The sequence below is a fragment of the Oncorhynchus mykiss genome, chromosome 3 (genome assembly GCF_013265735.2).
Source record: "Oncorhynchus mykiss isolate Arlee chromosome 3, USDA_OmykA_1.1, whole genome shotgun sequence".
NCBI classification, from domain to species: Eukaryota; Metazoa; Chordata; class Actinopteri; order Salmoniformes; family Salmonidae; genus Oncorhynchus; species Oncorhynchus mykiss.
This window is the reverse complement of record NC_048567.1, coordinates 48,493,447-48,615,342: the sequence shown is the minus strand read 5'-3', so window position 1 is coordinate 48,615,342 and position 121,896 is coordinate 48,493,447. Positions and strand designations below refer to the sequence as shown.

Sequence of the window (121,896 nt, the reverse complement as noted above, 5' to 3'; positions counted from 1 at the left end):
AGTGCGTCACTTGAGTGGTTTGAGTCACTGATGTGATCTCCCTGTCTGGGTTGGCGCGCCCCCCCCCCCCCCCCCCCCCCCCCCCTTGGGTTGTGCCGTGGCGGAGACCTTTGTGGGCTATACTCGGCCTTGTCTCAGGATGGTAAGTTGGTGATTGAAGATATCCCTCTAGTGGTGTTGGGACTGTGCTTTTGCAAAGTAGGTGGGGTTATATCCTTCCTATTTGGCCCTGTCCGGGGGTATCATCGGATGGGGCCACAGTGTCTCCTGACCCCTCCTATCTCAGCCTCCAGTATTTATGCTGCAGTAGTTTATGTGTCGGGAGGCTAGGGTCAGTTTGTTATATCTGGAGTACTTCTCCTGTCTTATCCGGTGTCCTGTGTGAATTTAAGTATGCTCTCTCTAATTCTCTCTCTCTTTCTTTCTCTCTCTCGGAGGACCTGAGCCCAAGGACCATGCCTCAGGACTACCTGGCAAGATGACTCCTTGCTGTCCCCAGTCCACCTGGCCGTGCTGCTGCTCCAGTTTCAACTGTTCTCCCTGCGGCTATGGAATCCTGACCTGTTCACCAGACGTGCTACCTGTCCCAGACCTATTATGTGACCATGCTAGTCATTTATGAACATTTGAACATCTTGGCCATGTTCTGTTATAATCTCCACCTGGCACAGCCAGAAGAGGATTGGCCACCCCTCATAGCCTGGTTCCTCTCTAGGTTTCTTCCAAGGTTTTGGCCTTTCTAGGTAGTTTTTCCTAGCCAACGTGCTTCAACACCTGCATTACTTGCTGTTTGGGGTTTTAGGCTGGGTTTCTGTACAGCACTTTGAGATATCAGCTGATGTACGAAGGGCTATATAAATAAATTAGATTTGAATTAGATTTGATCTAGTTTCAGGCATTGCTTTTACTCCTACTACGTTAGGTTAGCTATAATGATGGTTTATAGAAGAAAAAAAAGAGCTGGACTGTATCACTCGGGAACAGTGGGCCTGCTGCTTTTATGCATGTAAATTACACACTTCCGTAAATGTTTATGGTGTCACAGAAAGAAATGGTGCACTTGTATTGAGACAAATTCATTCAGAACTCCACTTTGTCTCTATTTATTTTACGAGTGCATTTCAATTGAGACCTGCTCTAGAGACATACAATCCGTGCAGCATATCTCAAGTTACACAAAGCTTTTCTTCAAAATGATCCAAATGCCATATCTCCATCTACATAAATGGAATAAATAAAAATACAAGTGTTTTGATAACATGAGAGAACAACATACTCACAGTTTGCTGTGCTGAGGGATTCTTCAGTCTTACCTCTGAAATACCTAACCTCCCTTCTCTTCTTGTTGACTTGGAGTTCTCCCTTAGCCAGTGTATTATAGGCAGTAGTGATGTGGGGGGGAAGACTATGCAGTTACATTTTGGGATATTACTTTTGACAATATATCGTATAGTTGCAATAGTATTTTTGCACTAGTTGGCTGTACCTGCACCAAAACAAACTCTCCTGTGCCTCTGCAGCAAACATATGGTGAGCAATATGTTTGGAACATTGAATCGCAATAAAATCACAATATCAAATCACAATACATATAGAATCGTGAGAATCGCAATATATATCGTATCGGCACCGAAGTATCATGATAATATCGTATCATGAGGTCCCTGGCAATTCCCAGCCCTAAGAGGCAGTGGCCACTTGTGGTTTGGAGAGAGACGGGAGCGTTTGTGGTCGGGGCTCCTCTCACTTATGCAGGTTGATACGCAGGTTGATTGAATTTCCATCGTTGGGAAACTGTATCGGCCTGGTCCAGGTACACAGGCTACATGTATGGGGAGGGAGGACACAGCTCAATACACTCCACAGGGTTCCACTTTCTTTGAAGTCTGAGAGGTCTCTTTCAACAGACTGAGGTAACTGACTGGCTTTGGACATTAAGACCTCTGAGGAGCACACACACACAGACACGCACACACTGAAATTCTACTGTGTTCAACACTCTTTTGTTTACACCACATTTCATACTTCAGTGTTAACGTTTCAACTTGACCACACCGTAACTCGCAGCATGACTTTAAAACCCTAACTTTTAAATGTTCCCTAAATGTAGACATTGCTTGCTGTGACTGAAGAGAGGTTTCATCCTAATGCACGACCATGACACGTCTCCAAAATACAACGGTGATGGAAGGACATCAGATATCCTCAGTTCACTTGAGATGATTACATAATTCAGGACAGGCCAGAGCAGGGTGTCACATTGAGCTGGATCCTCTATATATTCAGAATGCTTGTGTTACACACCCCGGGGGCAGCTAGACCAAAGACAATTAAGATACTACTACACACGGCTTTAACAGGCAAACACAGACTTTTCACCATTAGTCATAATAGCACAGCTGCCATTATTGTCTCAAACTTTGAAATTAATGAAGTCAATAATGAGCACCTTGTTTCTCATAGAATATAAACACATTGGTTATAATTATACTATTTTGTAATGTGCCAGGGGCTAATAAGCATTACAGAGGAAATTCTTCAGATACATTCTAATGGAGATGCCAAAAACAAATAGTCACCCTGAGTAAAACAAGGACGAGGGAATTACAAAACACAACATGAATTTAAAACATTTAGTTCACTTCATTAATCTAAGTAGTAGAGTAAATCGTTTTTTCTCTGGTAGTACTAATAAAACACAATATTATATAATGGTAGATCTTCACACAATTCATACTGTAGTCACTGCAATGTATCACAAAAAATGTATTTTTAACAATTCCTGCAGACTCACTTGAGTGCCAATGTAAATGAGTTATGGAGGCTGAATGATTAGATGGGGGGGGGGGGTCTTTTTTAGCCCAATGACAGTGCTGGGAGAATGCAGTGACAGTGAAATGGCCAATGGCATGTTAGTTACAGTAATAACCCAAACCTCTTCTACAATATAATCTACTACCCAGACACGGTTTCATCTGTGTCAGAGAATTACACATTACATCTGAGTAGTGGGATGACACTGGTTCCCTTATGGTTTTCCCTCATTTAAACCATTTATGACTACAGTATTCATCCAATTGAAACAATGAACTTACACAATGTAATAATGTAGTTCATAATACACAAATAGTCCAAACCAATTGGATGTTAATTGGTAATTTACAGTGAATGATACGCGTATTCTCTATTCAGGCCTCTTGTAGATTAATTGCTCTTTATACAATAGTACAGGAAACAGCACTGAAAATGTAACTATTCCCCAGGTCGTTGCTGTAAATGAGAATGTGTAAAATAAGGAAAACATTTCAAAAATAATGATCACTGCATAATGAATGAGTACCGTAGCATATTGTGTATTTCTACACATCCCTGCTGCAAGTGAACTACTAGCATCATCTACTGTTCTTTCAGAGAAGCACATCCCCCACCCAGCTGCCATGGTGTTAGAGAGAACATTGTGTACATAGAACGTGGGTGTCTACGTAGACTGAAATGCACAGGCTACTGCACACGTGTACCGTCTTTGACTTAGGATCTCAAAGAAGTCGGTCTTCTGAGTCCCTTCTTCCATAGGCCTGGGTGGAATTGATCAATAGAGGGTGTGCAATACTGTGGTAAACATCTCTCACACGTTGTTGAGAAAGTAATGTATCTTCATATAGTATCCACTAGATGGGAGTGTACTTCAGCAATCTGCAACAGTCAGAAACTTTAGTCAAGACAAATCATGGTGGTAAACCCGAGGCTTATGGTTTTGATAATTTCCCAAATACACACAATTTTGGTGTAGACTATAGAAACATTTCTTTCTAGGTCTATGTAATGTATACTAATAGGGGAGAGTCCGGTAAATTGAGCCACCTTTGTTTCTAGGAAACCATACACAAAATTAATTTGACCAAATATTTAGGAAGATGCCATCATTTTATGGAGTCTGTGAGGGAAGAAACCATATAGAAAAAGTGGTACGCAAGTTAGGTCCGAAAAACGAGTTTTACCAACACACATGAATGTATTGTGTTAGAGGTTTCATGACGCTTGTATCTAAACCAAAGTAGATCATTGTTCTATACATCAGTTGGGGGTCTCTAAAAGCTTCAATATGAGGTCCTAAACCTAGCATGGAAGTGCATCCTTGTAGGAGGGCTAATATAGTCAAAATGTTTGCCTTGGGGCAAGTTGAGGCAATGGCGAGTATAGCAAATTGAAGTGTTTTCATCCCAGGGGTAATGCAAGGCATTTGAGTTTGGGAAATAAAGATATACATGGTTTTAAAAAGGTAGTGGTAATATTTCATTAAGTACAGAAATTTGTAGGTGGCTTAATTTACCCTGTCCCGTGGCTAAACTTATCCCATACCGGGGTAAATTGTGCCAAGAGACCACTTTTTTTGGGACAAGCTATGTTTCCAAACCTGTAATGTTTACATTATTTCAGGGATATGCAACATCCTGAAATATACACATATCTTTGTTAGAAAAAATACTATATTTCCCTTGACAGAGTGATGCTGAATGTAAAAAATAGCTAATTGTACCCCACTCCCCTACAATGTTTTGTCAATAACATAATACATTGAGCATTAAAACAGAGAAGATGGTAGTGACTATATTCATAGGTTATGTATGAATACTTTACATTGAAATTAAATTTGGTAGGAGAACAACACCATGTGATTATTTTTAATTGTCATTTATAAACTAATCCCGTTCCCAGACACTTCCGTGGGACGAAGTTATGCATACGCCAAGTTCGACACCGTTGACTTTAAAATATACAATTGTATCCAAGTTGAGTGTATAAACGCCATATTGCCATTGGCTATAGTTGCTAGCATTGATGCACATTGTCTTCCCAGCTTTGCCTAAAGTAGGCAAAACCGTGTACAAAGGTTTGAGAGGACGATTCCTGATTCCTTAAACCATGTGAAATGATTGGTTAAGGGAAGTCACGTTGCTGATGTATCTGTCAGACCGATGCTGCACCATTGTTCCAAGAGAAACCGGAAGAACTGCCTATGAATGTGCACTGTGGATGTGACACGACTGTGCCAGGTAGGCAAATCTTAAATAGTGTGCGCCTAAAAAAGCTTTTTTATGAATGGAGTGAATGACATTCTCAAAAAAAAACACGTATAATTTAGATGCTTAATTAGGCTACTCAGAGAGAGGGACGTCATTGAACAAGCAGGCGTTGCAACGGCTGAAACATGAAATGAATGGTAAGTGCCGCAACTTGAACCTCATCCTTATCAATCTGGCATAGAGTTAAATCATGTGTTTGGTTACAGTTTTCATTGACGGTATGATCTGTGTATATATTGGGGCATATCATTGAATATCGTGTGTGTGTGTGTGTGTGTGTGTGTGTGTGTGTGTGCGCGCGCGCGCGTTTAAATGCATGCCTGTGTGTGTTATTAGTATCTGTACATAAAATGCTCCAATGCAGAGCAGTGAGATTTGGGAGAGGCTGGCTCTCTGCAGAGTCCTCCTGGAGAACATGTATCTGTGTCAGGCATAGTGCACACTCTACTCCCTCTCTCTTACTGAGAGGGTGAGTGCAGAAAGAGCACTGCCAATCGGCTATTACCATGATTTTAATCAACACACATTTTCAGTATATTTTTCCCTATAACAGAGCTTGCTGGCATGACGAGACATTTTCCATGTTTAACTGAGCAATTTATTCATTTACAGTAGTTATTTTTAACGTTGCTGTGACTATTATTCAAAGGAATAATGAAAAACACATCATTTCCAACGGGTCAATCTTTACAGATTCTCTGTTACCTGTATCACCTTGAGTTCATTGATGGTTATATTTTATAGTCACTTTCAACCTGATTTTTATGTGGCACTGCCTCTGGAAATAATAGTTGACTCTAGGCTCATTTACATCTAAATTAATTTATTTTCTTTCCACAGAATAGAGACAATTTGCTACAGCATACCTACATCTTTTATTTAAGGTAAGACTAGCTGAGTATATTGTATCTCTCATTTATACTGCCTAACATGTCATGTGTTTCAGTGGAATGCAGAAATGTGATGCCACCTGCCTTTGGTAGAATTCGTTGGCTCTGAGAATCAGTTAAAAGCTTTGCACAGCTGTTGCAGTTTTGCTACAAAATATCTCAACAAGCTATCTTAAGATTTGATCTTGATATTCAGAGAGAGAACTGTGTTACAGTGTCTACTCAACAGTGACTGGTTATGAAGTAGAAACAACGATACAGTAGTCAGGAATTGTTAGACAAGGCACAGCTTCTGGTATATTAAATGAATACAAAACACATTGTAACATCTATGACATGTGCATGTTGGCTGTTATTCAGTCATGATCATTATGAGATTATAATAAGACATTAGGTACTCAATACATGCTGCAATGTGTCAGAATCTACAGTACATGAAATCATTTCCCAATGGCTATTGATGCGGGGAAACACCCAGTGGCTTACATTATGGGGCCTTGTTGATAATAGGCTGAAAAGGTAGTCCTTGATGGTGGATGTGCCTTTATTTTCTTCAACAGACACAATACAGGCTTTACCAAGCAGTAGTATACGTCAGTATGATGAGTGCCATTTTAGAAGACCAAAAAATGTGTGCTTTTTGCGGTCGGTTCGGTTTCGGTTAGGTTATTAAAAAATAATATATATTTTTTAAATTTCAGTTTTGATAATTTTTTTGGCTTATTATTAACCATCATTTATTTACATTACTTTACTAAAATATTTCAGTTGTTGTGTATATTACATTTGTTTTATTTTATGACTTTATTATTTCATTCCAGGTCATCATCTCGTCTCTTTAGAGCTGCTGCCTATGCTGACAAAATCAAAATGTTTGTAGTTCTTCAAAGTAAATGAGGTATACTTTTATGACTGCTGAATACCAACTATCAATCACTTAGATCATGTATTTTCAGGTAGAGTTGCCTCGCGAAGCAATTGCTCTCTATCCCTCTCAATCTCACGTTCTTCTCTCCGTTGCCACACAGACCAGACAAGTAGGAATGCAATGGATTATGGGCATTGTAGTCAATTACCACGTTTTCTGCACTATACTATGTCGAATATTGGCCTGTTGGAAACTATAACTCATACATCGCCTTGTTCGGGCTTGATCTGATTCATCTCTAGAGAAACTGTGCATTGAGCTCAGAAAAAAAGCTAAATAGAATTTCAATATTTTAATCGACATCGGTCAATTAGTTGTTTAAAAAACGCAAAATAGCATTCGATTTTAGGTATAATTGCAAGGCTGATTATTCAATGCCTTATCAAAATGGGTTAGATGGCAAAGGTCATGTAATTGGATGTCAGCATTGGCAGCAGCTGAGAAGACACGCTGTGCCAGTAAAGCAGTGAACTGGGTTTGAATATGGCAACGTGCCTCATTATCCAGCACTACCCTCTTTGTTGTCCCTCAACCATCCTCTTTTGTCAAACAGGAAGGAGCCACTGAGACAGCAATGTGCAGCACACACACACACACACACATTCCAGCAAAGAGATTGATATCTGTGAGGCAAGAGTGGAGCTCCTTCTCTTACCTTGGCTGTGAATTTTGTCCTCCCTGATCATCTGTTTGTATATCCAATCGGTCAGCAATATAATTGAATTAGTACATGTGACATAGTTAGGGGACATTGAAACATTCACTAAATGTATTTACTGGGTGCTAGGCTGGATCATTAATCTGGTACATTGAATCTGCCATGTGTTGCTATTACATATTGTAGCACAGATGGCTTGGGCTCTGTCACATTGAATGGGGTCCATTAAAGATTCACAGGGAAGGTGGCACGGCTTTTAAAGATAACCGTACAGAGTAGAATCTCCCTGCACGACTCCTGCGCGGGTGAGTAGTCTTCACACGGAGGTTCACATTCAGCGCCAAATCAATTTGGCATCCTTTTATGTGGAAATGACAGGGATTCATGCTTGGCTTTAAAGTTGACCTGCAGCTCCATTCATAGTGACTTGTAAAACGGGCAAAAAGGTCAAGCTAGAAGATTGTTTTGGGTAGGGAGTAGCTTGTGCTTTAGATCACCGGTTCACATCTTGTTTATCAGTTGGAATGTTCTGCCCTGTAGGAAGCATGTCTGTAGGCTGAACAGGACATTGTCTGTTTATTGTTCGGGGAACAAAATCACAAAAAAAAACAATTACACTATTTTTTAAAAATCTATCTTGGAGAAACAATGATTTTATGATATTCTTATTTTCTCACCTGAAGGCTTTGATGTCTCAACTAAATGTAACACCCCTCTTGCAAATGGAAGACGATGTCAATCCATTTTATCGACTTAATATGTATTCCAGTATTGAATTAAGTCAAACAGCACAAATATCAACTCATATAAACAGAACAATTGTCTCACTCTCAGAAGGAATGTTGGTTTCTAATCTTAATGTCTATGATGTGACGAGTCCTTGAGGGTCTTTGGTCTGGCTCTGTGCAGGCTAGCGAGGTTGTTCAGGGTTTGGCTGGCTCCCATGAGATGTTGCCATGACACCAATGTGGAAAGTGCTTTCTCTCTCCTGCTTATTATAGGTTGACTTGAAATTGTTTATTTTCCCCTCCATTTTATTTAGATGAGCTTAAAGTGATGGTTCTATTTATAGGGGAAGGGGGCTACCTAGTCAGTTGTCCAACTGAATGTATTCAACTGAAATGTGTCTTCCGCATTTAACCCAACCCCTCTGAATCAGAGAGGTGCGGGGGGGGGGGGGGGGGGGCTGCCTTAATCGACATCCACGTCTTCGGCGCCCGGGGAACAGTGGGTTAACTGGCTTGCTCAGGGGCAGAACGACAGATTTTTACCTTGTCAGCTCGGGGATTTGATCCAGCAACCTTTCGGTTACTGTCCCAGTCTATCTATGTCTTGTAGTTTATTTTGTGTCACTGGAAATAAATGACTAGGATCTGACATGAACAGTTAGTTGCTGGAGCCCAGCCCACATAAACATATTGCCCTGGAACTCTAAATGTGATAGATACAGTACCATAATTATGCCAACTATAACCTATAACCATAATTATGCTATCTCATTTGATGTACTCTCATTGGTAATGGGCCTGCATACTTATCAAGACTTGTTTTCGTTTGGAAGTGAATTTTTCTCAATTTGTTTTGATTCCATGGAAAATTAAGAGCACCCCTTTTCCTATTCCTACGAGTTTGGGGATGTCACATTTCTCTGAATAAATTCTCAACAAATGATTTCCAGCATGCAGTTAATCTGCTCATTATGCCTGCCATCACTATGGCAACCAGTTTTAATGTGGCGAAAAACTCTTTGGTAAATTGACTACCATTGTGGTATATGTTTTTATTTTGTCAGATCATTAGTCAGAAATAATGTAATACTGTCAAATTAATACATATATTTTTTTACAGTACATGTGTGAATCACCAAGGGTTGATTTAATGTAACCACATAATTAAAACAATCATTCTATTTATGTGAGTATAACGATATGATCATATTTTTGCATCCCCCTGCATTCATGGACTGTATTCGATTTTCATTTACAGTAGATATTCTAGTGACAAAGAATCATGTGAGTAAAATGATGATGATTTGTATATGGATAACTGAGTTTGTCTGGTGGTGATGACTCTATTTCTATCTCCGAGGCGGCTTGCGGGAGTCCGTATCTGTTAGGATGAAGTTAGTTAATTAGGCTAAATTTAGCCTCCGAAATGTGAGAGCTGCATATCGTTTTTAGCCTACAAAGGCGATATGTTTTCATTTGGTCTATTTAGATTATTTATAGTACAAATAAAATATATCTTCAAGTTGAAATCTTTATTTCTTGCTCTCTCATTTCAGATGAATATAATTAGATTTGCACTGTCCACCTACAACTACAGTATAACCTGCTTCATGAATTTTCCCAAATAACAGAGCTAATGTTTTGCATGTGAAAATGCTTGAAGATCTCAACAGATAATACTATATATAAATCATAAGAATGTCTGCCGAACATGGACCAACACCACCTTGGCTCCCTCCGCTTGTATGAGAGATGAAAGCATCTATGTCTCTGTGAGGTGCCTTGGCAGTTCTGTCTCTGCCAGAGCTAGGGCTTATGCAAACTTTTAGGTAGCTTGGGAAAATGCATCCATAAATAAAATATGCTTTTATGAATAATTTGGCTGAGGATTGTGATTGACAACTAGGGTGAAAGTACCCGATTATGCCTCCACAGTGCATGACTGGAATTACACCAACAAGTTTACTGTTTTTGCATCATTTGGTTGACTAATTATGGCAGACAAAAGGGATTGATATACAGTGAACACCTTCCTAATATTGAGTCCCCCCCCCCCCCCCAATGTTGACCCCAATGCTTCCCAACTGTCCTTTGGGTGATGGACCATTCTTGATACATGCAGGAAATTGTTTGAGTGTGAAAAACCCAGCAGCGTTGCAGTTCTTGACACAAACCGATGCGCCTGGCACTTCAATATTTTGTCTTGCCCATTCACCCTCTGAATGGCACACATACACAATTCATGTCTCAATTGTCTCAAGGCTTAAAAATCCTTCTTTAACCTGTCTCCTCCCCTTCATCTACACTGATTTGAAGTGGATTTAACAAGTGACATTAATGAGGGATCATAGCTTTCACCTGGATTCACCTGTCATGGAAAAAGCCGGTGTTCTTAATGTTTTGTATACTCAGTGTATGTTGTCGGACTAATGTCAGATGAATAATACTGTAGCATTTTATAAATGCATGTTTAAAAGAGGAAATGTAAATAATAAAATGACCTGCTTTTTTTTATACACAAATTGCCTTTGAAAATAACCAAACAATAACCAACCATATTGGGTGCATACAACATCATGTTCTGTTATTTACCCATCATTGAATTGTAATGACAACATCCCCCATAGCAACTCTGAACTCATATTATTTGGAGTTGTATGTCGATGCATTATCGATGTTATGAAATGGAACAGAGCAGCCCAGTTTGATATAATATCACCCTAAACATCCTGATGCTTGGCATTAGCCTCTATCTCACTTATCCCTGGACCTGCATTGATAAAAGACAGCGCTGGCGTTTCCTCTATTGTTCTGTGAGGAGGGGGAGATAGATCAATGGTCCCTGTGCTAGCTGCAGCAGGCAGGCAAGCTCCCTCCGTGTACAGCAGTGGGCTGGTCTGACTCCCTCCTTTCCTTTCATGTGTGTGGAGCAGTCTACAGCCTCAGGCAGCTCCAAGTTAACAAATGTACAGAGCGCATTTCGAAAGTCTGATTTGCATAAGTCTGTAGATGTGCTACATTTCCTTAAATGGATTCCTTTGTGTTTAATTGGTGTATGGTTCCTTGTGCATGTGACTTTCCAATTCTCTTGGACTCTTTGTTGTTCTCCTCTCAATTTAATTTGACCATGATCTGATCATGGATGAGTAAGATGTAGATTATATTATTGTGTTATTGGTGCCTCAGAAACGTTGAGTGTTTGAATATAAATATGCCCTCTCCACCATATTTAATTATTTCATAGTTAAGTATGCAAATGCATGTCATTCGATTTTGTGTGCGAAAGCTTGGGACTATAAGGTTCTTTCTGCAAAAGATGATTCTGAGATAATTGGCTTTAAAGTTCCGAACCCTCATTGATTTGAATGGTGTCGACAATTTTTCTATATTGTATTCTTTTGAATTTAACAACATGAATTTGGGTATCTAGAGTACTATATAGAGGAGAAAATTGAACAGAACAAGGCTATGTCAATAACTCAATTTTGACAAAATTGCCTGGAGCATTCTGTTATTCCTGAACCCATGATTATGAGAGAGAGAGCGAGTCCCCTCTGACCCCCTCACCAAACATATTCCTCTGTGGCCTTTTCATGTATAATTTATTTTTAAACAGTGCCATTGAATGTGAAATCCATCAACGTTGTGTTTATGTTCCCTCCGCCATCGGTTGCAGGAATCCTCCATCGACATCATCTGTAGATCTATAATCATCCAGGCCACAGCTTCTCCTCAGGGAGCCCAGCTGAGACCCTGCCTGCCTCTAAAGGTTGCTGTTTATGGCCGTGCCTCACACCAGTGATTTATGAGGTTAGGCCCAACCTTGGACTGCTAACATGGCAGAAGATCTTTAGTGGTTTAGGGTTCTTCTTCTTCACTGTGCAATCTCATTGTATGGCTTTAATGGCCCTAGTCGCTCAGACAGTCTGCCTATTGGCACATAGCTGAATCTCCCACTAGACAAAAATCAGCCTAGCCATCTGGGTTGCGTGGATGTTTGCACAGTGCTGTATGATGACAATTAAAACACTAGCACTTTGGAATGAGACGCCATATTGAGTGTTAGCTAAGACTGGCGAGGTCCTCTCCCCAGGCTTCAGAGAGAAAGAGCGACAGGAATATGTCCCAAATTACACCCTATTTCCTATGGGCCCTCAAAAAGTAGTGCACTATGTAGGGAATAGGGTGTCATTTGGAATGTAGGCTGTGGTGTCTATAGTCGGTTCCCTTGTCTCTAGCTTCACAATATCAGAAATACATTGCCCACTCCCTGCACCAATGTCCATTATCAACCTGGTCTCAGAGCATTTCATATTATTCTGTACGTAAATCCGAGGCATGTTGAGTTTCGTATGGTATGTATTCATTTGTGGATGTCCATCACCCATTTCATATGATATGTTTAGTTTTACAATTTGTATTATATGTTACGAATTTGCTAAACGTACAATATGTTTTGAATTTGCTAAACGTATATGTTACGAATTCTAGCTAGGTGGCTAACGTTAGCTAGCTCACTAACATTAGCGAGGCTAGGGGTTAGTGTTAAGTTTAGTAGTTAGGGTAAATGGTTAAGGTTAGGGGAAGGGTTAGCTAACATGCTAAGTAGTTGCAAAATAGCTAAAAAGTAACAAGTAGTTGAAAATGTGCTAATTAGCTAAAATGATAACCGTTGTCTGTGATGTGATTCAAACTTGCAACCTTTGGGCTGTTAGACATTTGCGTTATACGCCTACCCATCCACCCCAACCAACCACCTTCCTTTTGTTTTTACCTTACATAACCATCTGTCTTATGTAACCATACCAAACGTAACATATCATACTAAATTGAGTGTCACGGATTTATGTACAGAATAATACAAAATGCTCTGAGACCAGGTTGCTCCTATTGTATTGTATTGTATTGTATTTGTATTTATTAGGGATCCCCATTAGCTGCTGCCAAGTCAGCAGCTACTCTTCCTGGGGTCCAGCAACATTAAGCCAGTTACATACAATTTAAAATATTACATGACATTACTTTTCACAACACATCAATTGCGTTCTCAGGCCACTACTCTACGATCCAATATCTACAATACAAAATCCATGTGTAGGTGTGTGTAGAGTGCATGTCTTATCCGTGTATGTTTGTGTGTCTGTGCCTGTGTGTTTCTCTTCACAGTCCCTGCTGTTCCATAAAGGTGTATTTTTATCTGTTTTAAAATCTGATTCTACTACTTACATCAGTTACCTGATGTGGAATAGAGTTATGTAGCCATGCCTCTATGTAGTACTGTGCGCCTCACAGTCTGTTCTTAACTTGGTGATTGTGGGGTATGCATGGGTGTCTGAGCTGTGTGCTAGTAGTTTAAACAGGCACCTCGGGGCATTCAGCATGTCAACACTTACAAAAACAAGTAGTGATGAAGTCAATTTCTCCTCCACTTTGAGCCATGAGTGATTGACATGCACGTTATTAATGTTAGCCCCCTGTGTACGTTTAAGGGCCAGCCGTGCTGCCCTGTTCTGAACCAATTGTAATTTTCCCGAGGTCCCTCTTTGTGGCACCTGACCACACGACTGAACAGTAGTCCAGGTGCGACAAAACTAGTACCTGTAGGACTTGCCTTGTTGATAGTGTTGTTAAAAAGTCAGAGCACCGCTTGTTAGCTACTGTTGTATCAATGTTTGGACCATGACAGTTTACAATCCAGGGCTACTCCAAGCAGTTTAGTCACCTCAATTTGCTCAATATCCACGTTATTTATTGCAAGTTTTAGTTGAGGTTTAGGGTTTAGTGAATGATTTGTCCCAAATACAAGGCTTTTAGTTTTTGAAATATGTAGGACTAACTTATTCCTTGCCACCCATTCTGAAACTAACTACAGCTCTTTGTTAAGTTTTGCAGGGATTATAGTATTGAGTCATCCGCATACATAGACACACTGGCTTTACTCAAGGCCATTGGCATGTCATTAGTAAATATTTTAAAAAGTAAGAGGCCTAGACAGCTGCCCTGGGGAATTCCTGATTCTACCTGGATTATGTTGGAGATGCTTCCATTAAAGAACACCCTCTGTGTTCTGTTAGACAGGTAACTCTTTATCCACAATATAGCAGGGGGTGTAAAGCCACAACACACATGTTTTTCCATCAGCAGATTGTGATTGATAATGTCAACAGCCGCATTGAAGTCTAACAATCTTTTATCAACAATTTCTCTCAGCCAATCATTGGTCATTAGTGTAAGTGCCGTGCTTGTTGAATGTTCTTCCCTATAAGCGTGCTGAAAGTTTGTTGTCAATTTATTTTACAGTAAAATAGCATTGTATCTGGTCAAACACAGTTTCCCCAAAAGTTTACTAAGGGTTGGTAACAGGCTGATTGGTCGACTATTTGAGCCGGTAAAGTGGCTTTACTATTCTTGGGTAGCGGAATTACTTTTGCTTCCCTCCAGGCCTGAGGGCACACACTTTCTAGTAGGCTTAGATTAAAGATATGTCAAATTTGGAGTGGCAATATCGTCCACTAATATCCTCAGTAATATTCCCAGTTGTCAGACCCTGGTGGCTTGTCATTGCTGTTAGACAGCAATACGTTTTTCATCCTCTTCCACACTCACTTTACGGAATTCAAAATTACAATGCTTGTCTTTCATAATTTGTTAATTTATACTTGGATGTGTAGTGTCAGCGTTTGTTGCTGGTATGTCATGACTAAGTTTGCTAATCTTGCCAATGAAAAAATAATTAAAGTGATTTGCAATATTAGTGGGTTTTGTGATGAATGAGCCATCTGATTCAATGAATGATAGTGAGTTTGCCCAAAAATTCATTTAAGGTGCTCCAAAGCTTTTTACTATAATTTGCTATCATTTATCTTTGTTTCGTAGTATAGTTTCTTCTCTTTTTATTCAGTTTAGTCACATGAATTCTCAATTTTAAGTACGCTTGCAAATCAGTTGTGCAGCCAGACTTATTTGCCATTCCTTTTGCCTCATCCCTCTCAAACATACCATCTTTTAAATTCCTCATCAATCCACAGGGATTTAACCATTTTTACAGTCATTTTCTTAATGGGTGAATGCTTAAGTGTAACTGGAATAAGCAATTTCATAGAAGTGCAGCGTCTGGTTGCTACTCATTACACACCACAGACCCAAAAATATTATTTACATCAACAACAATCACTACAAAACGTATTGTATGACCTCTTATACACTATATTAGGTCCAGCCTTTGAACTTTGGTTTTCATAGATATGGCTACTATATTATGGTCACTACATCCGATGGATTTTGTACGTTGTTTGAAGGAGACAAAGGCACAGCGTAATTTGTGGTCATCATATTTATTTCAATGAGAACCAGCAACAAAATAACAAAGTGAAACCAAAACGAACGTACCGTTCCGTAGGCTAGAAGAGCTGTACAAAAACAAGATCCCACAACATAGGTGGGAAAAAAGGCTACCTACGTATGATTCCCAATCAGAGACAACGAGACAGCTGCCTCGGATTGGGAGCCACACTCGGCGAAATACAAAACATAGAATGCCCACCCCACATCACACCCTGACCTCACCAAGTAGAGAAATAAAACGTCTCTCTAAGGTCAGGGTGTGACACATCCATGTTGATGATTTAATTTCTGTGCTGTTTGTAACTAGCCTGGTTTTTCTTGAGTGGGCAGCTTGATGAAAGCCAGTCAATATTTAAATCACCTATGCAACAGCATCACCACTACTACACTGTCAATAGAGTAAAACCTGAAATATGGGCTCCTGCTAATGCATCTTCAGCCCTTGATTAGTTTAAAACGATCAGCAAGAAGCACAAACTCAAGGTGGAGATGTGCATGTAGGCTTTAAAAACTATGTGTAGGATAACACATATTAATCAGATACAATCTCAGTCACAGCTCAGCCAATCCACACAATGTCGGCTTCAAGATTTAAGATAATTACACAGAAATGCCTATTTGACCCTGTGTTTATGATGAACAACAGGTATGTGTTTATGGAGGAAATATGACTCTAGGACAGTATTATTAGTTATTCACCAATGCATGAGATACAGTAAATATATTTATTTCAAAATGTTTCTTCAATTACATTTCCTATTTTCTAATATCATGTCTTGACTGAGCATTCTGGGTCAGACATGTCATTAGCATATGACCTCAATACAACTGCACAGCTTGGGCACAGATGATTAAAATATATTTTTCTGTATGTTTATTTTCATGCCTGCTGTCACAAACTTGCTTCATCAAAATCAAAAACTCCTCTTGCAAATCAGACAATATAGGTCAATAGCCGTGGTGCAATGGTAGTGTTTATAACAAAATGCCATCTCTCTAGCTTATGTTTTGCATTTTTATGTAATGTAGCTGCATAAAGTATGTGATACCCATAAGAGAAGGATACAACAGAATACAGATAAGGTACTGCATTCCATTTAGAAAATGATGGATATTTAGTTAGAGAAGAAGTAAGGGGAAAATAGTACGGAGTAAAAGTTATACTGAATAAAAATATAAACGCAACATGCAACAGTTACTAAGATTTGACTGAGCTACATTTCATATTAGGAAATCAGTCAATTTAAATACATGTCATTAGGACTTAATATATGGATGTGACATGACTGTGCAGGGGTGTAGCCATAGGTGGGCCTTGGAGGGCATAGGCCCACCCAGTGTGGAGCCAGGCCCAGCCAATAAGAAAATGTTTTTCCCCACAAAATGGGCTTTATTATAGACATCTTATCTTGGCAAATGAGAAAAGCTCACTAACAGGGATGTAAAACAAAATGTGCACAAAACATGGGACCAACACTTTACATGTTGCATTTATATTTTTGTTCAGTGTACAGTGCATTCGGAAAGTATTCAGACCCCTTGACATTTTGTTACATTACAACCTTATTCCAAAATTGATGGGGGGAAAAAACGATTTAATAAATCTACACACAATACCCCATAATGACAACGCAAAAAAAGGTTAAAAAAAAGAAAAGCTGAAATATCACATTTACATAAGTATTCAGACCCTTTACTCAGTACTTTGTTGAAGCACCTTTGGCAGCGATTATAGCCTCAAGTCTTCTTGGGTATGATGCTACAAGCTTGGCACAACTGCATTTGGGGAGTTTCTCCCATTCTTCTCTGCAGATCCTCTCAAGCACCTTCAGGTTGGATGGGGAGTGTCGCTGCACAGCTATTACCATGTCTCTCCAGAGATGTTCGATCGGTTTCAAGACCCGGCTCTGGCTGGGTCACTCAAGGACATTCAGAGACATGTCCCCAAGCCACTCCAGCATTGTCTTGGGTTTGTGCTTATGGTCATTGTCCTGTTGGACGGTGAACCTTCGCCCAGTCTGAGAACCTGGTCCAGAGCGCTCAGGACTTCATCAATGATCTCTCTGTACGTTGCGGCGTTCATCTTTCCCTTGATCCTGACTAGTCTCCCAGTCCCTGCCGCTGAAAAACATTCGCACAACATGATGCTGCCGCCACCGTAGGGATGGTGCCAGGTTTCCTCCAGGCGTGATGCTTCGCATTCAGGCCAAGAGTTCAATCTTTCATCAGACCAAATAATCTTGTTTCTCATGGTCTAAAAATCTTTAAGTGCCTTTTGGCAAACTCCAAACGGGCTGTCATGTGCCTTTTACTGAGTAGTGGTTCATGTATGGTCACTCTACCATTAAGGCCTGATTGGTGGAGTGCTGCAGAGACGGTTGTCCTCCTGGAAGGTTCTCCCATCTCCACAGAGGAACTCTGGAGTTTTGTCAGAGTGACCATCGTGTTCTTGGTCACCTACCTGACCAAGGCCCTTCTCCCCCGATTGCTCAGTTCAGCCGGGTCGCCAGCTCTAGGAAGAGTCTTGGTGGTTCTAAACTTCTTCCATTGAAGAATGATGGAGGCCCCTCTGTTCTTGGGGACCTTCAATGCTGCAGAAATGTTTTGTTACCCTTCCCTTGATCTGTGCCTCCACATAATCCTGTCTCGGAGCTCTACGGACAATCCTTTCGACCTTGTGGCTTTTTTTTTGCTCTGACATGTACTGTTAACTGCGGGATCTTACCAAATCATGTCCAATCAATTGAATTTACCACAGGTGGACTCCAATCAAGTTGTAGAATCATCTCAAGGATGATCAATGGAAACAGGATGCACCCGAGCTCAATTTCGAGTCTCATAGCAAAGGGTCTGAATAATCATGTAAAAACGTTTTTTATTTATAAATTTTTCAAAAATGTCTAAAAACCTTTTCATTATGGGGTATTGTGTGTAGATTGATGAAAACATGTAGTTTTAATCCATTTTAGAATAAGGCTGTAACGTAACACAATGTGGAAAAAGTCAAGGGGTCTGAATACTTTCTGAATGCACTGTATATTCTCACTAGATTTTTATGCTGTGTGCTATTTATCATTCATAAATGTCTTTTTTATTTTGACAAGTCACCAACTCACTATGCCTAACCTACTGTCATTGAAGTATCCACTGTTATTAAAGCAGTAGCGCAATGCTGAAAGAATGACATTAAACTTGCATGTCTTGTGATACATCTGGTCCAGCTTGAGTTGATTTACTCTAATCTTGTGTTGGAGAGCTCAGCAGCTCACAGATCGCTATCAATATGCATAACCGTTGGGCTTGTTCACAATGTGCACTGTGGCTGGTATGTTAATCACTTGTACCAAAGCAGCCACGTCTCTTAAAGGCCAGAATTACTTCTCGCTGCGTTCACAAAGTATAAAAACCTCCTTCAGACTAATATGGTCTCATAAATGATGTTACAGAAAACATATGCTAGTTAACACAAAGGGATCTACTGTAACACAAAGGGATCAACAAATAGGCTCGAAAACCCAACCCAAGGCTACACAGTGACCAGGGTCTGGTTTAAATTATGAACTGTTTTGGCATAGAGGACTAATCAACATAGGGATCAACTGTAGCCTCCTGTCAACAGAGGTCCTCTTCAGTCCCTGTATAATAGCTATATGACTCAAGCATCGTGGTTCATGTCGAAGAGCCGTAGGTCGAAGTGTAAAGGTGACATGCCTCACTGTAGATACTGTAATGGTCTGTCTGTGGTTGTTGAGTTCATCCTGTGCCAGGACTTGATTTAGGCTACTTGTCACAGCAGAGTGGAAGATAAGTCCTCTGGGAGGAGGAGAGGAGAGGGTAGGAGGAGGGCAGCAGAATCTCTGTCAAGGGAAATTTCAGTAGGTTCGGCGAGGACACATGTGAAGCAGCAGACTGCCACTACCGGGGAGGAATGGCAGTCGGGTTTTAATGGTTCATCAATAAAACAATGTAATCCCGTCACACTGTCAAAAAACATGCTCGTCACACTGAAACTGCTCACTAAACATCGGCATTTGACAGATGCACTGGTGGATTTAATGTACATTATGCACCGTGTATAAGGCACTGGCACAATTTGTTACATGTCTTCATCTTGGAATACACATTTCCTCAGCAGAGGAGTAAATAGAATGTGTTTGTGCGTGTAATGAAGTAGATTTATTGACCTTTGTTGTAACTTTGGCTCTGTATGTTTGTCTTTTGTCTGCAATCAGCCACGTTAGGGATTGTGCCATGCTCCTTAATACAGCACTGCTCAGCCACGTTAGGGATTGTGCCATGCTCCTTAATACAGCACTGCTCAGCCACGTTAGGGATTGTGCCATGCTCCTTAATACAGCACTGCTCAGCCACGTTAGGGATTGTGCCATGCTCCTTAATAAAGCACTGCTCAGCCACGTTAGGGATTGTGCCATGCTCCTTAATAAAGCACTGCTCAGCCACGTTAGGGATTGTGCCATGCTCCTTAATACAGCACTGCTCAGCCACGTTAGGGATTGTGCCATGCTCCTTAATACAGCACTGCTCAGCCACGTTAGGGATTGTGCCATGCTCCTTAATAAAGCACTGCTCAGCCACGTTAGGGATTGTGCCATGCTCCTTAATAAAGCACTGCTCAGCCACGTTAGGGATTGTGCCATGCTCCTTAATAAAGCACTGCTCAGCCACGTTAGGGATTGTGCCATGCTCCTTAATAAAGCACTGCTCAGCCACGTTAGGGATTGTGCCATGCTCCTTAATAAAGCACTGCTCAGCCACGTTAGTGATTGTGCCATGCTCCTTAATAAAGCACTGCTCAGCCACGTTAGGGATTGTGCCATGCTCCTTAATAAAGCACTGCTCAGCCACGTTAGGGATTGTGCCATGCTCCTTAATAAAGCACTGCTCAGCCACGTTAGGGATTGTGCCATGCTCCTTAATAAAGCACTGCTCAGCCACGTTAGGGATTGTGCCATGCTCCTTAATAAAGCACTGCTCAGCCACGTTAGGGATTGTGCCATGCTCCTTAATAAAGCACTGCTCAGCCACGTTAGTGATTGTGCCATGCTCCTTAATAAAGCACTGCTCAGCCACGTTAGGGATTGTGCCATGCTCCTTAATAAAGCACTGCTCAGCCACGTTAGGGATTGTGCCATGCTCCTTAATAAAGCACTGCTCAGCCACGTTAGGGATTGTGCCATGCTCCTTAATAAAGCACTGCTCAGCCACGTTAGTGATTGTGCCATGCTCCTTAATAAAGCACTGCTGCAGCGGTGATTCTATTTCCCTGCTGGCTGTAATGCAGTAGATTAGGCCAAAGCTATTGGAGGAAGTGCAGTGCTTTAATTGAGTGTGAGAATGATATCATTCCTCTTTCACTTCACTGGCCGTGGCCTCACTTACAATCACCAGGACTTCCTGGGATAGGAAGTGGTTGTACTGTAATCACTTCAATGGGGATAACTATTACATAGATATACAGGCTGTGGGTCATATACTGTAGCATTCACTGTGATCCCTATGATGGTAACTTAAGTTGAATTAGCTTGTAGGTGGTAATTCCCTTTTGTCTGAGGCATACATCATTTTTCCGTGGATAGAAGACTTTTAAAATAAGCACAAAGAATGGTCTCATGCTGGATTTGTCACTTCTTGGAGATTTGGCTTCCAATGTCGATGTTGTGAACCACACAATGTTTTCTCCTGCGGTTTTAAGCCTTGTGCCCATTCATCGGACTGGGTTATTGTGCTGTGCCTGAAATCAAATCTTTCTCTTCCTCTCCCTGCCCCTCTCTCTCCTCTTTATTCTCTCACTCACTCACTCGCTCTAACTCTCTTCCCCCTCCCCCTCCCCTTCACCATTCTCGCTTCTTCAGCATCTCTCTCTCTCTCTCTCTCTCTCTCTCTCTCTCTCTCTCTCTCTCTCTCTCTCTCTCTCTCTCTCTCTCTCTCTCTCTCTCTCTCTCTCTCTCTCTCTCTCTCTCTCTCTCTCTCTCTCTCTCTCTCTCTCTCTCTCTCTCTCTCTCTCTCTCTCTCTCTCTCTCTCTCTCTCTCTCTCTCTCTCTCTCTCTCTCTCTCTCTCTCTCTCTCTCTCTCTCTCTCTTTCTCTCTTCCCTCTTCCCTCTTCCCTCCCTGGCTCATGCTGGTAAAATGATCTGCAGGAGCAGAGGCACGCCTGACTCTCTCTCAGACATACCACCCATGTGATCTCACAGGCTGCCTCCCTCTGCTCCAGTCAGGCTCCAGCCTTTCAGCCGGCAGCAACTAATGAGTCTTTGTGTGGCTAGGGTGAATAAGAGAGAGAAGGAGGGAAGGGAGAGGGAGAGTTAAAGAGAGGCACCTATTGTCGTTTAAACAATAAAGGAAGGGAGAGGGAGAGTTAAATATTGTCATTTAACAATAAAGCATACGGTACCGGCAGTGGCCGTCAGGGCTGGGATATTGACAAGTCTCTGTGTGTCTCCCTCTCCCTCCCTCTCACCAGGTTCTCATGCCCTCAGAGTACTGGGGTCGCAGCAAGTCAGTGGACTAAAGCAAAATGGGAGCCTATCATTTATCATGTTTCACTTCATTTAGATTTTGCTCCCAAGTGTCACGTTAAGAAAGGGGGCCAGAGGAGTCGGAACACGCCAGTGGACACAGGTCAGTGGTTTCTAACAGGGCTGGCACAAAGTACCCTGTTATCAATTTTTTTTTTTTTTTTTTGCAGGGCTGATGTGTGACGACTTGCTACAGATGCTGGGGCTTGTTAGTATTGCTTGGGAACGAGAGCTTTCGTTGTGACTCTCTCTGTATGGCAGGTCTGCAGCGTGAGGCTTGTGTGTCACCTCTGTGTACAGTGATAGATGAACCTTACGGGGAACATGATCTGTTTTGATTCAGAATATGCGTGTGTCACGTAGGGCTGTGGATGCAGTTCATAAAGGAATACAGTTGGTTTGTACAGTGCATGTGTGTGCGCTCAGTGAAGCCAGCACAGGGAGGGGCTTTTGCAAGCAGACTTTTGCTGCATTATTTCCACCCAGCATTTTCTCTTGCACTGTGGTGTATGCCCAGCCTAGCCATGATTAGTTGGAACACAACAGTGGAGGAGACAAAGAAATGTCGAGTAGGAACTAGCTCTGCTCTCTGGCTTGTGCTGCTAAGCCCCGAAGAAGTGAAGTCTGCTTGCATGAACCACTGAGTTGCATTTGATGTCATGCCTATTCACTGTGTTAAGGAGATGATACCCTATCCAGATTGGATCGGTCTATTTTAGGACAGCTACAATATGAAATAAGCGTAATCCTTGTTCGTACAGAAAATGATATGCATTGATTTGGATTTTGAGTGTAGCTATATCCATCTTATTCAATTTGTCTTAATTGTGTGCCTCAAATCTTCCTCTTTAAACTATACTGTGATAATGTGTTGTCAGATGTAGTCATATTTATGTTTCACAGACATGAGGACTGGAGCAGAATCACTTTCAGACATGAAATCACTATTTCTGCTCAAATGTTGGCATCGCCATGGAAACCACTTTGGCTATCATAGCATATTGCAGCATCTGCTGAGGGCTAAGAATACGAATGGATTTCCAACAATGGGGAACTAATTAAAATGATTACAAAATAGACTTGGGCCATCCCATGTGGAAAATAGAACTAAATTGTCTGTACTATTTTGTATTCTTCCTGAATTACAGTGAGGATTGTCCAGCTGCCCATTATGGCAACCGTAGAAAAGGAGGTACTAAGTAACTAATGCATTTAAAAATGTAATTCCATTGGTTATAAGCTACATAAAAATGTCATTCCATTGGTTATAAGCTACATAAAAATGTAATTCCATTGGTTATAAGCTACATAAAAATGTCATTCCATTGGTTATAAGCTACATAAAAATGTCATTCCATTGGTTATAGGCTATATAAAAATGTAATTCCATTGGTTATAGGCTACATAAAAATGTAATTCCATTGGTTATAGGCTATATAAAAATGTAATTCCATTGGTTATAGGCTATATAAAAATGTAATTCCATTGGTTATAGGCTATATAAAAATGTAATTCCATTGGTTATAGGCTACATAAAAATGTCATTCCATTGGTTATAGGCTATATAAAAATGTAATTCCATTGGTTATAGGCTACATAAAAATGTAATTCCATTGGTTATAGGCTATATAAAAATGTAATTCCATTGGTTATAGGCTACATAAAAAATGTAATTCCATTGGTTATAGGCTACATAAAAAATGTAATTCCATTGGTTATAGGCTATATAAAAATGTAATTGCATTCAGGCAGTCTCTGATAGCTGTATTATTTGTGCAACCTTTAATGCTAAATGATGAGGGCCAGTAACCATTTTAGACTGATTCAATATTTCATCAACGGTACCAACAGGAAACGCTGATATGTTTTGGTTCAAAATATGTAGAGTTTGTTTTAATCCTCCGTGGAAGCTGGCCAAGCTACAGCGGTGTTTGTCAGAACATAAGACACCCCGAAAATGTGTCTTCTCACAAAAACATCTGTGGCGTCCGAACCGTTTGGGCTACAAACTAATATGGCCACTCTATGGACAGATGAGACTCTCACTGGACACCGTTACCGGTCGAAACATTTTTATGGAAGTGCGGAGGTAGTGTGCCCCAAAATAAAAAAAGGTTAAATATGTGTGTTCCCCCCCAAAAAACAAATAATTAGCTTTCTTATATATAGGAAATACACGTTAAATCCATATTCTTCATGATTAATTTTTTATCTGTCTGTTTTGCCATTTATGAATGTGTTATTCAATGCGTTTCTATGGTCTATAGTAGTAATGGTTTAATTTTTTTTTTCAATACCTACAGGGGTCCTAAAATTCAAAACCAAACAAACAATTCCATATGTTAGCTTTAGTGTATTTGAATGATTGGTCTACTGTGCAGAGGGACAGACAATCATTAAAATGGGTGTCCTGGTGCCAAACATTGAACATTCCACAGCGCTAAGTACTGTAGTTTACGTTAGATCTCCTCCAGGTGCAAGCTGACCCATGTCACAGTACAACCACAGACACTTGGGAACAACGGTCCTTTGGCAGCGGCGTGATTTCTCTCCAGGTTCCACCACACTGGATGCGTCCCAAATGGCACCTTATTCCCTATATAGTGCAAAAGTAGTGCACAATATAGGGACTATAGTGCCATTTGGGATGTATGTGAAGGTAATGCACTACATAGGGGCGCATACACTGTCCTTAAGGCAGCAGCAGTATTTGCATGTGTAATGAGTTGATAGCAGAGAGCGGCTCCAGATGAATGGGCACGTCTCTCTGAATGGAACTCCACCACAAGCTGCTCAGGCTGATACTGGGACTGAGACTGAAGCTGAACACTGTTTCTTTATTTCCGTGTCAAAGATGAGTCGGAGAGTGATGAATAAAAAAGTATACCAATTACATTTAAGGACCAAAACATTGACAGCTGTGCCATACAGATTGCAAAATAGTTGGGAAGAGATTTCAGATGTAAAATGTATTTCATGGCACATGGTTTATGAACTGATACACAAAACGAAGGCGGATTCAAAACTTAGTTTTTCCATTTAATTTATCACACAAAATTATTGCAACCAATATAATGTTATATATATGGGGGTACAATTATCCCAGCTCTGAATATTTTGCTGGGAAGAGACAGAATTATTAGATCATTTGTTTGGGTACTGTCCATTTGTAGCTTGTTTTTGGTCACAGGTTCAGGAATGGCTGAAGAATTGCAACATTTACCTGGAGTTAACTCCGCAAATAGCACTGCTGGGTGATCTGAAAGTCATAGTCAATATATCAATAATATAATAATAGCCAAAATTGTTATCTTTAATTTACAATCTGTAGAAACTATGAGAATAGAAAGGTTCAGAACTGACGTGAAACATCACAGCACAGTGGTTCTGGGATTTTGCTAGAGAGTGGTGGTTCTGGGATTTTGCTCATCGTTCTTGTGATAATTTTGACCCCACGGGGTGAGATCTTGCGTGGAGCCCCAGATCGAGGGAGATTATCAGTGGTCTTGTATGTCTTCCATTTCCTAATAATTGCTCCCACAGTTGATTTCTTCAAACCAAGCTGCTTACTTATTGCAGATTTAGTCTTCCCAGCCTGGTGCAGGTCTACAATTTTGTTTCTGGTGTCCTTTGACAGCTCTTTGGTCTTGGCCATAGTGGAGTTTGGAGTGTGACTGTTTGAGATTGTGGACAGGTGTCTTTTATACTGATAACAAGTTCAAACAGGTGCCATTAATACAGGTAACGAGTGGAGGACAGAGGAGCCTCTTAAAGAAGAAGTTACAGGTCTGTGAGAGCCAGAAATCTTGCTTGTTTGTAGGTGACCAAATACTTATTTTGCAAATTAATTCAAAAAAATCCTACAATGTGATTTTCTGGATTTTTTTCTTCTAATTTTGTCTGTCATAGTTGAAGTGTACCTATGATGAAAGATACAGGCCTCTCTCATCTTTTTAAGTGGGAGAACTTGCACAATTGGTGGCTGACTAAATGCTTTTTTGCCGCACTGTATATGGAATTGGAAATGATGCAGACAATTACATTGATAGAAGCCACAATCTATTTGCAGTATTAAAGCTGATCCACCCCCTAAACATAAAAAAATCTTATTAGATGTGTTTTAGAAGATGGCATCCCACATCATGTAGTAAGAGAACCAAAAGCCAGACTGTTGTTGTCACATACACTACATCAACTGTGTTTAGGGACATATTAGACCAAATGCATCAAAAATAATTGCAACTTGATTACTGATATAAGCAATGGCTGGCTGAAGACATGTTGATGGAACTATGGAGAATGATTTGTGAGGAAAGGCAGCCAGTTCCAACAACCCATTGTTTGATAGTTACAATTCAACACTTATTACAGTAGCCTAATTTGGCACTTACAGTAGTATTTGTGCAGTTGACTGATGACCCAGGTCTTGTTTTGATTTGTTTAATTACACCATCAGGCAGAGTTTAATGGCTGTCACTGGTGGCTGTTCTCCACTGGCCTCTGTAGTGGCTTTGGGGAGGATGAGTGACTCGGCAAGGTGTGCATCCCAAATGGCACTCTATTCCTAATGGCAACCTATTCCCTATATACAGTGCCTTCAGAAAGTATTCACACTTTTTTCCACATTTTGTTGTGTTACTGGCTGAACTTAAAATGGATTCAATATAAATGCTGTGTCACTGGCCTACACACAATACCCCATAATGTCAAAGTGGAATTATGTTTTTAGATAAAAAAATTTTAAACAAATTGATTAAAAAAAATGAAAAGCTGAAATGTCTTGAGTCAATAAGTATTCAACTCCTTTTGTTATGTCAAGCCTAAATAAGTTCAGGAGTAAATATTTGCTTAACATGTCACATAAGTTTCATGGAATCACTCTGCAAATATAGGGTTTATCATGATTTTTTTTAATGACTACCCCATCTCTGTACCCTACACATACAATTATCTTTAAGGTCCGTCAGTCGAGTAGTAAATTTCAAAAACAGATTCAACCACAAAGACCAGGGAGGTTTTCCAATGCCAAAGTAGGGCACCTATTGGTAGATGGGTAAACATTTTAAAAGTTGACATTGAATATCCCTTTGAGCATGGTGAAGTTATTAATTACACTTTGCATTGTGTTTCAATAGACTCAGTCACTGCAAATATACAGGTGTCTTTCCTAACTCAGTTGCTGGAGAGGAAGGAAACCGCTCAGGGATTTCACCATGAGGTCAATGGTGACTTTAAAACAGTTAGAGTTTAATGGTGTGATAGGAGAAAACTGAGGATGTATCAACAACATTGTAGTTACATGACAATACTAATCTAAATTAAAAGAAGGAAGCCTTTACAGAAAAAATATTCCAAAACATGCATCCTGTTTACTAAAGTAAAACTGCAAAAAATGTTGCAAAGAAATATCCTGAATACAAAGCGTTATGTTTGGTGCAAATCCAACACAACACATCACTGAGTATCACACATCACTGAGGACTAGGACATTTCTTTAGGATTAAAATAAATGGAATAGAGCTAAGCACATGCAAAATCCTAGAGGAAAACCTGGTTCAGTCTACTTTCCACCAGACACTGGGAGACAAGTTCACCTTTCAGAAGGACCATAACCCCAAACACCAGGACAAATATAATACTGGAGTTGCTTTCCAAGATGGCATTGAATGTTCCTGAGTGGCCTACAGTTTTGGTTTAAATTGGCTTGAAAATCTATGGCAATACTTGAAAATGGGTGTCTAGCAATGATCAACAACCAACTTGACAGAGATTGCAGAATTTTCAAAATAATCATGTGCATATATTGTACAATCCAGTTGTGCCAAGGTCTTACAGACTTACCCAGAAAAACTCACTGATGCAGTTCGCTGTCAAAGGTGATTCTAACGTGTATTGATACTCAATACTTTTTTATTTTTTTTATTTTTTTATATTTCTGTCTTTTATTTTCAATATATTTGCAAACATTTCTTAAAAAATATTTTCACTTTGTCATTATGGGGTATTGTGTGTAGATGGATGAGGGGGGAAAACTGTATTATTTCACCCATTTTGAATTCAGACTGTAACACAGCCAAATGTGGAATAAGTCAAGGGGTATGAATACTTTCTGAAGGCACCGTAGTGCATTACTGTTGACCAGAGCCCTGGTCAAAAGTAGTGTGCTATATAGGGAATAGGGTGCAATTTGAGATGCAGCCAGGGCCTGTCCTCAGTTTCTATGAACCTGGGAGCTATTAAACACTCTGATTTCAGCAGCATTTCACATCCCTCTGGGTGCTCCCCCCGGTCCATTTGAACATTTTCACGTTCTTTCTTCTATAGAGGGTATAACCATGTCAGTCATAATATCCTCCTAACCACTATAAACTATCTTCAGTCATGCCCCAGATTGGAACCCCCCTAGGGAGCACTGAATGTGCAACATTACACATTTTACAAAATCACTATTTTACTTATGCACACACATGCGCACGCACGGCCACACGCGCACACATTCACGTGTGCATGCACACACATTCAGGCATATTTAAATTCACTGCCTATCCCAGAATAAGTAAAGCCGTAGTCGGGCTTTTTTAAATTTCCCATAAGATGGAAATTAATTAATTTTGAAGCCAAGGGATATTTTCAATCAGTAGCCGGCTGGATGCATGCATTGTGTTTTTGAGGTGCAACAGCAATTAAGTACAGTCACATTATGTTTTTAGTTTGAATATGCTGCTGTGGGCAGATATTACAATCCTGCTTTGGGCGGAAACGTCTCATTTAATTTTTGCTCCATGTTGTTCTTTTGTGATAAAAAAATATTCAGGCAGTGTTTTTAGAAATACCATCATGAATGCAGGGCAAAGTAAGCAAAATCTCACCCCAGTGTCCCTTTTCTGTCGTCGCTCAATCAAAGACAGCAGAGTGAACAAGGTAGACACGTCATACAATTAGCATCCTTCGCCTCGCATCCCGAGCTCCTTTGTGTCAAGGTGATCAATTGCCTGGGGACCATCGGGTAGGTAGTGACGGCAGGGGGAGGGGGGGGGGGGGGGGGGCTGGGTAGCAAGAGGGGTTGTTGTGTTCTGTGGCTCACTGCTAATTGACTGTGTTGAGGAGGACTGTGGAGGCCGGCGGGGCCTAAGCTGGGCATTAAATAATGTGTACCCTTCCTTGTGCTGGCTGTTGCAGGTGCAGCGGTGGAGACGGAGAGGAGGGCCATGAGCGGTATACTTAAGAGGAAGTTTGACGAGGTGGAGGCGTCCTCCTCGCCGTGCTCCTCCTTGCAGGAGTCTGATGACGAGGTCTCCTGCAGCGAGAGCGGAGACAGCAGTGACAGTGTCAACCCTTCCGCCTCGGGCCCCTTCACCCGTGAGCGCACACACACACACACACACACACACACACACACTGCTCTCTCCCGCTATACATATACTCAACACTGATACAGTCTGACACGAACAGACAAAAAGCTACATGCATTATTCATATTGTAGTTTAGTGAAAGAGACTTTTTGAATGAAGCATGTGTCATTCAGATTATACTTCTGTATCGTAATTGTTGCTTCTAAAATGGACGTTGAGTGTATTAGGAAACAGCATGACAATAACACGTCATTGTGATGACTTGCTGAAGCACAATTACAACCCTCGGTTAGAAATGTCATTCAGATAACTCGGTTGAAGAGGAAATTCAAAAAGCTGCATCAATGGATGTGCTTTAAAAGAGGAGAAGAGATGCAATCCATGGCATTGTGCTGAGCTGAGCTGGTGTCTGTGTGGACAGCTGAGTAGCCATGAGGACGGCTGGATAGACTGTGCTGAGCTGGTGTCTGTGTGGACAGCTGAGTAGCCATGAGGACGGCTGGATGGACTGTGCTGAGCTGGTGTCTGTGTGGACAGCTGAGTAGCCATGAGGACGGCTGGATAGACTGTGCTGAGCTGGTGTCTGTGTGGACAGCTGAGTAGCCATGAGGACGGCTGGATGGACTGTGCTGAGCTGGTGTCTGTGTGGACAGCTGAGTAGCCATGAGGACGGCTGGATGGACTGTGCTGAGCTGGTGTCTGTGTGGACAGCTGAGTAGCCATGAGGACGGCTGGATGGACTGTGCTAAGCTGGTGTCTGTGTGGACAGCTGAGTAGCCATGAGGACGGCTGGATGGACTGTGCTGGTGTCTGTGTTGACAGCTGAGTAGCCATGAGGACGGCTGGATGGACTGTGCTGGTGTCTGTGTGGACAGCTGAGTAGCCATGAGGACGGCTGGATGGACTGTGCTGGGCTGGTGTCTGTGTGGACAGCTGAGTAGCCATGAGGACGGCTGGATGGACTGTGCTGGGCTGGTGTCTGTGTGGACAGCTGAGTAGCCATGAGGACGGCTGGATAGACTGTGCTGGGCTGGTGTCTGTGTGTACAGCTGAGTAGCCATGAGGACGGCTGGATGGACTGTGCTGGGCTGGTGTCTGTGTGGACAGCTGAGTAGCCATGAGGACGGCTGGATAGACTGTGCTGGGCTGGTGTAGCTGGGCTGTAATAAAGGGGAATGAATGCAGCTCCGCAGCAGCACAACAGTCTCTCATTAGGTGTTGCGTCAGCAGGCACAGCACAGTACAGCCTGATGAATGAGCTGATGCTCTCTAGTCTCTAGCGTTGTAGTGTGTCTGGCAGGCTCTGAGAAGCTATGAGTTGAGTAAGCCTGTCATCGGAAAGGCTTCAGTCAGTTTGGCAGGCACCTCTGATGGTGCCACTGATAAATAAATAAAAAAAGAAGACCTGTGTTTTAGATGGCCTGTTTTTTTCTATGAGCAGATATGATGTTATTGGTAGTCAGCCTGGGGGAAAATGTGTGGATTGTCAGTGGTTGGTTCCTCAGGTGACAGATCTATGTTGTGTGTTGGGGAAAGACGGATACAGTAACCTTACCCTGGTTTATTGTGGGTGTAAGTGACAGGGCTCCTCCCTGTGTTGTGTTTACATGTGCGTGTGTGCCAGAGGACGCTGGTAGGAGGAGCTATAGGAGGACGGGCTCATTGTAATGGCTGAAAAGGGAATAAATGTAACGATATCAAACATTTATTCCATTCCAGCCATTACAATGAGCCCCTCCTCCTTTAGCGCCTCCCACCAGCCTCCTCTGGTGTGCGCGTATGCGCTTGTGTTTGTGTAGGTCCATACGTGCGCACGTGTTTGGGGGTGGGGATGGGGGGCGAGGGGATCAGGGACAAGGGTGCTGTTTCCCCAGACTCCTGAGCCTTCTGGGTCAGCTGCTGCAGATAAAGGCAACCAGGAGGATGTTGCTTTAAGCCAAGGGAATCAGAGAGCAGTTCATGCAGCAGAGCACACGGCTCCCAGAGCTTCTCCTCACTAAAGAGGTGTCACACTGTGTCAGGCGTGGTGCTGAGATGTACAGTAGCATTGTTGCCTGGAGAATACAGTACAACTCCGTCTCGGGCTGCGTTAGTGTTGGGGAAATAGTCCAGCCCCTCTCCTTGTGGGATTGCTTTTAGAGGAGCAAAACAAAGCCTTGGAATTTCTGAATCTGAATCGGGAGGTCTTTGACGAAGGGCTTCTATGTGTTCTCACAGATTTATTGTTAGAACTACATGGTCATAGCAACCCTAATATCACAAGTCACTAGAAGATGGCCGAACAAGAAATAGGAAGAAATACAGAGATATCGAACTCTCTTACATATTGCAAGCTTGAAAATGACCTCTGCATGAAATTGCTTTCTCATTCAGTAAAACCACATGGATACCCTAAACAAAGTGGGGGGGGGGGGAATAAAGCGAAATTCCCATCAACAAGGCCAGACTGGCGCTGCCATGCCTGTAATGAATGCATTGTCCTTATGGCACAGGGTGGAGTGCTGCTGGAACCAGATGGTTCCCATTTGTCCTGTTTTTCTGACATCAAGTGAGCGCTGGGAAAGCTGTGCTCAACCACTCCAGATCTGAGCCAGGAGGGGGATTATTTATGCTCTCTGTCTTTGCTTTCTTTTTCCTCCTTCCCTCCTTCCCTCCCTCTCATAGAACGGTCCTTTAAAAAGCCACACGTAGTACTGACATGCCAATTGGCAGAGTTGGGATGATGAAACACTGCTCTACTAAGCTGGGTTGAGTTGTCTGAGTGTTAGCAAGAGGACTCCCGAGGTTCATTAAAAGTCAAATAAAAGCAGGCATTCAAATCCTGCAAATCGTAAGCAAGCAGACTAGCGTTTTATCTTGTTATAGTATGGCTACACACATACTGTACACCACTGAGAGCACATGGTGAGCAACAACATAGAACTCTTTCCTATGTACATGATTCCGATTTTAAATAAGTGCTTTCTCTCGAAACAGTGTGCATGTATGCTGTCAAGGTGGTTAATCTAGCTTTTTCTCATACTGGCGATTTCACATTCTCTTTCTTGATTTTAAAATGGGCTATTCTTACCACCACATAGAACTGGTTAATCTTTCATCCATGTATGAACCAACAACCCTGCTTTCCCTATTATTTATATGTATGAAGAAGTGGGCTATCACCAGCTTCCTTTCACCATCTTCTCCCCTCGTCTTTTGACTCTGTAGCTGATTCTATACTGAAGAGGGAGAAGCGTGTGAGAACAAGGAGGGTACATTTTGACAATGTGACGGTGTACTACTTCAGCCGGCGCCAGGGCTTCACCAGTGTGCCCAGTCAGGGGGGCAGTACTCTGGGCATGTCCAACAGACACAGCGGTGTCAGGCAGTACTCCCTGGGAGAGTTTGCCCTGGAGCAAGAGAGAATCCACAGAGACATGCTCCGAGACCATCTGAAGGAGGAGAAACTCAACTCCATGAAACTCAAGGTATTGGTTCGAATCCAGGTTGTATCACAACCGGCCGTGATTGGGAGTCGCATGAGGCGGCGCACAATTGGCCCAGCGTCGTCCGGGTTTGGCCAATGTAGGCCGTCATTGCAAATAAGAATTTGTCCTTAACTGACTTGCCTAGTTAAATAAAGGTTAAATAAAATAAAGAAATACTTAAGCAATAAGGCCCGAGGGGGTTTGATATATGGCCAATATACCATGGCTTAGTGCTGTTCTTAAGCATGATGCAACGTGGAGTGCCTGGATACAGCGCTAAGCTGTGGTATATTGGCCGTATACCACAACCCCCCCGTGGTGCCTTATTTCTATTATAAACTGGTTACCAACAAAATTACAAGAGTAAAAAATGGTTTTGTCATACCCGTGGCATATGGTCTGATAACCCACGGCTGTCAGCCAATCAGCATTCAGGGCTCGAACCATCCAGTTTATAAATACAGTTATGACAAATTGTGTCCTTTTATAAATATAGAATGTTATATGTTTCCAACTGCTCACTCTGTGTATTCTTCTGAGAAGCAGCATGTCACTGGTTTCAGCTGGTTCAAACCGGACTAAATTTGATCCCTTCTCGTTTGTTTTCAGCTGACTAAGAACGGTACAGTGGAGTCGGAGGAGGCTAACACGCTCATGGCAGAGGACATCTCTGACGATGACATTGATCTGGAAAACACAGAGGTGGACGAGTACTTCTTTCTACAGCCCCTCACCACTAAGAAGCGCCGGGCTCTGCTGCGGACCTCGGGGGTGAAGAAGATTGACGTGGAGGAGAAGCACGAGCTGCGGGCCATCCGGGTGTCCAGGGAGGACTGTGGCTGCGACTGCAGAGTGTTCTGTGACCCAGAGACCTGTGCATGCAGCGTAGCAGGAATCAAGTGCCAGGTAAATCCCTGGGTAGTCTGACCATACTGTACACGCTCTCATATTGACACAGATGTGCCACTCTATCCGCTCTGGAATTAAGCCTTCTATGCGGCCCCTAGTCTTCAGGCAAATTAATTTCAATAGAAGGGTGATTAAGCGATCAAATATTTTAGAAGTTGTAGATGAAAGTACTGTATCATTGAAAAAGTACTGTAACATTTACAGTAGCTTATCTGATATTGCCAAAGTATTACATTCATTAATCTATTACATGCAAACTGCAGAATATATGGTCATATAACCCAAGGTGGTCCAATCTACAGGTGGACCGCATGTCTTTTCCCTGTGGCTGTACCAAGGAGGGCTGTAGCAACGCGGCCGGCCGGGTGGAGTTTAACCCCATCCGCGTGCGGACCCACTTCCTGCACACCATCATGAAGCTAGAGCTGGAGAAGAGCCGCGAGCAGCAGCAGGCCTCCCCTGCCAACGGTTACCATGGCGAAAGCAACGGCTATGGCAACCCGCTGGTCCAGACCCAATACTCTCTGTCAGACCCAACAGTCCAACAGTCTGCCATCATGCACCTCCAGACTGCTGACGACATGGACGAGCCTCTGGATGATGAAGACGAAGATGAGGATGATGAGGAGAATGAGGAAGATGACGAGGACGAAGAGGACAGCAGCAGTTTATGCAGTGGACTGTCTGACTCCAGCACTCAGAGCTTGGCGAACAGTGACTCTGAGGAAGAGGATGGCGATGAGGAGGACACGTCGGAGGACTTTGAGATTGGAGTCAGCAAGCCGCCTGTCGCCAACACGGAGGTTGCCCCCCTGTCCTCTGTGTTGTGTTACTCTGATGCCACTCCGCCACACGACAACCACATTGACGACCACATGAATGGAAACTCTTATTTATTCAGCACCCCGGCAGATTATTATCAGTTGGAGACCCCCAGTGCTGTTGCCTCAGCCAACGGGACAGCCAGCCAACCCAGTGAACCCTATGGAGAGGTCTTATCATTCCCACACACAGTAAGCACTACTAACGGTGCCGTGCCACAAGGACCATTTAACATGGCCGTGGACATTGCAGAGCAGTACACAGATTACCCCCGCCAGGCTGAGGAACAGTACGCCAATCAGCACTTCACCCTGACCAATGGCACAGCAGCAACCACAGCCATGGGCTGCTGCACACCTGACCTGGAGAACAACATGGTCCCATCTAAAGGAACATTCCCTGAGCAGCCTGGGGGCCTCAGCCAGATGGAGTTCCACAACAACTACCTGAACAATAAGAAGTGTTTTGTGGCAGAGCAGCCAAAGGAAGTCTCTAGCGTAAATGGTCTGTCTGAAGGGCCTTCTTTAGCAGTCAGCACAAAGATCCCTGCATTAGCAGAGAATCTCCCCCAGGTCGCACCAGTTTAGTGGGCCTAACTCACCTGTCTGTGTAGGCTTCATGTTGTCTTTTCTTAATGAACAAGGCTGACCAAGTGTTATTTATGGAGAATATGGCGTTTTAATGGGAGCTCAACTTACCAAGTCATTTACAAGACCATACATTAGATTGACATTATTTAGCTACAGGTTCCATGATGAGAAACATTTCTAATGAAACCTTTGATTTCTAGTATTCTAAACTGCGAGATGGAATCAGTCAACAAAAACTGAAAGCTGTATGCCCGTGCAATGTATCTTGTCATTTTAAAGGTAAAGTTTTAAGGATATATTGTGAATGGAACTTTTCTATGTCTATATGTCAAATGTGCAAAAAATGAATTGTCCCCAGTTTATTTATTGGTTCTGAAGTACGTGTATACTTATAAATGCATGTTATTTTGGGTCTTTCAAATGGCATTTATGAGAAATTGACCATGTTCAATTTGGGTTTATAAAATCTGTATTAATGTACTGTACAAACCTTTATTGTGTTGTCGCCTGTGATCTTTTACATTGTTTGGAAAAGCTTGAAACGGACTACAACGTTTAGTTATTTATTTGGAATTGTAACGCTAAGAGCATTATTTCATGGGTGACATTGAAGTCTAAATGATTCACAGCTGTTTGCACTTTTGTGAAGGTGATATCCTAATGCGGCACTTTGACCTTCATTTCTCAAAGATCATATACAACTATCCAATCGATAACTACTATTTTATGGGGGCCTCATTTCAAATACATGTCAATATAAAATATGTAACTCTTTTAACTGAGGACACTATATTGCTGAGTTGGACAGGGGAATGATTTCAAGGACATATTTAGCTCCACATTCCATTCCCGTATGACGACTGACCGTAAATACATGAAGAGATTGATGTTTGTGTCTGCACAAACATTGTGTGACGCAATTATTGAACGGTGCAATGGTAACAGGAAATGCAAAATGAAACTTACACGTGGAAGTGTTTTACGACAGCTCAAACGATCACTACACGTCATAGTCTTGAGAGCCACATCAGTGTTGCGCATGAAATGCAGATCTCAGTTACTGTAAAAAAAAAATATATATATATATATAAAAAATAAAAAAACATTTGAGGTTGGACAATCAAAGGTTAAATCACACCAATGATTCATATCAGCACCGAGTTAAGAAATTACTGATCAGCACGGGTGATTGGTAGGAAAGTATAATTAGCCAAAAATCTGTAAATAACTGTGACCACCTTCAAATAACTTACAAGTAAAAGGCCATTGAACTAAATTCTCCAGATATGTATTGCTTTAACTGTTCTGAAATGTTAGGGACAGCAGTGACTCCAAACAGCCTTTACAATTAAATACCAACATTCCCTCACCATAAAAAAAGAGTGGGAACCCCTGCATGTATCCTTGTCCTATTCGAAGCCTAAAGTGGGAGTAGTCATCCAACATGCTCATTACACTCCTGTATGTGATTACTACTTGATTTAAGTTTCTGCTCCTGACTCCTCACTGAGGTGAGTAATAATGTTACCACCTCAGTGGCAAAGTCAAGTGTATCCAGCTGTCAGGGAATCAGTGCCACTGTATTAGTATGACTTAGTATCAGTGCCAAAGCATTTAAGAGAAGGCAACATACAGTGACATTTTATCCAGTTGAGTCATTCTGCTGTGTGTATGATTTTCAGTGCTTATTATGAATGATATTTAAATGTGTATTTGTGGTAAACTGAACAGTCTGTATTGAATAAAAACATGTTTTGGTCTTAAATTTCACTTGTTTTATGATGGTTGTGAATTGTACAGCTCCACATGCCTGATTTCATTATGTTGGTTACTATCATGTTTGCTTCTGTGAAACAATCTTTTTTGCCCAAAATGGTATAAATGTTTCAATATGTGTTTTGGTTTCTTAACGTTAGATAAAGCCAAAATGTTTTGTTTTTGTTGTGTTTCTGCTTTTTAACAATACATCGCTTGGAAATAAAATGAAACCATGTGTTACTTTTCTTCATATGTTTAATGATTTTAGCTTGAACTCTTTCTGTAAAAAAAATATGTGTGTTTAGAGAAAGAGTGCACCTGCAATAACTGAAGGCCCAGTAAAAATTATGGACAGGGATGCGTCAAGGATGAATTATTTTGTGCACAGCGCCCTCTCCTGTTGAACATAAGAAATGAAAAACCTCAAGTATCCAAATAGAAGAGTCAGTCACGAGGGCATTCGGTTCTAGGACCAGGCATATCCCTAAATTCAACAAAATTCTAACATTCCATTGTCAGTTAACACTGACACAAACAGTTTATACAAATCTATCCCACATCCTTGGATCAAACAAGGATACTGTGGGATACTGGGAACTCAGACTTGAATCAAAACTACAATCATAGTTCCATGTTGTAAACAAAGCTTAAAATGTTTCCCTTTCTTCAGATCCCATTTTAGCCTACATATTAAAAAACATTTGCAATCCCCATGAACATTATACAAAAACATGTAAATGCATTTTATTCTAAAGAAAAATATTTTTCTAAATGCGTTGTCAAGCATAGAAAAAGACATTACAAAGAACTAAACTATCCAAAAGTACCTCTTGTTAAGATGTGTCAACCTTACATTATTCCCTGACATCTAAAACAGTTTACTTTGCTTAAAGTACCTGGGGGCTGGGGCCCCAAGAAAAATCCAGCTATTCTTGTAGAGATATAAAGTTACATTTTTTGGGGGGGTGCAGTCAAACTGTACACAACAGATTGTTTCAAATACCACCTCTGTGACTGGAATTGTGTTTGAAAATGTTACGTTACTAAAGCCTGTCCCAGAAAGGTAAACATACTTATGATTAAAAACACCTCTGAACGCCCCGTCAAAGCAATACGGAAAAGCAAAAGAAAAGATGACTCATCTTGCAAATACCAGATCATTATGAATTTGGGATGCCAAATATAACAGTAGCACACAACTCAAGCCCATTGGTTAAAATGCAACTTTGGAGAATTTACATTTAAATCATAATTAGCTGTTCATAAAGTACAGTATATACATAAGATAACCAGAGGCACTGTATGGACAGTGCCTCTGATCCTCAATCGTCTTGTGAGGAAAACCAGCTGGGTGAGAGGGGAATCAGACCCTATAGCGGTGGTAAGGGAGAATGCATGTCTAGTACCTTCCTGATATAATTACTTTGCATAACAAAAAGAGGCAGTAGTGGTAGATATTGAATAACCTATAATACAAACATTTCTTTTAATACAAAAGTAACCCTTGACGAGTCTTTGGTGCATACAATCTTAGTTATTCTGTTCATGCAAAAGGCACGTTCACTATTGCATTGTTTGAGACTCCATTTTGTTGTTGGTTTTCACATATCTACTGCATTAATAAATTATTCAGTGTAGGCAATAAAGAACAAGCCTTTGTAATTAAATACAATCAAATGGAACGTCGATTTCCCTCTGGAGTAAGACAGAAACAGAAGAGACAAAGACAAGTGGAAATCTCTTCATTAAGTACCCATCCAAAGTCACTAATTTCAGTCCCAGGTAGTGCCGTCAATCCACAAGCAGCGGTTGTCTTGAATGGCAGAAGAAAAATAATCCCTTAACCCGAACTGTGATAAAAATAAAAAAGTGTATTCCTTTTTAAGTCTTCAGTATCAGTTTGAACGCTTCCTTCCCGAGGTTGCATATTCTCCTCAAAATCCCCAACTTTCCAGCAGCAGTTCTTCTACATTTAAAAATAAATACACATTCAATTTGATAATATGTTTAAAAATGCACGCCAATTGCTACTTGTTCTAAAAGGTCCTAGAATGCCCAGGCACACGTCATCACTAGTGCCGAGGTCCATGTGTCATGTCCTCAGACAAAGAGCCACAGTTGGTATCTGTCTGAGGGGTTACAGGCAACCAAGGAGGGGTGCTCATGACGGGCACTCAGACACAGATTCCATCCCGGGATGAAGAATAACTGGTTCTACGCAGAGAGAAGAAACAGATTAGTCACCAACATCCTCAGTAGGAAATAACTAACATCCACGTCTATGGTGAAGACAATGAAAGAGAAGCAGGCATCAACATCCCCAACAATTTGGTATTACTTCACAGTCAAAAGGATGAACCTCAGGACTTCAAGTAGAAATCTTGACTGAGCCCATTAGAGTAGAGATGTGGGTCTTTGGTCTCACCTCCCTTAACTCCCACTTCTGTTCTGCTCCTACAAATGTGATGCGGCCTTTATACTGGCAGTCTTCCAGCTTCACGTCTGCCTCTGTCCCATGCAAACACAGCTCCTTCTGAATATTGTGCCGGATCTCGTGATGGGTCGAGTACTCAAAATACTGAGGGATCACAAAGAGCACGATGAGTCATCCTCTTGATTTTGAAAGTGACAGACAAAGTTCTTAATTCCTTCATGACTGAACCCAGTCACTGTATTCCCTTCCCTCTGACCTGGTTTCCTCCGAGTCCGTGGCATGGATACAAGATCAGCCGCTTCCCTCCCTCGTTGTTCTCCCCTGCATCCAGACACGAGTCTTTACCTACATTCTTCACCTGGAGGCACAAGGAAAGGGATTTCAGTGAGCCACACAAGCGGTTCAAACATGCGTCTACCTTAAGTGGTGCGAAGATGCTCATTCCCCTGGCCTGGAGCCCTCCTCAGAGCCCTCTGGAGCTGCTAAATGGAAACCCACTGTGGCCAGACATACTGTATCTCTCTGTGGTCAGGAAAGAGCCTAGGAGAGGGGATAATGACGTGGGGGCTTACCGAGCCAAAGTGGAGTGGGTTGAGATCGGGCATGAAGACCTCTGGATACACGTTCTTCAAATACCAGGAGAAGCTCTTGCACTGCAGCCGCTCCCGGAGGTCCACACGCTGCGCGACGTCTCCGAAGGCCCTCTGTGGAAACAATTCCAGGCAGCAGCCATTAAAGGGGGGGGGGGAACTTTCTTAATTACTCACACTGTCCAGGCTTTGAACTCGGAGGGAAGCCTTCATTACCACTTCCCCACAGCCCGTCTAACGCTGGAGCTCCGTGGTTGAAGATGGCGCCGAAGAGGATGGCTGAGGTCTTACATGCTCCTAACCAATTGTGCTATTTAGTTTGATTTGCGTTGTTTGTAACTTCTTTCTAAAACTTATTCTGTATACAAATGTTGCTGCTACCGTCTCTTATGACCGAAAATAATTTCTGGACATCAGAATTGCTACTCACCACAAACTGGAAGAAACTTTTTCCTTTAACCAGTCTGACGAGAAGGATATACTGCTCTCCAGGGAACAGGCCCAGATCCCCATCATTTGCGTGAAGAAAAGACGGAGGAAAAAAGGACGCAGATCGGGCTGCCTTCTGAGAATCCGTAGGCGAGAGAGTAAACTCCCACTGCCATCCATCCTACTTCGCTAACATGCAATCATTGGAAAATAAAATTGATGACCTATGATTACGATTATCCTACCAACAGGACATTAGGAACTGTAATAATGATGACACGGATAATATAGAGCTGGCAGGATTTTCAATGCACCGGCAGAACAGAGAAGCTAGGGGAGGGTCTTTTTGCCAATAATAGTTGGTGCGCAATGTCTAATATTAAAGAAGTATCGAGGTATTGCTCGCATGAAGTAGAGTACCTTATGATAAGCTGTAGACCACACTATCTACCAAGAGAGTTCTCATCTATATTATTTGTAGCCGTCTACTTACCACCAGACCGATGCTGGCACTAAGGCCGCACTCAACCAACTCTGTAAGGTCATAAGCAAACAAGAAAATGCTCATCCAGAAGTGGCGCTCCTAGTGGCCGGGGACTGTAATGCATGCAAACTTAAATCAGTTTTACAAAATTGTCAAGTGCCACCAGAGGAGAAAAAAAAAAAAAAAAAAAAAAAAAAAAAAAAACTCTATACCACCTTTACTCCACACAAAGAGATGCATACAAAGCTCTCCCCCGCCCTACATTTGGAAAACCTGACCATAATTCTATCCTCCTGATTCCTGCTTACAAGCTAAAACAGGAAGTACCAGTGACTCGCCAATTACGGAAGTGGTCAGATGACGCGGATGCTACAGGACCGTTTTAGTAGCACAGACTGGAATATGTTCCGGGATTCATCCAATGGCATTGAGGAGTATACCACCGCAGTCATCGGGTGCGTCGATGACGTCGATCCCCCAGTGACCGTACGTACATATACCAACCAGAAGCCATGGAATACAGGCAACATCCGCATCGAGCTAAAGGCTAGAGCTGCCGCTTTCAAGGAGCGGGACACTAATCCGGACGCTTATAAGAAGTCCCGCTATGCCCTCAGATGAACAATCAAACAAGCAAAGTGTCAATACAGGATTAAGATTGAATCCTACTACACCGGATCTGACGCTCATCGGGTGTGGCAGGGCTTGAAAACTATTATTACGGACTATAGAGGGAAACCCAGCAACGAGCTCCCCAGCGAAGCGAGCCTACCAGATGAGCTAAATGCCTTTTATGCTCGCTTTGAGGCAAGCAACACTGAAGCCCGAAAGCACCAGCTGTTCTGGATGACTGTGTGATAACCTTTAAACAGGTGAATATTCACAAAGCTGCAGGGCCAGATGGATTACCAGGTCGTGTACTCAGGGCATGCATGGACCAACTGGCAAGTGTCTTCACTGACATTTTCAACCTCTCCCTGACTGAGTCTGTAATAGCAACATGTTTCAAGCAGGCCACCATAGTCCCTGTGCCCAAGGTAGGAAAGGTAACCTGCCTAAATGATTACCTCCCCGTAGAACTCACGTTGGTAGCCATGAAGTGCTTTTAAAGGCTGGTCATGGCTCATAACAGCATCCTCCCAGGCACCCTAGACTCACTCCAATTAGCATACCACCCCAACAGATCCACAGATAACACAATCTCAATCGCACTCCACACTGCCCTTTCCCACCTAGACAAAAGGAACACCCATGTGAGAATGCTGTTCATTGCCTACAGCTCAGCTTTCAACACCATAGTGCACACAAAGGTCTTCACTAAGCTAAGGACCCTGGGAATAAACATCTCCCTCTGCCACTGGCTCCTGGACTTCCTGACGGGCGACCCAAAGGTGGTAAGGGTAGATAACAACACGTCTGCCACACTGATCCTCAACACTGGGGCCCCTCAGGGGTGTGTACTTAGTCCCCTCCTGTACTCCCTGTTCACCTACAACTGCATGGCCAAACATGACTCCAACACCATCATGAAGTTTGCTGACGACACAACAGTGGTAGGCCTGATCACCGACAACGATGAGACAGCCTACAGGGAGGAGGTCAGAGACCTGGCAGATTGGTGCCAGGACAACAACCTCTTCCTCAATGTGAGCAAGACAAAAGAGCTGATCGTGGACTACAGGAAAAGGTAGGCCAAACAGGCCCCCATTAACATCAACGGGGCTGTAGGGGAGCGGGTCAAGGGTTAAGTTCCTTAGTGTCCACATCACCAAAGAACTATCATGGTCCAAACACACCAAAACAGTCGTGAAGAAGGCATGACAAAACCTTTCCCCATCAGGAGACTGAAAATATGTGGCATGGGTCCCCAGATCCTCAAAACGTTCTACAGCTGTGCCATCAAGAGCATCCTGACCGGTTGCATCACCGCCTGGTTTGGCAACTGCTCGGCATCAGAGCGCAAGGCACTACAGAGGGTAGTGCGTACGGCCCAGTACATCACCGGGCCAAGCTTCCTGCCATCCATGACCTATATAATAGGCGGCGTCAGAGGAAAGCCATAAAATTGTCATAGACTCCAGTCACCCACGTCATAGACTGTCCTTTCTGCTACCGCATGGCAAGTGGTACCGGAGCGATAAGTCTAGGACCAAAAGCTCCTTAACAGCTTCTACCTCCAAGCCATAAGACCGCTTATCAAATTTGGTCCCATGGTGTTAATACTTGCGTGCTATTGCTTGCACAGATGAACGTGGTACCTTCAGGCATTTGGAAATTGCTTCCAAGGATGAACCATTTAGCCTATCAGAAGCCATGACATCATGTTCTGACATTTTCCAAGCTGTTTAAAGGCACAGTTAACTTAGTGTATGTAAACTTCTGACCCACTGGGATTGTGATACAGTTAATTAGAAGTGAAATAATCTGTCTGTAAACAATTGCTTGAAAAATTACTTGTGTCATGCACGCAGTAGACGTCCTAACTGACTTGCCAAAACTATAGTTTGTTAACAAAAAAAATGGTGGAGTGGTTGAAAAACTAGTTTTAATGACTCCAACCTAAGTGTATGTAACCTTCCGACTTCAACTGTACATGTAAAAATTACCTCAAATAACCTGTACCCCTGCAAATATCATCGTTATTGTTATGTAATTGTGTTACTATGTATTTTTTATATATTTAATTTTTATGCATTTATTTGTTATTTTAAAAAATATTTACTTTAGTTTATTTGGTAAATATTATCTTGAATTTCTTGAACTGCACCGTTGGTTAAGGGCTTGTATGTAAGCATTTCACGTTAAGGTCTACACTTGTTGTACTCGGCACATGTGAAAAATAAAGTTTGATTGATTGATTGACTTGATGGGTGACGGCTCGAAAGACAGCACCATGTATGGCAGAGTTTCAGTCTACCCAATCCCGTTTCAAGTCATTTGCACGCACCAAAAATATTTGGTACACATACAGATGTAGAATCTTAATTTGATCCTCCCGTTGCAGGAGAACTTTCCTGCAATGCTTATAGTGTATTTGAGTATTAAAAAGGCTTCTGAATTTCGTTATTTCCCTGCTGTAGCAAACTGTCTCAAATTAAGATCCTAAATCTGTACATAAGACAACTCAGCTGAAATACCATTGCAAATGATGAACCCTCTAGTCCAGAAATGTCTGCCTTTTCCCTCTCTTTGCTTCATTTAAATTCATTCATGGAATCAACCCACCGTTCAACGTTTCAAAAGAGTGCAGAACAGAACATTACTCAGTTATTGATTCACACACAGCACAAACGCAGAGTATTTCAAGGAACTGAGAAATCTTCTCCAGACAGGCTTTCAGTAATGAGAGCATTTGAGAGAGACAGTGACGCAGATGATGTAAACAGCTCCATGAAGCTATTAGAGACATCCTGCCTGTTAACAAATATAAACTACTAATAGCCTTGAGCACAGAAGGTTTTCCTCAAATGGATTTCTCTCAGTCACAAAGGATATTAGTCAATTCTTCTTATTTCACATCTCATACAATGTCCATTGCACTTACTGTACAATGGACATCAAAATTGATGTTCCCTTCTGGAGAATGTGTTTGCATATGTGACCTTGTTCAGACTTTGTCCAGACTATACGTAACCAACAGGCAGCCTAGGCCCAGAGTGTGGCACAGGAGGCTGCCGAGGGGAGGAAGGCTGCCGAGGGGAGGAAGGCTTATAATAATGTTCCCTTACAAGTGGGATAATAACTAATCTGCAGTCAGAATGAGAACATCAGTGTGTCCAGAGCAAACTGCTACTGTTAAAACATTACTGTTGGGCAGGGGTGGGCAACTTTGATGGCGGTGGGGCCCACGACAAACATATAAACCGGGATAAAAATGTCAATGATTTCGTGCAGTTCTACATATTTTGCCATGGTGTAGAGAAACTGTTGCAGTTTTAAAGCAAGTTTGCTGCAATTCTATACATTCTCCCATGGGGTGGAGAGAAAGGTTAGCCGTGTATAATATGATATCTGAGTGAGACTGACTAACAAAATCAATGGGGGCCACCTGGCCGGTAATTCGACCATGAAAACAAGTTTAGATAGCTGTCCGCTAAACTAACCTTCCAATCTGCAAAATGTTTGTTGACATGGACTAATTGACAGACTATCAGAGACTGATATCACAAGATGAAAACTGCTGATGCTCAACCAAATTTCGAAATTGCATCTTGTGTGTTCTACTATTCTAAATCGTAACAGTAAGTTGTTCAGTCATTTATACATACACACACACACACACACACACACACACACACACACACACACACTATATGTACAAAAGTATGTGGACACCCCTTCAAATGAGTGGATTTGACTATTTCAGCCACACCTGTTGCTGACAGGTGTATAAAATCAAGCACAAAGACATGCAATCTCCATAGACAAACACTGGCAGTAGAATAGTCTTACTTAAGAGCTCAGTGATTTTCAACGTGGCACAATCATAGGATGCCACCTTTCCAAAATATCAGCATGTCAAATTCTGTTCTGCTAGAGTTGCCCCGTTCAACTTTAAGTGCTGTTATTGTGAAGTGGAAACGTCTAAGAGCAACAACGGCTCAGCGGCGAAGTGGTAAGCCACACAAGTTCACAGAATGGGACCGCCAAGTGCAGAAGTGCATATACATTTTTGTCCTCAGTTGCAACACTCACTACCAAGTTCCAAACTGCCTGTTTTTCATGGTTCGGGCTAGGCCCCTTAACAGTACAGCCTACAATGACATTCTAGACAATTCTGTGCTTTCAACTTTGTGGCAACAGTTTGGAGAAGGCCCTTTCCTGTCTCAGCATGACAATGCCCCTGTGCACCAAGCGAGGTCCATACAGAAATGGTTTGTCGAGATCAGTGTGGAAGAAGTTGACTGGACTGCACAGAGCCCTGACCTCAACTCCTACAGCAGGGGTGGTGCAAATCAATATTCATTCTTAATATTTGGTATACTGTAAATAAATAAAATACACACACGAGGGCCTTCAAAAGGGGGACCAGACGCGAGTTACCTATCCCTGCTGTAGGGGATGAATTAATGGTTTTAGAACGCCTGTCCTATTTCTGGGGTTATCAGCCTGCCTATCTGAGTTTAAATGTACAAAAATATAACAATGTCACTCAAAAATACCACATACGTCTTTGGCCAGCTGTGCAGCTTGTTGGTTGCGTCGGTAGAAGATTTCCTTGTAGTCATCCATCCAGACCTCGGCCAGCCGCACCTGGTTGCGTGCGATCACCTGGGTGCCCTTGGGGAAGGTGTGCGGACTCTTGGTGCGGAACACATGACCCACGATGGAGCAAGGGATTATTTCTAGCTGACCCCCACACTGCCACACCTACAGACAGGCAGGCAGACAGACGTAGGTAACACACCCAGCACTGTTAGAAATACTTGGCATGATGACTATACTGTAACCGGTATTGCTGCATAATATGAAAACAGGATGAATCACTTACAATAGCACTGAAGACACCCTAACACATGCTGTTGTCCATCTATCTATGTAGAAAGGCAAGTGATCCCTCTCTTACTCTGAAAGACATTTCGATATTCTCGCCTCCCCAGATTTCCATTTGCTCATCATAGCTTCCGATAAGATAGAAGTAGTCCTTGGAGATAGAGAAGAGTCCCCCAGCGAAAGTTGGTGTCCTGTGAAGAAAAATAAATCTACTGAATAGAGGGTCCAGATCTTTTTTATTTTTTTACACTCAGCTGAGGAATAGACCATTCACAACCACCTATCAAGGAATACACAGAGGTGTTTGACATGCCTGAAAGTAGGCATTCACATAGTTCTTCTCACTTGATAGGATAAGTCTCATCCTTTCTCCGTTGTTTCTCATGGTCCGGTAGACTCTCCCAGCCAAAGGACAGGCCCCAGTCAAAGTTACCACGGTTGTGGTTCTGTCCGTATGGCGAGGGCTTCATAAACTCAAAGGTGTTGAGGTCAATGGTTGTGATGTCAGGACTCACTACCGCAGTGTAGTTCTCTGCTATCCTGGCCAGTAGAGGCTCCAGCCAGCCATTGAAGCATTCACCTATTGGATACGCATTCACCATCAGCCGAACAATACAACCACTAAATAGCATTGCATTTTAAATGTGAAACACTTTATCGACAAGGAACATGGAAGCCTGTGGTACAAAAGCAATCACTTTGAGAATATACCTAAAATACCACAAGTTAAATCACCTGTGAGCTGAACAAATAAATGTAACACTCATTTGATATTTTACCAGGCCACCTGGAAGCAGCCACCGCAAAAACAGAAGATATGAAGATAGAAGAAGAAGATAGCTAGCATTCTGAGTATTAGTGTGTAGGTGGATTAACAAACGTCTAAAAGGCTGAGCTGTTCTGGTTGTTCCAGTCTGATGACTCAGCTGTTTTGACGTCACTGCTATGGTGTGTGTGCGTGTGTGTGTGTGGACTAACAGTGAGCATCGAGGAAGGTGAGGATGTCTCCAGTGGCCACAGAGGCTCCCAGCAGCCGAGCAGTGATCAGGCCCTTTCTCTCGCGCTGACGTACCACGCGCACAATGTGCAGCCGCTTCAAATACTCATCCAGCTCCTCCTTCAATGCATCTGTGAAAGGAAATTAGCCAACTGCATTAGCTGTGGAACTGCCGATCTATAAATGGACAGTGCCAATCAGGTTGAATACGAGAGGACTTACTAGAGCGACCTACAGAAAAAAAGCTTTAAAATGTAAAAATAAACCAATAAGCAAAATACAATGAAATGATCAGGTCATTTCATCTTCTGCTAAAATTCCTACCTCAGTGCAGTGACTGTTTCCGGGGGAGTAGGCCTCTACCTCAACTTGGCCCCCCAGTGTGGAAGCTTACACTTCAACGGAGTGAATGAAAGAGTGAGTGAGATGCCTGGCTTTCATCTAATAGCAGGCTATTCCCAACAAATGACAGAGTTTTGAGTGTCACTCAGTGGGGTTGCATTGCCTGCGGGGAATCACAGGTATAATATTGCAGATAGTTTTGGGGTTATATCAAAATAATGGTTTGCAGAATTTCTAATCCCTCCATTTTTATTTTATTTCAAACCTACCACCCTTAACTGCCAACAATACACCTTCTACTGCTATTCACAGCTATCGTCACTCACATATACAGTACTCTCTAATCTTACTTACAACCCTCAGCTGTCCCCATACTAACCCATCTCTCCCGGTTCACTAACATTTGACTATTTCCTTTAGCAAAACATCCTGGGACGTTCCATGTCATATCAGCAAGCCATGAGACCCACCATCTCAGATTGTCCTGAAAACATTTCTGTAGTTAGAAACAGACAAGATAGCTAAATTCTAGTTTATTGATTGCACACAAATTTGCCATTTTAAATGTACAGGATTCACATAATGTTCAATAATTATAGATCATTTCTTTGGATTCGTCATTTCATGTCTTTCTCGTTTTTACAAAATGTTTTGGTCCAAATTGGATGTTAGGTACAAAAATTATTTAGAAAATAATCACCTAATAGCAGGAACAGCACCATCTAGTGGTCAGAACCTGGCAAAATCAGGATGTAGGATGGGACATAAACCAAACAACTTCAATGACTAATTTCACTAAACAGGGGAAAGAAACTGTCACCAAATTCACTGAGAATACATTACATAGGATGAAAAATCAATGCTCTGAGCTGCAGCTCAGCTAGTACTTGTCAGACACAGAGAAGTGATACTATATACTTGTTGTCGGGATGGGATTGGCATGGGGTGTGTGTGTATGTGTGTGTGTGTGGGGGGGGGGCTTTTGAAAATGTCTTTAGATTCTTCATAAAAATTGTAGTAAAGTATACTTTCACCCCCTTTTCTCCCCAATTTCATGGTATCCAACTCGTAGTTACAGTTTTGTCCCATCGCTGCAACTCCCCTACGGACTCGGTAGAGGCGAAGGTCAAGAGCCACGTGTCCTCCGAAACACAACCCTGCCAAACTGCACTGCTTCTTGACACACTGCTCGCTTAACCCAGAAGCCAGCTGCACCAATGTGTAGGAGGAAACACCGTCCAGCTGGCAACCGAAGTCAGCTTGCAGGCGCCAGGTCCGCCACAAGGCGGTGCCTTCATTCGGGAGGCCCGCTTAATTTCTAACTCATTTTTAGAAAAAAGTTGGTCCAAATCAGATGTTAGGTACTATATATGGATCCTATAAATTAAAATGGCAAATTTGGGTGTTATCAATTAGCTTAATTTCTCAGAGATAAAATTATATTTAAACAAAATTATGTTGCATAAATGCTAATCCTATCGGTTTCTAATTACAGAAACGATTTCAGAACAATCTAAGATGGTGGTGTTAAAAATCATCTTTCTTATGCTTTTTCGAGGTGGAATGACCATCCTATTTTCCCTCGGCCTTGTTTCCCTCAGCCTGACGCCTGTTTACAAGAGCAAACTCTGACTCAATTCTCCACAGACTAGCTAGCCCCTCTTAGGAAGGCATTCACTAGCAGTGCTGCTTCCTGCTATAACCCCCTTCACAAGAAGCCAGGGCGCCAGCCTGCACATTTCATGGCACACCAGCGGGCCGCCAAGCAGGCTGCCTGACTAAAATTAAAAGTGAGAACGCGGTGGTCTTGCCATCTGCCTGGCCGGCTGGTTAGTTCCTTACCGTCCACACTGGCATCGTCCACCAGGATGATCTCCTTGAGGAAGATGGCAGGGGAGGTGTGGAGGACGCTGTACACCGTCCTCAGCAGAGTGCTCCAACCTTCGTTGTGAAACACAATGATCACGCTGGTGGTCAGCAAGGGTGGACAACGCTTGAATGTTTGCTCGATACATCTGCAAAAGAAAATAACAAAATTAGGTGGTGTCTTTTATGGTCCCTGAGAGGGCTTTCAGTGCAGGACTGTGGCTGAAACATTGAAGTCCTCCCTTAAAAGGGATGCATGTTTCAGTTGTGTCATTGGGATATGGGACTCCCTTGAAAATGCCAACAAAATCAGACACAGTCCCCCAGTCACAGTTACTGGGCACACATGCTGAAACAATGTTTCAGACAGAAAAACTCTGGAGTGAAATTTTCCTCAATAACTAAAAGAAAATATCAAAGACTTGTCTGGGTTAAAACCATCCTGTCCGTTGGAGACACATTATATAATGTTGTTTTCTCCTTCCTTCCTGTGGTCATTCAGTATGTGACTTTGGTTTCATACTGAGCCACTGAGACAAGACATATAAATATATGGAAACTGAATCCCTCTACAGAGGAATGGTTCTATTGAACACCACACGGTGGAGCTGCTATGTGATGAGGAGAAACCTCCTTCGAGATGTTCGCTTCACATTAGATTGTTTTACAACAGAACCTATAATGATAGAATTTTCATAATAAACAGGGCCACTGACCCCAAGATTTACTAGACATTTTTACATGGCCATGTTGGTTTGAACTGAAGCATATGCCACTGCGGCAATACATTTTAGAGCATGTATATGGAAACAACTGTGAAAGCTACAATAACAGTACAAAAATGGCTAGTTAATTATTGAGAAATAACATACTCCGGTGGTCTGGTGTCAGGGCCCAGGTCACGGCTGAGAGAGATGTGGTCGCTGGCGTAGAGGTTAAAGCAGTGTTTCTCCTCTCCCCGATCCTTCTCCTTCTGTTCAGCAGGGCTCAGTTTGTCTGTGTGAAAGGGCTTCCCAGAGGCTCCGGGGTCGTTGGGGTCCTGTGGTGGACGCTCTAGGACTGGCCTCAGCTCAGCAGCCGTGTACGTCCCTGACAAACAGGAAAAGTCCCCTGCAGTCTCCTGCTGGCGCACTGGGGCTCTGATCTGCATTTTTGGCATTGCGTCCCTGAAGTTATTAACTGCCCCCATCACCATGCCCAGCACGGCATCCCGCTTGACAGCTATCTCCTTCAGCCAGGGCTCTTCTTGTGTGGGACTTTGGCTTACTACCTCACGTTGTATAAGGAACAAAAATGTGACAAAGATAAGGGCCACTATCACCAGTTTCAAGGGGTGTAATCGCCTTCGGAAAACTCTGCGGAGACCACTCATTCTTCTGGAGATGGGTGGGGTAGATTTATTTGACACAGCACTTCACCAAACACACAGTCAGTTGCAAGGAGGTAACCTTAAAAAGTAAATTAGAAAGAAATGTGACAAATGTGCCAAATAAACTGAGGCAATAAGCAAGATCATAACTCAGTCTCACATGCATGGGGAAAAAAAAGTTTTTCTTCAAAGCTGTGAACAGAATGAACTTGTTACATGCTATTTGAATTATGAACTTCCACACGTGAAAGCAGGAAAGTAACAAGATATGTGATTGTTTGGCTCTAGTACTTTGTCCATTAAAAGAGTTGGAGAAACGTTTTACTGTCTCCTAAACGACAGGATAGATCAGGCTACTTACTATACAATGTACTCGTCATAGCACTGCAGTTTAACATTCTTTTCGGAAAAATAATGTGACTTACCTGGACATTACATAATAAGGATGGGAACTGCAATCCAAACCCTTGATGAAAAAAAGTCAATTAAGTTATGTCAAGAATATCGCTAAAAGAAAATCCTCTTCAAAATATGCGGATTTCCAGATAAATTGTTGCCCCAAAAGAATAGAGTCAGTTGTGGAGCGTTTCTCAATCTCTACAAACTACTTCCGTCTCGTTGGATCCAGGTGCGCTCCTTTCAGGTAGAGGGTGGAACCCTTTTTAGTTGGCACGTGTACGTAGAACAGATCTTTCTGTCAAACCCCAAAGCCATGCAATTATTACGAGTGAAACATTGCAAAGCAGCAGGCATTCTGAGAACAAATTATGAATTTGTCATTTGGCACATAAAGTATGCGTCTATTTGTGTCAGTTGCAAAACTCACTTTGACTTACTCCAGCTACAAAGCTAGACCTCTCCGTGTGCCCCAAATAAAAAAAATAAAAAAAGTATTATCTTGCAGTCACTTTGTCTCAGGCAATATTGGAAATAGTCGACTCTGCGGGATAGGTCTGATCTAATAATGGTGTCAATTCTTAAAATAATAGGATTTGTTCAGCCAGCCATTCATTGAGACGGTTGCTGGGTTACAAATAGCGGAGGAACGTATCCTATACCTCTCTCATAAGCACCGCATCCAATCAGGCTACTTAGAAGAATAACAGAATGTCGCCTACATAAGACGCGGTATAGGTCTACCCTTCAGAAATAAATGAGCATAGCTGTATATTAATTTGAGCTATGCTAGATAATGTTATGTATAGTCATACAATAAGAGAGCGAACTGTCGGTCAAATATTGAATGGTCAAATATTCAAGCAAAACCGGTAGCTACAGAATAACTTATCAGATGGCTCAGTAAAGAGCATTACACGACAGGCTCGTACGTTTAACGTTGCGGTTTACACTAGAATCAAAGTCCCAAGCTTAAGTTTTTAGCCTGAAGAAAAGGAATGACTGAAAATGTGCCACTCGCCGAACATTTTGGACCCTCTGCGACATATCCCAACATATTCCTGTTTGCCAAGTCACCCTGGCAGATGGTATTCATAAAGTGTCCGATGCTTGAGGGGGTAAAGAAAATACGTGGACGCGGTAGCCATTCGGGGGAGGAATACTCCGGTGCCCAGTTAGGAGTCTTGTCAAGTAGGATCAACAAGTGACACAATTCACCATGTCTGTTCTCCTCTCCTTCTTGGTACTTAGCCTACAGCACAAGCTCAGAGTTGTGGAAGTGACCTTTTGCATTAATACAGGAATGGTCTATAGTACATCTTCTAGTTGAAATATGAATAGTAGAACAGCCATTCTCTTATATGTCCATAACTGAAAAAGTAATAACTAAACAGTTACTGTTGGAATATTCATTCTATATTCTTAATATCAACTCTTTACAAAACATGAAGTTACTGCATACAATTTCCATTAGTGTGTGTGCATGCAGTGTTGGGGAAGCTGCCCTGAAGACATAGTTTACCAAGCTACCAATTACTTCACTCTGGAAGAAGCTAATCTACACTAAAGCTACCCTTAAGAAATATATAGTTTACTGAACTAAAGTTACTTTGAAAAAGTAGTTCACTCCATCCAAACTACTTAATGAAAAATGATCAAATGTGAAATGTCATAGACTACAAATTGCAAGAACACATCACTCTGGAGTCAGATGTTTACATAATGCGTAATTTAGCCGATTAAACACAACAATTGTGAAAATTAGGCAGGTCTGATTGCGAAAAATAAAATAAATCTTGCCTTTTCAACTATTTTTGCAAAAAATAGTAGTGTGTAGTTCCACTAGTTACATGACAAAAAGGAATTAACTACTGAAAACACTACCAAGATTTGAATTTAGTTCAACTACCACCAAGCTAATTCAATTACTAATTGAACTACATGTAGTTCACTACTCCCCATTACGGTGTGTATGTGAACTTTTCAATATTATTTCTCAATACCCTGGTAATTGGCATAATGTACATGCTGTTCTTATAACTTAAACTTCATAGATGACTTTTCAAATACTGTTGGAAAGAAAACCATTTGAAAGACATGTTATGGGTCATTAACAAAGCTCAATGGTCATTAGGCTACTGGTACAATACTTACGAGTTTGGGTGTGTGTCTTGGCAGTGGGAGTCAACATTCAATATACTACCCTTAACATCTCTATGGGAGGGTTCTGTCCACTCTCAGAGTGGTATTTCCCTTCATTAAAAAATAACAACCTTACATGTATAACAAACAACAGCAAAACAACATTATCAACAGAGTGAATGACACCATAAAATCTAAATCAAGCCTAATGTAACTGACTGGCACTGAGTTGGATGCACACACTCATTCCTAACTTGGAAATAACTGCATGTCTCCATCCCAAATGGCACTCTCCCAATGAAGTGCACTACTTTTGACCAGGGCCATTTGGGAGGTAACCCAAATGCCCTGATTTGCTATGTAATGACTTAATCAAATCACAATACACTTTTATCAGTTGAATGTAGATAACAATATAATACTTATTTTTATATTTAAAAAAAAATCAGAAATATTGTATTAAAATATGCAGTCTCAGTAAATATACACGTATTTGCATATCCAACAAATACATTTTTTCAGGACACTAAGTCAGCGTTAATATTTTGGTTCTATTTTGTTATGACACTCCAGAAGTGGACTTAATCAGAGTAGATTGTGGATAAATTATTTTACAATTTTTCTATCTGTAAAATACTAAAGACATGTATGTGAAAAGCATTTTTGGCAAATGTTTCTGAAGAAAACGTTCTCTAGAATAAATAACTGACAACATATCAACAATTCCCTCTGGGCAAGTCTCGAGAATATGGGTGCGTTCATACACTGCTCAAAAAAATAAAGGGAACACTAAAATAACACATCCTAGATCTGAATGAATGAAATATTCTTATTAAATACTTTTTTCTTTACATAGTTGAATGTGCTGACAACAAAATCACACAAAAATTATCAATGGAAATCAAATTTATCAACCCATGGAGGTCTGGATTTGGAGTCACACTCAAAACTTAAGTGGAAAACCACACTACAGGCTGATCCAACTTTGATGTCATGTCCTTAAAACAAGTCAAAATTAGGCTCAGTAGTGTGTGTGGCCTCCACGTGCCTGTATGACCTCCCTACAACGCCTGGGCATGCTCCTGATGAGGTTCCGGATGGTCTCCTGAGGGATCTCCTCCCAGACCTGGACTAAAGCATCCGTCAACTCTGGACAGTCTGTGGTGGAACGTGGCATTGGTGGATGGACCGAGGCATGATTCAAGTCTGGGGAACGGGCGGGCCAGTCCATAGCATCAATGCCTTCCTCTTGCAGGAACTGCTGACACACTCCAGCCACATGAGGTCTAGCATTGTCTTGCATTAGGAGGAACCCAGGGCCAACCGCACCAGCATATGGTCACACAAGGGGTCTGAGGATCTCATCTCGGTACCTAATGGCAGTCAGGCTACCTCTGGTGAGCACATGGAGGGCTGTGCGGCCCCCCAAAGAAATGCCACCCCACACCATGACTGACCAACCGCCAAACCGGTCATGCTGGAGGATGTTGCAGGCAGCAGAACGTTCTCCACGGCGTCTCCAGACTCTGTCACATCTGTCACGTGCTCAGTGTGAACCTGCTTTCATCTGTGAAGAGCACAGGGTGCCAGTGGCGAATTTGCCAATCTTGGTGTTCTCTGGCAAATGCCAAACGTCCTGCACGGTGTTGGGCTGTAAGCACATCCCCCACCTGTGGACATCGGGCCCTCATATCACCCTCATGGAGTCTGTTTCTGACCGTTTGAGCAGACAAATGCACATTTGTGGCCTGCTGGAGGTCATTTTGCAGGGCTCTGGCAGTGCGCCTCCTTGCACAAAGGCGGAGGTAGCGGTCCTGCTGCTGGGTTGTTGCCCTCCTACGGCCTCCTCCACGTCGCCTGATGTACTGGCCTGTCTCCTGGTAGCGCCTCCATGCTCTGGACACTACGCTGACAGACACAGCAAACCTTCTTGCCACAGCTCGCATTGATGTGCCATCCTGGATGAGCTGCACTACCTGAGCCACTTGTGTGGGTTGTAGACTCAGTCTCATGCTACCACTAGAGTGAAAGCACCACCAGCATTCAAAAGTGACCAAAACATCAGCCAGGAAGCATAGGAACTGAGAAGTGGTCTGTGGTCCCCACCTGCAGAACCACTCCTTTATTGGGGGTGTCTTGCTAATTGCCTATAATTTCCACCTGTTGTCTATTCCATTTGCACAACAGCATGTGAAATTTATTGTCAATCAGTGTTGCTTCCTAAGTGGACAGTTTGATTTCACAGAAGTGTGATTGACTTGGAGTTACATTGTGTTGTTTAAGTGTTCCCTTTATTTTTTTGAGCAGTGTTTATTCACTCTGGCTATTTACTCCGATTTCAGAGCACTCTCGTCTGCATGTGCCAGAGCACAGAATAACTGCTGAATTTTACGAACGCTCAACACGTGCAGAATGATTGATGAATTTTACAAATGCTCAACACCCGTTGAATATGGCCGGTGTCAGTAAACGTCAGCAAAAATACGTAATTCAATTATTGCCAGCAACATGATAACAGCCTAACCAGCTCTGCTAGGGTGATAAAAATAGAGTGAGATGTTCTCTCATTTATGTTCAGGGTACAACACTGGACCTTTAGCCATCTAGCTTGAGTGCTTGACTGCAATTATGTCTGATCAACCCTACTCCTCGGCCAGAAGTACCCAGTGTGCGGCCTGAACGCTCCGAGAGCAAAACGCTCTGAATTTAAGAATGCCCAGAGCACACTCTGTCACTCCAGTGTGAATTTACGAACGTACCCTATATCTTCGGATAACCACACAATATTTGGTGAATGTAGATGCTTCTGAAGCTGGGGAAAGTGAGTTGGTGTGTGGGAAGAGTCTTACTCCCGGGAAATGGCAGTAAAGACAAATACATTGAATTTAGACTACCAAATGCCAAACACCTACTTAGACCCAATTACCATCTCTTCAAAGTAAGTTACTACATATAGTCCAGTTTGTTCAATTCTCAATAATATTTACTTTTAAATGATGTGCAATTCAATGTAGTGAGCTTTGAAATTATGGATGTACTGTATGTCAATTTTAAAGTGGTTAACATTCCTGACATTTTTATGATGTCAGTATGATAAACTAAAGAAAATATACATTTCCATCAAGACTGACATTTTTATGTTTACTTTTTTGAAAATACTAATATTAATGGACCAAAATACCAACACATCTCAAATTGATTGGTAGATGCTAAAATGTCATTTCAGCCAGTGGTGCCTGGCCTCAGTGACATTTATTGCACAACAATATATCTTTCTTCATTGAGTGTTGCAACAGAGTCACTGTTTTCATTGTATTGCAAGAAAAACACATGGTAAAAATAAGTCTATAACAATACGTGTTTTGTATTGTAGTCACATGATTATTAAAAGCACTGTTTCTCATCTCTCCGAAATTCCCTTGATACACAATGAGAAAAATATCCTCCATAATAACTTCCAAATACTTAAGAATAATAATGCATGTCAACAAAAAACATAAAATGAGATCAAACAATCAAAAACTGTCTCTCTCTCTCTCTCTCGCTCTCTCTCTCGCTCTCTCTCTGTGTGTGCCGAGACCACAAAGCTGCTAGAGCTTTGTCCAAAGATGTCCTTCCTCATCCTTGGATAATTGGGACGAGCCTCCAAAAACCGAAAGAAAACATGAGCATATAAAACATTTCTTTAAACAAACCTATAGTGGGGTTCATAGTTCCGCGCTGCATCCTGGAATGCCTGCTCCTTCTCCATAATGTATTCAGAAGATTTACAGCATGAAAATGAACAATGACCGTTACTGTGATTGACAAAAATCCAGTCTGATTCGTTTTGATCAAGGGTTTTACAGTATGGCTCTTCGCTATGCAGCCAGATAATGTAATAAATACCATTTTACTCCCCCCACCCACCCACCCCCCAACATTGACCTTATTATGGCAAAGACATCTTTTCAAGAGGTCCCCGCCCATGTCATATTTCCCTGACTGGATGTAAATGTTGGCCAGAAGCAGCCAGATCTTCTCAAGCTCGTCAGTGTCAACAATGCTCCAGTTCATCTTAGCTATGCGTTTGAGCTGGTTCCTGGCTCGAGGGGTTTGTTTGAGAATCATGTAGGCCGTCGCCATGGCTAGCAGTGCAGGCACATGATCCTTCTAAGTTAAAACAGGGAGCTCTGGTTAGTTGAGTGTTGTTTTACAGTCAATCACATCTAACATGCCTTTTGATTTCTATTAAGTAGACAAGGGTATGCAAAAATGTAAATTGGAATGTTTCATTGTCAGCAATAAGGAAAATTAAGTTGTGCATTCTTACACAACTTCTCTTACTATGGTAAAAACGACTTACCATAAAAAAGGAAAGTCGCTCAATAGATAAGCTGTTAAGAAAACCTCCAAAGTCAACCTCCATAAAGTGTTAAGCAAAGAGAAAGCCTGAGATAATGCATCCAGTGAGGTTAGAGTTGCTCTAAGGGTGTGTATGCCCACTCATGTACACCATCTGGAGTTGACTTACCTCATTGTTCGCAATCTCTGTGAAAACATTCAGGCCTTTCTCAACATTGGTTTTCTGCTTGGTGGCCAGAAAGCAGTAGTTCTCTAGGATCCGTAGTTGGACGTGTCCACTGGCTGTGTGGGGCTTTAACTCCTTCAGGGGATTCTCTGCCGTCCTCACAGCAAGCTGCTCCGACTCCTGAGTTCCTGAGCATAGATGAAAATGGAAAATGAAGAGCTGTTACATCAATGACAACTTGACAGCCAGATATATGAGCAAGGATAGCATTCATTTACAGAGGTGTTTTAGCTAATGTTTAAAAAAAAAAACATTTTTACATTGAGCTCCAAAAGTATTGGGACAGTGACACATGTTTTGTTGTCTTGGCTCTGTACTCTAGCACTTTGGGTGTGAGATGATACAACGACTATGAGGCTAAATTGCAGACTGTCATCTTAAATTTGAGGGTATTTTCATCCATATCGGGTGAACCGTTTAGAAATACAGCACTTTTTGTACATAGGAACCCCCCCTTTTTAGGAGACCAAAAGTATTGGGGCAAATTTACTGATATATGTCTATTAAAGCAGTCAAAAGTTTAGTATTTGGTCCCATATTCCTACTTGTGACTCTACAAACCTGTTGAATGCATTTGCTGTTTGTTTTGGTTGTTTTTCAGAATATTTTGAGCCCAATAGAAAGGAATGATAAACAATGTATTGTGTTATTTTGGAGTCACTTTTACTGTAAATAAGAACAGAATATGTTTCGAAACACTTCTACATTATTGTAGATGCTACCATGATTACGGATAATCCTGAATGAATCATGAATAATTATGAGTGAGAAAGTTACAGACGCACAAATATCATACACCCAAGACATGCTAACCTCTCACCATTACAGTAACAGAGGAGCTTAGTATTTTTTGGGGGGGGTATGATATTTATCCCTCTGTAACCTTCTCACTCATCATTACTACCAATTCATTCAGGATTATCCATAATCATGATAGCATCCACATTAATGTAGAAGTGTTTAGAAACTTTTCTATTCTTATTTACAACAAAAGGGACTCCAAAATGACACTCACCATGTCAGTTCTCAAAGACTTCTCCTCCCATAGTATCGTCGTCTGGGTTAAGACAGACCCCAATCGTTGTCTTTCCAGGCCTTGTTGAAGTGTCGCAACCCATCACTGGGTTCACCTGTGTACCTGGGCACCAAATACAACCTCATTATTAAAAACATACCATTCTAAATAAATGTACATGGATTCAATAAATGTTATTCATATACTTACCACAGATAAAGTAGTTTGCAATAGTTAAACCCAGGGTCAAACTTGGCCCTGGAGGATTGTTTTTCAGCCATCTCCAGAAACCTGGGAACTTCCTCTAACTTCCCAGATCTCCTCAGCAGGTCGATTAGATGTGCCAGTGTTGGGTAGTTGTCTAGCAGGAACATATGGGAAAGACATTACTTCCCATCCAGGGGAGGTCAACTCAGCAGTGTATATTTACATTGAGGTTCTTAAGTTTCCTTTTAAAGATTTGCAAATCTCCATTTAAGTTCTATTTCAGTGGGGAAGTTGTGTATTCAGATCCAGGAGTAACAGAGCCCTGTCACACCTGGTTTGCGCTCCAGTAGCTGCTGAAAGTGGAAAAAACTTGCTCATAGTGCTGCTTCCTGAAAGTCAGGTCAGCCATCATATACGAGGAAAGATAGAATCCCCTCCGGCGCCATAGAACCTATGGCGTCGGAGGGGATGGCTGCTGTTTTACAGGCTTTTTTTCCCCCCTCATTGTTTGTAACTAATGTTGCTGCTACCGCCTCTTATGACCGAAAAGAGCTTATGGACAACAGAACTGCGATGACTCACCTCGAACTGGACAAAGATTTTTTCTTTAATGAGTCCGATGCGAAGGATATACTGCTTTGTCAAGACAAGGCCCAAATCCCCCATCATCAGCGAATAGAAAAGACAGAGGAAAAGGGGGGGAGGGTGGGGTGCCTTGTAAGAATTTGCCGACGAGTAGGTAAACCACCACTTCCCTCCGTATTATTGGCCAACATGCAATCATTGGAAAAAAAACTGGACGATCTCCGATTAAGACTATCCTACAAACGGGACATTAAAAACAGTAATATCTTATGTTTCACCGAGACGTGGCTGAACGACAACACGGATAATATAGAGCTTGCTGGCTTCTCTGTGCATCGGCAGGACAGGGCAGCTACATCTGGTAACACGAGGGGCGGGGGTGTGTCTCTATTTGTCAATAACTCTTGAGGTAAGTCTTGAGGTATTGCTCCCCTGAGGTAGAATACTTCATGATAAGCTGTAAACCACACTATCTACGCAGAGTTCTCATCAATACTCGTAGCCGTCTATTTACCACCACAAACCAATGCAGGGACTAAGACCACACTCAAAGGGCTGTATAAGGCCATAAGCAAACAAGAAAATGCTCATCCAGAAGCAGCGCTCCTAGTGGCCGGGGACTTTAATGCAGGCAAACTTAAATCCGTTTTACCTCATTTCTACCAGCATGTCACATGTGCAACCAGAGGATAAAAAACTCTTGACCACCTTTACTCCACACACAGAGACATATACAAAGCTCTCCCTCACCCTCCATATCCTCCTGATCCCTGCTTACAAGCAAAAACTAAAGCAGGAAGTACCAGTGACTCGCTAAATACGGAAGTGGTCAGATGACTCGGACGCTACACTACAGGACTGTTTTGCTAGCACAGACTGGAATATGTTCCGGGATTCATCCAATGGCATTGAGGAGTATACCACATCAGTCACCGGCATTTACGATGTCGTCCTCACAGTGACAGTTTAAACATTTCCCAACCTGAAGCCATGGATAACCTGCAACATTGGCACTGAGCTAAAGGCTAGAACTGCCGCTTTCAAGAAGCGGAACACTAATCCGGACGCTTATAAGAAATCCTGCTATCCCCTCAGACAAAACCATTAAACAGGCAAAGTGTCAATACAGGACTAAGATTGAATCCTACTACACCGGCTCTGATGCTTGTCGGATGTGGCAGGCCTTGAAAAATATTACGGACTACAAAGGGAAAACCAGCCGCGAGCTGCCCAGTGACGCGAGCCTACCAGACGAGCTAAATGCCTTTTATGCTCGCTTCGAGGCAAGCAACACTGAAGCAAGCATGAGAGCACCAGAAGTTCCCGGACAACTGTATGATCACGCTCTCCATAGCCGATGTGTGCAATACCTTTAAACAGGTCAACATTCACAAAGCCACAGGGCCAGATGGATTACCAGGACGTGTACTCAGGGCATGTGCAGACCAACTGGCAAGTGTCTTCACTGACATTTTCAACCTCTCCCTGACTGACTCTGTAATACCTACATGTTTCAAACAGACCACCATAGAACCCATGAACTAGAAAGCGAAGGTAACCTGCCTAAATGATTACCGCCCGTAGCACTCACGTTGGTAGCCATGAAGTGCTTTGAAAGGCCGGTCATGGCTCACATCAACACCATAATGCCGGAAACACTAGACACACTCCAATTCGCAAACCACCCCAACAGATCCATTGATAACGCAATCTCAATCGCACTCCACACTGCCCTTTCCCACCTGGACAAAAGGAACACTAACATTATGTGAGAATGCTATTCATTGACTACAGCTCAGCATTTAACATCATAGTGCCCACAAAGCTCATCACTAAGTTAAGGACCCTGGGACTAAACACCTCCCTCTGCAACTGGATCCTGGACTTCCTGACGGGCCGCCCACAGGTGGTAAGGGTAGGCAACAACACATATGCCACACTGATCCTTAACACTGGGGCCCCTCAGGGGTGCGTGCTTAGTCCCCTCCTGTACTCCCTGTTCACCCACAACTGCGTGGACAAGTATGACTCCCACACCATCATTAAGTTTGCTGATGACACAAAAGTGGTAGGCCTGATGACCGACAACGATGAGCCAGCCTATGGGGAGGTCAGAGATAGGACAACAACCTCTCCCTCAATGTGAGCAAGACAAATGAGCTACTCGTGGAAAAGGAGGGCCGAACAGGCCCCCATTAACATCGACATGGCTGTAGTGAAGCGGGATGAGATTCCTTAACTTTAGTTATTTTAGAACTGAACTGCACTGTTGGTTAAGGGCTTGTAAGTAAGCATTTCACGGTAAGGTCTACATCTGTGGTATTTGGCGCATGTGACAAATATAATTTGATTTGATTAATCAAGTTTTACAACACGATTTTCAAATGGGACTCGACAGAGATGGCATATAAATAGAACTAACCAGTGTTGCATCTTCATTGACCTGGTCACTCTTCAGAATGACACTGCATTTCTGTTGGCAGCCATTCATTCTAGAGTAAGTTACAACCGAGCCAGCTCCAACATCACCTACTAGCAATGAAAACATTCAAAATTAACCTTTCTCAACCGATTATCTTCTAACATCGTAATAATAATATCCTTTCCTATGAGCACATGTAGTAATATATCTGGCCGGGTGTGAAACATACATTCACCCCCAAAAATGTCACTTATTTATATTATAATTTAGCGGATAAGATAAACTATCGTAATAAGCAAATGAGCAAACTATACAAAAACAGCACATAACGGAGACAGAAAGAGATGCTAGGGATTCACAATTACAGCTGCAGAGAGAACACACTTGAAGGCTTGATTCAGCTGCACCGTACTTGCTATCCCTCTCACAATAGACAAGAGCTTCCTTGTAGAATTTCACTGCGCTCTCATAGCCTCTAAGACTCGTGTAGTGTTTAGCGATCTCGGCACAGATCTGTGCAGCGAGCTGCTTCTGCATGGGGACGGCGTCTGGCTGCTCCAACACCTTGGCCTGCACATCCCAGGCCTAAAGGTCAGCACAAGGCTGGGTTCACGTATATCTAAGCAATAGCAATGTTGTGAATTATGCGCATATCTTGGGTGAGACCTAGACGCATGATCATAATAATATATTTCAGTCATTTCAGTTTCTCTCATTCTGTGCCTGGTCCTTTATTAGGTGATACACAGGATGATCAAGGACCTGGCAGGGAGAGGCACACAGAGTTATTCGAGGAGGGGTGTTCCCATAACAGTTCTGTTTGATCTAATATCACATTCATCTGGAATACTGTTCTTACCTCAAAGTTGTAGCTGAGGCAGAACTCTAGAGACTAGGAGGAGAGCTTGTAATTGCCTTGTTAGAGGTGGATCTGTTCCATGAGCAGGTAGGCCTCAGCATGGGAGGGACACTGGTCCAGGCAATATTGGAGGCTGCTCTGTGCAGTGTCAATGTCACCTAAAGGACATCAGCATTGCCATCAAACCTATTGTTGTCATCCATGTTGAGAAGCCCTTGGCATGAAAACAGAGCAGAATTCTGTCACATGCAATACAGTTGAAACTCACCTGACTGAAACCTGACTTTGGCCAATGGCAAGCCACCCTGAAGGAGTCCAGGTACTATCTTGACCACAGTGTCCAAAACAGAGGTTTAATGCTGGAGCTGAGCGGCAGGAGGCTGGACAGTAATCTCTATAAATGGATCCATAGATGTGCAGAGCCCCTTCGCCAACTTTCTCCCCTCATCTAATGTATATCCCCTTACAATTTCTACACTGCCTGAATAAAGCGTGAAATTATGTATTGAACAAATGTATCCACACACATCCCCCTCCAGACTGACCTTAGCAGGACAGAGTTCTATGGACTCCGTGACAATCTCCAGCAGGAAGTCAGGGTCGAGCTTCTCAAAATAGTTCCACCACCAATGGCAGGCCCTGCAGTGTGTGTGTCCACTGCATCGTTCAGCGGGTTGGTGACATCATCCTGTGGCCTGTGTTTCTTCACAGCCAGCACAGCGTGCAGGTACAGCAGCTCCTGAAAGAGAGGAGAGGGCAAGCCAAGGGTGTCACAGGGTCTCCACAGTATTCAGCTCAGTAGGACTAGGGTAGCTCTACTGGTAACAGTATTGTTTATACCACAATCGTACAGCAGAATGTGCATCCCAAATGGCACCCTATTCCCTTCATAGTGTACTACAAAAGCAATGCATTTGGGACATAACCAGAGAGTATCTTCTGGGCCAGCAGAGGCCATAAAACTAAAGACTCACAGAACCAGCTGTTACTCAGAGGTTACTCATTCAGGCTGATGTCACTGTAAATGGCTTAACAAACACAGAAAATACCAAGAATTACTCAACAAAAAGTTGTGCAAAAGGCTACTGGGCTTTACTTTATTTCCAAATAGTGGATATGAATGTCAAAAGTGTAATAGGGTTACTTTGGCTTGGCCTTTGAACTGGATTAAACAGAGTAATATCTTTCCTCTATCAGCCTTAACCCTGATTTCCCGATAGACTGCTGGATCTCTATGAGAAACTCCAGCTGTTGCTCTGCATCCTCTAAGTGTCCCTCGATCAGCTGGCACCTGATAATACCTGGAAATACAGATAATGTGTAAGTCATTTAAAAACGGTTTAATATTAGTTAATAGATTGCTTTCATTTCTCAACTAAGCAGTAGATATTACCCAATTTTGTATAGGTATATATGTATTTATTTTACTAGGCAACTCAGTTAAGAACAAATTCTTATTTTCAATGATGGCCTAGGAACAGTGTGTTAACTGCCTGTGGGGCAGAATGACAGATTTGTACCTTGTCAGCTGGAGGATTTGAACTCGCAACCTTTCGGTTACTAGTCCAACGCTCTAACCACTAGGCTACCCTGCATGATCACATACATTGCTGCATTAAAGCTAAAAAGCATATGCTAGAACAATCAGCGTAACCTGTCAAAGCTGAGACACTTGTTTCATCCAGAGTCATGGCAGTCTTGTATCACTTCATAGCCCATTTGATTCTTCCCTGCAGAACCAACTGGTAGCGCAGCTCTGTGGCCAGATAAGCATCCCCTTGGGCTTGGGAGAAGGCTTTGTCCACCATGATGTGGTTCTGCTGAATCACTGTCTAATTTCTATTTCTACCGTACTTCTACACCTGCATTGCTTGCTGTTTGGGGTTTTAGGCTGGGTTTCTCTACAGCACTTTGAGATATCAGCTGATGTACGAAGGGCTATATAAATAAATTTGATTTGATTTCTTCCACACTAGTAAATTATAATTTTAGAGTATTTCTTTGTGTATACCTCATGTCACACATGGCATGTACTGGTTCAGAGACTGTTGCAATGTTACAAGGGTGAAGTGAAGGGGTTCGACATCTCTTCAGAGGTGTAACCAGTGTCTTTTATGTAAAATATATGTTTATTGCAAACCATCAAACACGTCTTACCACCCATGTGAAAGCGAAGGACATCCTGTAGAAAAGCTCTGGGCTGTGAGGCTCTTGGGTGTCCAAGCTGCTGATGAGATTTGAGAGCTGGTTCACTGACTACCAAAAAGGAAAAAGGGTATCCCGTTTGACCATATACACATCATGAAAACAGTCACCCTTCACAATTAGTTGTGTGGCAATGGGTTATAGTGTAATCTGTTTCCCATGTTAGCTCGTACTGTTTGAACTTTACCTCTGTGATCGTCTCCCTCTGATGTCTCCCTAAGGAGGGAAAAGTGAGCATTCTCAGGGCTTCCAGGTTGTTTTTATCCTTCTGCAAGAGTCTGGAATGGGGTAGGAAACATCACATTAATGACCAACACTGTTTGTTTGATCCTAATGAAAACTTGGTGCTGTCAGGGTTTTATATTAGTTTTTCCCGTGATGGCTTATGTGACAGACAAGGCTGGAGCAAAAGTAGAGAATACAATCTAAGGAAGAACACCGAGTTAGACAATGAGAAAAAAAAAGAGCAGGACTGCGCACTACATGTGTCCATCCCTGTTCACAAAGCTACAGCTCAGCAGGGCTAAACCAGTGGCTCTGGTCTTGGGCTTAATTCCCTTAGAAACAGGCTCCACCTGAGTGATCCTCCTTCCTGCAGTTCATAGAACCTGGAGGAGTGCATCCTGGGAAACGTGTAGCTCTAGCGCTTCAACTCAAAGGCCTTTTTATATTCTCTGGCTCTGGCCAGGGTCCAGCGGGCGAGCAGTCAGGAACAATGGTTCAGTCATTATGCCACTGGTTCCAGGCATCACGCTCCATTTTCATTTGCACTTGAATACGGACCCACTTGCAAAGGCTGACTGGCTCGTTCTTTACATGGCTGCTATTGATTGGCCAAATCCAGCAATGAAAGTGTTTATTTGATCCAAACAAATCTTTATAAACTACAAATTAAGCCAACTAATATTTCCAGTATCATTATTTTAAGTTAACAAGAAAACCCAATTTTTAGAGCAAAAACACCTATAAGATGGGATACTTTACCTCTGTGCTGCGCCTACAGTTTTCTCACAGGGTCAATAGAAGCTTCATATTCTTAATAAAGGCAGAGAGAAACCCAGGGAAACTAACAGTCACTTGGTTGACTTCCTCCAAAGCTCCGGAGTAATTCTGTTGACACTCATAGTAATGTGCCTGAAACAGACAAAATATCACATCATTTATGGGCATGTCGAGGGAAAGTCAAACGCATTGTTGTACATCTGTTTCAACAGAAAATGACTCTACAAAAAGAGCAAAAGGAAGCAAGCTAGCATTAGGTATTACCACAGATAAGGCAAAACGATCCATTCAATATATGGTTAGATATGGTACAAATTGAGACACAGATTGTGTTAGTGAATAATAAACTCAGTCATCCTAGTAAGGATGTGGGACACAGAAAATCTAGCACATTGAAGTACAGTAACTAAGCGCCACATGAAATTATGGGAAGTGACAGAGAACTCAACAATGTCTCCAATGAGTTGTCCCATGTCATTTCAGCAAGCCGTGACACCCACCATCTCAGATTGTTCTGAAATTGTTTCTGTAGTTAGAAACAGGTAAGATTGGCATTCCTGAAACATTATTTTGTTGAAATGTCATTTTATCTCAGAGAAATTCATTGATTAAACCCAAATTGGCAATTTAAATTTATAGGATTCAGATAACATTGAATAAATATAGTACCCAACATCCGATTTGGCCCAAACTTTTTCCTACCAATGAGTAACACATAAGGAATCCCCAAAAACGGTAAAAAGCCACCCACAGATCCCCCACACCCATCCCACCCCAACAACCAGTATACTGTACAGTATAATTTCTATATGTTTGACAAGTAGTATGAAGCGGTGACTTGGAGTATTGCATCTCCATACTATGTCATGTATTCCCTGTGAATTTGGTGATGTTTTTTCCCCCCTGTTCAGAGAAATTAGTAATTCAATTTGCTTGCATTATTTACCATAAAGTAGTGTAACAGTACCATAGTTTGACCACTAAATGTCACTGTTTCTGCCATACCGCCACACTATCCATTTTGTTGGTCTCTTGTGTTTACTCTTAGGGATAGGCGTCGTCAACGGGATTGTAGAGAAATAACAAATGTTGCTACATATAAGTGTCTTATATCGGCTGAAAGCTTTACTTCTTGTTAATATAACTCCACTGTCCAATTTACAGTAGCTATTACTGCGGAAAAAATGCCATGCTATTGTTTGAGGAGAGCTCCTAACAACAAAACACTTTTTTCACCACGATAGGTTTGATAAATTCACCTCTAAAGGTGAAATGTGTACTTTCATTCTGAAATCCTGCTCTGATTTATAATCCAAAGGGTCTCAGAGATAACAGGAAGTGCCGTTTTGTTAGATAAAATCATTTTTCATATCCTAAAAAGGTCCATATAGCATGCACGATTGATTTTGTATTGCCACTCGTTCAATTTGCAAAGAAAGGAATCTGTGAAAATCTAACCCTAAACGTTGTTTCAACCAGTCAAATCACATTCATACTTATTCCTCAGAGATCCTACAACGTAACCAGACTTCACCATATCATTAGGGGTGTAGTATGTCCTATAGGACACCATATTTGAGAGCGACGCTTTCATGGCACGCCGATGATGCGGGCGGTCTTCACTTGATCGACTGTAACTTTGTCAAATAAGCACCAATCGGGGTCAAACAAAGCTAGCTAGATAGCCTATGAGCTGGGCTTTACGTATCTGTCACAAAATGTAGCTGCTAACCTTGTGCGACAGCAAGCCTTTTCCTTTTGTACAATTTTTTTGGGCAAATGTTGAACTTATAATATGGCTACTAATACTTGGAAAGATAAATCAAAGTCCAAGTATACATACTTGATAATATTCTTGCAGAAAAATGGAATATGAATGCGAATGTCTCCTTCATGATTTCCCCAAATGTACCTGGGGACTTCACACTAAAAGTAATGTAGTTTGCTCATACTTCGAGTTATCCGTCTGAAACATTGCACATACACTGCTGTCATCTTGTGGACACCATCGGATTGAGTGAAGTAGTGTGAAACAACCAGAGTGATGGCTAGATTTGGGACCTTTCTGTTGCATCTCAAAGATGGTGGTAGAAAAAACCAAAACGGTTAGTTTATTCTTTGTATTTTCTTCTACCAGATCTGTTGTGTTATATTCTCCTACATTCCACAGTTTCCTTTCAAATGGTACCAAGAACATACATATACTTGCTTCAGGGCCTGAGCTACAGGCAGTTAGATTTGGGTATGTCATTTTAGGCGAACATTTTTAAAAAAGGGGCTATCCCTAATTATTAAACAGATCACAACATTTCCTTTGCAACTTTGGGTAAAAAAAACACTAGATTTGCTCATGATGACAATCATTTGTGTGGTCATCCTCACAAGTCAAGCCAGTCCTCCATAAAAGCTAATATGCTTAATCTGTCTCCAGGAAATGGCCCCTTTGCGTGTGGTTTATTCGCTTCAAAAAAGGGATTAGTTACTGTTAGACTATTCCTGGTGAACAAGCAAACCATTAGGCTACAGCAGTTCTAATGGTTTTAATGTTAAGGTCTCTAGTGGTCTTCAATGGTAAAAGGCCCAAACACACACTGTGCCATATTTTGCAATTGTAATGGTATTGGTTTGTGTTGGGTTTAATGTTGAATGTCACTAATCACAATACATATTTTCAAAAACATCTGACTGCCATGCAATTCATTATTTTAGTAGCTAGACTATTTCTCCATCAAAGTTTAGGGCATGGGGAAAGTTTCAAATGACAATTGCATAGGGAAAGCCCTCTCAGAGAGCGGCTACTTGTTGGACTATACAAGGAGAGTTGGGTTGAAGCATTTGGTAGCTACGAGAAGGACAAACTGAATTGTTTGCATGGAGGACGACCACACAATTTTATTTCATAATATTGGTTTTCTACCCAAAGTTGCAAAGGAAATGTTGTGATATATACGGATGAAGTTAACATACACCTTAGCCAAATACATTTAAACTCAGTTGGCTGCTGGCCTACACCCACTTTCAGACATGCACAGAGCAGACTGAAAGGGGAAGGGTAGCTCTTGACTTGAACCACAGGGGTTCTCTGCAAAGAGAGAGTAATCCAAAAGGCACAGACACACCCCTTGACATTCAATTGGCACCCTTGACCTGTATGTATTCTCTCCTTATTGGTCTCTGTGGTGCTTAGTTAATGGGAACTCCATTGCCAGACCCATCGTAAAGTTTTTACACAGTCTGGCAGTCTGACTAAAATACCAGAGGTATGAGGAGAGACATCCTCCTTTGTATTTATGGGAACAAATATTTCCTAACACTTCGGATCCTATTCTTGGACAGTTATAAGACACAATGCGTTAATGCAACAAACAAAAAATATATATATACTAATTACTGTCCATGAGTAACCTCAACCTTGTGGGTCTGTGGGTGTTTGGGCCAATAAAGTGCCAACTCAATTCTACCAGTGACTAGTCTCTCATGCCCCTATGAATGGGGACACAGGGCAATAGTTTTTAATCTAAACCAGCCCTTTTATACTGGAGTACACTAACCCATAATTGGGTCTCTTTTCTTGACACACAGTCGCAGTTTACCAGATAAGAAGTCAAGAAGATCAAAAAGTAAATTGGTGTAAGGGTGTATTACGTCCTGTGCTGGCCCCAATGTCATATCCATTCTGGATTCTGAGTGGTAAAATCATAGCTGAAAAATGCCTCTGTGTGTCTACTGTATGTGGGAATTGCTTATGTCCGTCCTACATGTAGTGTTGATACATGGAATATTCCTCAACTGCATATATCATAAATTGCTATTGCAAATAGAAGTATTATGTTCAACAACTGACATTTTCAGATATTATTTTGACAAACACACTTTAACACACTTTGGTGCTTACAATTCATTCTCTATTGTCATAGACTTGATGGGCACTGTCACCTGTGATCTATGTGATATGACTTTCTTTAAGCACGTACTGTTGAAACTGTCACTTGATATTTTTTTCTTAAAGTCTACAAACGCTCTACATTTATTCACTCTGTGACAGGGTTGGATCCTATATGCTACTTTTATTATTCTCCTGTAAATGGTTCAGTGCCTATAATTTAGGCTGTGTGTAGAATGGGGCATAAAGGAAATGACCTCTACTAGATTATAGTGATAAGGAAATCAGCATACAGTTTTGGTCTGTGAATTAATTTGCATATAACTAATCAGAATTCCATTATGTTTACATAAAAAAATAGGATACTTCAAAATGAGAAGATCCTGCCATGGAAAATATGACTGGGTGGACATGAAGTGGAAAGGAGGGTGAAATAACTCACACCATGCAGCAGGACACCTTCAGCTGTGGGGTCTTTGTAATGCAGGTTTGATAGTTATATTTTCAATAATGAATGGTTAGCTGTTATGTGACAATTAGGGCAATTTTTTTGTGTGTAGATGGCCAAGGAAGTTGCACAGAACTTCCCCAACATCCCCTCCCAAATTGACATAGAACCTTCACAAAAACACATGGAGCAACTGCGAAAATTAATAGCTGAAGAATATACTAAAAATGGCTGGTATGTAATGACATTTAATTCAAAGTAAATGTTAATTCTTTATTTTTATGTAGTTGTGTGGGACAGCCATAAATTCAGTTCATGCCTATGATTTCAGAGTTCAACAAAGCCAACAACTGCTTCATGTGTGCCACTGATAAAGAACCTGGATATGGCCCAAAGACTGACTGGGTTAGTAACTTTATTTAACATGTTTATAATCTCTTGACAACAGTGACGGCATGTATGACAATTTATGATACACAATGGATGGCTAATTCGTCATACTGCATTGATATTTGATAATATTTATATCGTGTAATGCTTTGTTTTGTTTTAGATTGAATGTTTTGCATACCAACGGGGGTTCCATGTGCTGTGCCTAGGAATGAAGACAAGAGTTCAGAGTGAAGAACACAAACTGGAAGTGCTGTCTTTGTTGTTGAAAGTGTATGTTATACCCCATCCACACTGAAGAGGCTCTGAAATGTACATCAACCAGGGATAAAGAGAAAGTTAACACTGAAATGTTTTGTACTTATTTGAAGGTAAGTGTCTGTTGACATGTTGGAAAAGATTACAGGTCTACAATTTCTGTTTAATTAGTCAAATTTCAATTTTTATTCATTGATTTTCTGGCCACCATTACTGTGGTTACATGTTCAGTATATGTATTGACCAGCTAACCCACTGCAGCCTACCTCACTAGCTCACTCTCCATCCCTGCTTTAGACAATTAATAGCATGAGTCTTGAATTTTTCCCTTTTCCTTTATGATTGATATTAACGATGAAAGGAGATATTATCTGTCTCTCTCCTATTGTGTACTGCTGTTAAATACAGTGGCAAAATTGTAAAAAAGGGAAAGTAAGTACTTAGAACAACCAATTATTATAGATAAATATTCAAGAAAAGGGTTAACAACACTGGACTGAACCCCCTAATTTTCAAACTAATATTAATATACAACAATATAGAAGATACATGACTAGAGCGAATATCCGTCGAATATCCAACTTGAAACTGGTTTTTACCTCGGTTACTTTTGTGACATATCTCAATCAGTGAATAGAGAATTAGCTACGGTGCAACACGTCAATTTACCAGAGTTGACTCTTCATCCTCTGTTTCTGCCATGACCATGTTTCACTTATAACAGCAGCAATGAAGTAGATGGTAAAAGTCTTCACTGAATACCGCAGCCACCTTAACAATCAAAAGGCTAGATACAACCAATTCTAGCTACATTTTCGCCATTTTACAAAAACTAGTTAGCGTCTTTCGTTTACTTGACAACCACCGCCGCCATTTTCAAATGGTAAAGGGTGTTGAAAATTTTATTTAACACTAATGTTTCACAAGGTGGCGCACCAAGCAAGCTAAATGTAAAATACTGAACCACCCGCATGCTTGTGCTTGTGGTGGTTTAGCACGGTGGCTGTGAGAAGAGGACACTTGTGGCTACTTTGTATCAGGGCTACTTTGTATCAGTGGTGAACAGAACTCCCTTTAATATGTTTCCAAATTTCATATTTTCTTTGAAAACATTCTTTAGTCACTCAAAGTCACTGAGTCTTTGTCTCGTGAGCTAAAATTACATTATTGTAAATACTATCGATGAAATAATAAAAACATGTATTTGGGATGTTTCTCTACCAGAAATGTATGGCCAAAACCCAGGCACCCCGTCTGTCTGTTAGGGCTGGGAATTGCCATGGACCTCACTATTTGATATTATCTTGATACTTAGGTGGCAATATGATATGTTTTGCCACTCTCACGATTCTATATGTATTGCGATTCAAACTGTGATTTTATTCTGATTTGATGTTCCAAACATGTTGCCTGCCAGTGGTGGAAAAAGTACCTAATTGTCATATTTGAGTAGAAGTAAAGATACCTTAATAGAAAATGACGTAAGTCACCCAGTAAAATACTACTTAAGTAAAAGTCTAAATCTATTTGGTTTAAAATATACTTAAGTATCAAAAAGTAAAAGTATACATAACTTGAAATTGCTTAAATTAAGCAAACCAGACTCACACTTGTCTTGTTTTTATTTATTGACGGATAGCCAGGGGCACACTCCAACACTCAGACATAATTTACAAACATAGCATTTGTGTTTCTTGAGTCTGACAGATCAGAGGCGGTAGGGTAGACCAGGGATGATCTCTTGATAAGTGATTGAATTGGACCATTTCCTGTCCTGCCAAGCATTAAAAATGTAAGAAGTACTTTTGGGTGTCAGAGAAAATGTATGGAGTAAAAAGTACATAATTGTTTTTAGGAAGGTAGTGAAGTAAAAGTAAAAGTGGTTAAAAATAAGTAGTACTTGAAAGTATTTTTACTTAACTGACTTGCCTAGTTAAATAAAAGTTTTAAAAAACTGAGGAAAGGGTTTGAATACTTATGTAATTATTTAGTTTTTTATTTGCGAAAATGTATAAAACCTGTTTTTGCTTTGTCATTCTGGGGTATTTTGTGTAGATTGATGAGGGGGAAAAAACTATTTAATACATTTTAAAATGAGGCTGTAACGTAACAAAATATGGGAAAAAAGGGTCTGAATACTTTCTGAATGCACTGTACATACACTATATATACAAAAGTCGTAAAATCGTGCACACAGCCATGCAATCTCCATAGACAAACATTGTCAGTAAAATTGCCTTACTGAAGAACTCAGTGACATTCAACGTAGCAACGTCATAGGATGCCACCTATCCAACAAGTCAGTTTGTCAAATTTCTGCCCTGCTAGAGCTGCCCCGGGCATCTGTAAGTGCTGGTAGTATGAAGTGTACATTTCTAGGAGCAGCAACGGCTCAGCCGCGCAGTGGTAGGCCACACAAGCTCACATAACGGGACCGCCGAGTGCTGAACTGCGTAGCCCATAAAAAATGGTCTGCCCTCGGTTGCAACACTCACTACCGAGTTCTAAACTGCCTCTGAAAGCAATGTCAGCACAAGAACTATTCATCGGGAGTTTCATGAAATGGGTTTCCATGGCTGAGAAGCCGTGCACAAGGCTAAGGTCACCATGCGCAATGCCAAGCGTCGGCTGGAGTGGTGTAAAGCTTGCCATCTGGCAGTCTGATGGACGAATCTGGGTTTGGCGGCTGCCAAGAAAACGCTACCTTCCCAAATGCATAGTGCCAACTGTAATGTTTGGTGGATGAGGAATAATGGTCTAGGGCTGTTTTCCATGGTTTGGGCTAGGCCGCTTAGTTCCAGTGAAGATAAATCGTATCACTACAGCATACAATGACGTTCGTAACGATTATTTTCTGTTTCAGCATGACAATGCCCCCCCCATGCACAAAGCTAGGTCCATGCAGAAATGGTTTCTTGAGATCGGTGTGGAAGAACTTGACTGGCCTGCACAGAGCCCTGACCTCAACACCATCGAACACCTTTGGGATGAATTGAAACGCTGACTGCGAGCCAGGCCTAATCGCCCAACATCAGCACCCGACCTCACTAATACTCTTATGGCTGAATGGAAGAAGGTTCAGCAATGTTCCAACATTTAGTGGAAAGCCTTCCCAGAAGAGTGGAGGCTGTTATAGCAGCGAAGGGGGGACTAACTTCATATTAATGCCCATGATTTTGGAATGAGATGTTCGACCAGCAGGTGTCCACATACTTTTGGTCATGTTGTGTATCTTTCATAATTTTCCCCCTAATGTTATTAGACGACCTCCACTTTCTTTCTCTATTGTTACTTCATTCCTTCCTCGCTTTCAACAGTTAATAAATTAAATAAGTTTCTTGTCCTTATCTTTACAATTCTAATGACATCCGTGATGTTATGCGTCTGAATAAATAACTGCTATGGCCTACTGCCATCGCGCGGTCGCTCTTCTTTCAAACTACATGTACGTTTTGTAAGGAGAGGCCAGTGGAGGACAGGTGCTTGTGTATTGTGAAAGAGCCAGAGGCTATAAGTTCTATCAAGACATAAGGCCAATACTGCATTGAATGTATTACCTGAAATGAGGTAGGCTAAGACATCTATATATAGGGCTATATATAGAACAGGATTATCGATTTTGAATGCAATTTGAATGGCGTTGATGGAGAGAGAGAAAGACTGAGTGCTCGCACGTGCATGGATTTAAAGCTAAGATATTTGAGTAAAAGGATGTTTTAAAACTCTGTACTATGCAAACTTTCTACTTTTAAAGAGATCTTCTGTTGAATCTGACAATTAATCTTAATGGTTGTACAGTCGTCTCAAATAAAACTGTAAAGGACCTCTGCATTACTCTGGACCCTGATTTCTCTTTTGAAGAACATATCAAGACTTTTTCAAGGACAGCTTTTTTCCATCTACGTAACATTGCAAAAATCAGAAACTTTCTGTCCAAAAATGATGCAGAAAAATGAATCCATGCTTTTGTCACTTCTAGGTTAGACTACTGCAATGCTCTACTTTCCGGCTACCCCGATAAAGCACTAAATAAACTTCAGTTAGTGCTAAATACGGCTGCTAGAATCCTGACTAGAACCAAAAAATTTGATCATATTACTCCAGTGCTAGGCTCCCTACACTGGCTTCCTGTCAAGGCAAGGGCTGATTTCAAGGTTCATTTATGAACATTTGAACATCTTGGCCATGTTCTGTTATAATCTCCACCCGGCACAGCCAGAAGAGGACTGGCCACCCCACATAGCCTGGTTCCTCTCTAGGTTTCTTCCTAGGTTTTGGCCTTTCTAGGGAGTTTTTCCTAGCCACCCTGCTTCTACACCTGCATTGCTTGCTGTTTGGGGTTTTAGGCTGGGTTTCTGTACAGCACTTTGAGATATCAGCTGATGTACGAAGGGCTATATAAATACATTTGATTTGATTTGTAGCTGCAATAAAAAAATACTGATGGTCACCTTGTTAATTAATTGCACTGAAAGCCAGATGGAGATGGATAAATTAGATGTGCATTCTATTTATATTACTGTAGCATGGGCTATGCTGCAGCAAATGTAGGTCTACCTGTCACAAGAAAAAAAGTTACCATGATGAGATGATAGGTCTACATGCATTGTGAACTGCGCTCCATACTGGATGGGCTGTCTGTCCCCATCCTGAGCATTGATTATTCATCATGCAGAGGCTGTAGAGAAGTCAGATTTAGACATAGCACATATTTTAAGTTCCATTTAACACCATGTTGTTCATATAAATAATTTATTATAATTTACCGGTTTCTCACAGTTATTTATCCTAGAAAAGGGAGTTGTTTTGGGCAGTAAAATCTCAGTAACCGGGTTCCCGCCATTCAACCTTAAATCTATACTACTTTATGCCTATATTTGGTGTCTGACCTGCAATTCCCAAGCCAGAAACCTCATAGCGCTGCTCTTTTCCATATGTTCTGGTTTTATTTCCATGTGTCTGCATATTTGACTGGAAAATCCCGAGCAACGCTTTGCTGCTGGAAGTGTGCACATCTGAAAAACAGATGGCCCATACACACACACGACAATCCGTGTGACCACACAGATTCGACCTCTGTGGATGGGAGCAATTGGCAAATCAGAAATGGAATCATTGACATATACTCAAAGAGACAACCTTATTTTTACATGCAGAGTGTCTGTGTGCTCTGTTTGAAATGTGCCATTGTTTGTTTTTGACCTCATAGTGACCTACCTTCTCAGGATGTTTGAGAATGCATACAGTATGTAAAGCCTGTACATTTACATTTTGTAACTAAATATCAATACCAATCACATCAGATCTTTTCACATCAATTTTTTCCAGAGCTGATTTGATTGGTCAAAATACCTGTTAGTGAAACAAATATTAGAATTGGGCTGCCTGTCTAAATGCAGCCTTGGTAAGTTAGGCTCATAGGCCTAACAGTTGTGGGGTGAAACTACTAGTTTGCTTGTGTCATAGTGTGTTAGTCCGACAGTGTCCAAAAAGACAGCATTTTCCTGAAAACATTCATGACTTTCAAGGATGAAATTAAATATTTCTTACCTGATGCGAAATCGTTCCCGTCCATGACCTTGATCTTGATTTAGGCCAGTGGGTTGGTCAGGATGGAGGTGCTGGCCGAGCTCAACCTCTTCCTCCATTTCCTTCGGGACCCTTTCGATCCCATAGAGATGGAACAGCCTACTAGCCCTACCTGTAAAATGTCATGGATTTTTTGGTCTGTTCCCTACATACTGTGTACAATAGGCTTAAGCAGAGCCATATTATATTGGCCTAAATGTGACCAACTGGCTCGATTCAGTCTTATGTAGAAACATTTTAAATTTTGCTTCTTTTTTTTACATGGGATAAAAGTAGAGACTAAGAGATAGAAAATTGTATATCATACACTACAGTTGAGGAACAATGGGAAAGTAATTCTGCTTCGAAAGTTGATAAACTTGTAATGCCACGTTTGAGAAAATGAATGTTTTGGTACACCTACTGGAGAGCTCTTCTTTGCCTACACCCATTCAGCATCATTCACACCCTCTTAATTAAGCCTTAGCCCCACCCATCTCATTAATGATTCCCATGTGAGGTCATGTGCTAAACAGAGTGTGTACAGTAGTGTACTAAACAACCAAAGATTTCAAGGCTAATAAAGGCTGGTAGACATTTGTCGCAGTGACATCATGAACATCCTATTGTCACCTGACATCTGACAACTTGTCAACTTGTCATTGTTGTTATGAAAAAATATAAACACAACAAAAAATGACAGGCTGCATGACATCAACAGCCTGATGGTCCAAAATACATAACTGGTGTATTTTAACACCAATAAACCCATCAGTTTAAAAATGAATTTAGTATATGTCCGTTTAGCAAACCAGGCAACTAAACGCAACTTTCTAAACAATGTTATAGTTCGTTTCTAGCTTGTTAGCTAGCTATTTCATGTTAAGTTAGCTGGCTAGCCTGTTCAAATAATTACTATATCATATAGCTGACAACATCTTAATTTTAACTCATTTGTATAAATTATTACAAGAAAATAAACTCACAACAAGATCCTGATTTACAAGTTAATGGTGAACTAATTACAGAAAATTACTTATGGTTGTGAGTGTGGAGAAATAAAGAAGGGCATTCTACCAGAGAATTAGACACTGTTTCGTTGGCATAACGATACATCCTAATTTGACTTTTGTGCAGATCCTGTTGTTCTTCACATTTCCCTCTCTGGTAAACACACACTTTATAAAATAAAATATATGTTTATTTCTCACATGCACAGGATCCAGAAGGTGTAAACAGTACAGTAAAATGGTTACTTGCATAGTGGAGTCTTTTGTTTAGACATGTAGCTAGCTAAACTCGTGTTTGCATCACAATGTGAAAAAAACAGTTAGCATGTTCTTCACAAAGAGGGAAACAGATGCTACTGAGCCAGATGTCTATGTGTCATGGGAGAAGCTCCAGGTGGTATCTGATTTTAAGTACCTTGGCATCATACTTGATTCCAACCTCTCTTTTAAAAATCATGTGATAAAAGGTCATTCAGATAACCAAATTCAAACTAGCTAATTTCCGATTTATACGAAATTGTTTGACCACAGAGGTAGCAAAACAGTACTTCAAATCTATGATACTCCCCCACTTAACATACTGCTTGACTAGTTGGGCCCAAGCTTGCTGTACAACATTAAAACCTATTCAGTCTGTCTACAAACAGGCTCTCAAAGTGCTTGATAAGAAGCCCAATAGCCATCATCACTGTTACATCCTCAGACAGCATGAGCTCCTGACTTGGGAAAATCTTGTGCAATACACCGAAGCATGTCTTGTATTCAAAATCCTAAATGGCCTGGCTCCCCCTCCACTCAGTATTTTTGTTAAACAGAAAACCCAAACATATGGCAGCAGATCCACAAGGTCTGCCATGAGAGGTGACTGTATAGTTCCCTTAAGGAAAAGCACCTTTAGTAAATCCGCTTTCTCTGTGAGAGTTTCCCATGTCTTGAATACACTGCCACCAGACACACATAACTGCACCACATATCACAGTTTCACAAAATGCATGAAGAGATGGCTAAAGGTCAATCAGATTTGTGAACATAATCCCTAGCTGTGTATTTCCGCTTTCTATGCTGTCTGTTGTCTGTAGCTTGTGAGGTGTGGAAACACTTTGTTGCTTTTATGAATTTTGTCTTGCTGCTTTTTGTTCTATGTCTTGCTTGTCCTATGTTGCTTTGTCTGTATGCTATGTCTTGCTTGACCTATGTTGCTCTGCGTGTGCTCACTGCTCAATGATTGTCTATATTGTAATTGTTTTTAATAACCTGCCCAGGGACTGCGGTTGAAAATTAGCCGGCTTGCTAAAACCGGCACTTTTACTAAAACGTTGATTAATGTGCACTGTCCCTTTAAAAATAAAATAAACTCAAATAATGAACCATAACCCCAACACATAATGTTACTACCCTGCATGAATCTGTAGCTAAAGCTAGCCAACTAGGTTCAGTGTTAGCTAGCGAGCTAAATTCATAGTCATGCAAATGGCTATGAGATACGAATACTATTACTGCACAGATCATACTCGTAACGTTAGCTAGCGAGCCAGCCAGCTAAAGTTAGCTAGCTAGCTAACAGTACACGTTAACTTGCAATGAAAACAACTTTCTGACAAAATTACACATGTAAACTATCTGAAAATGTAGCTTCTCCATCTATTTAACAGATGCCATGGTTGCCCTTTCTCTTTTTGACTGCCTCCGCATATTTGCAATCAAACACCTTTGCATATCTTCGCGATATCTTTCAAAAAAAGCTGTCTCAGAAAGGACTACCTACACATACTGGGAAGCTCATGTGATAGACAGAAGCGTGCTACATATCAGACCAGTCAGAACTCATTTCTAGGCATGCCCAGCCCATCCATTATCTCAGCCAATCATGGCTAGCGGGAAGGTCCCCTCTTTTTCCATGGCTAAACCAACTATGCTCGTAATTGAACAATTGTATTCGTATTTACACATGGTATATACATTTGTTATTAAGGAACATGTTCCAGAAGGCATTTCTGCCATTTCTTGATAAAAAATTAAATGTTTACATTTAAATGCCTCTCCTGTGAAGTAGTGATACACCACATATGCCTCGTTTCCTGAAACGAGGCAGAAATAGGCCTCATTCTGAGAACTTTGCAAAGGGAAGGGAACTCTGCCAAGACCTTGCTCTTCAACTAAGCACCATGAATTAAGAGTGATCTGAAGTGATAAAGAAATTTGTCAACCCTTGGTGGACTGTGGGAGTTTTAAAGCCAGTGCTGCTGCTGCTGCTGCTGCGTCGTCGTCGTCGTCTTCTTCTTCTTCTTCTTCTTCTTCTTCTTCTTCTTCTTCTTCTTCTTCTTCTTCTTCTTCTTCTTCTTCTTCTTCTTCTTCTTCTTCTTCTTTGTTAATTCCCATCTGCCCGATAGGGTTTCACAGATTGATTGACAAATTAGGCTTTATATAGTTCAAAATGGCCTCGTGGGTTCAGGGACCAATCACAACGGGAATAAAAAACAAAACATGATGTGACTGGTAAATGAGTTGTACAAAATATGACCAATAGAAGCCCTAGGGGGCCATTTTGAAATATATTATTAACCCTAGACCAGGGTTCCCCAATAGGCAATAATTTAATAGGGTTCTCAAATAGGTGATTTTATTTGGTCCCCCAAGTCTTCTTAGTTTATTGTTCTTAAAAAAATGTGTTTTGTTTTGTCGTTGGACATAAAAGACAGTAAAATCACCAGGAAATCTGCTCAAGTGATTTTAATTTAGGGAATATGTTCCCAAGTATCCCTAAGCATAAAAATAGAGGCATATGTGATTGTTTCCCAAATCAACGTTTGAAATAATTCTGTTTTTGTCAAGTATTATATCTGTAAGGGATTTTTGCAGTCAATTTGTAGTGTTCCCCAACCATCTGCTCAATAAATTATTTCCCCCACGGCTGAATGTAATTGAGGACCCTGCCTTAAATTTATAGAGTTACATATTTCAACATTTATTTTGGACGATATTATCGATACTTTGACTTCAAGTTTTGACTGCATCATCTAGTGCTAGTCGGCTGTACCTTCGCCAAAAATAAGGTATTTTTCATCCTATAGACCTAGCTTATTCTACATCTTCTTTTAAAATAGTGAGGTGACTTGTATTCAGCATTTTTATTTTCATGACTGATCAAAACAAATGCTCATGCCGCTCTGCAGCAGACATAGTGAGCAATACGCAGTGGTGTAAAGTACTTAAGAAATTCTTATTATCAATGACAGCCTAGGAACGAACAGTGGGTTAACTGCCTTGTTCAGGGGCAGAACAACAGATTCTTACCTTGTCAGCTTGGGGATTCGATCTTATAACCTTTCAGTTACTAGTCCAATGCTCTAACCACTAGGGTACCTGCCGCCCCTGCTCTTTAAGCACCTTCTGCAGTGATTCCAGCCTTGAGTCTTCTTGGGCATGATGCTAAAAGCTTGGCACATATGTATTTGGGGAGTTTCTCCCATTCTTCTCAACAGATCCTCTCAACCTCTGTCAGGTTGGATATGAAGCGTCGCTTCACAGCTATTTTCAGGTCTCTCTAGATATGTTCGATCGGGTTCAAGTCCGTGCTTTGGCTGGGCCACTCAAGGACATTCAGAGACTGTGTTCTCTTGGCTGTGTGCTTAGGGTCATTATCCTGTTGGAAGGTGAATCTTGGTCACAGTCTGAGGTCCTGAGCACCCTGGAGCAGGTTTTCATCAAGGATCTCTCTGTACTTTGCTCCGTTCATCTTTACTTAGATCCTGACTAGTCTCCCAGTCCCTGCTGCTGAAAAACATCCCCACAGCACGATGCTGCCACCACCATCCTTCACCGTAGGGATGGTGCCAGGTTTCCTCCAGACGCTTGGCATTCAGGCCAAAGAGTTCAATATTGGTTTCATCAGACCAGAGAATCTTGTTTCTCATGGTCTGATCCCTTTACATTTCTTTTTTTTCAAACTCCAAGCATGCTGTCGTGTGCCTTTTACTGAGGAATGGCTTCTGTCTGGCCACTCCCATCTCCACAGAGGAACCCTGGAGCTCTGTCAGAGTGGCCATCAGGTTCTTGGCCACCTCCCTGACCTATTCCCTTCTCCCCTGATTGTTCAGTTTGGCTGGATGGCCAGCTCTAGGAAGAGTCTTGGTGGTGCCAAATTTCTTTCATTTAAGAATGATGAAGGCCACTGTGTTCTTGGGGACCTTCAATGCTCCCTTTCCCAGATCTGTGCCTCGAAACAATCCTGTCTCGAAGCCTCATGGCCTTGTTATTGCTCTGACATGCACTGTCGACTGTTGGATCTTAAATAGACAGGTGTGTGCCTTTCCAAATCATGTCCAATCAATTGAATTTACCACAGGTGGACTCCAATCAAGTTTTAGAAACATAATCAATGCAGACAGGATGCACCTGAGCTCAATTTCATCTCATAGCGAAAGGTCTGAACACTTATGTAAATAAGGTATTTCTGTTTTAAATTTTTAGTACATTTGCAAACATTTCTAAAACCTGTTTTCGCTTTGTCATTATGGGGTATTGTGTGTAGATTGATGTGGATTTCCCGAAAGGCACTATGCGTCAGCCTGCAAATTATACAAATAGGCATGCAACAATTATATTTCAAAATCAAATTTGCTAGCCTATATTGGTAATTTTGTAGGCCGCAGGTGCTGCACCAGAATCGCACGTTCTCTTCTGCTTTACCATGGTTTGAACGATGTGCGTGATTCCAGTCCGTATAATACAGTATAACACAATATAGTAATATAGTTCACACTCAAAAAGATTAGCCTACTGGAGCTAGATCAATTTATTTTCCCAAAGGGAGCATTTAGCTCATTATATCTATGGGTTCTTACATTTTTCTGTAGTGCTTAATGTACCTACAGTATGTAGCCAATTAGATAACAACACAATCATTTGGGCCTTTATGGGCTTGGACTCATTAAATGTCATTAATGTAGGGCTCATAATATGTGTTTAATACATTGCTCATCGGGCACATGTAGCATTTCATGCTGATCAAAGCTCTGATCAAATCCAGACATTTACTGTATATATTTTATAATGCTTTTGAATGACACTTTCGGTTTTGGCGGTAACGTGGAAGAATAGTGAATTTTTCTGGTGATGGACGATTTGTAAACTACCGGGAAAATACACAACCATAGATAGGTTAAATGAACGTCTAGGCACAGTATACTTATCAGAAACAATTATGACTATTGCTGTTAGTCATAGCATGTTGTCCGAACTCCCACTTCCCACACACTGGTTCCTCTCATGTGTGATGGAAATATGGGAATTCATGGTTAGAACATCCAATGTCCAGTGTGCATGGGCACAGAACAGCTGTCCCATGGGAGACCTTTCCATGCCTTGTCAGACACTATTGAACACAAACACTGGCACATAATCATTACTTTCTGCAGCACACATTAATGGATGAGTAAATCAGGTTGCTGTCGAGCTCTGAGCATGGGCAACTGTGGGCCATACATCATCCCCTTTAATATGTACTGTAGTACACACCTTGTTGTGATCTCACAGAGCTGCTGCTAAACAGTCATTGATCATAAAGGATAAATTAACAAACCAGTACGTGTCAAGTGCGGTTTGAGTGTTGTTGTTTTTTTTTATATAGTTGTAGAAACAACCCCATAAACACACATGAACAAAATGTTTGTACATGTTATTGTGGAACTGTAGTGTTGTCGTTTGAGGGAATAGCAGTGTGAGGAACAGTAGGACATTGTACAGTAGCTGGTAACAAGAACCCATTACAAAAACCTGTTAAATGTGTCCCTGGGCTGTATCCTGCTATATAATACTGGCCTCTTCCATTGTGGCTTCTCTCTGTAATAGGCTACTTGTTGATCCAAGTGTCCCACTCCATAACACACACTTCTCTTTTGGCTTAATAAAAATGTGATACTTCAAATACATATACAGTATACAGTAGCTTACTGTATGATCCTATTAATTAATATAGCTTTACAGTGGGCCAATTTGGACGGTTAGTGATTGTGTTAAGGGCGAGAGAAATGCATACATCTTCATGATGGTAATCTAATAGCAGCATAAACAGGACTGCTCTTTGCATAAAAGCATAATATCAGATTACTAACCATGTGTATTGAGAGTAAATAGGTTAGGCATCAACCTTTCTGGCTCATTACCTTGGGCATCCCAGCTAACCGCCGGCGGGAATATTTGCTATTAGCTCAGGTGTCCATGCCTGTTTGTGCTGTGTTAGTGTACGTGTGCTGCGGGAGCTGGGGTCCTCACTATCTATAGCTAATGGGAATCCCTTTCCTGTCAAGAAGACCATTCCATCTATATAAAGCAAAAATCTGTTCTTATGTTTCTCTTTTTCACAGTTTTATTCTTGTTGTACACCCATCATATGGCCAGGATCGAGGCAAACTCCATATTTGCATTTGCCCTCCAGATAGATGGACATTTTTGCACGTGAAAATGAAGGGGAAGAGTGGGGGAGGGGAGGACAGCCAGGGCAGATTTCCCATTTGTACAGAGCATTCTGGAAGGCAGGCAGTAAAGGTCTGAGAAATGAGGAACCAGCTGATCAGTCACACAGAGTAGCTGGGGATGTCAGGTTGCCAGGCAACAGGCGAGGAGAATCTGCAGCATAACTCCTCATTTAATTGACTCCAATAAGAGCTCCCCCAGACCTGCCACTGTTTACATCAAGGGGATTATCTGCTCTTTTTAGTCACCGAACATATTTAGTAACACAGTAACCCCATGTTGCTCTCTCATTAACTTTGGATAATGCAGTTTTAACTAAGGACACAGCAATGCATTTGAATTTGAACAATTCCTAAATTGTTCATCCTATCCACTATAGTGATGACATAACTACAGTAGGTGTTGGGTTGACCCAGCAGTTATTTGGAGAACATCAATTACATTAAACAGGGGCATAACTTTCACTGAGTACAGGGGTGGTCATGTCCCCAACATATTCTGAAATAGCATTTTTGCATCTCCTCTGCATCATAGAGCATCATAGAGGCGAGACAGGGCGTCTGCCTTCACGTTCTTTGAGTCTGGCCTATAGGAAAGCGTGAATTGGAACCTGGCGAAGAATAGAGCCCACCTGGCCTTTCTCTGGTTTAGCCTCTTCGCTGCCCTGATGTACTCCAGGTTGCGGTGGTCCGTCCACACCAGGAAAGGGTGTTTGGACCTGTCCAGCCAGTGCCTCCATGCCTTCAGAGCCTTCTTGACTGCCAAGAGTTCCCGGTCCCCTAAGTCGTAGTTCCTCTGGGCGGTGCTAAGCTGCTTGGAGTAGAAGGTGCAAAGCCGCAGCTTTGGAGGGTTTGAAGGCAGCTTTGAAGGCACTGCCCCGACTCCTACTTTGGAGGCATCTACCTCAACAATGAAGGGGAGTGAGGGGTCGGATGTGCCAGCACGAGAGCAGTGGTGAAGCGTGCCTTCAGCGTCTTGAACGCCCTCTCCCCCTCCACCGTTCAATGAAGCCGCTGGGGATCTCCTCTCAGCAGGGAGGTAAGAGACCACCATGCTGAAGCCCTGGATGAACCTCCAGAGTTGGGGATGGGCACGACCTGACTGCACTGACACGTTGCTCCTCTATCTCCACCCCGTCCGTGGATATGAGGTAGCCCAAAAAGTGACACGGACCGCTGGAAAAACAAACATTTCTCTTGTTTAGCATATAGATCATGTTCCAATAGTCTTCCCAGCACAGACCTGACTAACGAGACATGCTGGCGCGGTCAGCAGAATAGACCAAAATGATGTCTATATAAACCACAATGCCCCGTCTCAGCATGTCCCAAAACACTTCGTTAATAAAGGCCTGGAAGACGGAAGGAGCATTAGACAGGCTAAAGGGAATGACGAGATACTCGTAATGACCCGTGGTCGTGGGAAAAAGCAATTTTCCATTTGTCGCCTGCACGAATGTGCACCAGATTGTAGGCGCTCCTCAAGTCCAGTTTCGTGAAGTACTGCACCCAGTGCATTTGTTCCATAATGGTTGGGATGAGGGGTAAAGGATAGCTGGACTTAATGGTGGCTTTATTCAGAGTTTGATAATCAATGCAGGGGTACAGTCCCCCATCTTTCTTTGTCACAGAAAAGAAGCTTGAGGAGGATGGTGACGTAGAGGGGCAGACAAAAACCTGCTGGAGGCTCTCCTGTATGTAAGTCTCCATGGCCTCGGTCTCTACATAGGAGAGGGGATAGACGTGTCCTCTTGGTAGGGCTGTGTCAGACAGCATGTCAATGGCACAGTCCCAGAGGTGATGAGGAGGCAGTCGTGAAGCCTGGGTCTTCGATAAAACCTGGTGCAGATCCTGGTACTCCTCCGATAAATCCACTTGAGGGACTTGGTCCAGACTTTCCAGACATCGCGAGACACCTCCCCTGACACTCCTGTGACCAACCCAGCAGACTCCTCTCGGACCAGAAAATAATAGGGTTATGCCAACTCAACCAGGAGACCTAATACAAATAAAAATACAAATGTAATTGTGTTTGACCAAATACAATGCTATTTCTCTGTAAACAAATTAACAACAGACTTTCAGCATGCTTATAGAGAAGGGCACTCAACCTGTACTGTACTGACACAAAGGACTGATGATTTGTTGAAAGAAATTGATAATAAGAAGATTGTGGGAGCTGTACTGTTAGATTTCAGTGCAGCCTTTGATGTTCTTGACCATAACATGTTGTTGAAAAAAACAGTATGTGGTATGGATTCAGCGCTATCTATCTAATAGAACTCAGAGAGTGTTCTTTAATTGAAGCTTCTCTGATGTCAAACATGTAACATGTAAAGTGTGGTGTACCTGAGGGCAGCTCTCTAGGCCTTCTACTCTTTTCTATTTTTACCAATGACCTGCCTCTGACATTAAACAAAGCATTTGTGTCCATGTATGCTGATGATTCAACCATATACGCATCACAGCTAATGAAGTCACTGAAACCCTTAACAAAGAGCTGCAGTCTGTTATGGAATGGGTGGCCTGTAATAAACTGATCCTGAACATCTCTAAAACTAAGGGCGTTTTACAGTGCCTTGATAAGTATTCATCCCCCTCTGCGTTTTTACTGTTTTGTTGCATTTCAACCTGTAATTTAAATTGATTTTTTTATTTGCATTTCAAGTCATGGACATACACAAAATAGTCCAAATTGGTGAAGTGAAATTAATAATATAACTTGTTTCAGAAAATGGTGGTGCGTGTATTTGTGTTCACCACCTTTGCTCTGAAGCCCCTAAATAAAATCTGGTGCAACCAATTACCTTCAGAAGTCCACCTGTGTGCAATCTAAGTGTCACATGATCTCAGTATATACAGTTGAAGTCGGAAGTTTACATACACCTTAGCCAAGTACATTTAAACTCAGTTTTTCACAATTCCTGACATTTGATCCGAGTAAAAATTACCTGTCTTAGGTCAGTTAGGATCACCACTTTATTTTAAGAATGTGAAATGTCAGAATAATAGTGGAAAGAATGATTTATTTAATATTTTATTTCTTTCATCACATTCCCAGTGGCTCAGAAGTTTACATACACTCAATTAGTATTTGGTAGCATTGTCTTTAAATTGTTTAACGTGGTTCAAACGTTTCGGGAAGCCTTCCACAAGTTTCCCACAGTAAGTTGGGTGAATGTTGGCCCTTTCCTCCTGACAGAGCTGTTGCAACTGAGTCAGGTTTGTAGGCCTCCTTGCTCGCACACACTTTTTCAGTTTTGCCCACAAATGATCTAAGGTTATCATTGAGGTCAGCGCTTTGTGATGGCAACTCCAATACCTTGACTTTGTTGTCCTTAAGACATTTTGCCACAACTTTGGAAGTATGCTTGGGGTCATTGTCCATTTGGAAGACCCATTTGCGACCAAGCTTTAACTTCCTGACTGATGTCTTGAGATGTTACTTCAATAAATCAACATAATTTCCCATCCTCATGATGCCATCTATTTTTTGAAGTGCACCAGTCCCTTATGCAGCAAATCACCCCCACAACATGATGCTGCCACCCCCGTGCTTCATGGTTGGGATGGTGTTCTTGTAAACCTCCGCCTTTTTCCCCCAAACATAACGATGGCCATTATGGCCAAACAGTTCTATTTTTGTTTCATCAGACCAGAGGACATTTCTCCAAAAAGTACGATCTTTGTCCCCATGTGCAGTAGCAAACCGTAGTCTGGCTTTTTTATGCCGGTTTTGGAGTAGTGGCTTCTTCCTTGCTGAGCGGCCTTTCAGGTTATGTCGATATAGGACTCTTACTGTGGATATAGATACTTTTGTACCTGTTTCCTCCAGCATCTTCAGAAGGTCCTTTGCTGTTGTTCTCGGATTTGTTTGCACTTTTCGCACCACATAACGTTCATCTCTAGGAGACAGAACGCATCTCCTTCCTGAGCGGTATGACGGTTGCATCGTCCCATGGTGTTTATACTTGCATACTATTGTTTGTACAGATGAACGTGGTACCTTCAGGCGTTTGGAAATTGCTCCCAAGAATGAACCAGACTTTTGGAGGTCTGCAAAAACAAATTCTGAGGTCTTGGCTGATTTCTTTAGATTTGTCCATGATGTCAAGCAAAGAGGCACTTTGAAGGTAGGCCTTGAAATACCTCCACCTCCAATTTACTCAAATGATGTCAATTAGCCTATCAGAAGCTTCTAAAGCCATTTTCTGGAATTTTCAAAGCTATTTATAGGCACAGTCAACTTAGTGTATGTAAACTTCTGACCCACTGGAATTGTGATACAGTGAAATAATCTGTCTGTAAACAATTGTTGGAAAAATTACTTGTGTCATGCACAAAGTAGATGTTCTAACCAACTTGCCAAAACTATAGGTTGTTAACAAGAAATTTGTGGAGTGGTTGAAAAACAAGTTTTAATGACTCCAACCTAAGTGTATGTAAACTTCAGACTTCAACTGTATATACATACACCTGTTCTGAAAGGCTCCAGAGTCTGCAATACCACTAAGCAAGGGGCACCACCAAGCATGCGGCACCATGAATACCAAGGAGCTCTCCAAATAGGTCAGGGTCAAAGTTGTGGAAAAGTATAGATCAGGGTTGGGTTATAAAAAAATATCAGAAACTTTGAACATCCCACGGAGCACCATTAAATCCATTTTTAAAACATGGAAAGATTATTGCACCACAACAAACATGGCAAGAGAGGGCCGCCCACCAAAACTCATGGACTAGGCAAGGGGGACATTAATCAGAGAGGCAACAAAAAGACCAAAGATAACCCTGAAGGAGCTGCAAAACTCCAATCTCCGCTGTGGAGCTTCTGTCCATAGGACCATTTTATACCGTACACTCCACAGAGCTGGGCTTTACAGAAGAGTGGCCAGAAAAAAGCCCTTGCTTAAAGAAAAGAATAAGCAAACACGTTTGGTGTTCGCCAAAAGGCATGTTGGGAGACTCCCCAAACATATGGAAGATGGTACTCTGGTCAGATGAGACTTAAACTGAGCTTTTAGGCCATCAAGGAAAACACTATGTCTGGCTCAAACCCAACACCTCACATCACCCCAAGAACACCATCCCCACAGGGAAGCATGGTGGTGGCAGAATCATGCTGTGGGGATGTTTTTCATCGGCAGGGACTGGGAAACTGGTCAGAATTAAGGAATGAGGGATGGCACTAAATACAGGGAAATTCTTGAGGGAAACCTTTTTGTCTTCCAGAGATTTAAGCTGGGACAGAGGTTCACCTTCCAGCAGGACAATGACCCTAAGTATACTGCTAAAGCAACATTCAAGTGGATTAAGGGGAAACGGGCAATGGCCTAGTCAAAGCCCTGACCTCAATCCAATTGAGAATCTGTCATATGACTTAAAGGTTGCTGTACGCCAGCCGAACCCAACAAACTTGATGGAGCTGGAGCAGTTTTGCATTGAAGAATGGGCAAAAATTCCAGTGGCTAGATGTGCCAAGCTTATAGAGACCTACCACAAGAGACTTGCAGCTGTAATTGCTGCATAAGGTGGCTCTACAAAGTATCAACTTTTTTTTTGGGGGGGGGGGGGTGAATAGTTATGCACGCTCAAGTTTATTTGATATTTTTCTTATTTATTGTTTGTTTCACAATAAAAGCATCTACAAAGTGGTCGGCATGTTGTGTAAATCAAATGATACAAATAATAATTCCAGGTTGTAAGGCAACAAAATAAGAAAAATGCCAAGGGGGTGAATACTTTCACAAGCCAGTGTATCTGGTACAAATCATTCCTTAAGTTTTAGACCTCAGCTGAATCTGGTAATGAACGGTGTGGCTGTTGAACAAGTTAAGGAGACTAAATTACTTGGCATTACCTTAGATTGTAAACTGTCATGGTCAAAACATATAGATTCAATGGTTGTAAAGATGGGGAGAGTAGCTGCTGCTTTTGCAACATATAATGGGGATCCAAATAAAATACCAAAATACCAAATACTATCAGCCCCCACAAATGGTGTAGGGGCTGGTGCCGGAACTGATTCTAGAGACTGGAGGGACTGTACGTTCCCCTCCCAACGCACAATGGTCACAAGGAACGCTGTCCATAGCACTGCCGAGTCTGGAGAGACAGTCCTCGTGATGCTGGACTGTCTCTACGATGGTTGCCAGCTCGGCCTTTCCAGCTGTCTCCATTTAGATAGGGTTGATCATTCTGTCACTGCATAAGGATGGGAGACAGGCGCAGGAATACGTAATAGGGTTTTTTAATTCTCGACCCAAAACAAAAGAGCGAGGTGTAAACCTTTGATACAATTCACGGCACGAGACCCGTAATAACAAGTGCACAAAATACACGTAGCATCAAAAACTGAATAAAACAGAGCACAGGTACTCACAAGACCAACGGACATAGGACAATGATCGACAAGGACAATGGGAAACAAAGGGCACATATATACACATACTAATCAGGAGGATGGGAACCAGGTGTGTGTAATGAGACAAGACAGTCAGGGGTTGGTGGTGATGATCCAGTTCAGTGACACCTAGAAGGCCGGTGACGTAGACCTCCGGAGCTGGTGAACGGAATGAGCAGCAGTACCGGGGAATCCGTGACAGCATGGTAATACTATCATCATAATAAAGGTTATACTTCTATTAATGCACACATACAGAGCATTTTAACTAACATTGTTTAGACAAACAAAACAAAAAAACACACACTGCAACCCATTTGGAAATTTGGGATCCCTAACTTCCAAACAGGGATTCCAACCAAGTTGCAAGCGTCCACTCTGGTTGTGGGAATTATTCTTAGCAACAATGGCAATGTATTCAGCGAGATCAGTCATATTAGATGAGTGATCTGGGACAAAAGTACAGCATTCATCACCAAGTGCCCCCTTGACCTGCCTAAAGATAGTCAAGAGCCTCTCTGTTTTTCAGAGCCAATTTACGCAATTCTTTTAGCATTTCCAATTTTCTCTATGTCTCTAGAAAACTCCCAGATTTGGTCTAGGGCACATGCATATTGACAGGCAAGAGAGAGAGAACACATGTTATAACAGTTTCACACCAACCTTGATACGAATGAGATTGTGGCAAATATTAGGGGCATAGCTCTGTCTCTGGAAGCCTCGTCTTTCCAAATCATAATTATAACTATTGCTAAATTATCCAACCCAAATTTAGAATGACAGTCCTTCATGTTGGTATTATCACTTTAATTTAAGAACCTCAATTTAGCACACACTGATACTGGCAGAATGTACATTTACATTGACATACAGTATAGTCATCCTATGTTTCTAGCATTAACTGTGCCAGATTGGTATCTCAATAATGCATACTTAGTCTAACTTACTATACATTTCACAGTGTGCAGGCCTCCACAATTAACCTGATACCCCAAATAAACAATTTCGGATAATCCTAAATCAATTTCGGCACGGTTGACCACCCCTGTCCCTCCCGGCACTCATACCTTCTGGGGTTTCTTCATGTTCTTCTTCAGATAGTGTTTCAGTTCGTTCTACCAATGGCACATGTTCAAAGTGGATGGTTCTTCATAATGTCTCTTACTGTCCTTTTATGTCTTGTCCATTTTCCTACCAGTACATCAGCAAGTTTGGACGGGATCTCCCTCCATGCTCACTCCACGTGGACTCATGTCACACTCCTGAAAGAATAGGCATTAGAGAAAAGGCAGTTGATAGCCTGGACTGGATGCTGTGTACAGGTTGCTGGCTCGGACTCAGTGGTGAAGGACCATACTGAATGCAATTGTAGCCATTACTTCAGCCGGTAAGGGGGATTGAGGTTCACACTGTACTTGGTCAAATTATCCCTTCCATGCATCTAGACACCATCTGTGGTCACTTTCACCAGACCAGGATAGAGAGGACAGACCAGGACAACAGTTTAGTTTAGGCCATTTCTGTTTCAGGAAACAAATTATCTACTGCATGACAAATTATTACTGCTACCAATATTCTTAATACTAATGTCTAAGACAAATGACGAAGAGAATAGCAACACACCAATTTCTTGGTGTTCACCAACGAAGAGAATAGAAACCATTTTTTCTTTCCAAAATGGCTTATACCCCCCTATCATCTTGGCAATCTCACCGCAGAGCTACAGGGTCAGGGAGTTAGAGGGCTAGTCCTTAGGGAGAAATCCCGACCATCCAGCAGACCCAATCTGGTGATATTTTTTATTGAAGCAAGACAAAAACAAAGAAAACAAAACAACAACCGCAATACACATACAACTTCAAATCCATTTGGAGTAACTGTCAACCCTTACCAACATATTTCTCCTTTTACTGGCAGTGAAGATCTACCAAAGGCCCAGGGGACCGATTTTGCCTATTTACCAAAGGCCCAGGGGACCGGTACGACACTGGTAATTCCACTTTTGGAAACATTCATGCGGGATTCATGCGTCCAAAAAAATAACAACACTGCCTGTTAAATCAAAATGACAAATGTAATTAAAATTGTAACTCTTGGTGACTCCATTTTAACTTTAATTGTATCCCATAAGGTAATGGTAAAATAGAGTAGAGACAGGTGTCCCACATTCAGGGGCAGCACTCTCTCTCTCTCTCTGTCCTTCTCGTGGTCCGAATCACACATAGGATTATTGATCAATGACAAACTTCTTATAATTATTAGTATTAGTAAAATATATCTATATTTCACCTTTATTTAACCAGGTAGCCCAGTTGAGAACAAGTTGTCATTTACAACTGCGACCTGGCCAAGATAAAGCCAAGCAGTGCGACAAAAACAACAACACAGAGTTACACATAGACAAACATACAGTCATTAACATAAAATAAAAATCTATGTACAGTGTGTACAAATGTAGAAGAGTAGGGAGGTAGGCAATGAATAGGCCATATAGGCAAAATAAATCAAATGTAGCCTTAACACTGGAGTGATAGATGTGCAGATGATGATGTCAAAGTATAAATACTGGGGTGCTGAAGAGCAAGAGGGTAAGTAATAATATGGGGATAAGGTAGTTGGTTGTGATATTTACAGATTGGCTGTGTACAGCTACAGTGATCGGTAAGCTGCTCTGACAGCAGATGTTTAAAGTTAGAGAGGGAGATAAAAGACTCCAGTCTCAGTGATTTTTGTAATTCGTTCCAGTCATTGGTAGCAGAGTACTGGAAGGTAAGGAGGCCAAAGGAAGTGTTGGCTTTGGGGATGACCAGTGAAATATTCCTGCTGGAGTGTGTGCTACGGGTGGGTGTTGCTATGGTGACCAGTGAGCTGAGATGAGGCGGGGCTTTACCTAGTAAAGACTTATAGATGACCTGGAGCCAGCGGGTTTGGTGACAAATATGTAGTGAGGGCCAGCCAACAAGAGCATACAGGTCGCAGTGGTGGGTAGTATATAGGGCTTTGGTGACAAAACGGATGGCACTGTGATAGACTACATCCAGTTTGCTGAGTAGAGTGTTGGAGGCTATTTTGTAAATGACATCACTGAAGTCAAGGATGGGTAGGATAGTCAGTTTTATGGGGGTATGTTTGGCAGCATGAGTGAAGGAGGCTTTGTTGCAAAATAGGAAGCTGATTCTATATTTCATTTTTTAGATTGGAGATGCTTGATGTGAGTCTGGAAGGAGAGTTTACAGTCTAAGTATTTGTAGTTGTCCACATATTCTAGGTCAGAACCGACCAGAGTAGTGATGCAATTCGGGCGGGAGGGTGCTGGCAGCAATCAATTGAAGAGCATGCATTTAGTTTTACTAGCATTTAAAAGCAATTGTAAAGGAGTGTTGTATGGCATTGAAGCTCGTTTGGAGGTTTATTAGAACAGTGTCCAAAGAAGGGCCAGATGTATACAGAATGGTGTCGTCTGCGTAGAGATGGATCAGAGAATCACCAGCAGCAAGTGCGACATCATTGATGTATACAGAGAAAAGAGTCGACCCGAGAATTGAACCCTTTGGCACCCCCATAGAGACTGCCAGAGGTCCAGACAACACTTGCCCTCCGATTTGACACACTGAACTCTGTCTGAGAAGTAGTTGGTGAACCAGGCAAGGAAGTCATTTGAGAAGCCAAAGCTATTGAGTCTGCCGATAAGAATGTGGTGATTGACAGTCAGTACTGTCTTTTATCGATGGCTGTTATGATATCGTTTAGGACCTTGAGTGTGGCTGAGGTGCACCCATGACCAGCTCGGAAACCAGATTGCGTAGTGGAGAAGGTACGGTGGGGTTCAAAATGGTCGGTGATCTGTTTCTTAACTTTTTTGTTAACGATTTTAGAAAGGCAGGGCAGGATGGATATAGGTCTATAATAGTTTGGGTCTAGAGTGTCTACCCCTTTGAAGAGGGGGATGACCGCTGCAGCTTTCCAATCTTTGGGGATCTCAAACAATACGAAAGAGAGGTTGAATAGGCTAGTAATAGGGGTTGCAACAATTTCTGGCAGATCATTTTAGAAAGGGAGGGTTCAGATTGCTTCTCCCAGCTGATTTGTAGGGATCCAGATTTTGCAGCTCTTTCAGAACATCAGCTCTCTGGATTTGGGTGAAGGAGAGGCGGGGGTGCTGAGATGTTGGCCCGGGGTAGGGGGTTTACATATCAGATTTACATTGGGTTTTTCAACAACATTTCTTATCAAGAGAATTTACAATAGAAATTTACAATAGAAATCTCTTCTAATCTGTGAAAACAAATAAAAATAAAAAGACCCCAAACAATAAATAAACAGATTATTAACACAAACAAGTATTCATTAATGGGTGGGTTGTGTATTGGTGCTGGCGTGTGTGTAGTAAAAATCGTAGGGTAAAAACAAACTAAATCTCCAGGCCTTACTTAATTTGGGAGCTCCCTTGACAGCTGAATCCGGGTACCTTTAACTGCTCTCCTAAGGCACTTGCCTTAGGAAGCCTTTCAAAGGTAGGGATACAGAATCACTGATAAACATAAAAAGAACTTGGTAGCGGACATTCCATCAGTCGTATGCAGAATTATACTTCAGGAAATCAGATGATACAGTGTCCCGTCAAGCTGAATAGGCACCTTCTAAAGTAAACAATCCCAGAGACCCTCTCTTGTAGTCATTGTCATTTTGGCCTGTTGCATTGACATACATTCTGTACAAACTGTCCCTGGAACATAAACTAGTCAAAATATGAAACTTGTTGTTTAACAAATCTGCTAGGACCTTCAAAATGTTGGTGCTGGCTTATCAGCTCAATACTAGGCACTAAAAGCATTTACTTGGATTTACTTCATTCTGGACACAGTTCCATGTAATGGAAACAGATTACTGTTTTCGATGATATTACTTACTTAAATCACTGGTGCTACCCAAACTATCACATTTATTCATAATAATTGAAAAATGTCAAAAACATATTAAACTATTAATACCTCTGTCCCAAATTTCCCCACTGTGTCCGTTTTTGAGTTCAGTGTGTACTGGTGGCTATCTATTGTTACACAGGAAGCTTATCTCTAACCCAAACACCAGATGACTTAAACACAAGAGCAGTGGACCAGGCCTTGAAGAATGAGTGGCCTCTAATTTAATATCAGTCTCAATGCTCAATCCCTCTGTCTTACTTCTTCAAATTACTAAAATATTGCATTAATGGAGTGCTATCTGAAAGCCAATTACCATTCACTTTGTTACTTTATATCTCCATATATGTTTCCTTCAACTAGAACTCCCTTCTTCCCAATCTATTACTACTAATACACACAGATCACTCTCACACAAAGTACTGCTTTTCCCTTTATTGCAAGGTTTAAAACAAAACAAAACAAACATGATAACTTTCTTCATTTGGGAAAGAATTGTTTTCTTATTAGTCTACCATAACAATGTTACTCTATATATTTATTTGAAATTTCTGTTGGAAATTCACTTTCTGCTTCCACTTATTAAATGTCTATTATTTTAAGATTAACATGTAACGCTTTGGAGGGATCAATATGTGTTAACTGGGTTGGCACTGTATGTCAGTCCCCTGTAGATGGCGCGCACAGTCCATAATAAGTCTGACACCTGAGACAGCATAGACAGAGAAACAGATGCAGTTCCCATTTGGCTTTTTCACAAACTGGTTTAAATCGTCATAATTTGGGATATCAACAAAAACGCCATCGGGAGTACAATACATTGTAGCTTTAACTTTAGTTTATAGAAAATCATTGGTTCTATTTAACAGCGTATGGGATTTATTTCAAAATGAATTTCCAGGGTGGAGGAAATCTCATAAGCATTTATAGTGTTATTGGTTAGGGGTAAGGCATGTACAATGGTTTTACCTTATCTTTATCAAATTATCCATAAAGGGATCACTCTGAGCATTTCTCTGAATACTTTTTACACCACTTACTTACGTGTGGATATGCAAGTTGTATATTTTTATTTTTATATTGTTACTTCATCTTTATCTCTAGTAACCCATTATACATTTGTGTTACATCACAAAGTCCTCCTCTACACCAGTGTTCTATTCATACAGGGGTTTAAATATTCACTTGTGTTCTATTTAACAGCATATTCAGGAATAGTACTTTCTACTTTCATATCTCCACATACATAACAACATTATACCATCACACTCCACTGATGAGTCATGTAATCTACAAATGAGTCATGTTCCACTCAGAGACGTGTTATCCTCATTACTAATGAGACGTGTAATCCTTTTATCCTCTAATGAGACATGTTATTCTCGTTACAAATCGAGACATGTTATCCTCTGAGACATGTTACCCTCAAATGAGATTTCAAATGAGATTTCTGAGATGTGTTATCCTCGACCTGTAGATCCGACGGGTGGTGGTCGACTTAGGTATTTACATAAAATAACATTTTAGATCGAAAGACTCACACAGAACTGGAAAACTCAGCTCACATTCACTCCACATTCACACTGGAGCTAGTCCCCAGACAGATCTCATTCACTCAGTATGTTATAGCTAAATTTCAATCTCTTAATATTCAAATGTCAATCAGCTTATTATCCATATTTCAATCTCTTGTTATCCAAATGTCAATCAGCTTAATGTCCAAATTTCAATCAAGCTTTTTATCCAAATTTCAATCAATTTAATATTCAAATTTCAATCATATTATCCAAATTCTAATGTTAATAGTAATCATGTAAATCAAATTATTATCCAAATTTCAATCAGGGGAATGGAAACACTAGGACTTAGATCTTCCATAAGGCGCGCATACCAGAAGCAAAGGCATTTTTCAAATAGTGTTTAAGTTTGAATAAAACCAGTTCATTTAGTAAATCTAGCCTGCTGTAATTATTTTCAAGACATAGAGCTAATGCCTGCACCTTATGTTAAAATAGTATTAGTTAGCTTGTCCACTATAACAACAGGTTCAAGCGTAACAAGATACATTTGCTTTAAAGTTAAAACTGCTTTCAACGCGCACTAATCATGTGTTCCTGTCGCTAAAGGAATGACTTCAACCAGCTTTGGCGGCCATTTTTTGGAAAGGAATGGTAACTACACTGAGAAGCTAGTTGGCAGAGTCAAAGTAGACTTTAATAATATATGCCATTTAGCAGACACCTTTATCCAAAGCAAACTGGGTACATGGTAGTGGAAACAGATCATTGAAACAGGATTGCAATTTTGATATCATGGATTTATTTTTTGTTTTTTATTTCACCTTCATTTAACCAGGTAGGCTAGTTGAGAACAAGTTCTCATTTGCAACTCCGACCTGGCCAAGATAAAGCATAGCAATTTGACACATACAACAACACAGAGTTACACATGGAATAAACAAAACATACAGTCAATGGATGGTCAGTCCTTGCATCTATAGCTCTGTCTATGAATTTGAGAGTGGTTACATTTCTCCAGCCCCGTCCCTCAGCTTTTTACCGAAAGAGGAGCTGTTTCTACTGCTGATTGCCACTTTAAGACGTTAAGATGGAGATTAAATACACACCGAAATATGTTACAGATACTATACAAATGTCCCATCACTCAGAGAGTTAGTGAATACACAGCATCCAGCACAGCAAACAAACAATCAATCAATCAAATGCATTTTACAAAAGCCCTTTTTTACATCAAAATAATAACCACAGTGGTTATAGAGGGTGCAACAGTTCAACACCTCAGGATGAGGTGACGATTGTGATTCTGAGCTCTCAGGTTCATACATCGAGTTATGGTCTTCACTGATCTCTCTCTCCGTCAGCTCCATCTGTGGTGTATAGGGGCAGGACTGATGCTGATGGTTGTGAGTGCAATCTAGCTGGGCCCTGAGCTCTTTAGTGATGGTCCCGGTGGACCTCTTCTCCACCGCAGCACAGGAACACTCTGGCACCCAGGGGTCAGTTTGGCATGCTGTACTAACCGTTCTTTCCTGTTGGTAGAAAACAATTAAAGCAACTATAGGCTATAGTTATTGTCACGCCCTGACCTTAGGTATCTGTTTTTCTATATATTTTGGTTAGGTCAGGGTGTGACTAGGGTGGGTACGCTAATTTGTATGTCTATGGTTTTTGTATGTCTAGGGGTGTTATATGTCTAGGGGTTTAATATGTCTATGTTGGCTTGATATGGTTCCCAATCAGAGACAGATGTTTATCGTTGTCTCTGATTGGGGATCATATTTAGGTAGCCACTTTCCTCATTTATGTTGTGGGATCTTGTCTACATTGAGTTGCCTGAGTGCATACCAGTAGCGTCACATTTCGTTTGTTCATTATTTGGTTTGTTTTTGGTGAGTTTCGATTTATTAAAATTGTGTGGAACTCAACTCACGCTGCGCCTTGGTCTCATCTTTACGACGAACGTGACAGTTATATTCAAGAATCAACGCATATACGGTATATTGGCCAATTCATATCCAAAATGGCACCAGGGGTGACAGATTGTGTCTTGAAATAAACATTATCCTTAGAAATAACATGGATTTGCATGTACCTCCTCTGCTTCCTGCACAGTCTCCTCCAGGGTGAAAACCTTTTCAGGGAAGATGTAATTGTGAAGAGAAAAAAAAACATTTTGTTAAGACAACTCAACCCAAATATACCTGTCTTGTATGCTTTGTCAACACACGCACACACACACACACACACACACACACACACACACACACAGCAAATACAAGGACATTTATTTTTCAGAAAACATTAGCTATGTCAACTTCAGTCTCGCTAAATGAGGTGGAGCTAACAAAAATTTACCAATACAAATCTGTCAACCAAATTTATTACAGTACTTGACTATCTGAGGTAGAAGCTAGCTACAGTAACTACCTAATAACAGTGGCACTTGGATAATCTGTGTTGCAATTTTAGTTGCAGTTGAGTTGCTTGGTAATGTTATTTGCTGGGGGGTGTTACACAAAACAATTCAGACGCAATTAGCTAGTGTTGATGATTTACTTACAGGAGAGTGAGACCAAATCATGGACTCTGGACAGAGTGGATTTCAGTTGTAACAAAAAGGCAGTTTATTGAGTCAAAAGATATCTTGTCCTGCAGTTTTAACGTGCACAGACCTGATTCATATAACTCAAAATGGAGTTAACTGAAAAAGGGCTTAGACAAAGGTTACAACAGTTTTTATACATAGAATAATGTAGGTGGAGTCTTGTCGTGGTGGTCTTCTGACTGGTCCCGAAGGGTTGGAGGCGGATCTGCTCCAGCCAGAGCAGGAGCCCCCATGGTGCACAGCAGAACCTTCGGCTCTGGGCACCCGACCAGTAGAGGGGGGATGGAGTGTGTGTGTTTATGCAAGAAGGTATTTGTGTGTCAGGGGATCGTGAGGTAGGGAGAACTGAGAGGGGCAGTTTAAGGTTGGGGGTAGGGTGCTTCCTGTTTGGACAGGGGTGCGTGCAATGACTTGAGTCAAGCGGATAAGTTTGGCGCTGTATAATATATGAGCTATGTGTATGAATATATGTATATATGACACTTCAACTAGAGTTTCAACTAGAGTTGCAATGAAGTTGTCCAGTGTCTACCGCTAGCCTAGTCAACAACAGTCATGACCGGTTAACATTACCTCAGGCTCCATTTCATTGACTCGTGTAGACTCCTCCATTCAGTCGCTTTTGGTTGACTCCGAAGTCAGCAATGTTTGATAATGGTCGGTCGGTAATCCCTGCACCATAACCCTCGAAATTGTAAATAGCGGCACAAGCAGAGGGCTTCAACGTAGGCCTATGACTCCTTTCCATTTGAAAACTCTTGGTTGGTCGAAAGTGCCCTTCATCACGAAGTATGCCGCTGCAAAGTGCTGTCTGCAGATCCTACTAGTTCGAGCACCACTGGAAATGCAGGAGAGTCAATAAGGAAAAGATGAATCTCCACGTCACCATACTCAAAGAAGTATGATAAGCCCTGACCTTAATGGTCGACTATCTAAGGCATGAACGGGCAAAGGTACATCCACGGGAACAATAGGAGTCCCTAGACTATGAGCTAACACTTTATCAATGAAATTCCCAGCCGCGCCTGAATCTACTATCGCCTTATGCTGGGAACGAGGGGAAAAATCAGGAAAAGTGACAAATATATGTGCGACAAAGGACTCTGGGTGAGATTGGTGCCGACTCACCTGGGGTGACGCAAGAGCGCCCTGCCTGCCGTCTCAATTCCCAGAGGAACCAACCCGGCACCAACCAGCAGTGTGCCCCTCTGCGGCCACAGATGGTGCACCGTCCGGTCTCCCTGCGCACCGTCCCTCCCAGCTCCATGGGTATCGGAGAGAGGGTGCGGGAGGATGGAACCACTAACCCCGATCTGAACGTCCGCGAGCAGCCAGCATGTTGTCCAGCCGGATGGACAGGTCCACCAGCTGGTCGAAGGTGAGGGTGGTGTCGCTGCAGACCAGCTCCTGACGGACGTCCTCGTGTAGACTGCAGTGGTAATGGTCGATCAGGGCCCTGTTGTTCTATCCTGCGCCGGCAGCCAGGGTCCTGAGCTCCAGAGCAAACTCCTGCGTGCTCCTCGTCTCCTGCCTCAGATGATAGAGACGCTCACCCGCCGCTCTGCCCTCGGATGGGTGGTTGAAAATTGCCCGGAAACGGCAGTGAACTCCTCAAAATGATCCAACGCCGCATCTTCCCCTCCACACACGGCGCTGGCCCACTCCAGTGCTTTCCCGGTGAGGCACGAGGCGAGGGCGAAAACGTTCTCATGGACCGATGGAGCTGGTTGGACCGTGGCCAGATAAAGGTTTAATTGGAGGAGGAAACCCTGGCAGTTGGCAGCACTTCCGTCGTACCCCCGTGGCATGGGTAGACGGATCCCACTGGGTTCAGGTGGTAGACCCCGGTTAAAGAACATATTCTGGGCATTCCGGCCAGATGTTCTTAAAGAGGAGATCATGATGCCCCCCCCCCCATATCTTAACCAGGCACATGCAGGAACCAAGGATTGTTTATGACACCAAAGACAAGATGAACATTTTCAAGACTGTTTCTTCACATATTAAAATTCCATTCACACAAACAAAAGTTGTCTGTATACTAACAATGTTTGAGAGTTGTTCATTTGTTAGGCCATTGGTTAAAGGTGCAACACAATATTGATTTTTGAATTACCTTTGCTCTAGTTCTGTCTTATCAATCACTTAAACACATTTAATAATGGACTCTTACCTAGCTTGATGACTGTTCATGGGAATTTTTGCTTACTTTTTGTTGTTCCAAATAGAGACAGCTAGAAGGGTCATGGGTCATGTTAAATTGTGTAGAAATGCAGAAAATTAGCTTTAGTTGCCCCAAAAATTTCAGGGGGAGGACCCCCAGACCCCTCACCAGGTTATGTCCCCCACACTTCTAAAAGCAAGGTTGTGCGCCTAACATTAAACTACAGAATGCCACTGGACAGAGATACAAGCATCATTTTTTATTTTATGACAAAGCCGGTCAGAGAAATACAACACAGCACAATCACTAGGATTGGGTGTGGTGCATGCTTATAATCATTTCAATGTGAAAAGGATTGATCGTAATACTCAGCCCAGTACCATTTGTCATTCAGACAGAGAAGCACAAGTATTGCCCCAGGTAAAAGCCATGCAATGTTTGGGCTATGATGAATTATTTATCAAATATTTGACCCACTCAAGATGTTAATGGACTCCAACAAAAGCCACTGCTGAACCACTCAGAAACAACATTATTTCATTGTGACAAACATCCATTGTTAGTTTACACAAGACTTCAATATCAGTTAAATTTGTTGGTTTCTTTTGTTCCTATATACCCTCTCGATAACCCTCTCAGATGCAGACGTTATAATTCGGTGTCAATTCATGATGATTTTACTATGTAAGCCTGTGGACGGCACTGAGTGCCAAAACGCTGGTTGTACATACAATGATTGGGAACATATTTAGTGTCTTTCTTTCTTTTTATACAGTTAACCTTCTGTTAGTCAGCATGGTCCTCTACAATAAAGGTGGGTGTGCGTCACCTCATGTTTTTTTTACTAAATTCATGATGACCAAACATCTCTCAAACAATCCAATATTTAATGTCTTTGATCACATACTGTACCATTAGGTCTTTGTAGTTAAAGTGGAGAGAAGAGACATTTGTCTGCAACATTTCCTCACTGCAACCAGAAGAGAGAAACAGTGAGTTTTCCCCTATCAAACAGATAATTCACTGTAAAGTGCTCATTGCAATTTGGCACATGATAAATTAACCCTTTAAGCTCCTGCCTGGATCTTAAGTGGGACTAACGCTGATTGCGGTGTTGGTGCAATAATGGTGGTCAAAGTCTTAAATTGGGTGACTGGAAAAGCTTTATGTCTAATGCTTTTGTAATCATGTGGTTAGTTACTTGAGACAGGTCCAGTCCAATTAGTGGTCCTCTCTTTCCAAGAAAAAATGATATTATTTAGGATGATGAACACAGTGCTTTAAATGTGTGTCTCCAATATCCTGCTCCGTTTCCTGTTCGAAACAGTAAAACAATAAAACACACGAAGCAGGAACTTCTTACAAATGATAGTGTGCTAATGGCAGTCTGTCTTGATGAGACATAATTGGGGAAAAATGTAGCTTTACTGACAAGGATTTGGGGACACACTGACAAATGTAACATGATCAGGATTCAGGATCAGGATTCAGACACAGATTAAACCTTTAAAAGGCACCGAGAGGAAGACTTGTTGTAGCAACAGATGTTTTTTCAGAATTGATTTGACAGCAACAGATCGTTCCCTTGTAGACAGAAGTCTGTTGTAATGTTAGTCACCAGACAATGCCGCCTGTTTTGTAAAACAGCGGCCGGTTAGGTATTTTTCATTGGAGATGTTCATTGAAAACACTGTCTGAGTCACATCTACGGAATTGAGTGAATCTATTGCATCATACAAATTCATGTTCATTTGTCCACATTTCCAACCATGCTAGAATGTAGATGATGCAGGTTTCACTCTGACCTGTCATTAGCTAGTAGCTACTGTATACACCCAGTAGGGCCATGCAAAGCAGTGGCTAAGGCTGAGCTGAGTAGAAAACATGAGCTGGCATTGACTGGCTCAAGAGACAGAAGCGCAGCTGCCACTCCTAGCATTGTACCTGCCTCCACCATTCATTCATTCATTCACCCAGAAGCCTCCAGTTAATAAACAGGGACTGGCAGCCCTGACCTCTCAGCATAGACGTCAGCTGCTACTGCATCTCTGATGAACTGTGTCAAACACACAGGCGTTGAAATGTAGCTCCGGTTTAAGTAGCAGTTGCTATGGGCCTAAAGCAATTCTCCCTATTGTATCTTGAAACACAAGTGCATTCAAGACGTTTATACCACTCAAGAGCAAAAAGACAGTATAAGAGACAGTATGAGTATAAAATAAATGGAATCTTGTATGAAATAACTGTATAATGTTCCTTTCATGAATAGTACATCATAGAGTTCAGGAAGAGTTACGATATGCAAAGGAAAGTGAATCATACTACTTGATACCCATAACAGTAAAATACCATCATGCAACTTAGAATAGACTAATACCAATTCATATCCAGCATTTTGTTCAATGAAATCTGAGACTGCATTGCACAAAGATAAGGTATTCACAGGTCAGCAAACCATTAAACATGAAAATGTATTGCAGCTGAATACGGTTGTGTTCAAATTTTGTTTGGAATAGATTTGAAATGAAACAGTATGCTGTAAGGCAGGGGTTCTCAAACGTTTTATGGTCACGTACCCCTTCAAACATTCAACCTCCAGCTGCGTACCCCCTCTAGCACCATGGTCAGTGCACTCTCAAATGTTGCTTTTTGCCATCATTGTAAGCCTGCAACACACACACAATACATTTATTGAACATAAGAACGAGTGTGAGTTTTTGTCACAACCTGGTTTGTGGGAAGTGACAAAGAGCTCTCAAAGGACCAGGGCACAAATAGTAATATAATATAATCAATCATTTTCCTCTTTATTTAACCGTCTTACAAATAAAACCTTATTTGTTAATCAAAAATGGTGAATAACTCAGGTCACAGGTTAATGAGAAGGGTGTGCCTGTATTTCGTTTTCATGCTAGTGAGGGCTGAGAACCCACTCTCACATAGGTACGTGATTGCAAAGGGCATCAATGTCTTAACAGCACGATTTTCCAAGGCAGGATACTCTGAGCGCAGCCAAATACAGAAATCTGGCAGTGGCTTCTGATTAAATTCAATTTTCACAGAACCGCTTGTTACAATTTTGATGAGCGTCTCTTGTTCAGATATTGGTAAGTGGACTGGAGGCAGGGCATGAAAGGGATAACGAATCCAGTTGTTTGTGTCATCCGTTTCGGGGAAGCACCTGCGTAATTGCGCACCCAACTCACTCAGGTGCTTCGCTACATAACATTTGACATTGTCCGTAAGCTTGAGTTCATTTGCACACAAAAAATCATACAATGATGGAAAGACCTGTGTGTTGTCCTTGTTAATGAGGACAGAGAAGAGCTCCAACTTCTTAATCATAGCCTCAACTTTGTCCCACACATTGAATATAGTTGCGGATAGTCCCTGTAATCCTAGATTCAGATCATTCAGGCGAGAAAAAACATCACCCAGATAGGCCAGTCGGGTGAGAAACTCATCATCATGCAAGCGGTCAGAGAAGTGAAAATTATGGTCCGTAAAGAAAACTTTAAGCTCGTCTCTCAATTTAAAAAAAGTGTCAATACTTTACCCCTTGATAACCAGCGCACTTCTCTGTGTTGTAAAAGCGCTACATGGTCGCTGCCAATGTCATTGCATAGCGCAGAAAATACAAAAGAGTTCAGGGGCCTTGCTTTAACAAATTTAACCATTTTCAAATGTCTTTCAAACTGTCAGACATTCCCTTGGCAGCAAGAGCCTCTCGGTGGATGCAGCGGTGTACCCAAGTGGAGTTGGGAGCAACAGCTTGCACGTGCGTTAGCCCTCCATTATGTCTCTCTGTCATGACTTTTGGGCCATCAGTACAGCTACCAACATGAGCAGCAGTTACGTTTGGCTACATACGGACCGTTAGTGGAATTCCCGCGAGAGAGTAACGGTTAATGTATTCTGGAGTATTTTGTGGTGTGATATGCAGTGTAATGGTCAGGATTTACTGTATACAGTACATATCTCCAAATAAATGATTAAAAGTCATGTGAGACTTCCGTTCAATGACGTGAGGCTATAATTCTGGAACTCCATGGACAACTACATTGTAACATGATTGATTTGTAGTAGTTTATGTATTAAATTAATAATCCACCTTTAGTCCATTAAAACATCTTATAATTGGGGCCACACATTTTCACTGGTCAGGTCACATGATCAAATAAAAAGTGTTTGCTGACATGGAAAAAAAGGGACCTTAGATGAATCCATTTAACTCACTGGCCACTGATTTGCAAACATTTGTTAAGCATGCAAAACTTGGATAACAATGTATTTATAGAGTATGTTGATGTACTGTATGGATTGCAATGTCGCAAATGAATAGTCAAACACGTGTGATGGAATAAATTCATATTTTACAGACATACCTGAGGTACATGTATTCTTTATTCTTTTGGCTTTTCAATGAGATGGGTTATATCTTGCATGCAGTTTACTCATACACTACAAGCATAATGCATATCAAGATGTGATCTATTAAATGTTACGTAATCAAAACATTCATTGTGTATACATGTATAGTATATACATATTAGGAATGTTTTTATTACATGCAACATATGCTCTTCATAACATACTTTTAAACATTCTAATTACAGACACTTGTGACACTTTATACAAAGGGAACAGCTGACAAAAGTAACATCCTGAGGAATTGGATAACTATGTAAACAAATGTAGGAAACAATCGAAGATGTGTGCTGTCACACTAGCCTTGAGACGATCATATTCAGAATTCTCTGAACCTGACGTTCCATCTTAGATATTTATTATGATAAAGCATGTGAGGTAAACTGTGACCACAGTTTATAAATGACACAAAATAAAAGATGAAAGAATCCAAATGAGAATTTCCCCTTCACTAGATCACGAGGCGTTTCCAAATGAAAGGGTGAGGTGAAGCTTATATAACTAAAGTGGCTATAGCGCAGACAGTGCGGCCATATTGTATAGCAAACTATTTACAAAACAGTTGTAAAGTACAAAGAAAAAATGATTATATTACAATATTTATATAGACATTGAGTGTAATCTAACTACAAAATCTTCCCACGGCCTCAACTGGATGCTTCGTACTCTGGCCTGTCTGCCATATAGAGCAGAGAATGCAGAATATAATAGATATATGTATTAAATAACATTAACAACTTCATATATTCCATTATACATGAAACATCACATAATATATCAAATATATTTGTATTTTTCATATATTATAGAATATGTACATACAGATACATCAATAATGATGGAAAATGATTTGGGAAGTGGGTAGGAAAGGTAAACTCAAAGCAATTTAGATTTGGTAAATTGCAAGTTTTATAGCACTTACTAATGATGTTTCAGTACCAAAACCACAGAGTACACAAGATACGTGCTTTTGGAATGCCTCTTAAGTGAGCATATATGACACAGAATACAGTGTTTCACCTGTCAGATGAGGCTTGGAGATTATTTGAGGCGATTTACACCTGATGGTCACAACTATACTGTGCAGAGGACGTTCATTTTATCATTCACCACTGTGAAGAGAAAAAACAGTATAGACTTTGAGGCCATTGTGGTTCAAGCTGGACAGAAGAGCTGGACTACGAATACTATGTGTATCAACTCTGTGAGCCAGCACTAAAGATTAATGTATTCTGCATTGTACTGTGGTTTCTGATGAATGAAAGGAGGAAAACTATGTTTTTCTAGAGCGTGTTATTGTTCGGAAAACTGATTATAGGCAACGGTCGTTGGTAATGGTATTTGGACTGTATGCTCAGGAGAAATCTTTCCTGTTGATTTGTAATAGTGAGAGTAACATAATGATACAGGTTCATCAAAGTATGAGCCCCTCAGACATCACGGAGAGAGCAAGCTCATTTTGGTGAGGGTGCGTAACACAACACTGTGGGTAACAATGGGTAACAATGGGTAACAATGGGTAAGCATTCATGCAGGTCTACATGTCGATTGAACTGCAGCAATCCCCCTAACTGCACTGCAGCAATAATGGTTGTCATGAGTAGTCATGTCTTATGCTCGAAACAGAGCCCGCACATGCATAAGCTCCACCATGTACCTTCATTTTAAAACGGTTTATGAGTGTGCGGGCCCCAAATTTATTTTATGCCAACTTCTTTCGGCCCTGCACCCCACAAGGATGTGTGTTTGATCACACTTGACTAGTCAAGTTGTATGAACATTTAAAGTGAACACGACTACCTTTTTAAAGCAATACATGAAACCCCTCGTTTTACAGTAAAACATATGTTTACAAAAATAGTCACACAATCAACCTATGAGTTTTAAAAACAAGATTCTGTCAGAAAACTAAGTTAGTAAATCATATGGCAGTTATAATGCAAGAGACTGGAAGCAACCCTGGAAGTACTAGCTGCAAGAGAAGTTACAGTATAACTAAATGTTTCTGATTGGAACAACACACAACATGTTTTACCTGTCCCTATAAAGCTGGCAAACATTTGTTTTAGTCCCCACAGAAATGAACATCCAAACAACTGGTCACCTTACAGCCTAAGAGGTTGAGTCACTACCTCATGTTAGGCACCAACCTTACATCTAGACTCAAGTAAGCATTGTCAGTTTGGCATAGATATTCACACCAAAGAAGGGGTTCACTTGACGCATTGGTCACCTTCAAAGGCTGTAAACAATTTGTAGCAGAATGAAATCTATGCTAAATCTTCCCAACATCCATGTACTTTTTTTTCTCCTTCACCTCCTTCTTTCTCTTGTCTTTTTCATATTTGTTTTTTTCAGGTTTTGTGACACTGTCATATGATGGGGGAGAAGCTGTGGATGGTGTCATGTCAGTTCTGTTTGAAGTAGAGATCTCGGGAAATTTGTCTATGACGAGAACCTCTTTATCAAGGAGCGTGCCTCCACTTTGTATCTTCTCCTTGTACATGGCAGAGGCCCGCTTAACAATACGCTTGAGAAGATATCGTCTGAAAGCTCTCTGGATGACCAGGGCAGACATGTCCTCTAGCTTGCGGCGCAGTGTGGTGGTGATTGGTTCGTAGGACACCTTGGAAGGATTGGAGGCCATAAAGCGCTCCTCCATTTGACCCCGGAGGATGTCCAAGCCTTCGCCCTCGCCCAGGACACGTTTGGTGAAGGCAAACAGGATGTCCAGGCAGTGGATGCGCTCCCCACTCACCATGGGTAAATCCATTGAGCTCAACTGGATCTTGTTGGGCTTAGAGATGCGTAGCGGGGGGTCTAGGGCGTCAGCAAAGTCTGACAGCTTGTCATACTCCATGAACTGGGTGGCCCGCGCATCAAACTTCTCCCAGACCTCGTAGAACATCTCAAAGTCATCCTCGCTCAGGGGCTCAGCGCTCTCCTCAGTGGCCACACTGAAGTTCTCTAAGATGACAGCAATGTACATGTTGACCACAACAAGGAAACATATGATTATGTAGCTCACAAAGAAGATAATGGCCACAGAGGGGTTTCCACAGTCTCCCCCCTTGTACGTGCTTCCTGGGTGCTCTTTCCGGCTGTCGCAGTCTGGCTCTCCCTTGTTGAGGATGGGGGCCAGCAGGACATCCCAGCCTCCTGACGTGGTGATCTGGAACAGGCAGATCATGCTGTTGCCGAACGTCTCAAAGTTGAACATGTCGTCAATCCCAGACTCCTTCTTGACGTATGCAAAGTTGGACATGCCAAAGATTGCATAGATAAACATCACTAAGAAGAGCAGAAGACCAATGTTGAACAATGCAGGAAGTGACATCATCAACGCAAACAAGAGTGTACGGATTCCCTTGGCACTCTTGATGAGGCGAAGGATACGGCCAATTCGGGCCAGTCGAATGACTCTGAATAAGGTTGGTGAAACCAAGTACTTCTCTATCAGTTCCGAGAGAAACATACCTGAAAGGACAGAAAAGAATTACACATAATAATCTCCAAAGCATAATATCACTTTGCAGTATTACAATTATGAACAATAGGTGAAAAATCTTACCAATTATCGACAGGATAACAACGATAAAGTCAAATACATTCCAACCAATGGTAAAGTAGTATTGTCGGAGTGAGATCATCTTCAGAATACACTCTCCGGTGAACATGACAATAAACACCAGGTTGATCTTGTAGAGAATTTTACGAATGTCATCTGCCTGGTCATCCGTCTCCACCATCATGGTGACCATATTAAGGCATATAAGAATCATGATGACAATGTCGAAGGCTTGCTTTGTAATGAAATCAAAAACAAATCCTTGAAACTTGTTCTGGAGGAAACATAAGAAAGAAGCATTTTGAGACACCAGGATGTGGAAATCGAGGTTCATGAATTGAGGAATGTCTTTGTTGAGAAACATCGTGGTACAGTATGACCTTACCACTGGCCTAGGGATAGGCTTTTGGGGTTTCTTTGAGCCGAGCTTCTTCATAGCATTGTAGTATTTCTTCTGTTCCTCTGTCATGAAGATGTCTTGACCTCCAAAGTAAAGAGGCAAGACAAGCCTAGTTACATTCCTGCAGCTCTTACACACATTTAGTTGCCCATTGTTGGAGGGAAGAATCCTCATTACGTTAAATCAGAGAAAATGGATGCATGTATCATTGCATACAACTTTAAAAAAAAGACTTATCTTTTTCTTTTGCTGATTGAAGTTGTCTATAATGACACCAATGAAGAGGTTGAGTGTGAAGAAGGATCCAAATATGATGAATACCACAAAGTACAGATACATGTACAGATTCACTTCGTAGTCGGGTTGATCATCCAACTGTAATAGAATAGCGTAGTATTGCCATACATGAACATCATAAAACCAAAATATTATCATATAAAAATAGACAATGTGCAAACACAAACCACCATTAGTCTAAAATACCTTGTGAAAGGAATTACTGAAAACACTTACATTGCGAGAGTCCACAGCTGCATACATGATATCCATCCAGCCTTTGAATGTAGCCTTAGAGAGAAATGAAGGAATTTACTACCTAATAGTTAAGACACTTGTTCCGAAGGACATTGCCCTCGCACAACTTGTCTGCCCACACGAAATTGCTACAAAACGTTTGACATGGGTCCCGTTATCTTTCGAAAATGTCAACAAAATATTTCCGGTGAAAGGTGAATGGAGAGCCACTCACCACTTGTAACAGTGCCAGATAGCCTGCTCCCACGTTATCAAAGTTGATCTTGACATTCTTCCAGTGGGTACCTTTCAAAGCCAAACATTCTGTCTTGTTTGCCACGTCTCTGACTTCGAAGCGCTCACTCGTGGTCATGTTGATACAATGGTAGTATTTCCCTGCAAACAGGTTGACACCCATGATGCTGAAGATGAGCCAGAAGATGAGGCACACCAGCAGCACATTGAAGATGGAGGGGATGGCTCCAAGCAGAGCGTTGATGACCACCTGCAAGGATTCACACAGACAGTCTCAGATATCGAACCAGAGACAATATTGCATTGGATAATGATCATTTTCAGCACTGACAATATATACAAATGTAGGATCTTAATCACCCCGTTGCAGGATAACTTTCCTGCATAGCAGGAAATGTAAAACTTGTGGGGTATTAAAAAGGCTTCTGAAGTTTGTAATTCCCACTTTGAAATTTCAGACCTGATTTTCCCTTACGAAAAATGTATCCCATCCCTACAAAAATGTCCATTCATTATAATCAGAATAATCATTCCCATTCCAAGTTGATGCATGATTATTTTACTGCCGTAGCAAACTGGCTCATGTTAAGATCCTACATCTGTACTGTAGGCTACATGTTGACTTTGATTGGTGACGGTGGAAATAGGAAAACACAAAGTGTTTAAATGCTAGCGTAAAGCTCAACACGAGTGTCACTAACACCACAGCTTATCGACGACCATGACAACAACAAGGGAAAAAGGAAAGGAAAGGACAAGGGGGAAATGTATTTGTGAAGGAGAGACTGTGATGGTGTGTTGACTTGTTTGTTGTAATTTACAATTAGGCTGCAGTGTGAAAAAAGGAAACAGAAAAAACCTTGTAGAGGCAGGATGAAGTCACATAATTTGTTAACTGTAAATGAAAAGCACAAACACAAAAAAATGAAGAAATTGTTCATGTTAAAAGCAGTACCCAGCAGCAAGCAACATCCAAACACAGTACAGTTTCAAAGTGCATAAATAGAGAGCCAGTGAAGCAATGAGAAGTCAAGTCATGCAGATGGGATAATTCAGTGACAACCACGTGAGGAGAGACCGTCGTCACAGCACTGGCATTTGATCGATAAGGACTATGTTGGTTATACCAGTCGACACCCTTCCCGCACATATGACATCCAAAACCCTGGCTAGAGTATGTTGCTGTGAGAGCACTGTAGCCTCCAAGACTTAAGAATGTTTTCATGTAGTTTAATTAACTGAAGTCCAGTTAATGCCATTTCCACATGTCTTATTGATTCTTTTCCAGTAACGCTGACATCCTTTGATGAGTGCATGTGACCTGCCAGTGGGACTGATGGGAACTCTTGTGTTATAACATCCTGGAAACACATGTAGGTGGAAAAGGAGGACTAGAAGAGGAAAGGTATCTCTAAATATACACTGAACAAAAATATAAATGCAACATGTAAAGTGTTGGTCTCGTGTTTCATGAGCTGAAATAAAATATCCCCGAAATGCTTCTTCACCTGCTGGATTGTTTGAGACCAGCTGATGAAATTGTGGGTTTGCACAACTGAAGAATTTCTGCACAAACTGTCAGAAACCATCTCAGGCAAGCTCATCTGCGTGTTCGTCGTCCTCACCAGGGTCTTAACCTGACTGCAATTCGACATCGTAACCGACTTCAGTGGACAGATGCTCACCTTCGATGGCCACTTGCAAATTGTAGAAGTGTACTCTTCACAGATGACAGACAGTGTGTATGGTGTTATGCGGGAGATCAGTTTGCTGACATTGTGAACAGAGTCCCCGTTGGGGGCGGTGGGGTTATGGTATGTTCAGGCATTAGCAACGGACAACGAACACAATTGCTTTTGATCGATGACAATTTGAATGCACAAAGATACCTTGACAAGGTCCTGAGGCCCATTGTCGTGCCATTTATTTGCCTCCATCACCTCATGTTTCAGTATGATAATGCACAGCCCCATGTCGCAAGGATCTATACACAATTCATGGAAGCTGAAAATATCCCAGTTCTTCCGTGGCCTGCATACTCACCAGACATGTCACCCATTGAGCACGTTTGGGATGCTCTGGTTCGACGTGTACAACGGTGTGTTCCAGTTCCCGCCAATATCCAGCAACTTTGCACAGCCGTTAAAGAGGAGTGGGAGAACATTCCACAGGCCACAATCAAAGGCCTGATCGAAGGAGATGTGTCGTGCTACATGAGGAAAATGGTGGTCACACCAGATACTGACTGGTTTTCTGATCCACGTCCCTACCTTTAAAAAAAAAGGTTATCTGTGACCAACAGAGGCATATCTGTATTTCCAGTCATGTGAAATCCATAGATTAGGGCCGCATATCTGTATTTCCAGTCATGTGAAACCCATAGATTAGGGCCGCATATCTGTATTTCCAGTCATGTGAAATCCATAGATTAGGACCGCATAGATGTATTTCAATAGACTGATTCCTTATAAAAACTGTAACTCTGTAGAATCTTTTACATTTTTCCATGTTGTGTTTATATTTTTGTTCAGCTATTGGGTTGCTGTGGGCCTTAGTTTTACTACAGAGCTCTGTATCCTTGCAGGGAGCTGATGTCACGTTGATAAGAGGCTGTCGTTAGAGCCATGTAAAGTACTTGGAGAATTGTGCCAATGCGGGCCAATGCTACAAAAAGTCAATTCTGACTAAAGCTGTATCCCATCTAGCCAAAACCTGTTAGTTACCCATGAATGTTTCATGGGGAATATTTAAATAATTCTATGTAACTGAATGTTTAGAATTAGAAAACAAATCTAAATTCTAAAAGTTGGCATAACTCTCTAAATATGTGCCTCTGGCTGTGATGATATGCACTATGAGGCAACAGCACTGTAAAAAATAATCTAGTTGTTTCAACCAATTATTATTAAGTAGCTAGTTTTACAGCCTTTCTTTTGTTCACTAAACTATTTGGTCAAAATATTACCTGAATTTAACATTTTTAGCTGGCCCAAACTTAGCTCCAACATGAGAAAATGTGTTTGATCAATTTGTCTCATATGTTCAATCAACCAGAAATGATTATTTTACCACAAAAAAAGGCTGTGGAACTAGTCACACACACACACACACACACACACACATACACACATACACACATACACACACACACACACACACACACACACACACGGCCAGATCTTTAGAAAGCACAGTGTCTGTCATCACCAACCTGGGAGTGAAATTTGACCCTATGCTCTCCTTCAATGCAAACATTAGTTACGTCTGTAAAACATCATTCTTTCGAACATCTCCCGCCTAAGACCCTCCCTCACCACTTCTGAAGCAGAAAAGCTTATCAATGCATTAGTTTTCTTCAGAATTGATTATGGGAATGCAGTACTTGGGGGCCTGCCTGCAAACTCGATTAATAAATTACAACTCATTCAAAACAGTGCAGCAAAGATTATGGCATACATACCCATACTTGCTGACCTCCATTGGCTATCTGTCCCTCAAATAATTGACTTTAAAATTCTTCTCCTGGTCTACAAAGCCCTAAATGGCATCGGACCTGCCAACCTGTCAGATATACTCTCACCCTATGAACCTCCATGCACCCTATGTTCAAGCCACGCTAAACTGCAAACTACAACGGAGGATCATGCCTTTTCCTCCCACATACCACGCCTTTGGAACTTTCTGAAAATCTCAGGGCTGTTCAGACTGTTGAGTCTTTTAAAGCAGACCCTTCCTCCTAGACTTTGATTGTTGCTTTTATGATATGGTTATATACAATACCAGTCAAAAGTTTGGACACACCTACTCATTCAAGGGTTTTTCTTTACTTTTACTATTTTCTACATTGTAGAATAATGAAATAATACATATGGAATCATGTAGTAACCAAAAAAGTGTTAAACAAATCAAAATATATTTTATAGTCAACAAAGTAGCCACCCTTTGCCTTGATGACAGCTTTGCACACTCTTGTCATTTTCTCAACCAGCCTCATGAGGAATGCTTTCCCAACAGTCTTGAAGGAGTTCCCACATATGCTGAGCACTTGTTGGCTGCTTTTCCTTCACTCTGAGATCCAACTCATCCCAAACCATCTCAATTAGGTTGAGGTCAGGTGATTGTGGAGGCCAGGTCATCTGATGCAGCAATTAATCACTCTCCTTGGTCAAATATCATGTTGAAAAACAAATGATAGTGCCACTAAGAGCAAACAAGATGGGATGGCGTATCGCTGCAGAATGCTGTGGTAGCCGTGCTGGTTAAGTGTGCCTTGGATTTTAAATAAATCACTGACAATGTCACCTGCAAAGCACCACCACACCATCACACATCATCCTCCATGCTTCACGGTGGGAACCACACATGTGTAGATCATCCGTTCACCTACTCTGCGTCTCACAAAGACACGGCTGTTGGAACCAAAAATCTCAAATTTGCACTCGTTCTAATGTTCATTGCTAGTTTTTCTTGGCTAAAACAAGTCTCTTCTTCTTATTGGTGTCCTTTACTGTAGTAGCGGTTTCTTTGCAGCAATTCAACCATGAAGGCCTGATTCACTGATTCCTGATTCTTCTCTGAACAGTTGCTGTTGAAATGTGTCTGTTACCTATTTGGGCTGCAATCTGAGGTGCAGTTAATTCTAACAAACTTATCCTCATCATCAGAGGTAACTCTGGCGGTCCTCATGAGAGCCAGTTTCATCATAGCGCTTGACGGTTTTTGTGATGCACTTCTTGAAATTTTCCAGATTTACTGACCTTCATGTCGTAAAGTCATGATGGACTGTCATTTCGCTTTGCTTATTTGAGGTGTTCTTGCCATAATATGGACTTGGTCTTTTACCAAATAGGGCTATCTTCTGTATACCACCCCTACCACGTCACAACACAACTGATTTGCTCAAACGCATTAAGAATGAAATATATTCCACCAATTAACTTTTAACAAGGCACACCTGTTAATTGAAATGCATTCCAGATGACTATAGTGAATGCAAAGCTGTCATCAAGGCAAAGGGAGGCTACTTTGAAGAAACTCAAATATATTGTTTAACACTTTTTTGGTTACTACCTGTTTCCATATGTGCTATTTCATAGTTTTAATGTCTGCTATTATTCTACAATGTAGAAAATAGTCAACATAAAGAAAAACCCTAGAATTAGGGTTTTGACTGGTACTGTATAATTGCTCTTTTTACTTTTATTTTGTACAATTTTATTTTTTACTTTTATTTGATGGACTTTGAGATCATTCTTGTAAACTCAGCAAAAATAAACGTCCTCTCACTGTCAACTGTGTTTATTTTCAGCAAACTTAACATGTGTAAATGTCCAACAGGTCCCAGACGTGATCAAAGGAATTGAGATCCGGGCTCTTCGCTGGCCATACCAGAAAACTGACATTCCTGTCTTGTAGGAAATCCCGCACAGCACGAGCAGTATGGCTGGTGGCATTGTCATGCTGGAGGGTCATGTCAGGATGAGCCTGCAGGAAGGGTACCACATTAGGGAGGAGGATGTCTTCCCTGTAATGCACAGCATTGAGAGTGCCTGCAATGACAACAAGCTCAGTCCGATGATGCTGTGACACATTGCCACAGACCATGATGGACCTTCCACCTCCAAATCGATCCCGCTCCAGAGTCCCACTCAAAGCACATTCACGCAGATGAGCGTGTGATCTTAATTGCCTACCGTCTATAAGCTGTTAGTGTCTTAACGACCGTTCCACAGGTGCATGTTCATGGTTCATTGAACAAGCATGGGAAACAGTGTTTAAACCCTTTACAATGAAGATCTGTTTCCAAATTACATACATGTTCATTTATACAGTCATTTGTGTTCAACATGCCCTCACCTGGGATTTGAATGCACTACCTCTTGAGTCACAGCATGCCAATCTTCCTACTATTCCACCATGTCTGTGTCAGTAACTGATTTAACCTGTATTGTTATTCTTTGCATTCTTTGCAAAGTAAATCTCAGCTCTGTTAAAAGTACACTCAAGAAAAACTATCACATTTATCATAGTGATTAAGGAGTAACATTAAAATAGAGTAATATGCTCCACCAACGTTAGACAAGTATATGGAAAAAACTCAAATTGCTTAAATAAGTAAATCAAATCAATGATGATGAGAATAGTCAAGTGAACTGCTATTTGACAAGGTCATGGTGGTGTAGCGGGATGATTGCAATGTCATGAACCAAGAGGTTGTGAGTTCAAATTCCAGGTGAGGACATGTTAAGTACTAATCATTGTGTAAATGAACAGGTGCAATGTAAGTTGGTTCAACGCACTGCATGTGTAAATAGTTCCACAGCCGTTGTTTAGTTAAAATGCCTAAAAATAATCATTTGTAGTTGAATGAAGATGTGAGACAAATTGAGCAAACACATGATTTTAAGTTGACGGAATGTTTGCCTACGTTTTTATCACGTTGGAGCTACGTTTGGGCCAACTAAAACTGTTAAGTTCAGGTAACACTTTGACCGAAAAGTTGAAAACAAAAAAAATGCTTTGGAACCAGTTACTTGATAATATTTATTTGAAACAACTAGATTTGTGGGTGCTTTTTTTCTACAGTGAGGGCTCTGGGGCCTCATTTTATAAACATTGAGTACGCACAAAATATGCCCCAAAACATGCGTGCACCAGTTTTCACTCCTTAAGTTGGAATTTATTACAACTGAACTTGAGGTGAGAATGTGCTTATCCTCCTGCAAACTTTAAACCACGTGTACATATTGCAAGAAGGCAAAAGTAGCCGAGTAGTAGCTTTGTGCAGGAATGTGCCTATTAGATAGACTACTATAATTTCAAGTTTTTGCATCTGAAAGGGAGAGCGGTTTATTACATACAGTAGAATTTTACAGGTGATAAGACAGTTGATATTTTGCATTGAAGTGTGTAGCTACCAACGTGAGTAGGCCTACTGTAGTTTTCATTTTTTTCAGAGTAAACAATGTTTCAGAATTCGCCGGCATAGCCTATTTAGATTTGGGGAAAAGTAAATGCCAATCATGATTGAATTCAAACTATCTGCAAGTACACAACAAAGTGCAATGTTTTTGTTTTTCACACAAGTATCACGTCCGGATCTGTTTCACCTGTCCTTGTGATTGTCTCCACCCCCTCCAGGTGTCACTTATTTTTCCCAGTGTATTTATCCCTGTTTTTCCTGTCTCTCTGTGCCAGTTCGTCTTGTATGTTTCCAAGTCAACCAGCAGTTTTACAGTTCTCTTGCTTTTTGCATTCTGCTTTTTCTAGTCCTCCTGGTTTTGACCCTTGCCTGTTTCTGGACTTTGTACCCGCCTGCCTGACTAATCTGCCTACCTTGAACACGAGCCTGTCTGCCACTCTGTACCTCCTGGACTCTGATCTGGTTTTGATCTTTTTGCCTGTCCATGACCAATATCTTGCCTACCCCTTTGGATTAATAAACATTGTAAGACTCCAACCATCTGACTCCTGTATCTGCATTTGGATCTTACCTTTCGCCTTGATAACAAGTTTAGATACAATGGCGCCCTGGAGGAGATAGCTACTGTTTTACGGTCTCCTAACCAATTTTGCTAATGTGTGTGCTTTTTCTGTGTTTTTTATAACTTATTTTGTACATAATGTTTCTGCCACTGTCTCTTATGACCGAAAAGAGCATTTAGATATCAGGACAGCGATTACTCACCACGTACTGGAAAACACATTTTCTTTAACAAGTCGGACACAAAGAATTTCCTTCAGACACCAGACTAGGCCCTCATCCCCGTCATTCGCAGGAAAAAGAGACAGAGGGGACGTAGGTTGGGGTGCCTTGTAAGGATCCGACAGCGAGTGTGTAATCTGCCTTCACTATCAGTCCTATTAGCCAACGTACAATCATTGGATAACAAAATAGATGAACTACGAACACGTATATCCTACCAACGGGACATTAAAAACTGTAATATCTTATGTTTCACCGAGTGGTGGCTGAACGACGACGTGAATAACATACAGCTGGTGGGTTTTACGCTGCATCAGCAAGATAGAACAGCTGCCTCAGGTAAGACAAGGTGTGGCGTTCTGTGTATATTTGTAAACAACAGCTGGTGCACGAAATCTAATAGTAAGGAAGTATTGAGGTTTTACTCACCTAAGGTAGAGTATCTCATGCTAAGCTGTAGACCACACTATTTAGCAAGGGAGTTTTAATCTATATTCTTCGTAGCTGTCTATTTACCACCACAAACCCATACTTGCACTAAGACCCCAATCAATGAGCTGTATACGGCCATAAGCAATCAGGAAAATGCACATCCAGAGGCAGCGCTCCTAGTGGCCGGGGACATTAATGCAGGGAAACTTAAATCCATTTTACCAGCATGTTAAATGTGCAACCAGAGGGAAAAAAACTCTAGACCACCTTTACTCCTCCTGATTCCTGCTTACAAGCTAAAACTAAAATAGGAAGCACCAGTGACTCAGTCAATAAAGAAGTGGTCAGATGACGCAGATGCTAAGCTACAGGATTGTTTTGCTAGCACAGACTGGAATATGTTCCGGGATTCTTCCGATGGCATTGAGAAGTACACCACATCAGTCACTGGCTTCATCAGTAAGTGCATCGATGACGTCGTCCCCACAGTGACTGTAATGTGCATACCCCAACCAGAAGCCATGGATTATAGGCAACATCCGTACAGAGCAAAAGGGTAGAGCTGCTGCTTTCAAAGAGGGGGACTCTAACCCAGAAACTTCTAAGAAATCCTGCTATAACCTTTGACGAACCATCAAATAGGTAAAGCATCAATACAGGACAATCGTACTACACCGGCTCCGACGCTCGTCGGATGTGGAAGGGCTTGCAAACTATTACAGACTACAAAGGTAAGCACAGCCGATGAGCTGCCCAGTGACATAAGCCTATCAGACAAGCAAAATTACTTCTATACTCGCTTCAAGGCAAGCAACACTGAAGCATGCATGAGAGCATCAGCTGTTTCGGACGACTGTGTGATCACGCTCTCCATAGCCAATGTGAGTAACACCTTTAAACAGGTCAACATTTACAAGGCCAAAGGGCCAGACGGGTTAACAGGAGGTGTAGTCCGAGCATGTGCAGACCAACTGGCAAATGTCTTCACTGACATTTTCAACCTGTCCCTGACTGAGTCTGTAATACCAACATGTTTCAAGCGGACTGTGTGCCCAAGAACACTAAGGTAACCCGCCTAAATGACTACCAACCCGTAGCACTCACGTCTGTAGCCATGAAGTGCTTTGAAAGAATGGTCATGTCTCACATCAACACCATTATCCCAGAAACCCTAAACCCACTCCAATTTGCATACTGCCCCAACACATCCACAGATGACCCAATTTCTATTGCACTCCAGACTGCCCTTTCCCACCTGGACAAAAGGAACACCTATGTGAGAATGCTATTCATGGACTACAGCTCAGCGTTCAACACCATAGTGCCCTCAAAGCTCATCACTAAGTTAAGGACCCTGGGACTAAACTCCTCCCTCTGCAACTGCATCCTGGACTTCCTGAAGGGCCACCCCCAGGTGGTAAGGGTAGATAACAACACATCCGCTATGCTGATCCTCAACACGGGGGTGCGTGCGCAGTCCCCTCCTGTACTCCCTGTTCACTGATGACTGCATGGCCAGGCACGACTCAACACCATCATCAAGTTTGCCGATGAAACAACAGTGGAAGGCGTGATCACCGACAATGATGAAACAGCCTATAGGGAGGAGGTCAGAGACCTGGCCGTGTGATGCCAGGTTAACAACCTCTCCCTCTTTGTGATCAAGACAAAGGAGATGATTGTGGACTACAGGAAAAGGAGGACTGAGCACGCCTGGGCTGTAGTGGCTGTAGTGGAGCAGGTTGAGAGCTTCAAGTTCCTTGGTGTCCACATCGCCAACAAACTATCATGGTCCAAACACACCAAGACAGTCGTGAAGAGAGCACGACAAAGCCTATTCCCCCTCAGGAGGCTGAAAAGATTTGGCATGGGTCCTCAGATCCTGAAAAAGTTCTATAGCTGCACCATCGAGAGCATCCTGAATGGTTGCATTACTGCCTGGTATGGCAACTGCTCGGCCTCTGACCGCAAGGCACTACAGAGGGTAGATCGTATGGCCCAGTACATCACTGGGGCCAAGCTTCCTGCCTTTCAGGACCTCTATACCAGGCGGTGTCAGAGGAAGGCCCTAAAAATTGTGAAAGAGTACAGCCACCCTAGTCATAGACTGTTCTCTCTGCTTCTGCACGGAAAGCGGTACCAGAGTGCCAAGTCTAGGTCCAAAAGGCTTCTCAAAAGCTTCTACCCACAAGCCATAAGACTCCTGAACAGCTAATCAAATGGCTACCCAGACTATTTCAATTGTCGTCGTCCCCCCTCTTTTACGCTGCTGCTACTCTCTGTTTTTTTTAATCTATGCATAGTCACTTTAACTCTACCTACAAGTACATATTACCTCCAGCCACCCTAGTCATAGACTGTTCTCTCTGCTTCTGCATGGAAAGCAGTACCAGAGTGTCAAGTCTAGGTCCAAAATGCTTCTCAACAGCTTCTACCCCCAAGCCATAAGACTCCTGAACAGCTAATCAAATGGCTACCCA

The 121,896-nt window shown here is 41.7% G+C and overlaps 3 protein-coding genes and 1 pseudogene across 12 annotated transcripts in view; 1 reads left to right on the top strand and 3 right to left on the bottom strand.

Moving 5' to 3' along the window:
- Positions 1–4,981: 4,981 nt before the first annotated feature.
- Positions 4,982–37,307, top strand: LOC110520077 (cysteine/serine-rich nuclear protein 3). Of its 4 annotated transcripts, XM_036974358.1 has the most exons (7): positions 5,021–5,054; positions 5,144–5,221; positions 5,925–5,968; positions 29,348–29,527; positions 32,729–32,988; positions 33,598–33,894; positions 34,200–37,307. In XM_036974358.1, exons 4-7 carry the CDS (start codon positions 29,377–29,379, stop codon positions 35,304–35,306), a joined length of 1,815 nt encoding a protein of 604 aa, XP_036830253.1. In that variant the 5' UTR covers positions 5,021–5,054; positions 5,144–5,221; positions 5,925–5,968; positions 29,348–29,376; the 3' UTR covers positions 35,307–37,307. The 4 variants fall into 4 exon arrangements, with proteins under 4 accessions (XP_036830251.1, XP_036830252.1, XP_036830253.1 ...); XM_036974356.1 differs by lacking the exons at positions 5,144–5,221; positions 5,925–5,968 and having other exon boundaries at positions 4,982–5,054; XM_036974357.1 differs by lacking the exon at positions 5,925–5,968 and having other exon boundaries at positions 4,987–5,221.
- A 196-nt stretch (positions 37,308–37,503) lies between these two features.
- Positions 37,504–52,692, bottom strand: LOC110520076 (UDP-N-acetyl-alpha-D-galactosamine:polypeptide N-acetylgalactosaminyltransferase 3 (GalNAc-T3)). The gene is made up of 11 exons (XM_036974360.1): positions 51,497–52,692; positions 50,575–51,150; positions 49,679–49,851; positions 47,476–47,625; positions 46,843–47,077; positions 46,571–46,688; positions 46,174–46,374; positions 40,074–40,205; positions 39,758–39,859; positions 39,493–39,645; positions 37,504–39,281 (listed from the first exon to the last, which is right to left on the bottom strand). The coding sequence occupies exons 2-11, from the start codon at positions 51,072–51,074 to the stop codon at positions 39,168–39,170; spliced, it is 1,878 nt and encodes a 625-aa protein (XP_036830255.1). The 5' UTR covers positions 51,075–51,150; positions 51,497–52,692; the 3' UTR covers positions 37,504–39,167.
- On the bottom strand, positions 51,676–72,323 carry LOC110504158 (annotated as a pseudogene).
- A 34,180-nt stretch (positions 72,324–106,503) lies between these two features.
- Positions 106,504–121,896, bottom strand: part of LOC110520075 (sodium channel protein type 2 subunit alpha) — a 53,630-nt gene continuing 38,237 nt past the window's right edge. For all 7 annotated transcript variants that reach the window (XM_036974350.1, XM_036974351.1, XM_036974353.1 and 4 more), the window contains 6 exons: positions 111,260–111,529; positions 111,025–111,078; positions 110,749–110,886; positions 110,497–110,601; positions 110,115–110,385; positions 106,504–110,020 (listed from right to left, as the gene is read on the bottom strand). In XM_036974350.1, the coding sequence (XP_036830245.1) occupies positions 108,819–110,020; positions 110,115–110,385; positions 110,497–110,601; positions 110,749–110,886; positions 111,025–111,078; positions 111,260–111,529 (2,040 nt within the window). In that variant the 3' untranslated portion in view covers positions 106,504–108,818. The remainder of the gene's footprint in view (positions 110,021–110,114; positions 110,386–110,496; positions 110,602–110,748; positions 110,887–111,024; positions 111,079–111,259; positions 111,530–121,896) is intronic.

Excerpts from the sequence above, each read along its gene's own strand:
- LOC110520077 (XM_036974356.1), top strand. The coding sequence starts at position 5,018 with ATGAATGTGCACTGTGGATGTGACACGACTGTGCCAG. Across the intron at positions 32,989-33,597 it reads TCAACTCCATGAAACTCAAG|CTGACTAAGAACGGTACAGT; the intron begins GTATTGGTTCGA and ends GTTTGTTTTCAG. Across the intron at positions 33,895-34,199 it reads TAGCAGGAATCAAGTGCCAG|GTGGACCGCATGTCTTTTCC; the intron begins GTAAATCCCTGG and ends TCCAATCTACAG.
- LOC110520076 (XM_036974360.1), bottom strand. The coding sequence starts at position 51,074 with ATGAGTGGTCTCCGCAGAGTTTTCCGAAGGCGATTACACCCCTTGAAA. Across the intron at positions 39,646-39,757 it reads ACGGACTCGGAGGAAACCAG|TATTTTGAGTACTCGACCCA; the intron begins GTCAGAGGGAAG and ends GTGATCCCTCAG. Across the intron at positions 39,282-39,492 it reads AGAAGTGGGAGTTAAGGGAG|AACCAGTTATTCTTCATCCC; the intron begins GTGAGACCAAAG and ends CTCTCTGCGTAG.